The 136,417-nt window shown below is 49.3% G+C and overlaps 9 protein-coding genes, 1 long non-coding RNA gene and 1 pseudogene across 20 annotated transcripts in view; 6 read left to right on the top strand and 5 right to left on the bottom strand.

Annotated features, from left to right (window-relative positions):
- Window positions 1–1,102, top strand: part of ENO2 (enolase 2) — a 7,844-nt gene extending 6,742 nt beyond the window's left edge. Inside the window, exon 12 of the mRNA XM_082420291.1 lies at window positions 184–1,102. Within this exon, the coding sequence (XP_082276417.1) occupies window positions 184–253 (70 nt within the window). The 3' untranslated portion in view covers window positions 254–1,102. The remainder of the gene's footprint in view (window positions 1–183) is intronic.
- Window positions 1,103–1,111: 9 nt separating this feature from the next.
- LOC309640524 (uncharacterized protein) lies at window positions 1,112–5,596 on the bottom strand (the record flags this gene model as incomplete). Its single annotated transcript, XM_082419277.1, has 2 exons — window positions 1,112–1,188; window positions 4,602–5,596. 2 exons carry the CDS (start codon window positions 5,594–5,596, stop codon window positions 1,122–1,124), a joined length of 1,062 nt encoding a protein of 353 aa, XP_082275403.1. The 3' UTR covers window positions 1,112–1,121.
- ATN1 (atrophin 1) lies at window positions 5,345–16,931 on the top strand. Of its 4 annotated transcripts, none has more exons than XM_082420161.1 (10): window positions 5,345–5,493; window positions 9,685–9,871; window positions 10,146–10,334; window positions 10,429–10,542; window positions 11,229–13,204; window positions 13,357–13,579; window positions 13,967–14,663; window positions 15,550–15,693; window positions 16,022–16,202; window positions 16,372–16,931. In XM_082420161.1, exons 2-10 carry the CDS (start codon window positions 9,845–9,847, stop codon window positions 16,403–16,405), a joined length of 3,585 nt encoding a protein of 1,194 aa, XP_082276287.1. In that variant the 5' UTR covers window positions 5,345–5,493; window positions 9,685–9,844; the 3' UTR covers window positions 16,406–16,931. The 4 variants fall into 4 exon arrangements, with proteins under 4 accessions (XP_082276287.1, XP_082276286.1, XP_082276289.1 ...); XM_082420160.1 differs by having other exon boundaries at window positions 11,226–13,204; XM_082420163.1 differs by having other exon boundaries at window positions 5,346–5,493; window positions 10,146–10,283.
- A 650-nt stretch (window positions 16,932–17,581) lies between these two features.
- LOC309640922 (protein C10) lies at window positions 17,582–19,591 on the top strand. The gene is made up of 3 exons (XM_082420415.1): window positions 17,582–18,147; window positions 18,441–18,617; window positions 19,363–19,591. The coding sequence occupies exons 1-3, from the start codon at window positions 18,096–18,098 to the stop codon at window positions 19,512–19,514; spliced, it is 381 nt and encodes a 126-aa protein (XP_082276541.1). The 5' UTR covers window positions 17,582–18,095; the 3' UTR covers window positions 19,515–19,591.
- A 372-nt stretch (window positions 19,592–19,963) lies between these two features.
- PTPN6 (protein tyrosine phosphatase non-receptor type 6) lies at window positions 19,964–35,296 on the top strand. Of its 3 annotated transcripts, none has more exons than XM_082420177.1 (16): window positions 19,964–20,280; window positions 25,298–25,420; window positions 25,624–25,818; window positions 28,346–28,535; window positions 28,693–28,809; window positions 28,896–29,009; window positions 29,167–29,263; window positions 29,629–29,708; window positions 29,883–30,032; window positions 31,415–31,546; window positions 31,664–31,818; window positions 33,921–33,988; window positions 34,090–34,241; window positions 34,343–34,434; window positions 34,790–34,930; window positions 35,066–35,296. In XM_082420177.1, the coding sequence occupies exons 1-15, from the start codon at window positions 20,267–20,269 to the stop codon at window positions 34,902–34,904; spliced, it is 1,794 nt and encodes a 597-aa protein (XP_082276303.1). In that variant the 5' UTR covers window positions 19,964–20,266; the 3' UTR covers window positions 34,905–34,930; window positions 35,066–35,296. The 3 variants fall into 3 exon arrangements, with proteins under 3 accessions (XP_082276303.1, XP_082276302.1, XP_082276304.1); XM_082420176.1 differs by having other exon boundaries at window positions 19,967–20,280; window positions 35,106–35,296; XM_082420178.1 differs by lacking the exon at window positions 19,964–20,280 and adding an exon at window positions 24,351–25,219 and having other exon boundaries at window positions 35,106–35,296.
- On the bottom strand, window positions 23,888–25,636 carry LOC309640953. The gene is made up of 2 exons (XR_014252459.1): window positions 25,604–25,636; window positions 23,888–24,353 (listed from the first exon to the last, which is right to left on the bottom strand). It is a non-coding gene; the product is annotated as an uncharacterized lncRNA (long non-coding RNA).
- A 3,895-nt stretch (window positions 35,297–39,191) lies between the features above and the next one.
- Window positions 39,192–43,825, bottom strand: PHB2 (prohibitin 2). Its single transcript, XM_082420316.1, has 7 exons — window positions 43,549–43,825; window positions 43,301–43,385; window positions 42,912–42,991; window positions 41,898–42,082; window positions 41,350–41,479; window positions 40,652–41,247; window positions 39,192–40,289 (listed from the first exon to the last, which is right to left on the bottom strand). The coding sequence occupies exons 1-6, from the start codon at window positions 43,673–43,675 to the stop codon at window positions 40,961–40,963; spliced, it is 894 nt and encodes a 297-aa protein (XP_082276442.1). The 5' UTR covers window positions 43,676–43,825; the 3' UTR covers window positions 39,192–40,289; window positions 40,652–40,960.
- A 120-nt stretch (window positions 43,826–43,945) lies between these two features.
- Window positions 43,946–49,784, top strand: EMG1 (EMG1 N1-specific pseudouridine methyltransferase). Its single transcript, XM_082420397.1, has 6 exons — window positions 43,946–44,230; window positions 48,197–48,298; window positions 48,408–48,549; window positions 48,914–48,972; window positions 49,050–49,199; window positions 49,509–49,784. The coding sequence occupies exons 1-6, from the start codon at window positions 44,063–44,065 to the stop codon at window positions 49,620–49,622; spliced, it is 735 nt and encodes a 244-aa protein (XP_082276523.1). The 5' UTR covers window positions 43,946–44,062; the 3' UTR covers window positions 49,623–49,784.
- A 221-nt stretch (window positions 49,785–50,005) lies between these two features.
- LPCAT3 (lysophosphatidylcholine acyltransferase 3) lies at window positions 50,006–86,774 on the bottom strand. 2 transcript variants are annotated; one of them, XM_082420272.1, is made up of 13 exons: window positions 86,522–86,774; window positions 56,236–56,343; window positions 55,616–55,722; window positions 55,029–55,122; window positions 54,845–54,882; window positions 54,276–54,454; window positions 53,438–53,546; window positions 52,703–52,789; window positions 52,444–52,610; window positions 51,111–51,258; window positions 50,877–51,035; window positions 50,641–50,769; window positions 50,006–50,361 (listed from the first exon to the last, which is right to left on the bottom strand). In XM_082420272.1, exons 1-12 carry the CDS (start codon window positions 86,670–86,672, stop codon window positions 50,653–50,655), a joined length of 1,464 nt encoding a protein of 487 aa, XP_082276398.1. In that variant the 5' UTR covers window positions 86,673–86,774; the 3' UTR covers window positions 50,006–50,361; window positions 50,641–50,652. The 2 variants fall into 2 exon arrangements, with proteins under 2 accessions (XP_082276398.1, XP_082276397.1); XM_082420271.1 differs by having other exon boundaries at window positions 50,006–50,411; window positions 86,522–86,773.
- A 20,960-nt stretch (window positions 86,775–107,734) lies between these two features.
- On the top strand, window positions 107,735–117,458 carry C1S (complement C1s). 4 transcript variants are annotated; one of them, XM_082420197.1, is made up of 12 exons: window positions 107,735–107,960; window positions 108,903–108,981; window positions 109,218–109,425; window positions 109,624–109,801; window positions 110,664–110,789; window positions 111,914–112,113; window positions 112,306–112,459; window positions 112,965–113,080; window positions 113,488–113,566; window positions 114,104–114,232; window positions 114,791–114,865; window positions 116,231–117,458. In XM_082420197.1, exons 1-12 carry the CDS (start codon window positions 107,750–107,752, stop codon window positions 117,028–117,030), a joined length of 2,355 nt encoding a protein of 784 aa, XP_082276323.1. In that variant the 5' UTR covers window positions 107,735–107,749; the 3' UTR covers window positions 117,031–117,458. The 4 variants fall into 4 exon arrangements, with proteins under 4 accessions (XP_082276323.1, XP_082276324.1, XP_082276325.1 ...); XM_082420198.1 differs by having other exon boundaries at window positions 107,796–107,960; window positions 108,850–108,981; XM_082420199.1 differs by having other exon boundaries at window positions 107,824–107,960; window positions 108,853–108,981.
- A 1,460-nt stretch (window positions 117,459–118,918) lies between these two features.
- On the bottom strand, window positions 118,919–122,571 carry LOC309641299 (cell division cycle-associated protein 7 pseudogene; annotated as a pseudogene). Its single transcript has 2 exons — window positions 121,949–122,571; window positions 118,919–121,609 (listed from the first exon to the last, which is right to left on the bottom strand). The product of its transcript is annotated as a cell division cycle-associated protein 7 pseudogene (transcript).
- Window positions 122,572–136,417: the final 13,846 nt, after the last annotated feature.

Here is a 136,417-nt window from a genome sequence, read left to right as displayed (position 1 = left end):
TTTTGATTGATGGGTTTACAGATGGCCTGATTGACGGCCCATGGAAAGCCAGGGAATGCCCTCACTCAGGCCGGGGCCCGGGAGCAGGTGGTGCGAGGGGTTTGGAGGATGGCGGCCCCATGGGAAGGGGGGTGCGGTCCTCCTGCTTCCCTGACTGTTTCCTTTCTGACTCACCTCTCTCAGAATCGAAGAAGAGCTGGGGGACGAAGCTCGCTTCGCTGGACATAATTTCCGCAATCCCAGCGTGCTGTGATCCCTCTACCTGCCTGGAGACTTGGAACCCCTCGCCCGTCCTCCTGGAACCTCTTCTTTCCGGTCCTGCTCGAAATTTCACCCCAGACACCCCGGCTGACCTGCTGCGCTGCTCCTTGGCTGGTCCAGCCCCTGCTGTCTCCGCTCTCGCCCACTCTGGGTTCCACACTCTCCACTCCTCCTTCCTTTCTCTTCTCCCTCCTCAAAAACTGGCCATGGACTGAGGGTGTAAGGGCATCCACGGAAGACCGATCAGGGTCTGTGCTGGAGCGTCAGGGTTGGTTGTTGCGGTGTGTAGAGGGGCCATGTGTCATGTGTGCGTTGCGCTGGGTCTGTTCGTTTCCAGGTTGCATATGAGGCAGGAACTGCACAGTGCTGAGTGGAGGGGAGTGCTGGCTGCGTGCTCAGGCCTGGCCTAAGGCGCTGATATATTATTTATTCATTTATTTAATTTTCATTCATCCTATTAATGATTCACTTCCTCATAACTCCAGGGCCAGAAACTGGCCTGACTGGACGGGACCATGTGTCTGTATTTCATGTGACTGTAGATTCTGAGATGGCCTGGGGTGGGGGTCTTGCTGGAACGGGAAGGGTCACAGAAAGGGACCTTGATGAGGGTTCCTGTGTGCGTGCCAAGCCTTAACCGCAGCCTGGCTCGGTCCAGAGGTGGGACTGTGTGCCCGGGGCTCCTCCCCTGTCCCTCTCTCCCCAGCCCGTTTCCCCCTCATTCGTTCTTCCTGCAGCTGCACCTGAGCACCGTCTCACTCCCCCGTGCCGTGTTCCACAGCTGCCAGCACCTCTGTGGCGTTGAAATGAGTACCACCATTAAAGTCTGAGTCACCGTGCATTACTGTGTCTGAGGAGTCTTACTCTCGTCCACACGAGGGGAGAGAAGATGGAGCTCGTGGAAGTCGGTGAAACTGGATAGCAGAGCTGGGGAGGGCACAGAAAGAGGAAGAAACCCAACAAATAGGCCAGGAGGATGGCATTGCCTACCTCACCCTGGCCAGGTAGGGAGCACATTGCCCTGCCTTGTCAGCAGCAAGCCTGGCCCCAGGACCCAGGTGAATTAGGGGTTCTTAACCTGGGGTCCCAGAATTCCTAAAAGTATCAAAAATTGTGTGTGTATATGCATTTTTGGAGAAAGGGATCCAAAGGGTTTGCAGATTCACCAAGGGCCTTGACCAGAGAAGGGATAAAGCTGTGGGCTGGAGCAGCTCCGGTACTGGGCCTCTCCCAGACCAAGTCCTGGCTGCTTCTGGGATGGACCAGCACTGCCTGGGCAGCACCCCTTGCCAGGTGGGGACCCGGGGAGGACAGGATGGTACGAGGGAAGAATGGTACCATGGAGCGAGGGAAGAATGGTACTGGGGGTACAGAAGCCTGAGGAAACAGCCTTCCAGTAAAGTGGAGATTCAGGACCTGGGGTACTCAACGGGCCCCTCCCTGGGTCAGCCTGCGAGAAGGGTGCCAGTGTGTGGCTGGGGAGACGCACTATCACCCTTCAGCTCCAGCGGAGCCCCAGCATTGAGATGGGAACCCAGGAACAACCGCGGAGGAGGGGGGAGGAGGAGTCCCCTCCAGGGCTCGGATACCGGGGTGGAGCCGGCAGGGTCTGGGGGAAGCTGCGGCCACTAGAGGGAGTCAAGCTTCTGTAGGCTGTTGACTGCACTGGCTCCAGGGCGAGGGTGGGAGGAATTGCAAGGCTGTTCCCTCTGTGGGCCTCCCACTCTGTTTCTTCTCTGAGTTCTGGTCCTGGGCCCCCTCTGCCATCCTGCCCAGCTCCAGGACTGGAAGAGGATTCCCGTTCTGTATGGGCAGGACCCGTTTCTCTGCTTTTCTCCTCCTGTGTCGCTGACAACTCAGCCCTTTTCAGTCGAAGAGTTTCTAGCCCCGGCCTCGGTGCCTCTTCATTCCAGCGCGGGCATCTCAGCTTTCCCTTCTCTGCTGTCTCCTGGTGCCCCTTTCTGTTTCCCTTGGGGGCACACCGTACTTTTCTCTAGGGTCCATTATATCCATCTTTCTTCAGTAACTCCTGGTCGGAGCCACATTTCCTAACCTCTGCCCTTTCCTCCTTGCTAGGTCGCCTTCTCATGCCCCCCACACCCCAACCCCTCAGGTACTGGCTTGGATTGGGTTACAGCTAGCTCTGCCTGGGCCTCCCAGGCCCCTCTCTCCACTTTCCTTTTGTGCCGTTGCCTGGAGACGGGTGGGTCGTGGGGGACCGGGGCCAGAGAGGGAGCTGGGGTGAGGGATGGCGGTGGGGTGTGTGTGACGCTCCCTGAAGCTGAACTGTGAGCCCGGCCCTCAGGTAGGGGAGGAATTGGAGGGGGTAGGCCCTGGCTTCTCTTCTCACTCTCCTCATCCCATTTCTACCACTGCCTAAGTTTTTCTTTTAGGCTCAGATATGTCACCATCCTAGCCCATCCCTTAGTGGTTAAAAAAGGAGGGAGAAGAGCTCGGCCTGGAAAGGAGCTGGGAAGAGCCTGGGCCAGGGCCCAGTGGGGGACTGAACTGAACAGTGCAGACAGGGAGGAAATGCAATGGAGGGGGGACCATGGGGAGAGGAGGAGTCTTGGAACAAAGTTGGGGGGTGGGGAGAAGGAGCTGGGGTTCTCCTAGGACACAGATGAAGGGAGTGGGCAGCGGGGGGCGGGCAGGGTGGAGCTGTCTGGAAAGCCCTGAGGGATAAGGAAGGTGGGACTGGGGTAATAAAGTGAGTGCCAACCAGTTCAACAGTCTGAAGAGTGGTGATTCATTCCTAGGCCAGGGAAGCCTTCCTGCTCAGGTTCCCCGGTGCCATAGAATCCATTTAGAGCTTCTGGGTATTCCTAGAACTTGGCTGAGCCTGGCCCAGGGAAATATGAGGCAAAATCTACTAGTTGCTACAGAGCCAAGCTCCTTCCTTCTCAGAAGGCTGGTGGGATCCTACCTTCAGGGCCCACCCTCGGCCTCTAGCTGGTGGGCTCACACACACACACCACCCCCAGCCCCAGCCCCAGCCCCAATCTGGAGCGCTATTGAGGGCTCCCAATCCAGACTCCGGCTCCAGCTCTTCCTGTTTCCCAGCCTGCCTCCCTCCCATTCTCTGGCCTTCCCAATCTCAGCTGCCAAAAATCACCCAGCGTCTTGGTGTCCTTTGTCCTGAGAGATGTTGCTGCTTGGTGTGGGGCAGGGAGAGAGCCCAGGAGACTCTGGGGGGTGGGGACCGGGGGTGCTGGCCTCCTGGCTGAAGACTGGGAGTGGCTGGGGACTGTCAGAGACACAGGCTGCCTAGAGAGGGGTCTGGGGTGGAACTGTCTCCACATTAGAATGATCGCGATGGGGGAACCTGGGCACCTGGGGTTGTTTCCACGTGGAGCCTAATCCCCACCGGACCCCTTCCCTGTAGCCCAAAGTACTGTGAGTGATGACTTTGAACAGATTTGAGAAGGAAAATGGAGCTGCTACCAGCCAGAGGGCCTGAGGATGGTGTCCCACTCCCATAAATGAACGCTCATGCACCCCCATTCCTACCATTTCCTTCTACTGCTTTCCCTTCCCATCTCCCCTAGCTTGTCCTCCCTATCACTGAATTTCCCTCCTCCTCCGCATGGCCACCAAAGGCCTTGTCTATCTTACATTTCTTTCTCATCTTCATTACCACTCCCTTCCACCCGCACTCCATTCTATCTACCTTGTCTTGCCAAATGAAACCCTCCTTGTCTTGCCAAATGAAACCCTCCTTGTCTTGCCAAATGAAACCCTCCTCAGCTCTTTTGGAACCCCCCTGCCCCCCCTGGAATCCAGCCATCCCCCCGCCCCATCTTCCACCTTCCTCTCCCACCCAGAACCCAGTCCCCTAGAATCTGCATCTGGTCCCACCGTCTCCATCCTTTCTTAAGGTTCCTCTTGCTTTCCCTTCTCTCTCCACATGACATCTCTAGACTTGTCATTCCCCCAAATTCTTATATTTGCTGTTCTTTCCCCAACACCAATCACCCCCAAACTCTTCACTCTCGTCCAGAAACCCCAACCTCCTGTGTATGTCTCCATCTTTTCAATTTCTTCCCCTCCTTATGACACCAAACTTCCATCCCATTCTCTCTCACAAATGCCCTCCCAAACCTCTTCTGCTACATGTCCACCAAAGACGCTGTCACCCCAAGCTTCTTTCCCCTCCCCTTGTCACACACCTCACTGCCCCCGTGGCCCCCAAGAAGCTCAATCTCTCCAAGCTAACTCTATTACCCCATCTCTGCCACAAACCCACAGGCTCCCCCCCTCACCTCTACCGCACACCCCTTGGCCCCCAAACTTCTCCAGCCTCCCTCGTAACTGCCCATACAACCCACGGCCCCTCCTACCTAGCCCTCTCCCGCGCCAGGCCCGCGGGCTCCCCGCATTCCGCCTGAGCGAACCCCTCCCCGCGCCCAGGCCCCCTCGGCCTCGGTCTCTGCCAACTCGCACGGCGCCTCCCCCTCTCCGGATCCCCCTCCCCCTCCCTCGCCTCGCCGCTCGCTTCGCGCTCCCTCCCTAGCGGCTCCCTCCCGGCCCCTCTCTCCTCCGTTCCTCCGCGCTCCCTCCTTCTCCCTCTTCCTCCCTTCTCCCATCCCCCTCTCCCAAGCTCCCTCCCTTCGCCGTCCGCTTTCCTGTGCGAGTCGCCGGACGCGCAGCCCAGCCCGCCCGCCCGCAGCCCCGCGTCGGGCCGGGGCCTGGGGCCGGGACCCGTTTCGGGGGGACCGCCGGCCTCCGGGAGGGGCCAGGAGGGGGCGAGGGAGACGACCGCCCGGCAAGGGGCGGAGGCCGCGGGCGGAGGCCGCCTAGGGGGCCGGGGATCGCGCGAGTGCGGGCTGCGCGGGGCGGGCGCGGGCGCGGGCGGCGGGCGGCGGGCGGCGGGTCGGAGCTGAGCGGAGCGCCAGCCGGGCCGCGGGGGCGGGCGGCGGCGCGGCGGGGGCGGGCTGCGCGGCCCGGGCGTTCCGGGTGGCCTGGGGAGGCGGCGGGCCTGGGGAGGGGCCGAGCGAGAGCGGGGATCGGGATTTGCTCCGGAGGCGGGCGGGCAATCCGGGCCAGGTGGGGTAGAAGGGGGGATGGGGGCCGCCCTCCGGGGGGGTCGGGGCCGCCGCCGCCGCCGTCGCGGCGGCGACTGAAGCCGGGAAGAGGAGAGGGGGGGCGGGGGAGCGGCCGCCGCCGCCCCCCGGAGGCGCCGGAGCCCCGAATCCCGCTCGGAGCCAGCCAGCCGTCCCGAGCTACAACCAGGTAAGATCTGCCGCGGCCCGGGCCTCGGGCCCGCCCGGGTGCTGGCCCGCGGCTCCCCACCCCCACCCCTCGTAGTTCCCCCTCCCGCCGCCGCCGCCTCCATTTGTTATTTTCCCGATCCGGTCCCCCACTGCGGGCACTGCCTGGCCTGAGGCTGGGGGCTCAGGGGGTGGGGCCGGCCCCCGAGGAGGGATGGGGGCCAGGGTACCCGGAGGATCGGGAAGGTGGGGGGAGGTGGGAGGATCTCAGGAGGAGGGCTGATGGGGCAGGAGGGTAGCCAGGACCCTGGGACCCAAAGAGGAACCCCGAGGTGGAGGGTCGGCGGAGGAAAAATGGGATGCCCGTGAGGGGGCTTCGGGGCGAAGGCAAAAAGGAATGGAGAGATGGCAGCGAGGTGGGGCATGAGGACTCCAGGAAAAGCCCCAAAAGCCCAGAACCCGGGTTTCAGAGCCTGGGGTTCGGGGTGCTAGGTGTAGAAGGGAGTTGGGAAATGGGGAAGGGGTGTGGTAGGTGGGAAGAGAGGGATTGTAGCTGATGAGGGAGGAGAATGGAACCTGGGGAAACGGGGGCTTTGAGAGGGCCACCTTTGAGAAGAAGAACCCGGCGTGTTCCCGGTGGAAGTGGGAAAGTGATGCCTTTGTGACTCAATTTTCTTTCCTCTACCCCGGATCACCTCTGACCTTGTTTTTCCAATCTCAGACACAGGTACTTCTTGGCGAGGGGCACACTGGGGCCCAGTAGTGTGGGTCCTCCTGCAACTGGTGAGGAGGAAGACTGGAACCCTGAAGGGAGAGTTAGGGAGCAAGGGTTTCTGGGAGGGTGGAAACAGAGGAGAGAATTGGGCAGTCTTATAGGCACTCCAAACAAGTTGTGACCCCCATCCTCAAATCCCCAGGGCACACACTGCCCCTCTAGCTGGGGTTTCCTTAAGAGGGGGTGGATCTTCATTACTGTTTTGTGCTCAGAGATTTCCCTTTGTGCATGGACTTATTTCTACTGGGGTAGGTACTCTTAAGCTCCCTTCCCTGAGGGTGCTATAGGAGGACAGGAGTTGCTTTGGCAACTGTAGGGGGAGTTGCTGGCAGATGGACCCCTGGGATGGACTGTTGAGGGGCAGGTTCTGCCATTTTGTTGCCATGGCAATGATCCAGCGGGATGGCTAATAGTTGGGGGGTCAGAATCTTGACTGGGCCTTTGGCTATGCCCTTGGAACTCTTGGCTGGATTCTGGAGGATGTTTCTGGTGCTGCTCATGGAGAGGAGGTTCCCCAAGGGGTCCACCCCCTTCCATCCAGCTGTCTTTGGGAACAGGTAGACATATTACTTGCAGGTCATAGTTGTTTCTCTAAGACCCTCCCTTTAGGCATGGTGGGAGGATAGAAATGCTCCTGTTCCAAGTTATACCATCTTTTGGCAGTTCATTATTAGGGACTTTTTGTATAGTCTTTTTGCTTCTTTGCACAGGTATTCTTCCATTTTCTTAAACTTGAGTCTTCCTTCCCAAGTATCCCTTTTCGTCTTTCCCAGACTATCCCCACAGTGACCGCTTCCCTCAGCTAACCTTGGACCTTCTGTTTCTCTGACCTTGTAGGAATGGCTGGGCTCTCCATGCCCATCCCAGGTGAGGGTGGCCCAGGGGAGAGGGCTGTGGAACAGCCTGGTGTAGTGGAAATACTCCAGAACAGGAGCCGGGAGACCTGGGTCTAGTCCTGGCTGTACCTCTAACTAACTGTGACCTTGGGCAAGTCACTTCTCTTTCTTTGAGCCTCAGCTTCATTGTCAGATGAAGGGATTATAGATAAGATGATATCTGAGGCCCCAGTGACCACTGTAGATTCTAAGGCTTAGGCCAGTGCCTTGTTATCTGCTGGTCTGGGCTGCACTGTTATCTAGGACTGGTTTGTGAGTCTGGCAGGTCTGGAATGATGGTGGAGGCTGGGCCAAAGATCCTGGAATTCACCCTGCAAGCCCATCCTAGAAAGCCTTGTGCCTCGAGTGTATTCCTTCAGACAGCCTCCTCAGATTTCTCCCTTAATTTCTTTTCTTGTTCTTACTTAGAGACTCTTTCCCTATTTTTCATGTTTTCACCTCCGCAATCTGGCCTTTATCCTTTTGCTTTTGCAGTAAGGTGCTGAAAGGTGAATGTGCTTAGTGTTTTGCAGACACATAGTAGGTGCTTATAGATAGATCGGAGTTACAGTGACCGGCCACTAGGACAGGAAGGAGGGTATCTCAGCTTGTTGGTGCTAAAACATGCTCCAGGTTCTGGAATGTATATATAACCCAACCCTACCTCCTTCTCTCTCCTGCCACTCCTCCCCAGGGTCACCTACCCTTTTATGACTGCTTTTCTCCTTCAGAGCTGCTCATTGCTAATTTTATCAGATTTTAACTGATTAAAGACGTTGAGGTGGGGGAGGGCCACGCGAGGCTTGCTCTGTTCTTCCGGTACATCCCTGCCTTTCTCTGACCTTTTGGATCCCCTGACTCTCACCAACCATGAACAGGTTCTGTGATAGGAAGGAGAGATGAGCACACCCCCTGTAAGGGGCTGGCAAAGACACACCAGTCACAGTCATCTCTCTTGTGCTTTTGTTAGGATTGTTTTCCCCTTTTGTTATGCTGGGTTTTGTTCTTTGGCTTTTTGGGGGGGGTTGACAGTATTTGAAAACCAATTCACACAACAACTCAAAAATGTGGTAATAGTTGTAATGGAAGAGAAATGGCTGGTGTACTGGGCAGAGCATCAGCTGTAAGTTCAGAAGACAGGGGGCTCCGTCCCAGCTATTTTGGGACTCTAAGTAAGTAAATTGTTATTAAGTTTCCTGGAAAGGTTAGGCTCACCCCTCACTGCATCCCTCAGTAGGGTTCAGTGGAGGTGAGTGAGAGGTATTTACTCTGTATTCCTTGGGAAAAATATGCTACAGAATCTAGAAAGGCTATTTCCCTAGCCAGGCCTCCTAACTCACTCAGAATAGGTGGCTAAGCCTACTCCATTTCCACTGAGGCCAGCAGCACTTCATTCGAGAAGACCTACTGAAGTTAGTGGGTTTAAAGGTCAGTAGCACCCATATACACATGACATCTGTGGGGAATACAGAAAGGAAGAAAACAGTAAGAAGATATCATTTTTGTTCTTAAAAGATCTTACGGTTAGTAATATGGAGAGATGTGACACTTAGCAAGAAATACAAACAGGTGCAAATGAAAATTGCTGGCTATGTAGATAGAGATATGTAGATAGGCCGTGAGGGGGTATGAGTCCCTGTCTAAGCCAGGTGGGAAGATAGGCTTACAAATGTGTACATTTGTCTTGTTTACCCACTGATATTCACTGATTTGGTTGGTAGAGTGAGAGCCTTGACTTTTCCTCTAGCCGGAGGGAACGCAAGCACTAGAGCAGGGGTCTTATGAGAGTCTCAGAATTGAAGTTCTGCACTTTGGGGATACCTAGGTTTGGTCTTGGGCTTGGTTGGGCTGTGTGCCTTTGCATTGTAGAATGGGACATTGTTCTCCCAGCTACACTGATGTGAAAAAAGTTTCTTTTCATATCTCTGGAACTGATCTAGGCCTTCTGAGAATTCTCCCCACCAACTTCTGATGAGAGTACAGCTAAGTACTGAAGAGCGAGCATGGGCTTTGAAGTCAGGGAGATGGGGCTTGATTCTGGGGCTGTCACTGGTTCCTCACTGTGTATTTCTCACACGAAGTTGGGCAAGTCACAGTCACAATCTTTGAGCCTTGGTTTCTTCACCTATATAATGGGGATAATAAGAATACCTCCTTTTCAGGGTTGGTTGTAAATATTAAATGAAATTGTACATGTAAGGGCTTGACGTAGAGAAGGTACTCCATAAATTAGCTAATACTTCAGCTACATTTCTTTATGCTCCTTTTAAAGGCTCTGTGGAATTCGTGTGCGTGCATCTATTTCCTAGGGGTCATGAAGGGTGAAACAGTGTGATCTCCTGAACTGGGGTGCATAGGCACCTCGGCGTTTTCTGCCGTCCCACGAGATGAAAGGGAGGCTATTGCCGGCAGAGTTGCCCTCACAGGTGGCTGGGACGACCCAAGGGCACGCCAGCAGTGTCTCATGGCTCGGCTGCTTACTCAGCCCCTTGACAGGCACAGTAGTGTCCCCTTCAGACCAGTGTTCCCCAGTTTGGAGACTCTGATGGTCTTTTTCCAACAGGCTTCACTGAAAACAGACCGTGTGAGTTCCAGGTGCCTGTACTGGAAACTTGGAGATCCTGCTTCCTAGGCCACAGCTGTGGGGAACTTAGGGCGAAGCAGATAAGTTTCTGTATTCAGCTGCCCAGGCGGAGGAGAATGGGGTCTCCACAGCCTGAAGAATGAAGACACGACAGAATAAAGACTCAGTGAGTAGGAGCTAAAATGAGAAACACGAAAGATCAGGGGCAGGGAAGCTTCTGGCCTGTCCCAGGGCCCAGCCCCGCCCCTGCCACCCAGCTCCACTCTTTCCTCCCTCTCTTCCACCGCCAGGCAGCACCTCCACCCCCCAGCAGACGAGCCTGGCTTTGAACCCCATCCTTCTGGGACACCCACTGGAGGGGAAGAATAGAAATAAGGCACATGATAAAGTGAGGTGCAATGTAGAAAACGACATTATCTGCTTGCTTCCTTCTCCCTTAGATGTCAATGAGGAGTGGACGGAAGAAAGAGGCCCCTGGGCCCCGGGAAGAACTGAGATCGAGGGGCCGGGCCTCCCCTGGAGGGGTCAGCACGTCCAGCAGCGATGGCAAAGCCGAGAAGTCTAGGCAGACGGCCAAGGTATTCTGTCCCCATGTCCTGCAACAGGATGCTCAGGCACCAGGGCTGATGGTGTGTATGTGTGTTGGGGAGAACTTCCTGTCTGGCTGAGGGTACTGGTGGAGCTCGGGAGGTATAGGACAGGAATTTTCTTTCTCTCTAACAGAAGGCCCGAGTAGAGGAAGCCTCCACCCCCAAGGTCAGCAAGCAGGGCCGGAGTGAGGAGATCTCGGAGAGTGAAAGTGAGGAGACCAACGCGCCAAAAAAGACCAAAACTGAGGTGGGAGACCCTTGCAGCCATCCTGACCCATTTTCTGACCATTCTTTCACCCAAACTTCCTTTTGCTCACAGTTCTTATTTTAGTTTTGCCTGGAATATGAGAGGAAAGTCTTATCCTCGTGCTTATTAAAGTAGCCTATGTGTCAGTCAGATCTGCAGGGCTTTGGCCAGACTGTCAGATGATCAGGCAGGGCCAGAAGGGGACTGGAAGAGTGTGGGATTCTAGCCTCTCCTCTTCTAGGTGCTTTCGTGCAGGGGCTGGGGAGGAGATCCAGGCTGAGGGGTCTCAGTGGAAGGAACAAATAAATCATAAGGAGCATGCAGAAGTGGCCTTTTTAAGAACCAGTGGTTTCCGGGATGTTTAGTTAAAGGGGTAGATGAGATGAGAGGATGGCAGATGGGCTGGTGGAAGACAGGGATTTGGGTTGAGCTGTGGATTGGGAGAAGGTGCTAGAGACGGACACTTGAGGAGGGAACTCAGATGGCTGCTGGGGAGCAGCAGAGACTGCGGGGGGAGTGGGGGAATCCCCGGATGGCAGGGAGGTGGGCTCGAGCAGGAGTACTCATCGCATCGTGGTACAGTGGTGTGCTGTGAGCGGGAGGTTATTTTGTGCGAGGGAGGCCCCAAATCCAGAAGCAAGGAAGGAAAAGGAAAGGGAAAAATGGCCCTCCCTCTTCTACAGCAGGAGCTCCCTCGGCCACAGTCTCCCTCGGATCTGGATAGTTTGGACGGGCGGAGCCTCAATGATGATGGCAGCAGCGACCCTAGGGATATCGACCAGGATAACCGAAGCACGTCCCCCAGCATCTACAGCCCTGGAAGCGTGGAGAATGACTCCGACTCGTCTTCTGGCCTGTCCCAGGGCCCAGCCCGCCCCTACCATCCACCTCCACTCTTTCCTCCCTCCCCTCCCCCTCCCGATAGCACCCCCCGACAGCCAGAGCCTGGCTTTGAATCCCATCCTGCTGGGACACCCACTGGGTATCATGCTCCCATGGAGCCTCCCACATCTCGAATGTTCCAGGCTCCTCCAGGGGCCCCTCCCCCTCATCCACAGCTCTATCCTGGGGGCGCTGGTGGAGGAGTTCTGTCTGGACCCCCAGTGGGCCCCAAGGGGGGAGGGGCTGCCGCTTCAGTGGGGGCCCCTAGTGGGGGTAAGCAGCACCCCCAGCCCCCCAACCCCATTTCAATATCAGGCTCTGGGGCTGGTGGTGCTCCCCCAACAAAGCCGCCCAACACCCCAGCTGGTGGAAACCTACCGTCTGCTCCACCACCAGCCACCTTCCCCCACGTGACACCAAACCTGCCTCCCCCCCCTGCCCTGAGACCCCTTAACAATGCCTCGGCCTCTCCTCCTGGCCTGGGGGCCCAGCCGCTAGCTGGGCATCTGCCCTCTCCCCATGCCATGGGGCAGGGTATGGGTGGACTTCCTCCCGGCCCAGAGAAGGGCCCCACTCTTGCTCCCTCACCCCACCCTTTGCCCCCTCCGTCCACCTCTTCTGCTCCCGCCCCGCCGATGAGGTATCCTTACTCGTCCTCCAGCAGCAGCTCTGCAGCAGCCTCCTCTTCCAGTTCTTCGGCCTCGGCCTCGGCCTCCCAGTACCCAGCTTCCCAGGCACTGCCCAGTTATCCCCACTCCTTCCCTCCCCCCACCAGCCTCTCCGTCTCCAATCAGCCACCCAAGTATACTCAGCCTTCTCTCCCGTCCCAAGCTGTCTGGAGCCAGGGTCCCCCCCCGCCTCCTCCCTATGGCCGCCTCTTGGCCAACAGCAATGCCCACCCAGGCCCCCTCCCTCCTTCAGCTGGAGGCCAACCCACTGCCCACCCACCAGTCCCGACACATCACCACCACCACCAGCAACAGCAGCAGCAGCAGCATCATGGGGGCTCTGCGCCGCCCCCACCCGGGGCATATCCTCACCCCCTGGAGAGCGGTAGCGCCCACCACGCACACCCCTATGCCATGTCTCCCTCCCTGGGGTCTCTGAGGCCCTACCCACCAGGGCCCGCACACCTGCCTCCACCTCACAGCCAAGTGGCCTACAGCCAAGCAGGTCCCAGCGGCCCCCCAGCCTCTTCCTCTTCCAATGCCTCTTCCTCCTCTCAAGGGTCCTACCCGTGTTCACACCCCTCTCCTTCCCAGGGCCCCCAAGGGGCGCCCTACCCCTTCCCACCGGTGCCCCCGGTCACCACCTCCTCGTCTACGCTTTCCACGGTCATTGCCACAGTGGCTTCCTCGCCAGCAGGCTACAAGACAGCCTCCCCACCTGGGCCCCCACCGTATGGCAAGCGAGCCCCGTCCCCAGGGGCCTACAAGACAGCCACCCCGCCCGGATACAAGCCGGGGTCCCCGCCCTCCTTCCGAACGGGGACCCCACCGGGCTACCGAGGCGCCTCGCCGCCCGCAGGCCCAGGGACCTTCAAGCCGGGCTCGCCCACGGTGGGGCCCGGGCCGCTGCCGCCTCCGGGCCCCTCGGGCCTGTCATCCCTGCCACCACCGCCTGCGGCCCCCGCCTCAGGGCCGCCCCTGAGCGCCACGCAGATCAAACAGGAGCCGGCTGAGGAATATGAGGCCCCCGAGAGCCCGGCGCCCCCGGCCCGCAGCCCCTCGCCCCCTCCCAAGGTGGTAGACGTGCCCAGCCACGCCAGCCAGTCGGCCAGGTGAGCGGCGCGGGGGTGGGGGGGTGGCGGGCGCGGGACGGGCCTTGCGTTCGTTCGTGTGGTGCTTTTCAAAGTACTCCACACCCTGGTCTCGGCCGCTGGTGCGGGGCCGCTCGCAGGGGCTGAGCGCGCGATGCCCCCGCGCCCGGCAGGTTCAACAAACACCTGGACCGCGGCTTTAACTCGTGCGCGCGCAGCGATCTGTACTTCGTGCCGCTGGAGGGCTCCAAGCTGGCCAAGAAGCGAGCCGACCTGGTGGAGAAGGTGAGGCGCGAGGCCGAGCAGCGCGCGCGCGAAGAAAAGGAGCGCGAGCGCGAGCGGGAACGCGAGAAGGAGCGCGAGCGCGAAAAGGAGCGCGAGCTGGAACGCAGCGTGGTGAGTGCGTCACCGCGCGCTGCCTCCCGCCTCTGGCCCGCCCTCTACGCGACTCGGGGAGGCTCGAGGGGTGGGGATGGGGGTCATGCGCCACCTGTCGGAGAGGAGGAGCCACTGCAGCCCAGGAAATGGAGACCAAAGGATTCCAGCGGGAGGAATTGCATCTCTGGGCTGGAGGAAGGCAAGCTCAGGTCAGAGTACCTGCGCATCGCAGGAAGAGCCACTAACCTACATAGGAAGAGAAGGGGCAGGGAAGTCCCTGGCAGGCTGAGTTCCAATAAGTTGAAGCTTTAGGTATTCAATGCTGAGACCTGAGCAGCTGAGGACCAGGACCAGCCACCTCTTTCCAACCTGCCTTTTTGACCCCGCTTCTCCGTTATCCCACAGAAGTTGGCTCAGGAGGGCCGTGCTCCAGTGGAGTGCCCATCTCTCGGCCCAGTGCCCCATCGCCCTCCATTTGAGCCGGGCAGTGCTGTGGCTACAGTGCCCCCCTACCTGGGTCCCGACACTCCAGCCCTGCGCACCCTCAGTGAATACGCCCGGCCCCACGTCATGTCTCCTGGAAATCGCAACCATCCATTCTACGTGCCCCTGGGGGCAGTGGACCCGGGCCTCCTGGGTTACAATGTCCCGGCCCTGTACAGCAGTGACCCAGCAGCCCGGGAGAGGGAGCGGGAAGCCCGTGAACGAGACCTGCGTGACCGCCTCAAGCCTGGCTTCGAGGTGAAGCCTAGTGAGCTGGAACCCCTACACGGGGTCCCTGGGCCAGGCCTGGATCCCTTCCCCCGACACGGGGGCCTGGCTCTGCAGCCTGGCCCACCTGGCTTGCACCCTTTCCCCTTTCATCCGAGCCTGGGGCCCCTGGAGAGAGAACGTCTAGCGCTGGCAGCTGGGCCAGCCCTGCGGCCTGACATGTCCTACGCGGAGCGTCTGGCAGCTGAGAGGCAGCATGCAGAAAGGGTGGCTGCCCTGGGCAACGACCCGCTGGCCCGGCTGCAGATGCTCAACGTGACCCCCCATCACCACCAGCACTCCCACATCCACTCTCACCTGCACCTCCACCAGCAGGATGCCATCCATGCAGGTGAGACTCCTGCTTCCTTGCCCAGGCCCTTTGAGGCCACCTTGCCCCCCTGGCAAGTGATCGGGTGCTTCTGTTCCTCGGGCCAGGACTTCCCTCCCCACGTCTGGCCTGAGCCTCTCTCCTGAGATTGCTGCCCTGGTCTTTGCCTTCCCAGCCTGTCTCCTCCTGCCCCAGCCTTGCCACGGAGACCCTTCCTCACACCCCAGCCCTCTTCAGGTCTGGTGCCCACCCACGATAGAGGCCCAAGGTGGAAACCTTTGAAGGAGCACGGTCTTCCTCCCCTCACAGCCCCTGTCTCTGAGCCCTTCACGTAACTATTTTCTTCTTCCTCTGGATTCAACTCTTGTTTCTTGCCATCTTCTCCCCTCCCTGGCAGAGGTGTTTCATATTCCTCTCTGCCTCTAGATCTGTGACCTTCTGGAAAGAGCCTTGTGGCTCTGGTTGTGGGATCACAGTTGACAACGAGCTTTACTCACTGTCTTTTCACCGCATTTCTTATTGTCAGAACACTGCCCCGTCTAGCCTCACAGTCACGTTCATTGCAGGCTCCTTGTGCTTTCTCTCTTTTAAGCTCCTCCCGTCTCATTTCCTAAACTTCCTATCCTCTTCCGTCTCCTCTCAACAGTCCACTCCTCCCTCCCTATTCCTCAGGTCCCTCTGACAACTGTAATCTCCTGTCCTCTGCCATATGTACATCCCTACTGCAGTAGGGTCTTGCCCTGTCCATCTCCCAGGCCCCTAGTTCCTCCACTGTGCCTCCCTGATCCACTGGATCTCCCAGTGTGTGATCGTCTACCTCTCGTCCCAGGCATGGATGCCTTCACCCAAATGCCTGGCTTTCCCCAAACCTCCCTCTGGTGACACCTTCCTCTTCTCTACCCTCCAGCCTCTGCCTCGGTGCACCCTCTCATTGACCCCCTGGCCTCAGGGTCTCACCTTACCCGGATCCCCTACCCAGCTGGGACCCTCCCCAACCCCCTTCTTCCTCACCCTCTGCACGAGAACGAAGTTCTTCGTCACCAGCTCTTTGGTAAGGATGGAGGTCTCGGGGTTGGGGAACGTCTCATGAGGGAAGGGCAGAAAGGAGGAAGTTAGGTGGTGGGATTGGCCTGGTTGGGCTTGGGGAGAGATGAGGAGGTGCCCAGAGGAGCTGGGAATGGGAGTAGGAGGGCTGAGGCCCTGCCCAAGAGAGGCACAGGTTTTAGGGCCAGGCTAAGATGCCTGAATCCTAACCACCCCTGGCAACTTGCTGGACTGGCTGTCACCTAAGTTGATGAGTGGCAGTTCCTCTGTAGGTAAAGCGGCTGGCTACCTCAGTACGCCGTCAGTCATGTGGCCCCTGCCCTCCCTGCCCGCAGCTGCTCCTTACCGGGACCTGCCAGCCTCCCTCTCTGCCCCGATGTCAGCAGCTCACCAGCTGCAGGCCATGCACGCGCAGTCCGCTGAGCTGCAGCGCTTGGCGCTCGAGCAGCAGCAGTGGCTGCACGCCCATCACCCGCTGCACAGTGTGCCGCTCCCTGCCCAGGAGGACTACTACAGGTACCGCAGGGCGCCCTAGGCCAGCCGGAGGGCACGCAGCTCAGCCCGCCTGGGAAGGGGCGTGGCTCCCGTGGGAGGGGAACCCCTTCCCCACCATCCTCTGTGAGAGGGGCCGGGTCAGGATGGACCTCAGTCTCTCAGTCCCTGCGCTGCCCCCCTCTTCCCCCAGTCACCTGAAGAAGGAAAGCGACAAGCCGCTGTAGAACCTGCGATCGATCAAGAGAGCACCCGCGGCCCCTGCATCTGGACCCAGGAGGCCTCCCTCCCCGCCTGCCGCTCAGAGCGGAGGGGGCTGCCGCTCAGTCCCAGGGCCCGGGCCTCTGGGCAGAAGGAAGGAGGAAGGGACAGATGGAAGGCCAAGGCTCCTGTGGTGGGCGGAGGTGGGGAGGGGGCGGGGGTGAGGGCGGAAAGCGCACAGCATCTTGGACCAGGTCCCTCTCCCTTGGCCCCCGCCTTTCTCCCTCCCCCACGCCCCACCCCCGTGGCCACCGCCTCTCCCCCACCCCTTGGTGTGATTATTTCATCTGTTAGATGTGGCTGTTTTGCGTAGCATCGTGTGCCGCCCCTGCCCCTCCCCAGCTCCCGTGTGCGCGCCCCCCACTGCGATGTATGCCCCTCGCCCTTCCCCCACATTAATAATTTATATATATAAATATCTATATGACGCTCTTTAAAAAACATCCCGAACAAAACCAACCAAACAAAAACATCCTCACGACTCCCCAGGAAGATGTCTGTGGCTGTTTCTTTGTGGGCTACGGGGCGTGGGTTGGGGGCGTGGGTCTCTGCGCGGCGACGCCTCGAGAGAAAGCTGTGGGATCACCGGAGACTAGCCCGGAGGTGGGTGGGGCCCCTGGAGATGTGCAGAGGGGACCTCGAAGAGCCCGGGGTCCTGGAGCCCTGGCTCTGCCCTAACGGGGTCCGTTATGCCAGAGTCTTGGCCTTCCTCCCAAGGCCGGCAAGTCAGGATGCTGGCGGCCTGGGACAGCTCTAGGGAACTACGCAGACTTGGGAGGCGTTTCTGCCACTGGTCCCACAGCTAGGGGCCACCAGAAACCTGCATCCTTTCCGTAGGATAGTTAGAAATGGTGTTGAAGCGGAGGTGCAGGGGGCGTGGCTGCAATAAGTTAAAGCGTTCAGAACTCAGGAGTCTTAACCACCCTATAGTTGGAGGACGGAGTGGGTGACAATTTCAAACGCCCAGAAGGGAAAGGAAATTAGCTTCCCCCCACCCCGCCCCAAGGCCATTTTCGGAAAGCGCGCGAGATGCTTTAACGCCAAGCTTTCACTGCTGCGAATCCCTGTCTACGTTCTTAAAAACTAAAGGGGAGTGACTGGCTTCTTCCTCAGCCAATCGGCATCGAGTTATTTGCATAGGCCTGTACCAAACGTTCACAAACTCTAGAAAGGAATGATTTAAGAGAGTTCTTTTGAATAGTGTTTTCCCTTCTGAAAGTTGCAGTGTGCCCTGTTGCTTGTATAGCAGTAAAGAGTAGGAAATGCCAATGGGAGCTCACCCTAACCAATAGTGGAGTTGGTGGACATGCCACCTTCTCTCCAGGGTGTGTCTCGGCAGTGTTACAGCTCTTTTAGAATTTGTCTAGTAGGTTTTCTGGTTTTCACCGGAAAACCCCCCCCATACAGTTTGTTTCTAATAATAGAATAATTTTTGAGTGAGCTTTAGAATCTTTAGGTTGCAAGCTTGTTTAGTTTTCTCACTACAAACTCGATACCGGGTGTTATAAGCAAAGAAATGGAGGTTGCACCGCGAGGTTTCCGGCTTCAGCTGATGCAGTTTCCCATCTGCCCCACCCGTTGGGAGAGCCGCTCTAGGAGTCTGCTCGTTTCTCTTGGGCGTTTCCCTGGCTCCGTTGCACGTGCATCTTTTGTTCTATGGCGTCCGCCTCGGCTCAAGCTGCAGCGTTGAGTGCCGAGCAGGCCAAGGGTGAGAAACTGTCTAGTTGTCGGGTGGGCTTTCTGCTAGAAAAACATGCGGGAGGAAGATCCGGGGCGAGAAACGTGGCTGCGTTTGCTGGGAAATGCGGGTGCGCGGTACCATACTCTCACTTAAGAAGGGTCCTCGCTCTTAGAGAGAGTCGTAGCCCGAGCTATTCGGGTTACTATGGTTTCAGTCCGTTAAGTAATTTCCTGTCCTCTTCCTTGTGTTTTCGGCTGGGCCCGCCGGCCGTGCTCCGATGCCTACACGGGACTCTTTCCGGGGATGTGTCTGATGTACAGTGGTTCTGGCCGAGGTGATCCAGGCGTTCTCGGCCCCGGAGAACGCCGTGCGCATGGACGAGGCGCGGGACAACGCGTGCAACGACATGGGCAAGATGTTGCAATTCGTGCTGCCCGTTGCCACGCAGATTCAGCAGGAGGTTATCAAAGCTTATGGCTTCAGCTGCGACGGGGAAGGTGGGTCAGACGGAGGTTGAGGAGAGAGCGAGGGATCTTTTGGGGCTCTGAACCGTCGTCCCCTTTCTCGCCACATGGCGGCAGCCACACTCTACCTGTATTCGTACTCGTGAACTTGAGCCAAGCGAAGTCTGAAGTGCGTTTTCTAGTTACCATTAATTATACTGTTATCCCATTTTAAGATGAGGAAACAGACTCTAGAAATAAACCAAGTGCTGGAGGGCACAGCCGAGCTGGACCTGAAACCCGTTCTGATGGCTTGTAGTGAAGTATCGGCATGACCGCACAGTTCTGTAGCCCCCTCTAAGGTGTTTCAGCTCATCTCTGTATGAGGATTGGCGGTCAATTCCTTTGGTGAGATCAGGGTGTTCCCCAAGGGTGCTTATTGATTCAACCCAGCTGGCCCATGGCCCTCCTGTGTCCTGGTTATAGACTGGTGATCTTGTGGGTGTGCATCCTTTGGGGTCTTGTGACTAAATTGCTAAAATGGTTCACCTGATGGTGGGAAGCATGCTTCGGGATATTTTCATTCACTGCATCCCATCTAGTTGTACCCCAGTGTAGACCAGGAAGTAGTTGATCCAACCACACAGGGCAGAGGCCTGCATGTGTCTTGTTTTGCAGACAGCTACCTGGGGCCAGAGCGAGAGTAGCCAGCGACTCGGGCTCAAGCTGCCTCCTCCTGCCATCTTGGGCACATCCGTCTGCTGGGGGTGTGGATTGATGCTCCTGTTTCCCTTTGCAGGTGTCCTTAAGTTTGCCCGCTTGGTCAAGTCTTACGAGGCCCAGGATCCCGAGATTGCCAGCCTGTCGGGCAAGCTGAAGGCACTGTTCCTGCCGCCCATGACCCTGCCGCCCCACGGGCCTGCTTCGGGTGGCAGTGTGGCCGCCTCCTGAGGGTTGGCCCTCCCGTGGCACTGCTGGGGAAGGGAAGACCTTGGTGTTCCGGAGGATATAAATGTGCCTATGACTTAGCCTTGCCGTCTGTCTTTTGTGACCCTGACAACCTCTACGTCCTGGCCTGATGCGCTCTGCCTTGCAGGCTGCTCCATCTCCCGGTCCAGATCCTCCCCATGCTCCTGCTGGGCCCAACCAGCTCCAGGGCAGAGTGGGAGGAGGGGCCGGCTCCTCAACGCCCTGGGTTGGGGGGCCTGCACAGGGCAGCCCCGCCTCTGAGGAGTGGGGCTTCCTGGGCTTTTCCTGAGGCCCCTTGGCTTCTGCGTGCTGGGAGGCTCCCCCATTGGTTGGTGCGCCCTTGGCCAGGGTTACTTCCTGGTCTCTGCCCGCAGCACCCATCCTCCCTCAGTTCCGTTGGCCGGAGCGCCAGGTGGAGCTCCAGGTGGCTCCTCCCTTCCCCAGGGAAGGAGGCGGGGGAGAGGCAGGCGGCGCTGGACTCCGGCCTGGGGCTAGAGGGAGAAGCCAGCTGCTGTGGGCGGTCTGAGGCCAGCCCCTCCCCACCTGTCCCTTTTCCGGGTTTATTAAGTCCATGGGCTTGTCCCTGTGGTGTCTTGGCCTGGCGGGCAGCATCGAGAGGAAAGTGGCCGAGTTCTGAGTGTTCTTCCTCACCTTGGGCCACCGCACAGCTGCGCCACGGGCTCAGCCCCGCCCCCTGTGGCCATCTGCCTGTGACTCCCTACCCCTCTCGGGAAATGCTGTCCCATGGGTAAGTCCCCTGCTCCACTTGGGTATCACGGTCTCCTGTTCATTCGGGAGGGAGGGGCAGTGTTCCTGCTCACTCCTGACAGGTGTGTCACCACGAGTGCGACCTGCCCCTGCCCCCTGCCCTGGGTCTGCTTCCCCGAAAGATGTCAGGAACTCCAGGCTCATCCGTAGCCCTCTGCACCACCCCCCCGCCCCCCCTCTCTAGCACTTTCTCCCTGACAGATGCATATTTCTTCTCACCATTGCGTTTCTCCCTTCACCCTCTGGTCCCCTGCTTCTGCCATCTGCTTAGGATCTGTCCCCCTGGGGAGCCCATGTCGTGTGAAACATTACACATCTGAAAGGCAAATCTGAGAAGGCTCCCCTGTTCCCACTCAACTTCCCAGTATCCTTCATTCAGATTTCCTTCAGTTTCCCTTCACTCTGCATCAGTTCATTCAACAGATACCTGTTGAGCATCTATTATATGCCAGGTGCTTTTTAAGGTGCTGCCAATACTATAGCAAACAAGAGAGACACGGTCCCTGCCCTCACAGAGCTTCACTCACTCCAGTGGAAGGTGACAGACTGCCCAAGGAACCCACTAAATAGGATAATTGCAGGTTCTCAGAAGTGTTACCCAGAAAATGAAACAGCTTCACGTGCTAGTAAGTGACTGGGGTGCCAGTGGCATCACTGGCTGGAGGGGGCAGGGAAGGCTTTCCTGAGGAGGTGATACAGGAGCTGTGACCTGGAGGAAGAGGAGGAGGAGCCAGGCTCCAGTGCCCCTGGGCAGAGGGAACGGCCAGTGCAAAGGCCCTGCTGTGAGAACAAACTAAATGACAGCGCCTGCAGCAGAGTAGGCCAGTGGGGAGGGCCGGGACGGACTGGGCCTTGCTGGAGTTTGGATGCTACAGTGAGGACCTGCTTGGCGTGTTGGTGAGTTGATGGGTTGGTCACCCCCGAGTCCTGCAGGTTCTTGCTTCTCACACTGACATCTGCCCTGGGGTGTGCCCTGCCTCCCCCAGTGCACACCTTGTCTCCTTCAGCCCTGATGTCAAGGTTCTGATTGAGTTGTCTGGTCCCTGATCCCTTCCGCACTCCCACCTCGGTCGTTTTCCTACCAGGTGGTTGGCAAGGCCTCTCCTGGGACAGACTCCTTCCTTGGGTCACCAGCCTGGCCCTGTGAGACCCTCTGCCATGGGTCCCAGCCTCTGAGAGCAGCTCAGCTCAGCCACAGTGCCCTGCTCCCACCCAGCGCTGCTCCAGTGGGTCCTGTGCCTGCCCCCTGGGTGCCTTTGCAGATCCTGCCTCTGCAGGAGTGCCGGCCCCTGTGGCCTCATCATGGGCTGTGCCAGTGCCCTGCCTCCTTCTCCAGCAGTGGTTGGTGTGGTGGGAAGGGCAGTGGCCTCACGTCAGACAGCCTTGGTTTGTTGCCTTCCCCTTACTAGCTTGTGACCTTGGGCAAGTTACTTCTCTGAGGCTTAGTTTTTGTTTCTAAAATTGGGCTAATGAGACCTACTAAATAATGTTGGCATGTGGATTAATAATGTCACATAAAAGCTGTTCGTGCCAAAAACTTACTTCATATTGGTCTTTTGTATCAGTATTTGGGAAATATTGTTAAGCCCATTTATCAGGTAGGGATACTGAGGCTCAGGGAACTTCAAGAACTTTCTAGATATTATTTCACCTTCTTTGCTCTTCCAGACTGCCTGTCTTTCTGCATCCCCCTTGATCTTCATCTCTACCTTTATTTCCTTGCTTTCCAAGTGAATAATTTTCTCTTCGGAATTAATAGGCCCTTACTTTTGTAACTCTGAGCTTCCTTGAGCCTGTTTTCCTCCCTTAAAAAAAAAATTCAGAAAAATAATTCCTACATCACAGGGATGTCTGAGGCCCAAATGGGATTGTGTGTGTGTGCAAGTGCTCTGTGAACTCCAGAGCACTTATGTCAAGGGAAGGGAGGTGCTTCTTATTTATTTTCCTGCCAGAGGACAGCAGAGACAGTACATCTCATCCTGGTGTCTGTCTGTCTTCTGGCTTGACTCCCTTCAGAGAAATTCCTGCTTCTTCCATGGTCAGGAGTTTCCGGGTTCCTAGTTAGTTTCTCTCCACCAAGTGGTGTAAGCTCCAGAAGGAGAGTGGCTTGTGGCCAGGGTGCAGGGAGTGTTTAGTGCCGAGCATGGACCTGCAGCTTCGTGTGTGGTCAGGATGTGGTGTCCACATGTGGGTGTTTGCACCCAACCAGGTACGTGTGTAGATGGACATGAATGGTGAGGTGCATGTAGTGGGACTGTGTGTGCATAAGTGGATGCTTGTGTGCTTGTTTGTGTGCATGTGTGTGTATACTCATCTGTATATGACAAGCAGGGTGTGCCTGTGTAGGACCGGACCTGGGCTTGTGACCATGTATGTGCATGGGTCCGGATGAGCTTGGTTATTGGACACACACTCTGTGCGAGGCATGGTGCTAAGTTTTGACCACTTGGAGGTGAGCCAGACCGGCAGCGGACCCCCTGTGGTGGAGACGCCGATGTCCACCTCCTTACTGCCCCCTGCTGTGGGGGTGACTTCATGGTCTTTCAGGGCAGCTGTCCAAGACTGGAGGTAGTCAGTGTTAGACCATGCAATAAACAGACCAAGCAAGGCTCCCAGGGCCCCAGAAAGAGGCGGAAAAAAGAAGCCCTTTTTGGGGTGGGGGGGAAATTGATGTTCAAAAAATGATAAAGTAGCCAACATAAGAAAATAGACTTTTGTTGGGCTTGAACACTTTGTTATTTATTTTCCTTATTTTTTGAGGCACAGCATACATCATGTGCATGAATATTGAACATCACATTTATTCCATCCGTGTATACACCACCCAGATCGCGATGTAGAGCATTCCCAGCAGCCCAGAAGTGTCCCAGGAATTGCGAGCTCCCAGGCAGTTTACTTATTTTTATAAAGGTAATACATGCCCATGATATAACCTTCAAAAAGGTGGAAGGGAGAAGGAAAGGTCCCTCCCAGCCCTCTCCTCCAGCCACCTGGTCCCCCTCCCTAGGGAAGCCACCGACAGGAGTTTCTTGCGTCTGTTCCGTTGGGCTTCTTCCCTCTTGCTTTGGTTTGGGGATGTTTGTGATTGTATTTGGAATTACAGGGAGCATGACAAGCTTTTAGTGTTTAGGGCCTCTCCAGGTCAACCGGCCCTGAGAATAAGCCCTGGGCCCCCAGCCCCAGTCCCAGGAGACAGGCCTCTGGTCAGAGTCCTGAACTCCAGCGGATTCAGACCAGACCCCCTTGGCAAGAACCTACAGCTCAGGCATAGGGTGGACGCACCCATGGGGGCTGGTGGCTCCGCCCCTACCTGCTTCCCTAGGTCTGCTCCTTACATGACTGCAGGGTTGGGGCTAGATGGACGGGCCAAAGCCTGAGGACAAGAAGCAGAGAAGGTGCAAGTTGCACAGGGCATAGGGGTCATTCTGTCTATCCCTCTGCCCCAGGGCACCTCTTCAGCTGTGTGTGTCAAGGAAGGGGAGGGCATCCCTCTGTAGGCATCTTCCCGGCCTTGGCAATTACGGAGTCTCCCCCTCCCACTGTGACCCTAATAGAAGAGTCTCCCAACCTCTGTTCTTTTTTTTAGCTTTTTATTTTTATTTTATTTTTAAAAATATTTATTTATTTATTTTTTGGCTGCGTCAGGATTTAGTTGGGGCGTGCGGGCTCTTCGCTTAAGTTGCAGTGTGTGTGCGGGCTTCTCTCTAGTTGTGGCATGTGTGGCATGTGGGATCTTAGTTCCCCAACCAGGTATTGAACTGGTGTCCCCTGCATTGCAAGATGGAGTCATTTTTAAAAAAATTTATTTTAATTTCTTTTCTTTTATTTATTTGTTTTTGGCTGCATTGGGTCTTCGTTGCTGCACGCGGACTTTCTCTAGTTGCGGCGAGCGGGGGCTACTCTTTGTCGCGGTGCGCGGGCTTCTCATTGCGGTGTCTTCTCTTGTTGCAGAGCACGGGCTCTAGGCACATGGGCTCAGTAGTTGTGGCGCGTGGGCTTAGTTGCTCCGCAGCATGCGGGATCTTCCCGGACCAGGGCTCGAACCCGTGTCCCCTGCATTGGCAGGTGGATTCTTAACCACTGCGCCACCAGGGAAGTCCCAGCTCTTTATTTTTTTATTGGAGTACAGTTCCAACCTCTGTTCTTTGAAGCCCTGAGGCCTGGCATACAGTAGTTAAAATCACCGGCTTTGGAACCAGGCCGTCTGGCTTGCATCCTGGCACTGCCACTTACTGACTGTTTGACCCTGGGCGAGCTCCCTACACTCCCCGAGCCCCAGGTTCCTTGTCTGGAAAATGGGGATAACGAAGGTACCTGCTTCACGGGGCTATGGTGATGACACCTGAGATAAGGCATGTAAATATCATACAGTACAGTGCCTGGCATACGGACTCCACTAGTGACAGTTGCCACCGTCACCATTATTAGTGGCTTGGACCAGGGAAGGCTGCGTGGAAGTGGCTGGGGGAGCGGGAGTAGACGGCGCGTGGCTGGGCGGCTTCCCACGTACCGAGCATGGTCTGCGCCCGGAGTGCGCCAGGCGCACGTGTGTCCTTACTCGGGTGTCCCCCCACGTGTGGAGGGCCGCGCTCCCGAGGCCTTTGATGGCAGGCGTATGGGAAGTGGGCCCCCCCCCACCTCGCCACTGCCACCCTGCGCAGCTTCTCCCCACTCTGCTCTAAAACGAGAAGTAGAGTGAGTTCCCCCAAGGGGTCGGCCGCGCCCCTTCCTGTCCCCGCCCTGCCGGCTGCCCCAGGCCAGTGGAGTGGCAGCCCCAGAACCAGGACCGCGGTGGTGAGGTGGCCTGGGCGCTGAGAGCCTCGCGAGGCTTAGCCCCGGCGTTCTCCGCCTGCCCGGACTCAGCGGCACCACCCTGTTGCCTGCACCCCCTTCCCCCCGGGCACCCCCAGGATGGTGAGGTAAGGGCCGGGGACCCTGGGTAGGCAGGAGGTGGGGTGCCCCAGGGCCCTCTCCTCACTGCCCTCCCGGCCTCCCAGGTGGTTTCACCGAGACCTCAGTGGGCTGGATGCCGAGACCCTGCTCAAGGGCCGAGGGGTCAACGGGAGCTTCCTGGCTCGGCCCAGCCGCAAGAACCAGGGCGACTTCTCCCTCTCCGTCAGGTGGGTGGCCCGAGGCTCTAGCGGGGGCCAGGACTCGGCCTCTCACTCTGGTTGCCCAGGCCCCAGCGCGTCCCGGCCCTGTGTGTGTCCACCCCGCCCCCGTGTGCGCTCCCTGCCCAGGACCCCCGCCCATCCCCCACCCCGCCCCCCCTCCGCTCTCGCTCTCGCATCCACCGGCCTCACCGCCGCCCGGTGCCCTGCAGGGTGGGGGATCAGGTGACCCACATTCGGATCCAGAACTCGGGGGATTTCTACGACCTGTATGGAGGGGAGAAGTTCGCGACGCTGACGGAGCTGGTGGAGTTCTACACGCAGCAGCAGGGCGTCCTGCAGGACCGCGATGGCACCGTCATCCACCTCAAGTACCCGCTGAACTGCTCAGACCCCACCAGTGAGAGGTGAGGGGCTCCGCGCCCTGGCCCAGCCCACGGAGAGGTGGGCTGGCCTCCACCCCAAGTGCCCCCCCCCGCCCCCGCTCCTTCTCAGGGCTCTGTGGGCCTCTTCCCTCCATGTGATCCTGGGGCCCCTTTCCATCAACCCCTGAGGAAGAGAAGGTCACCTCGCCCTTCTCCAGGGTCCCTGTCTGCCAGCAGCCCAGGCTCTGCTAGTGCCCGAGAGGCCACTCCTCGTGGCTGTGTTTCCCAGCAGTCTGGCTCTGTTGTTAGAAAGAACTTCTTCTTACCTGGAACAGAATCTGCCCTCCTGTAACTGTTCCCTCCCCAGCAGGGGTTAATACAGGGAGAGGCTGATGTTGAGGAAGAGCATAGGGACCAGCGTTTATGAGGACACTTGGTGCCTCATCTCAGCAACCCCGTGAGGACAGGTCTGCCCCCTTGGGCTGGGTGGAGCTGGACGAGTCCCTTGACCGGAACCCAGATCATTGAAAACTGTGTGATAGGTGTGTAAGGGGCCTAGTACCTGGGCACAGGGTAATGCTCCAGGCATCTTTTTGGCTCCATCTTTTTGGCTCCAAAGATGTGGTCCCCAGAACTGGGCTGGCTACTTCCCGTGCAGTCTCCGCAGTGCACAGGTGGAGCGTGGTGGGGCCCTAACACTCAGCAGGACACGGTTAGGGTCCTGGTCCGTGAGTCCGTGGCTCATTTTATAGCTTCATCTCCGTGACAGCTCCTATGAAGGGGAAGGGCAGCTGAACAACTAACTCTGGGTTTATTTTTCACACTCCTGGGGTCAAGTCAACTTGCCCTTGTCCTGTATTTGTGTATCGATTGTTGAAATGATTCTGAACTTTGATTTTGTCCGCTTTCAGTCTCTCTGACACGCGTGCCTCCCAATGTGCATTCATATTTTTTCCAAGTCAGTGATTGAAACTTAGCCCTGGATGAGGCTGAGGTAAAGGCCCTGGGGCCCACCCCTGGAGACCTCTTTCCCGTGAACATGGAGCCACTGATCCACTTCCTGTGAAGCTACCTCTTCCAGGAGGGAAGCCACATTGATGAGCTTGCTGGTGACTGCCCTTCCTTGGTGTCTGACCCTCCTTGGTGTCTGCCCCCTCTTGCCCCTTTTCCTGCACCCCACCTGCAACATTCATGGGGATTTTCCACCCAGACTCTCTTGAGCTCTTCATGTCCTGGCTTCCTCCTCGTCTGGGCCAGGATCTGCCCTGCTGGCTGCTGCAGGAAGAGGGTGGAGCTGGAAGAGGGATGGAGCTGAGCAGACCCCCTGGGAGGGGCCTGAAGCCTGGGTTCCAACTGCGGCTGGGAGAAGTCGAGCACCGAGGGAATCAAGACCAGGGCAGCTGACCCTAAGAGGCCCTTTTGGTTACCTGTGCCAGGAGGCCTGGGCTCACCCTTGACCCCGGGAGTGTGTGGAGGAGGCTCTTTCTCCAAACCTCAGCTTGTGTTCTCGCAGCTGCCCCACCCCCTCTGCGGGAATTTGCATCTGTCCCCTCACTGGCTAGCTCTCCCCTGTGGTCAGCCTGACATTTGCATGGAAACTTCCTCATCCTGGGGCCTGGGGGAAGCGGGTTAGCCCCCTCTCCATAGCCCTGGGGACCTGGCCTATCCCCGAGTGATGGGATGGGGTGGCCCAGGGGGTCCTGGACAGGGCAGGAGACTCTGGAAGTCTCTGAGCTGCAGTCTCCTTGGGGCAGGAGTGAGATGGGGCGGGACAGACTGGCCCCCTCCCTCCTTCTCCCCATTCCTGCGGTTGGAAAATGCCCCCCCTCCCCTGGTCCCTGGGCTGAGGAAACCTCACAACCTCACTTCTCACTCTCTCCCCAGAAGGAGTTTTGTGTTTTTTCCATCACGTGGTTTCCTGTGGGGCTGGGCATTGCGGGGCTACAGTTTCCTCCTGGGAAGGGGGTGTGCTTTGGGGAAAGGTCCTAGTTCTGCTTTCTGCCCCTCTGAGCCCCTCTGAGCCCCTCTAACAGCTCCTTCAGTGACATCATCCCAGGCACCCCAGAGCCCCCAAACCACTCTTACTCAGCGGGGTTGTCTGCTTTCCCGGTCCCCCTGGGGAACTTCTCCCCATCATGCCTCCCTTGTGACTTCCGTCTCTCCCATCCCCAGCACTCTCTGTGGTTTGGCCTCTGCATTTGTTTCCCTAGCCCAGCCCTGCCTTTCATGGAGACCCTTCCTGGGTTTCTCCCCTCCAAATATTCTGGATATGGCCTGCCTGTCTGCCTTTGTCTTAAACTTTCAGAGGTGGGCCTGCTTAGAAGTCCTGAGGCTCGCCTCTTATCAGCAAGGGCCTTGGGCCAGTGTGCAATCACCCAGCCTCAGTTTCTTCATCTGCAGAATGGGTAGTATCTACCTCTCAGCATTTCTGTGATGGTGGTGGATTTGAAAGCATATAGCAGAGTGCCTGCACGTGGCAGGTGCCCGGTTTCCCTGCCCCCTCCGTGAATGTCTACCCAGCACCTGCCCCTGGCCTCGGTCTCAACTCCCTGGATGCTGTCTTCTCTAGGTGGTACCATGGCCACATGTCTGGAGGGCAGGCAGAGACACTGCTGCAGGCCAAGGGTGAGCCCTGGACTTTCCTCGTGCGTGAAAGTCTCAGCCAGCCTGGAGATTTTGTGCTGTCCGTGCTCAGCGACCAGCCCAAGGCTGGGCCGGGCTCCCCGCTCAGAGTCACCCATATCAAGGTCATGTGTGAGGTAAGGCATCTGGGTAGTGGGGCGGCATCCTGCTGGGGGTCCCATCTGTGCTCCAGCATTGCCCGTGGAGAGGGTCAGCCTGGGCTTCGGGCTGAGGCAGGGGGTCCAGGGAGGGAGACTCGGGTCCTGAGAGGTGGCCTGACTCGGCCCCCCTCAGGGTGGACGCTACACAGTGGGCGGTTCGGAGACCTTCGACAGCCTCACGGACCTGGTGGAGCATTTCAAAAGGACGGGGATTGAGGAGGCCTCGGGCGCCTTCGTCTACCTGCGGCAGGTGAGGGGTGGGCCTGGCTGCCTCCTTCCTTCCCCTGAGCTTCTGAGCTCTAGAAGCGGCTGACTTCTCGTCCTCCCTCACCCCAGCCATACTACGCCACGAGGGTGAACGCAGCTGACATTGAGAACCGGGTCTTGGAACTGAACAAGAAGCAGGAGTCGGAGGACACAGCCAAGGCTGGCTTCTGGGAGGAGTTTGAGGTGCGTGATGAGACCAGCAGGACAAAGGGCCTGGGGTCCCAGGCAGACCCCGTCCCCTCTCTCCCCACCCCTTACTCTGATCTGCCCCACGTCCTCGCCACCCGTGGACGGCCCTTCTCCAGGGCCTGGGGCTCCATTTCCCCCTCTTGCACCACAGAGTCTGCAGAAGCAGGAGGTGAAGAACTTGCACCAGCGGCTGGAAGGGCAGCGGCCAGAAAACAAGAGCAAGAACCGTTACAAGAACATCCTTCCGTGTGAGTGCCCGATCCCTGGGCAGCCTCCAGCCCTCCCCCAGCCATTCACCCAGGAAACTCCCCTTCTGCCAGCCGACCTCCCCCCAGCTCAGAGGGTCTCTTCCCCCAGCTCAAGGGGGGACCCCTCTCCACCCGCAGTAGAGCCTCCCCTCCTCCAGAAAGCCTCTGCTCCTCCCAGAGGGGCCTCCGGCACGCCACCCCCACCCCCTTCTTCCTCTGAAACCTCCAGCCCCACCCCATACAGATCCCCCATCCCTGCCTGCCCGCAGGGCTCTGAGAGCTCGTGGCTTCTGGGCAAGAAAGGCCTGGAAACTCAGCAAGGGTCTGACCCACGCCTTTCTTGCTTCCTCTCTGCCTGCTCCCAGTCGACCACAGCCGAGTGGTCCTGCAGGGACGTGACAGTAACATCCCTGGGTCCGACTACATTAACGCCAACTACGTCAAGGTGGGTGTGCCCGCCGGTCATGGGGGAGGGGGGGCTGGGCCCTGGGGACCCCCGTTCGTGGGGGGGCTGGGTCCAAATATGCACGGGTGAAGCCAGAGCTGTTGCCTTGGGTGGCTGAATGTGGCAGGGGTGCGAGGGGCTCACGGTCCTGCGTGTCTCTGCACCCGCGTCCAGAACCAGCTGCTAGGCCCCGATGAGAATGCTAAGACCTACATCGCCAGCCAGGGCTGCCTGGAGGCCACGGTCATCGACTTCTGGCAGATGGTGTGGCAGGAGAACACCCGTGTCATCGTCATGACCACCCGGGAGGTGGAGAAGGGCCGGGTAAGCCCCAGTAGTCGTCCACCACCATTAAGCCAAAGAGACTTGGGGCACCTCAGAGGGCAAGGGTCCTACCTTGTTGGGAAACTGAGGCACGAGGTCTGGGTACACGCTGACTCCCGGACCCCTGCTTGCCACCCTGGGCTCCCCTGACCACCAGACCCAGATTTCCAGTGGCCTCTTTCCTTAAAGTGTCCCTCTGTCCCGCTGTGGGCAGCAGCCCTTCCTGTCCTCTCGGCCTCGTAATACTCTCTGGAGTCAGCCCCAAACCCTCACCCCACGGGCAAGCTACCTCCCTGCCTGCAGGCCGCCCCCTTCCCACGGCACCCTCTGCAGTGGAGTGGCCGTGACCCGTGCAGAGCACACACTGCACCAGACGGCTCGCTCTGAGAACGCTGCCGTGGCCCCCAGCTGCCTTCAGAACAGTCACCCTGCCGGGCCCGGCACTCAGGCCTGGTAGCTGCCCTCCAGCCCTCGCTGCCTCTGACCGTCCAGGCTCCCTAAGGCCTCCACGCCTCTGCACGAGCTCATTTCTGCTAGGGACTGGCTTCCTGGCTCTGCGCTCTCTCTGCCTGACAGACTCCTCGCTTGGTTTTTTTAAAATTTTCTTTCTTTTTTTCTTTTTGGCTGCGTTGGTTCTTCGTTGCTGCGTGTGGGCTTTCTCTAGTTGCGGCGAGCGCGGGCTACTCTTCGTTGCAGTATGCGGGCTTCTCATTGCAGTGGCTTCTCTTTGTCACGGAGCACAGGCTCTAGGCATGCGGGCTGCAGTAGTTGTGGCATGTGGACTCAGTAGTTGTGGCTCGCGGGCTCTAGAGCGCAGGCTCAGTAGTTGTGGCACACGGGCTTAGTTGCTTCATGGCATGTGGGATCTTCCTGGACCAGGGCTCGAACCCGTGTTCCCTGCATTGGCAGGCGGATTCCTAACCACTGCACCACCAGGGAAGCCCGACTCCTCGTTTTTTGATGACCCAGCTCAAATGCTCCCTCCTCTGTGAAGCCGTCCCTGATTTCCTCTGTTCCGAGAGGGAGGATTAGTCTCTCCCTCCCCCTGGCTCCTCAGCGGCTCTGGTTCCCTGCTCACCTATCTCTCTGTGAGCTCCTGCAGGCACAGGGGCATAGGCTGCGTCTTACTTGTGTCTGTAACTCCAGCCTGGTTTGCACAGCTTCAGGTTCAGTGCATGTGCCAGCCAACGTGCACTGAATGACTTGTTAAGTGGCTGGTGAGGTCTCACCACCTGTAAGAGGCCGAGCCAGGCCCTATGTCTCTGACTCTTGGCCAGTTCATCTGTTCATCCATCAGATGCTGACGGGGCCAGCACCAGGGACTCAGGCCCTGCTTGAGGTGGGCACAGGCCTCAGTCCCCACCTTCACCCTCCCTTTTCAGAACAAATGTGTCCCATACTGGCCAGAGGTGGGCACTCAGCGCGTTTATGGACTCTACGCTGTAACCAACTGCGGGGAACACGACACAGCTGAGTACAAACTCCGCACCTTACAGGTCTCCCCGCTGGACAATGTGAGTGGCCCCCGCCCCCGCCCCATGCCCCGGGCCCTCCTCACACCTGTTCTCTTTGGTTGGGTTGAATGAGGCCATGCGTGGGAGCAGGGGCCACTGACTATGTCCTTGACCCAGGGGGACTTGGTTCGGGAGATCTGGCACTACCAGTACCTGAGCTGGCCTGACCACGGGGTCCCCAGCGAGCCTGGGGGTGTCCTCAGCTTCCTGGACCAGATCAACCAGCGGCAGGAAAGTCTGCCTCACCCAGGGCCCATCATCGTGCACTGCAGGTGAGAATAATAATAATGATGATATTAGCAATAATAATCAAAGTAGTAGCTGGCAAGTGAGCACTGCTAAGTGCCATGCGCACTTGTAAGCAATTTACATATTAACTCATTTAATGCCTCCCCTGGCCTCCACCTCTTCTGGGTTCCCTGATACTGTTTTTTGTTTTGTTTTGTTTTGGCCACGCCACGTGGCATGTGGGATCTCAATTCCCCCACCAGGGATGGAACCCGCGCCCCCTGCATTGGGAGCGAGGAGTCTTAACCTCTGGACCTCCAGGGAAGTCCCTGGGTTCCTTGATGACTCCAGACCCATGGGTGGAACTTAAGCTTGAACCAAGCCCATTGTTTGATCCTGTGCCTGGTGGGGCGGGCTTCCTCAGAGACTTCCCTGGATGTAGCATCTAGTCCAACCCTGCCACATACAGATGAGGAAGCAGGCCCAGCCTCCTGCCAGGTCACCGCTGGTCAGTGGGGGAGCCTGGAGCAGGGCTCACGGTAGACCCAGGTCCTGGTCACTCCTGTTTTCTCAGACGCGCCTACCCAGCCGGTGTTTCTGGTGTTTCTCCTTGGGGTTGGTGTAGCTCCCCATCCCTTCTCTTTTCCATCTGCAGCCCTGGGCGGTGGGCTGAGGCTTCTTCATTGCTGCAACCTACCTCTCCCTTCCCGCCAGTGCCCCCAACTCAGCCCTTGGGCTCATGCACCATTAGCTCCACTGGAGACCCTCATGTTCATGGTCAGGAGGCCCCGTTCCTGCTCAGGTGGGAAGCTGAGGGGTCAGCAAGGAGGAGCAGGTGTCCCATCAGGTCTGAGGGGCAGCGTCCCGCAGACGGGCCTACTCAGCCGGCCTGGCCTGGGGGGACGGGAGGCAGCAGGCACAGGGTCCTGGACGGACGCCGCTGCTCAAAATGCCAGCTCCTCCACTCACTGGCTGTGCGATCTTGGGCAAAGGACTTCCCTTCTCTGACCCCCGGATTCATTGTCCGTAAGATCAGGGTCTCATAGGGTTGTTGTGAGTGTGAGACCCTCTCACTGTGTCTGGAATACAGTAAATGCCCAAGAATGGAGCTGTTAATGCTTTAATAGCTCACGTCAGGCAGGGAACGGGGAAATGGGAATCTGCTCTGTCCTCTTCCCTTCCAGCTCCCTCCACGTGACCCCGGGGCCGCGAGGGCTGGGGCTTCCTCCTTCTGCCCCACCAGCAACTGCGCGTCCTGGGGCAGGGCCGGGGGGCTGAGTCTGGAGGTGCCCCCCATGTGCTGCCTCAGGGACTGTGCCTCCAGGCCGTGCCTCCCCCCCCCTTCTTGAAATCCCCATGGCCTTAATTTAGACGTTACAGGAAGGAAGTGGGTGAGGGGGTGTTATTTTTGACAATCTGGGTTTGAAATTAGACAGTGCACCTCAGGGCATTGGCCTGACTGGCCTAGCCGAGGGGGTGGGACTGGGCTCTATGTGAGGTCCTGAGGCTCCTGGGGTCTGTTTGCCCAGGGCTGGCGGCAGAGGGTGGGGAGAAGGCAGACTTCCTGCTGCGATGCTCCCCCAAGTTTCCTGAGCCCAGTGGCTCCCGAGGCCTGCTGTCTTGGACGCTGCCCTTGCCCTGCCATCAGGATCTGAAGAAAAAGGGAAATGGAGCCTTGCCGAAAGATGCTCCTGCGGCGAGGAGGGCAGCCTCGCTGGGGCCAAGGCTGTGGGAGAGGGCCGGGGAGGCCCAGAGCACCAGGGGAGCAGGCAGGATGTGGTCGGGGAACGGGGTCCCAGACCTCCTGGGGTGGGGGGCAGAGTGAGGGGTGGAAGCAGGCGGTGGAGTGTGGTGGTGGGAAGAAGGGAAGTGATGCGTGTCTGGGGAGCAGCGTCTTAGCACTTGAGAGCCAGGTTCTGCCCCCAAATCCCTTGGCTGGAGTGATGAGCACCGGTGCAGAGCTGGGCAGACTTCTACCCTGCCTACCCTCCCAGTGACCCTGCCTGGTTCCTGCATCTCACATCTCGCCGGTTCCCTAAGCCCCGCCCCTGCCGGTGCTGCGCTGACACCCCGCCCCCCCCCCACCCTGCCGCAGCTTCCCGGCTAGTGCAGGCTGGGTCTCTGATGGTGCCCCTTCTCTCCCCAGCGCCGGCATCGGCCGCACCGGCACCATCATCGTCATCGACATGCTTATGGAGAGCATCTCCACCAAGGGTGAGGGTGACCTGTGGGAGATGCGGGGGCAGGTGGGGGAGCGGCCCCCCGTGTCCACCACCTCTGCCCAGGGCCTGACGTCCAGCTGCCCTCCCTGCCAGGCCTGGACTGTGACATCGACATCCAGAAGACGATCCAGATGGTACGGGCCCAGCGCTCGGGCATGGTGCAGACGGAGGCGCAGTACAAGTTCATCTACGTGGCCATCGCCCAGTTCATCGAAACCACCAAGAAGAAGCTGGAGGTTATGCAGGTGCGGGCAGAGCATGGCCTGGTGGGGCCGAGGGAGGGGGGCAGTGGGCATTGTCCGGTGCTGCTGGGACCACCGGCCTCCCACCACACTTCTTCCCACAGTCCCAGAAGGGCCGGGAGTCGGAGTACGGGAACATTACCTACCCCCCAGCCATGAAGAATGCCCATGCCAAGGCCGCCCGCACCTCCTCCAAGTGAGTGGCCCCGCCTCCCGCCTCCCAGCATCTGCCCCTTTCTCTTCCCCAGCCCGACCCGTCCTTTCCAGGGAGGTTCGGGTTCAAGTTCAAGCTTGGTTCTTACAACCTGTGTTCACAAGTGTCTCCTGAGTGCCCTCCACGTGGGGCCTGTGCTAGGCACTGATGTGTGAGGTGGAGCCTCCGCCCCCAGAGGAGCTTCTAGTCTAGTGTAAGGACACTGTCAGGACTGGTCTCCTCGCTCTCCTGGCCTCAGTTTGCTCACCTGTGAGATGGGGTGGCCCCGAGGGGCTGCTGGTGCTGGAGACCCCTGCCCTGTCTGCTGACTGCCCGCACCTGCCTGCCCCGCCTGCAGACACAAGGAGGACGTGTATGAGAACGTGCACAGTAGAAACAAGAAAGAGGAGAAGGTGAAGAAGCAGCGGTCAGCGGACAAGGAGAAGAGCAAGGGTTCCCTGAAGAGGAAGTGAGCTGGGCCTGTCCTGCGGTGGCCACGGTACGGCCCCTCCCGGGCCTGCCCTCAGGGGCCCCCCAGGCCCCGTGCTCTCCCCGGGATGGGATGGATGGGGCGGCTGCGGCCTCACCCTGTCTTCCCAGCCCAACCAGACCTGTGTCTTGTCCCCCCCTCCAGGTCCAACCCCCTCTTACCCCTTCCTTCCCTGTCTCTGCAGCCTCAGCCCCGTCCCTGCAGAGGCCTCCAGTGGAAGACCCAGAGCCTGAACCTCGGAGCCTGGCCCCCCATTCCATTGTAATTTAAATGGCCGTGTCCCCACCTCCCTCTCCCAGCCCCTGTATATAGCCCAGCAAGGCCCCTGGCAGGGCCAGGCCTTTCTCTTGTAAATAAAGCCTCTAGGTCACTGTGTGTGTGGGTCTCTAACTCTGTGTGCCTGGGCAGGAGGGGGGCAGGGAGTGCCACATGTGGACACAGAAAGCTGGGCCTTCACAGTCTGACACACGAGTGTGAGTGTGAGCCGGGTTCCTCCGCCATCTCGTCCCTTTAAAGTGGAGGATGGTCCCGCCAGGGTGGTTGTGAAGATCACTGAGATCAGGGATGGTGACATTCGTTCCACTCTCGCCATGTGTCAGGCGCTGTTGAAAAGACTAAAAGTGGTCATTGAACCGAGGTACCTGTAACATTCCTATTTTACAGTGGGAGAAACTGAGACACAGAGAGATTAAATAACTTGCTCAAGGCCACAGGACTACTGAGCAGCGAAGCTGAGATTTTATTTTAACTCAGGCCTTCTGGCCCCAGAGCCTGCATTCCTGGAGTCGCAGCCAGGGTCACCCCGAGGGGGACACAACCACATTCTCCAGCCCGACTTCTACATCCAGGAGCTAAGAAGATCGATAACAACGGCCAGTTAACACAGGCCCAGGGCCAACCTCCCTCCCCCGGGCACCTGGTGTGCAAAGGGGCGCCACGCTCCTCCCTTTCTGGGGCTACTAAGAGCCCTTAGGCTGTTGGTCAGAGTTTCAGTTTTATTTTTGTTCGCTCTTCCTTCCCCTGGGTCCAGAGTGGACAACAGCGATGACTCCTTCTTTGCGTTAAGGCTTCATGTTGATTGATAACGCTAGTCTCCTGGGGAGTTGAGCCCGAGAGAGTCTGACTTGGGAAGGCCCGGCTTCCTGCTGCCAGGCCGGCTGAGGCTGGGTGGTCATTCACTCAGCATACACTTTGTTTATTGAGTGTCCCTGTGTCCCAGGCACTGGAGCAGTGCTGGGGCATGATGGTGAACCCGACAATTCCTGTCCTGGTGGGAAGGCAGACCCAGAAACCGTCCACAGACATAGAATAAGTACAGACAAGAATTAAGAAGGACGCCAACAAAGGTGGGGGGGCGGGTAGGGAGCGAGAGGGCAGAGCTGGGATTGGGCGGCACAGCTCAGCTCCCAGGAGCTGTCGCCCTCCAGGGGGTGCGTGGGTGGAGAATCACCTGTGGGCCTCAGGGCCCCTCTCCCAGCAACGCCCTTGCTATCCCAGCTTGAGCCACACAAAAGAAAGGCGGGTCCCATCCCCTCTCACCGCCCTCGGGCTGACTGCCCGCGGCTGGGACTTGGACTCTCCAGGGCTGTGAGGTGGGTCCAGGGGCAGCTCTGCCCGGCGGGGTGCCCGGTCCCTCTGGAGAGCAGAGCCAGGGCTGCAGGAGAGCAGCTCAGAACTTGAATCGGCCGGGTCAGTGCCGACGCTCCTGGCCAGCTTGGGACTCTTGGCAGGGGCGGGCACCCCAATACTAAGGGTGAGGACGGGGAGGCGCCCCTGGGGGACCCGCCTGCCCTCCACAGGCCGGGATGTCCAGCACAGGTGGGCACCGGGCAGGGGCACAACCCAATCCCTGCTGAGCTGAGCCCTCTCTGCCCTCAGGTTCTCTGGCAGGGGCCTGGGGGACGGGGCTAGCTGGGGGTGGGAGTGGCCGTGGGGCGAGGCCAAGGAGGAAGGCGAAGACAACCCGTCCCTCTGTCCCTCCGACAACAGGCTGCCTGGTCTGGGCCCCGGGGCAGAGGAGGCAGGTACGAGAGGAGAGACCACGGCCGAGGGTCGGGGCCTGCTGGGGTGACCAGGCCTCAGAGGAGGCGCCTGAGGCTGGCGCTGGGAGGGAAGGGGTTAAGGCAGCGGGGGGTGCAGCCTATGGCTGGAGGACACACCTGTGCGCAGGGGCGGCGGGCGGGGCCCAGGTAGGAGCTTGCGCTGCCCGGCAGGAGAGAAGGAAGGAGGAAGAGTGGAGGCCAGGGCGGCTTCTAGGCCTTGAATCTCGAGCCTCAATTCCTCCTCCTCTCCGTGGCCCTCGCTCCCTGGGTGGCAGGCGGCCTGGTGACAGGTAAAGGCCGGCGGGAGAGGGGTCCTGGGGCGGAGCGAGGGACTGCCGGGGTCGGGGGCTGCTGAGGGCGGTGAGCTGGTGCCTGGGGGGCAGGGACAGGCTGCGGGGGGCGGGGAGGGGGCTTAGGGCGGGGAAGAGATGGGCGGGGGGCTTCCGAAGCCTTGACCCGGCCTCAGTGGATCGGCAACCCGGGGTGGGCCTGGTGGCGGCTGCCGGGCTCACCCGGAAGTGTCCCCGGGGACACGGGCGGTGGGGGAGGGGAGCCAGGGCTCCGCAGCTCCACCGGGCGCCTGGGCGAGGACTGCCGGCCCGGCCGGGCGGTGGGGTGGGGGCCCCCGTCTTACCCAGCAGTGTTTGGGTGCTGGTTGAGAGTCTCTAATACTGCCGGGTAATGATGGAGGCCCCTGCCCCTGTGCCAGCGACGTCCACCGCACCAGGCCCCCAGCGCCCAGCTGGCTGCGACGCCCACTCCCGAACCTCCCCACAGCCCTGGAGGCCCCTTCTTCTTGAGCAGAGGGTGCTGAGAAAGAGGTGGCTCTCGGTTGGCTGTTGGCTGGTTGCCCACGGAAGGGACACAATAGCCCCGGCCCCTCCCCCAACCCAGTGTGATTTGTCATCTGGAGGATCCAGAACCCACAGCTTGACCCTGAGCTTGGGATTGGCTTGCAGACTTTCAATAGACCTCAGCTGGCCTGCGGCCAGGGCCCTTGGAGCGACTGGCCGTCTTCAGCCCGGACGCCTGTGGCCGGCTCTGGGTCCATCTTCCAGCACAGTGTTGGGTGGTCTAATGGTGAAGCTCCTAACACTGTCTGGTAAAGATGGCCCCCGGCCGGTGCCCTCGCCAACGACCTTCAGGGAGCCCTGAAGACCACGGAGGCCTCCAGACCAGCAACCTCTGACCTTTACCCCTGGGGATGGGGGGGGGTAAGTCACTAGGAAAGGGAAACAATGGGAGGAGACAAAATGGCTGCCTCGGAGACACAGCGGGACTTGGAAACACGCTGGTTCTCTGGGCACCTCCATCCTCTTCCTGCCTCGGGAATGCGAAGGAAATAAAACGTGGATGGGACTTGGGCGGACTCGTTCTGCTCATTCACCTCTCACCTCGGGCTTCCAGTTCCTCAGGGCTGGGGCGGCCACATCTGCTTTGTCTCCCCTTCCCTTTCATGACAGTCAACCTGCAGAGCAGGGGACAGTTAATCTACTTTCTTCAAAAACCGAAGCAGCTGAAGGTGAACCCAGGCCCTGTGCCCTCTAACCCCGCCACTAATTCCAGGATTCCCGCCTACACTTTCGCCCCGGCACGGCTGGGGTGGCACGTGGGCACAGCCAGCGGCCTCGTTTCGTGGCCGCCCAACCCTCAGCGAGGGCGGCGCCGGGCAGGGAGGAGGCGCCTGTCCTGTTGGGGGCCCAGGGCTGTGGGAGTGAAGAGCCCACCTCCAGAGGTCGAGCCCTGATTGAGAGACGGAAGTGTGGGTAGCCTGCAGCAGGCAACACGGCCCGCCAGCCGTCTGAACACGTAAACCCCCTGATGAGCACAAGTGGTGTCCCCACAGCTGCATGGAGCCCTGTTACCAAGGAAGCAGCTCCTGTTGGGGTCATCAGATTTTTGGTCTAGCTCAGCAAAGCCACAGCTGCTCCAGCCTTTAAAAAAGGAGATGTTGGTAAACAAAGGGGTGATGCGGTTTAGGAGGGTGGGGTGGGGAGTGCAGCTGGCCTCGGACTCCAGGACTCGCAGTTCCCACCCTGGGTCCTGTTCTGGATCCGGCTCTGCCGGCTTCCAGGGTGAGAGCAGCAGGCCCCGGCTCTGCCTACCTGCCCTGGCCGGTGTCCTCGCGCCCCCTGCTGGAAGAGACGAAGAAGGACCCAGGGGTGCGCGGTGTGAGCGTGCGCATGCGTGCCTCCCCAGCCCAGTTCAGACACCAGAGGCTTTGACTTAGCTTAAGTAATAAACATTTATTGAGAATCTCTGGGGTGGTGGTTGTTGCTTCTGACCACAAGGGAGGAATCAACCCTGCAGGAAATCACACACTGTCCCAACACCCCTGGCCGACACCGGGAGGAATGTCACTCCCCTGAAAATGGTCAGTCTTCATCCGAGAAGGGCTGGGAGGACAGATGCAGAGGGACCATCACAGGACAGTGGGGGCTGGGTAGGGCCCCAAGTTGGCTCCTCAAAAACCGGGGAAGAAAAAGATCCACTTCCTCCCTGGGGGTGGAGTTCTTGTTCAGCGGTTCATTTCTTACCCTTGATGAGGCTGTCACTGTGGAAGTGAGACAGACGGTGACATTATTAGGGGACGTACCTGTGAGAGGCAGAGCACCTCGGGCCACTCCCTCCTCAACTACCCTCCTCCCTGAATGTGTGGGTGGGGAGGTGAGAAAGGTGAAGTGGTGGGGAAAAGGCAGGACCCCATAGAAACAAGGATGCACCATCAACTTACCTTCCCCTGTGGACGCCAGGTCACCAGATGAACAGGGAACACAGAACGACAAGAGAAAGGTACATGTGATTTGACAGTTTCATGCCCCACTCAACTCTAAACCCTCCTTCGCTCCCAAGAGAAAAAGACAAGCATGTTGGAAGCTGGGAATCTCAGGCTCTGGAAAGAAGACTTGCTCCCTGGCCACTGCCATTTCTCACCCCTGCTTTCCTAGCATCCTTCCGTGCCCCAGAGCAGCTCCCAAGGAAGAACAGCCAATATCATCTTTTACCACTTCTCACTTAAAACTTTACAATTAAAGTGCTTTTTACATGAATAATCCCAGTGGATCGCATAAAATCAATCCCGTGAGATTCAAGTTAGGAATTGTCAACCACCCACTTTTCTAACTGGTTCAGAGACATGGTGTTTTCAAGGGTCACACGAGTAAGCTGGTAACAGGCGCCAGAGCCCAAGCGGCCAGACTCCGGCCCTTGTTCTGTGTCAACACCCCACCTGAAGGCCATGTCTCTCACCGGGTGAAACTTTCATCCTGTAGGTTCAGCACAAGGTTGTCAGCAGTGAGATAGATACGATTCTGTGATGTGGCGATCTACAGGGCAGAAAGTAAGATGACTGTTTGTACCAAGCAAAAAAGACCTTGATTCTTACCCTTGCAATTCAGTAACCACTGGTGGAACACGTGTGGGTTACGAACAGGGATGTGGCGATGTGAGAGCTACGGTTTCTGCGCTCACACAAGGATCCAGAGCAGTGAGCAACTGTGATGTGTTAGGTCCACAAGAAGCATGAACAAAAGGTCAGGGGCAGCCAGGGAACATCATTTTTGATGGGAGAAGGAGTGTCAGAGAAGCCAGTTTGAATAGAAATCCGAACAAGCAAGATCCTAATTCCCTCATTTCAATGTGTAGAAACACTTTCCCCCCCTCAAGGCGGCCTCGAGCTCACACTCACCGTCTTGGAGATGTTCTGGGCTGCCCGAATCTTGCGCAGCTTGATGTAGCCTGGGTTCTTGCCCAGAGCTTCTCCCAGGTGAGCAGGGTGGGGTTAAGGGTTCACACAAGGCCAGATCTCAGCTGGGGCCGCACCCTTATGACTCCGCTCACTCAGCCATCCTCTGGGCTGTCAGATCCAAGGTTGCGCTCAGGTGGCTCGTGCCCAGTCCTACTTTGCCCCCACCTGTAGGCCTCCCCGCAGGCAGCTGCCGGGAACAGGAGGCAGCAGCACAGATGGAGGCAAGGCCAGCAGTGCTATTGATCTGCCTTACAGTGAGGAGCCAGGCCTCAGGTGCCCCACTAAGACTTCAGATCCCACCCGGCACCCCAACCCCCAGGGGTCAAAGAGCACGGTTCGCATTCGCCTTAGTCTCATCAGCCAGCCCACAGGGCCGGATGGGAAGCAGAGTGTTCCAGGGGCTGGGCTGAGAGCTCTGCAGCAGAAGGATATCATCTTTGCGGCCTCAGCCTCACCCTCGGCCTGCACGATCTTCTGCCGCTGTTCCTGCTTCGCTTTTTCCACCAAGAACTGGGCCCGCTGGGCCTCCTGCTGGGCTGTGGTGGGAGAGAATCGGGGTCGCAGATGTAAGGTGTCAGGAACCCCATCCCTCCTCCTGCTTCCTCAGAAACCCTTGCCTGACTCCTCTTGCGACTCACCCACTTGTTTGGCTTCTACAGCAGCCGTGTATTCTCGGCTAAAGCTCAGCTCAGTGATGGCTACATCGTCCAGTATGAGGCTGAAGTCCTTGGCCCTCTCTGTCAGCTCCCGTCGGATCAACAAGGACACCTGCGGGCCGGGGGGAGGAGGGGAGGGCAGAGGGGCACTGAGGGGACTGGAGAACTGAAAGGAAGGCGTGCTGCTGTGATCATCAGAATCCTAGATCTCCGGAAAACCGCAGAAAGTGCGCTAACCCTTTCTTAGTTCCTTACTAGGCCAGCTGAGCTGGGAAGGACTTGGGTCACGCTGAGTCCTCCACGCTGTACCAACCCCACACGCACGCCTCGACCACTTTTCTCCCACGCCGCCCGACACTAACTGTTATTGAGCTCCAATCTTGGCTCTCCTTGTTTCCCATGGTGGCCATCTACACAGCTTTTTGGTGGCAACGGACCTCGGGTCACTACCCTTTCCTAACACCCAGTGCGCTGGGCCTAGGAGGGAAATGCTGACGCTATGCAGATGGTGATGGGAGCCGGAGTCAGACCTGGGCCCGCTGGGTGATGAGCTGCGAGGCGTTGAACTTGGCCACCACGCTCTTGAGCACCTCGTTGACGATGGACGGCAACACTCGCTCCTCGTAGTCCAGCCCCAGGCGCTGGTACATGCTGGGAAGCTCCAGGGCATTGGGTCTGGACAGCACCCGCAGGGAGATGTTCACCATCTGCAGGTCTAAGAGTGAGGTCAGCAGTGGCTGGGCAAGGCCACGGGGGCCTCACCTGGCTTCTTAGCAAAGCCTCCCTCCCCAAGCATTTTCTTCTCTGGCTTCTCTCTATACCCAGGGCAATGCCCTGTGGTCCGGAACTGCCCCGCGGGGAGGAGTGACTCAGCACAGACCAAATGCGTCCTTGTCCACTGTCAGGTCTTCTCTACCCACAATCCTCCTCCAGTAAAGCTGACCTTTCTTTTCGCTCCTCTACTTTAGGCTCTGTTACACTGTATCATAATCCTGAACTAGCCTGTAAGGACTTGAGAACGAAGATGGTGTTTTGTGAATCCTTGATTTCTTAGGGCCTAGGGTTTCAGGAATGTTAAGCAACCTGCCTCATTGGGTACCTGTGTGTGTGTGTGTATGTGTGTAAGGCTTGATCTGAGGAATCTCAAAGGCACAGCTTCTGTGAATAGTCTAGGAGGGAACAGGTACACCAGTGAAGAGTGCGGCCAAGTTTCCCCAGGACAGAGCGTACCAGTAGATTAATGAGTCAAAGAATTAAAAGAAAGAAAGATTTTAAAACAAGGCTTTGATCTAGGCAGTGACTAAGACAAAGGACAAACAATGCTCTCACCGAGTTTACATTGGGGAGGGAGGAACAGTTGAAAAATGTGCAAACGCACAGCGTGTCCAGAAGGTACTGCTTGAACTCCAGAAGCAGGTACCTTTATTTTAGCTTGTTTGCAGAGGTGGAAACCAAGGCCCAAGAGATCTGACACTCCCATCTTGCCTAGTCTCTGGCCAGGCTCCCTTGTTTACCGCCAGTGACGCCCCAGTGCCCAGACCTACCTTTGGAGCCTGTGGGGGAGGAAATTTTTCGGGGTCTGGCGCGAATGTCATAGATGATGGGGTACTGGAACCAGGGGATCCTGGAGGGGAGGGAACAGCGACAGGGATTAGGAGACTACAGTTTCCCTAGTTTTGTCCGGTTTTCCTTCACCACGTGTTTCGTGGCCTGCTCCTCCTCTTAATAACCACGGTCAAAAAGAAATTCTCTTCTCCCTCCGGAGAACAACAGCATGAGCTCCTGAAGATTTGGCCGGCACGCACTGTTCTGGGAGATGGGGTGGGGAGGGTAAAGAGCGGCGCGGAATCCCGCTGAAAGTCCTCCCACAGCCATAGGTGGGTCGGCGTTCAAGGGTGAAGGGTCAGGATCAGTCCGCTCTGCCAGCCATTACCTGAAGTGAAGGCCCTCGGCCAGAATGGTGTCCTGCTGCACGCCTCCGATCCGATTAAAGAAAATGGCTCTCTGCCCTCCTTCCACTGCAGGGAGAGGGGTAGGGGTCAGCCCAGGCCGGGCTCAGAGTCCGTGCCAGCCTCTGGTGGGGCGGGGTGAGGGGCTGGGTGAGCGCGGGGACCTGGCGGGGCTGGGCAGGGGTCCGGGAAGGGTCGGGCGGAGTCCGGAGGGCAGGCGGAGGTTGCTCACCGGTGAACACCGACTCGCGGACGCCGTAGGCCACGGCGCCGGCCCCCAGCAGCAGCTTCAGCGCCGTGCCCATGCCCCGGGGCCCGGAGGGCAGCCGTCCCGCTAAGTCCTTCAAGTTCTGGGCCATGTTCGGTCCTGAGGCCGGCGGCACCAGTGGTCCGAAGGGGGTGCCGGCCCGCCTCTACCGCTCTCCAGTTTACGGATCGCACCCTCCGCACGAGGGCCCGGGCCCCAGGTGCTCGCGGGAGAAAGGGCACCGGAAGTGCGCTCCCTTCTAAACTCTCCCCCCAGCGTGCGGCGGACCCGAGCTTGCGGCACAGGAAGCACGCCTCTGGAAGTTCCCTCCCCTTTCTGGAACCCTGCCCTCCCAGAGCGGCTTCGGGAGCACCTGCAGCCAGCCGTCGCCATTTCCGAGCGCCCACTTTCAAAATGGCAGACGGAAGGAAGCTTGCAATTGGGCCGAGCGCGAGGCCCGAGTTTAAGGACGTTACACAATTTCCGGTCCGGTTGCAAGATGGCAGCGCCCGGTGGTGGATTCGAACCCCGTGAGCGGCGCGCCGCGGAGCAGGAAGAGGACTGGGAGGCTGTGACGCCCAAGCGGCCCCGACTCGGGGCGGGAAGCAAGATCGGAGGCCGTAGGCTCATTGTGGTGCTGGAAGGGGCCAGTCTGGAGACAGTCAAGGTAGTTGCGGACTAGGGGGTGAAGAGCGTAGATCGATAGGATGGGACCGGGTTGGGTGAGGGTGATGGGCTCAAAGTGGATGGAGAAAGCGGAGACAGGTGAAACATGCTTTTGGAGAAAGAGTGGCCTAGTCGACTGTCTTTTCCTTTAACATGGGTCGGCAGTGCTCGTTTTCTTTGCCCTTGAATCCCATTGCAGCCGTCACATGCTTGCTTCCGATTGATTTACTAGAATTCTGTGGTAACCCTAACCCCATCCCCAACCCCAAAGTCGTCTAAGGGGAAGGGGTTTCGTCCATCGCGTCGTCCCGCTTCATCCCAAGACAAGCTTACTAGGCAGAGGGGAAAGGTAGTTACTGTAGCTCAGTCTTCCCACCCTTTTATTTGTTAAGGACTTAATGTTTTAATACGTTGAAAGGTGTCTGTCACTCTCCTTTCTATTACTGTACATTTCAAAACACTGCCTGGACCAGATTATCATTAATACTTTCACATCTTTATTTTTACTTATCATTTGGCTCTTCACCCGAACAAATCCGGCAGTTCCCTGTCTTAAAAATTTGTGCAGTGTTCTCATTCTTTCTGATATTGTTTCTCATACTGTTTAGAACTAAACTTGTTCAGTGAGTAGGGCCACAAGAAATAGCACTGGTTTAGAAGCCAGACCCGGATTTTAATCTTGCTTCTTACACTTATTTCAAGTGTGTGATTTTGAGAAAACAAGTTTGTAAAGCGGGGGTTAATACTTTGCAGGGGAACTGTAATGAAAGTGCTTTAAAAGTAGTACATTGCCATAGTAATCTGAGTGCAATTCATTTCCATCTTTTCTTCCTCAACCACTATGGCACTTTATTAAGCTTGTAGTTTAGAAAACTTTTTTTTTAATGACCATCTAATCAGGTTTCCTTTCATTTTCTTCTATAATTGATATTTCTAACCTAATTATAGGTTCATATATTCATCTCTCACTTCATTGCTGCTGTCTTCCCAGGCTATTAATTCTGAGTGTCACTTAACCACTTCATTTCTTCATATCTGTGGGGATGACAGTAGTACCTATTTTACTGGGTTGTTGGAAGGATTAAAGGAGTTAATATGTGGAAAGGGTTTAGAATAATTTCTGTCACTTGGAAATAGTTGTTATTATTATTGATTCAGGTTACTTATTAGGAAGTTGAAAAGGTTGTGGGCAAATTAAAGTTCCTAGAGCATGCTCTGGAATAAATTAGGCCAGTTGTCATTAATGGTACTCCAAGGGTGATGGACTCCATAGCTGGTTGAAATCTTCCATACTGTTAGCTTTTGCCTTCCTTGTGCTGATACCTCTTGCTTCTGCAAGCCTCACCTGGGCCTGCACTCTCCATTTATTCTTTTTCAGTTCTTAAAAATTGTTTATTTTTTATTAGAGTGTAATTGCTTTACAATGTTGTGTTAGTTTCTGCTGTACAATGAAGTGAATCAGCTATGTGTATACATATATCCCCCTCTTTAAAAAAATTAATTAATTAATTAATTTGGTTGTGCTGGGTCTTAGTTGGGGCAGGCGGGCTCCTTAGTTGCGGCTCCAGGGCTCCTTAGTTGTGGCTCAGTGGCTCCTTAGTTGTGGCATGCGAACTCTTAGTTGCGGCATGCATGTGGGATCTAGTTCCCTGACCAGGGATCGAACCTGGGCCCCCTGTGTTGGGAGCACAGGGTCTCATCCACTGCACCACCAGGGAAGTCCCTCCATTTATTCTTTGTACTCCAGCCTCACTGGCCTTCTTTAAGCTCTTTGAAAGCACTACGTTCTCTTATACCTTAAGGTCATTGCAGATAATATTGTTTAACTGCAAGCACCCTTTACTCAACTCTTTGCTTTATTAATTCTTACTTAATGTTTATTCATTTAACAATTATTGAGTCTATTAGGCTACTCATTCTTCAGTTATTAGGTTAAATGTTACTTTCCCATAGAAATGACTCCCTTCCTCGTATAAATCAGGTCCTCATGATCGTTTAGTGAACCGTTTAGTTTTCCTTCGTAATGTTTATCACAATTCGAATTAAATACTCATGTGCTTGTTTAGTTTGTCTCTTCCACTAGAAGGCTATAATGAAGACAGAGAATAAGGTTTTAAAAATTCTTGTATCTCTAGTGCCTATTACAGAATACACATGGTATTCATTCCCTGATTATTCTAGTTAGTGGTTTTCAAGCTTATTAACCACAGCCCACAATAAAAAAAATTACACGTGAGCCAGTATGCACACTCAACTATATGAAGCCGAAAGTTTCATAAGCCTTTACTTACCATGACTACATTTGAAGTACTCTGATGTTTTCTATTCTGTTCCATTAAGAGAACGAAACCCTGGTTATAACTTACTAATGGGTCAAAACTAGATTCTTCTATTCAGGAGGTTCTTTTTCTTCTATAACTAAGAGTGTCCCATGGACTTAGTTCTTGGTCCTTTGTTTTACTCTCTGTGACATTCTTGTTATTTCAGGTACTCAGTTAATTTCAAAATCTATATGCCTCTTCCCCCAAACTTTTTGGAGTCATATCTCAAGATGTTGCCGTACATACAAATGTTGTGTTGATACATAAAAACTTGGCCTTTTCAAAACCTGTGTTTGTACTTACTGGTATGTTTTTATTTTTATTTATTTATTTATTTTATTCCCCCCCCCATATTTGCTTATTTATTTATTTATTTATTTTATGGCTGTGTTGGGTCCTCGTTTCTGTGCAAGGGCTTTCTCTAGTTGCGGCAAGTGGGGGCCACTCTTCATCGCGGTGCGCAGGCCTCTCACTATCGTGGCCTCTCTTGTTGCGGAGCACAGGCTCCAGACGCGCAGGCTCAGTAATTGTGGCTCACGGGCCTAGTTGCTCCGTGGCATGTGGGATCTTCCCAGACCAGGGCTCGAACCCGTGTCCCCTACACTGGCAGGCAGATTCTCAACCACTGTGCCACCAGGGAAGCCCATGTTTTCAAACTTTTTATTGACCACCCTATAACGCTCCTCAGGGCTCTGATTTGCAATTGTTTCTTTTAGCGATTGCTCACATGCCTTAAAACTGGAACCACCCCTCTTTGTTTTACTTATGAGAATGTTCCTTGATTAAACTACCTCTTGCCTCATTAGAATTTTCACATTTCTTCCTGCTCAGATTTGCAGCTCTTTGTGCATGTTTGTTATAAGCAAACTGAGGGTAGTGACCGTGTATGTTTTGCCCAGTGTATACATAATGCTTTTGTGATAAACAAGCATTCAATCTTGCTCATTAACCTCACTTCTGCCTGGTTCCAGAATCCCTCACTGGTTTTGCCTAATACCCATAGGTTTTAAAATTAAATCCAGTTTAGGGACTTCCCTGGTGGCGCAGTGGTTGAGAATCCGCCTGCCAACGCAGGGGACACAGGTTCGAGCCCTGGTCCGGGAAGATCCCATGTGCCACGGAGCAACTAAGCCCATGTGCCATGACTACTGAGCCTGCGCTCTAGAGGCCGCGAGCCACAACTACTGAAGCCCACGCGCCTAGAGCCCGTGCTCCGCAACAAGAGAAGCCACCGCAATAAGAAGCCGGCACACCGCAATGAAGAGCAGCCCCCGCTCGCTGCAACTAGAGAAAGCCCGCGCACAGCAACGAAGACCCAGCGCAGCCAAAAATAAACAAATAAATTAAAAAAAATTCAATCCAGTTTAGATCGTGTGGAATCACAGGCTGCACTCTTCCTCCCTTTTCCCTCCAAGACCAGTTATGGGATGGGGGTTGGGGGGGGGAGGACGTGGCCACACAGTAATCCCCTGGAGGGTTTTGGGGGCCGCACACTGTGTGTCTGATTTAGTAGATCTGGAGTGGACCTGAGAATGTGACTGTGTAACAAGTTTCCAGATGTTGCTGGTTTGGGGACCGCCTTTGAGAACCGCTGTTCCAGGTAAAAGCAGCTTATGTTGCTCTTGATCTTGTTCCCTGTTCTTCAGGTGGGGAAGACGTATGAGCTGCTCAACTGTGACAAGCACAAGTCCATGTTGCTGAAGAACGGACGGGACCCTGGGGAAGTGAGACCAGACATAGCTCACCAGGTAACTCCAGGGACAGAGCTCAGGCCCCTGTGCCTCTGTACGGAAGGTAAGGCAGCTGCGTGCGACTTCTCTTCAGTCTTAACCGTGCCTTGGTCTTTGCCTCCCTCAGAGTTTACTGATGCTGATGGACAGTCCCCTGAACCGGGCTGGCTTGCTACAGGTTTATATCCACACGCAGAAGAATGTGCTGATTGAAGTGAACCCCCAGACTCGAATTCCCAGGACCTTTGACCGCTTTTGTGGCCTCATGGGTGAGAGAGAAGCCTTAGGACTTAAACTTGGCAGTAGTGATGAAGGAAGAGGCAAAGGGATAAATTAAGTGTGGAATTTTTAAGTGGGGGAGGGGCACATGTGGCTGATTGCAGAACAGGGGGTCTGCGCTTTCTTCCCACGCACAGTGGGTACAGCGTGCGTGGGTTCCTGGCTGAGGAGCAGGGAGGCGGCCTGTCACCACACAACCAGTGATGTGCTTGACAGCTGCTTGTGCATGACATTTCAGTCGTGTAGACACGCAGGGCACGTGGAGCTCAGCTCACCTAAGGTTTTCCCTGGTTAAATTACTGGGCATAAAAGGCAGGCTCTCTGGCTAGCTCTGAACTCTTTTTTCTGCCCTAGTTCAGCTTTTACACAAACTCAGCGTTCGAGCAGCTGATGGCCCCCAGAAGCTCTTGAAGGTGAGGTGTTGACAGCTACTGGTTGGAGGTAGTGCTCTGGGAATGTGTCTGGGGCTGATTTCTCTGTTTTTCTTTAGGTGATTAAGAATCCAGTGTCACGTCACTTCCCAGTTGGGTGTATGAAAATCGGCACTTCTTTTTCTGTCCCGGTCATCGGCGATGTGCGGGAGCTGGTGCCCAGCAGCGACCCTGTTGTCTTTGTGGTGGGGGCCTTCGCCCACGGCAGGGTAAGGCCTGGGCTCAGCTCTTAGATTCTTCCCGGAGCTGAAGCTCAGGACAGAATCCCAGGAGCACTTAGCATTTTGACGATCCTTGTCCTTATAAGTTGGGGACAGATGAAGCTTCCATTTCCTGCCCCCAGGGCGCATCCTTTGAGGAATGCTGGCATATGTGTCGTGGTCAAAGGCAGGGCCGTCTCCGTCCTTTGCCCACACTGGTATTAAACAGCACTGGGAAATGGTAGTTTTCCTGCCCTAGACAAGGGCTGAACGTGTGACGGAGTGACAGAGTCAGCTGACTGACTGCCCTCTCCCCAGGTGGACGTGGAGTACACGGAGAAGATGGTGTCCATCAGCAACTACCCCCTCTCTGCTGCCCTCACCTGTGCAAAGCTCACCACAGCCTTTGAAGAAGCCTGGGGGGTCATTTGACAGAAGCGCCCTGCCCTGACACAGAGACTGTGGACATTGCTTCCCCACCCCGGTGCTCAGCTGACTGCTGCAAGACCCCCTTCCTGCACCGAGACCGGGGTTTGCGCGGGTCCAGGCTATACACCTGCTATTTGTTTATCTTATAAACATTGTTCTTGCAAACCTGGTTGTCCTTTGGGGATTCCTAAGCTCAGCAGCCTCTGATGGTGTGACCTGGCGTAACCCCTCAGACCTCAGGAAGACACATGAGGTTACAGTGTTTGCAGTTTGGCCCTGGGCTTCGCAGGTGGGCTTTGTGCCCTAAAGGAGGGAGCCCTGATTATTTCAGCCATGGCAGGTGTGGAGGGCTGTGTCTGAAAGAAAGCATCCAGGAGCGCTAGCAGTGAAAAACAACACACTGAGGTGACTTTATCTGGTACAGTCCTAGGTAGAAAAGTGGAGCAGGTGGGGCCGTGCCCCTCCCCTCCCCCCATGGGGGGGGGGCGGAGGTAGCGGCACATATACAATCATAGTAAATTGGCGGAAGAAAACCACAACAGATTCCTGGCTAGAGGGGGAGAGATAAGGCAACGTGCATGGGGGAGCCCAGAGGGGAGACAATGGACCCCTCTACTCCTCCCACGAGAGTCTCCCCTTTGGCCCCAGATGGAGACGTGGCCGGCAGCAGAGGCACAGCTGGGGGAGCCCCGTCTTCCCGCACCCTGGCTTCTGGTTCTCTGTGCTCTGGGACGAAGGAGTGCTGTGGGAAGGGAGGCGAGTCGTTTCTGCACCAGTCCTGCTCTGGGCCACCTGCAAGGGGAGAAGGCTGGCAGGCAGGTCGGCCTCGCCCTCCTCGTCCCTGGTCTGCAGCCCTTCCAGCTCCCTCCGGGCGCGCCTCCGGGTAGTCAGTGCCCCATGCTGTGGTTCCTGGAAGCCAGGCCCCGTGAGGTTCCCCCCGCATCTCCAGTACTACCCCCCACCCCGGTCTGTTGCTCTCTTCTGTAACCTGGTAGTTTCAGCTCAGCTGGAGGGATCTTACCAGGGAAATAGATTATTCCATTTTCTTTAACTTCTCTTTCCTCGGCACCATTGCTTTGCGAACATAAGGCAATATGAATAGTAGACTCAAGAAGAAGACGTGGCCAAGGAAATAGACGGATTTATACACCTGTGGAGGGATACAGGCCACCGCGGTAGACAGAGGGCCTGGATTCAGCCCCACTGCCTGAGCTTTCAGTGGCTCCCTCCCCTCCTGGCAGGCAGGCCCTTGTGTACCTTCAGCCATTTGTCCCACGTGAAGAGGCAGAAGGCAGTCATCGAGTAACCCATGAAGAGCCAGTGGATGGTCTGCTGCACCAGATAGTAGAGGGGCTGCAGGACCCTGATGGAGGCCAGGCTGCTCAGGGCTGGGCTGTCTTGAATCAGGCTGGCAGCCTGTGGAGGAAGGGGAGAGGGCTCAGCGTCTTACCCCTTCTCAGGCCCCTTTCATCCACCACCCTTAAGGCTTACCTGTCTTTCCACAATAACAATAAGGAATTCCATCTGAAAGCAGATCAGGTACCCTGAGTGGAGGCCATGCCAGAGGGACAAGAATAGCAGTGAGAGGCCCTGGGATAGTTGTTTATTTCCAAGGAACTTGAGTCGTTTGAAGAAGTAACTAGAGAGAAGGGTGAGAAAGGATGAGACTCAGATCCATCCTGCCTCTGGGTTCTTGGAGTCCTGAGGGGTGCAGGGGTGGCGGCTGCTCCCACCGGGCCCCCTGGGGGAGGGGAGGCAGTGCCCTCCGATCACTTTATTTATTTATTTATGGCTGCACTGGGTCTTCGTTGCTGCACGTGGGCTTTCTCTAGTTGCGGTGAGCGGGGGCTACCCTTTGTTGCGGTGCACGGGCTCTAGGTGCGCGGGCTTCAGTAGTTGTGGCTCACAGGCTCTAGAGTGCAGGCTCAGTAGTTGTGGCGCATGGGCTTAGTTGCTCCACGGCATGTGGGATCTTCCCGGACCAGGGCTGGAACCCGTGTCCCCTGCATTGGCAGGCGGATTCTTAACCACTGCGCCACCAGGGAAGCCCCTCCGATCACTTTAGAATGAGAGGCAGTCAAGCTGACGAGTCGTGGTTTAGACAGAAAATAGACGTAAGGCTCAGCTGGGACCCCGCCTGGTACAACGGGTAATGACGGAGGGCCTGCCAGGCGCCTGGTGCTGAGGCTGCAGCGGTGAGCGGGGCCGGCCCTGCACCCACGCTGCCGACAGTCCCCCAAGTCGTGGGACTGAGGAAGTGTTTGTGAACATAAGGCCAGCAGCAGAAGTGGGGTGAAAACCCAGCACTCAAGGACATGTATGCCTTGTTTCTGTCTCTCAAAAATGACAGGGATGGGACTTCCCTGGTGGCGCAGTGGTTGAGAATCTGCCTGCCAATGCAGGGGACACGGGTTCGAGCCCTGGTCCGGGAAGATCCCACATGCCGCGGAGCAACTAAGCCCATGTGCCACAACTACTGAGCCTGCACTCTAGAGCCCGTGAGCCACAACTACTGAAGCCCGCGCACCTAGAGCCCGTGCTCCGCAACAAGAGAAGCCACTGCAATGAGAAGCCCGCACACCGCAACGAAGAGTAGCCCCCGCTCGCTGCAAGTGGAGAAAGCCTGCGCGCAGCAACGAAGACCCAACGCAGCCAAAAAAAATAAATTAAAAAAAAAAAAAAAATGACAGGGACGGTTTGGGGGGGTTGGGTTGGGGACAAAAGTGGGTGTGGCTGGGGGTGTGAGAGTGGCTGATGGGCGGGGCCCCCCGAAGTGGGGAAAGCTGGAGGAAGTGACGTGCGACCTCCCCGGCTGGGCGCTTACCGGGCCACCCAGGCGTTGGTGTTGATGTTGAAAGAGGCGATGGTGCCCGTGAAGCGGGGGTCTGTCTCAAAGAGCCACACCTTCATGTTGGCGCAGGTGTCCCACTTGGCCCTCCCGAGCTCGTCAAGGCCGTGGAAGCCCAGCCCCGTCAGGATGCACACGCCTTCCTGAGGGAGCCACGGCGTAAGCGACCCCGCCGCTCTGCGCCCTACCCAGCCTGCAGCTCGTCTCGCCGCGGCCCCGGGCCCTCTCTCCTTACCGTGACCAGCCAACAGGCGACGTATTTGTACAGCACAACCTTGCCCCAGACCAGCATGTACAGGCAGCGGAACCAGAAGCTGTGGTTCTTGACAGGAGAGAAGGCATGGGCATTAGGGACACCGCCAGGCCAGGAAGGGCCCCCCGTGCTCCCCGCCCTCACACGTGTGGCTGACTACTTCTATGTCCCCCGACGGTCTGCCTAACTGCTTTGCAACAGGCCAAGGGGGCCCAGCAGGGAGCGCCCTCGCAGAGGCCCTCAAACAGGGCTGTCCTCAACTCCTCTCCTAAAGAGCCGGGCACCTGGGACACTAGTGCTGGGGGACTTTTACATCCACGTTCGAAGTCAGCTGAAGGAGACCAACCTCCCCAGAGCTGGGACGGAGCCCGAGCCAGCACTCCCCCTCCCCGGGTCCTGAGCTCCTAGAGCCCCAGTCTGCCTGGGCCGGAGGGGGCTCGAGCCGCCTGGCTGTAAGAGGGCGAGCTCGAGCCGCTGGGGGAAGGTCAGGGGTGCTGAAGTGCACCTGGCACAGCCCTGTGCCCGCGAAGGTCGTTCAGTGCTGGCTGATGAACGGGTCCCGGCCCGGCTGGCATTGACACCAACTCTCAGATCTAGAGCAAAACCAACACGCGTTTGTAGGTGGTGTTACCCACTTCTCGGCTATCTACGGGCTCCTGGCCTGGCCACTGTCTATCTCTGGCGCAGTCGCACTGCTGCTGTTCGGGAAGCACTCACTTCGTAGTCGTCAGTGAGGAGATAGTCTTCTGTGATGTACTGGCTGAGCAGGGTGTAGCCCACTAGGTAGATAAGGCCCAGACTCAGGCGCCTGAGAGCAGGTACGGTGCTGGAAAGGAACAAGCGGGGTCACTGCGGGCGGAGGCCCCTCCCTTCGCCCTCCGACCTTCACGAGGGAGCAGCTTCCCAGAGTGAGCGCAGCCTTAGGGCTGGACATGAGGATGGAGCGTGCAGACCCTGCGAGTTCTGGGGTGGGGGTGGGGCAACGGGGGGCGGGCCGGGGAATCTGGGGTGCTTGCCCTCAGGGGTCCCGTGGACCTCGAGGACTCCCCCATGTGCTCGGGCTACATCGGGACTGAAAGCCCGATGCAGAGACGGGGAAGGACCGGTTTTGGATCTGCTCCCTCCTCTCCTGGCTGGATCGACACTCAAATGCAGGCTGGACAAGTTTTCAGCAAAGGGATTTTCCTGGTAACTTATCAATCTTCTACTGTAAGATATATTTTTATATATATAGATTTTGATATATTTAACAGTATTTTTTAAACTGGGAAAGTGAGTTTTAAAGGCAGGGACATGACTGGTTCAGGCAAAATCCTATGGCATAAAAGTGAATTTTTAATGTTTGTACTACAGGGTCGGGAGGGATGGCGGGAAGTGACCCAAGCTGAAAAGGGCCCCCTTCCTGCAGTGAGCAGGCACGGAGCGCCCATCACAGGCCGTGAGCCAGGGCCAGGCCAGAGAATGCAGCCGGCCGGCCTTCAGGAAGTCACTTGAGAAGTGGCTTTGTGTCGGGCGAGAGGCCTACGCAGACATCCTGACTGAAGGGGGCCGTTACCTGTTTGGTATCTTGCCTGGTAGGTCAGTCAGCTGTCCCTGCACCAGCTTCATGTAGTGGTTCACTGAGAACTGGGGCCCCACCAAGAAGGCCCCATAGAAGTAGGAGAAGCCAGCAACCTCCAGCAGGGAAGGGACATGGCGTATGGCGTATTTCTGTTGCTCAGAGGACAGGGATTTCTATGGCGAGAAGAGAACGAATGGTTCAGGACCCCAAGAGCCAGTCTGAGGGCTCCCCACCCTTGTCCCCACTGATCCAGGTTCTTCACATAGAGCCTCTTTGAGGGGATGACAGTACGGAGAAGAGCCGGTGCTTCAGGGGGTAATGGGCATGTGCAGGCATAGCTCAGCCTGGGCCGGCTGCCGCTGCTATCCCCAGTGCCTTGCTGGCCCTGATCTCTGGACTCTGAGGAAGACCTGGACCCGGGCAATCAGACTTGTCGGTCCTTGATCAGTGCGGCCCGAAATGGCGATCACACGGGCGGGCATGAGGGCGTGGGGATAACAACAGCCGTCCTCCTTCCCTCTGGTTAAACTCCTTCACGTCTCTGCGGAGGGAGGGGTACTTACTTGATCTTTCCCTCCGTCATAGTAGTCGATGGCGAGACCTGAGCAGAGAGAGAAGGTGTGGGTGGAGAGGAGGGAGGGGACACAGGACGTGGCCAGGAGCGCAGGGGGCAGGGCCCGGGGTAAGCTTACGGTCGGAGGAGAGGAGCCTGGGTGTCAGAGGGGAAGGCAGGGCCCCACCACTCACCGATCAGCTTCAAGGTCAGGACACAATGTGGCATCGTCCACTTGATATCGTAGTTGCCAGTGGCTGTGTAATAGTATCCGGCAAGAAGGTAGGCCTAGGAGAGGGGCAAATATTTATTCTACTGTTGCTATGATTTATTTTCTCCCTGCTCTGAAATCCAATGTATTCTTTTCACTTTTCCTTTCTCCTGGTCTAGAAACTGAACCTGTTAAGGGGAAGAGACGTGCTCAATGCTTACACTCTGTGGCTCATTCTACGTGGATTTTCTGCCTTGCCTTTAAGTGACTCCCCTCATGGACGGCTGGGCTAATCTGGTCAGACTCAAAGCACCCCAATGGCACAGTCCTACACAAAGGACCGCCGGCACCCCGTCCTGGAGGCGTGTGAAGCATCGTCACTGCAGCCTGCAGATGAAACACCTGGGGCTTCTGGAAAGTGACCCAGAGCCACACTGCCAAGTGTCGTGGGGAGAAAGGATTAGAAATCGGATCTCCCGGTCCACGGCTTCTTCTACACCGCAGTCCCCATCCTCCCCGCCCCCAACTGCTGTCAGCTGTGACCTGAGCTGCCCAGGGAAAGACGTTTACCATCTGGAAGCAAAAGGTAGTGAGGACGGCAGTGACGGTGCGGCCCATCAGCCGGAGGATGAGGAACTGAAGCACGACGCATAGCAGGGAGTGGTAGAGCTGGTTTCCTGGATGCGGAGGAGAGAGCAAATGTTTGCCTGTTTTTTTTCTGCATTCCCACCCTTCCTGAGACTTCTAAACACAAAGAGAATATATATATATAAAAAAAACTTTAGTATTAGGATTTTTCTTCTTTTTTAATAGCCTCATGTTTTGGAAGAAGGGAAGGAAATTAACTGTATAAATATAAAGGACTGCCAGGGAGTTCCTGTATTTCTGAACTTTGGGCCTAAGGGATGCTCCTGGGGGACCGCTTGGGTCTGTCAGCCAGTTCCGGCCACAACAGAGACAAACTGGTGCTTCTCTGTTGATGGCGTCTGGTAAGGGTAACCATTCTCAACATGCTTTTACCGGGGAGAGGAATGTCTGTGAAGGGAGAAGTTAAGCTGTGTCCCTGCCCATACAAACCCTCTGCTACCAGAGCATCACAACTCCCCTCTCCATCAAATTCTCTCCAGGAAATTTTGTTCAGGTCTGTTCCTTCCCGGGTTCCCCGTAATCACAGTGCTCAGTTCACTCACCAAAGTTATAATAAGCAATTGAGAGGCCTGTAAAGGTGTGGAAGAGATGGATGAGGTAGCTGTCCTTGTAGAAAAGGTAATGCCGATAAAACAAAGCCAAGGGGTAACCTGGAGGGGGAGGAAGAGCAGAAGAGGGTTACTCCTGTCTGGGGTCCTCCCAGGTTTGTTTTGGAAGTTGATCTGGCATGAAACTCAGCCCAGAGAGGAAGAAACATGCACTGTACGGATGTCTACAAAGACAGTAACAGCATCCCCAATTATCAAAAGAAGTCTCTTTGTAAATACAAATTTAAAATTGAAGATATTTCATATTGAGGCAATACAAACTGGGTCTGAAGACTAGGTTTCATTTATGGCTTATTAAATATTGCTAGGAATTTTCTCTTGCATTTTTCTGAAATGATACAAGGGATTCAGGGTGCCCGACTATGCTCAGAAACACCATTTTACACCTTTATGATCTATAATAATTTCATCACTAGCAGAGTATTTATTATCAGTCAGATTATTTTTTCTTTTCTTTTTTTTTTTGGCTGCCTGGCATGTGGGATCTTAGTTCCCTGACCAGGGATCGAACCCACGCCCCCTGCAGGGGAAGCTTGGAGTCCTAACCACTGGACCACTGGGGAAGTCCCTCAGTCAGATTGTTAAGAGGATAAATATAGGGCTTCCCTGGTGGCGCAGTGGTTGAGAATCTGCCCGCCAATGCAGGGCACACGGGTTCGAGCCCTGGTCTGGGAAGATCCTACATGCCACAGAGCAACTAGGCCTGTGAGCCACAACTACTGAGCCTGAGCGTCTGGAGCCTGTGCTCCGCAACAAGAGAGGCCGCGATAGTGAGAGGCCCGCGCACCGCGATGAAGAGTGGCCCCCGCTTGCCGCAACTAGAGAAAGCCCTCGCACAGAAACGAAGACCCAACACAGCCAAAAATAAACAAACAAATAAATAAATAAAGGAGTTCCCTTAAAAAAAGAAAAAAAAAGAGGATAAATATAAATTATTCCCGGCTACAAACTGGGGTTGCTGACGGCATATACAGTTGCACAACAGTTACAGGATACATGTAGATACTCCTTACATAATGGGCATCGACCAAGTTATAAATCCATCTAGGTATACTGGGAAAATGTCTTCTCAAGCCGTGATTTAAAGTATGGTCCCGCGGCTTGACTGAACTACAGGGGATCTCCTGATGGGCCGTGAACTGATGATGCACGGCCAAGGGTTGCTTACTGAATTAAAAGGGCCAACAACATTTGTTATTCCTAAACTAAAATTAGCATGTTCCCTGGTTTTACTACAGACCCACATTCAGCGTTCCATCAAGAAGTCTGGCTGATGTGCTTGGCAACCTTCCTACTGCAGTAGCGCATGCGCGAAGAGTTGGGATCCCTACTGTTTCTTGGAAGGACACTTTACCCAGTCTACCATTGCATAATTAGTGTTCTGAGTTGGTCATGGTTTACAGCTGCTGCAATTCTTACTTTTTTTTTCTTTTTTTGGCCACGTGGCTTGCGGGAATCTTAGTTCCCTGACCAGGGATCGAACCTGTGCCCTCAGCAGTGAAAGCCTGGAGTCCTAACCACCGGACCCCCTGGGAATTCCCCTTACTTTTCAATCATAAGTTGCAGTTAGTTTATCGCTGGCGATATAGTTGTGAGTTTGGTTAACTCTGCAAGGTGTAGATGAGTGTCATACATAAAGTGCTCAATTATTTAAGTGAATAAGTAAATGGATAATCATGTTATATATTAGCTCATGTCCTTCTAGTCTTTTTTCCCATAACTTTTTTTTTTTAACTTATGATCACAACCTGTGTACTCATGTATCCTAGTTTTTTCACACAACAGTGTATCAACCATTTATCTTCTTGGTGCCAGGATTTGCTGGTGTTCTTTTTTTAAAAAATTTATTTTATTTTTTAATTTATTTTTGGCTGTGTTGGGTCTTCATTGCTGTGCGCGGGCTTTCTCTAGTTGTGGCGAGTGGGGGCTACTCTTCGTTGCGGTGCGTGGGCTTCTCATTGTGGTGGCTTCTCTTGTTGCAGAGTACGGGCTCTAGGTGCGTGGGCTTCAGTAGTTGTGGCACGCGTGCTTCAGTAGTTGTGGCTCTCGGGCTCTAGAGCGCAGGCTCAGTAGTTGTGGTGCACCGGCATAGTTGCTCCGCAGCATGTGGGATCTTCCTGGACCAGGGCTCGAACCCATGTCCCCTGCATTGGCAGGCGGATTCTTAACCACTGCACCACTAGGGAAGCCCTGCTGGTGTTCTTTGAAAGCTGTTCTCATAATGGGCTACGCTCTTTACCAAATTTATAGCTTCATGCAAATAGTTGATTTTGTAGATATTCTGTGGATTACTGACTCATTTGCTCACTCATTCATCTGACAGATGTTTATTACGTGCCTATTATATGCCAGGTATTCTGCTTGTGCAGCACAGAATGAGGGACGAGGTGGCATGGAATGGTTTATTTTCTAGCTATCTGAGATGAAGTGATATAGGACTGCTAGCCAAAGAGAGGGAGGAGACTGTGACCCTTTCAGTCAGATGAACGAGTAAAGAAATAGGACAAGTCTCACACATACCACGTGGGCAGAAATTTGGCAGGATTAGCAGCCAGTATTGCTAAGAACCAGAGCCAGGTAATAGAAAGTATATAGAATAACACCCAAATGTCTTAACTCTTTTGCTTTTTATGTTTAATGTTTTAGGAATAGGGGTATAAAGGACCAGAAAGAACAAATAGGGTAGATCTTAATTACCTAGAGTACTCATAAATAAGTTCTGGACAGCTAAGAGTTTACCTCTTAAAGCACTTAAGGGGTTAAAAACCTTTAACCAAGTGAAATCACTAAAACCCTTTATCATTTGGGATGCTCGAAATTAAAAAACACAACACACATTACTCTGCCTCCTTAAATTGAATATAACTGGACATTTTCTTGGTAATCTGGGTCATAACTACTCTAGAGGCACGACGGCTTTATGACCTCTTGGGATGCAGAGAACCCTGACAGGGCCCACACTGTCCTGCATTCTGAGTCCTTGTCTCCATATTTCACACTTTTCTGCCCCTTTCCTTGCTATTCAGGGATCTATAGTCACTTCTTGAGCTTTCAGTGCCAAGAATAGTCCCTTTCCCTCCTTCTAATTTACTGCAGGCCTTAGAAGCCTTAACTTTGTTTTAAAGGTGTAAAACAAACAAACAAACAAACAAAGATCTAAGACAAGAGCAAGGGCCTTGGTGTCTTGCTTGCAGACTTAGTGCCAGGCCTGGTAACAGCTGTTCTGGCCACTCAAGGCCCTTTTGCTCTCTCCTGTTTTCAGGTGTATTTGGGGGGAGTGGAGGTGGGTGAGTTCCACGCAGGTGAAGTCTAATCGCGCACCAGGAAACGCACGATAAGGAGATGGAGCAACTGGCAGAAAAAGAAAAAGAATGCAGCAGGCCGGGTTACCAAGAACGTCAAGATCATGACAGAGAACAGCAGAGCCTGGAGCGAAGCTGCGAAGGGGAGGAAGGAGCTGTGCTGGGTGAGTTGCTGTGACAACCCGGAGCTGGTTTTGAGTGTGTCAGCACCGAACCCTCCTCCCGCTGCTGCTGAGCTCGGCCAGCTTTGGAGGCTGGATGCCCAGCCACCCCTTCAGGGATGTGCCGTCTGCGGGGAGGGTGTCGTCCTACGAGCCGCTTCTGAGTCTCAGCGCTTCTTTGTGGGAGCCAGTGCTTGATACAGCAGCTACAGTCACCTGAATAATCTCTAAAAAAACAACAAAAGCGGCACCTCACCCGTCCACCCACCCAGCAGAGTCTGATCCAGTAGGTCTGAGTGATTCTGAGGTGCAGCCAGGGCTAAGAAGCTCTGCCTTCCTAAACCCTTGGGCAGGGCAGCAGTATTACTGGTCCTGTAGATAAAATCCTGAGCTCCATGACTGGGGGTTGCTGTTTTTCTTTTAATGGCACCAAACAGGCCTTTGGCTTTATAAACCTGGTCTGGAGGTTTTTAAGAGCTTGTTTGGCCACCACACTGTAACTGTTTCTTCTATTTGATTGTTTGTTTAAAGGAGGGCCCTGCAGAAACTTATTAGCCGGGGAAGGATGAAGACCCAACCTGCACCCTAAGCCCAGGGATCCCTGACTAGAATGGGAACATTCCAAGAACAGAATCAAGGGCATTCACAGTGCTGTGACCCTACAGCAGATTGCTGGGATGCACTCAACTTGGTCCCTTCAGGGGTTCCGGTAGTCACAACATGGAGCCTATTTATCCAGCTGATTGCCCCAGCCTGTCTCTGGGTGTTTACTGAAGCCCAAGTGCCATCTGAGTCAGAAACTCGGATCTATCGACTGACATTGCTTGTGGAACTGCTCCTTCTCTGTACTATGATAGTTGTGAAATTACTCATTAATCCTAAAGGTTCTGAAGTTCCATTTGAAGAAACAGAAATGGGCTGTTTTCACTGAAGTCTGATGAATTTCTTTGCCTCTCATCCCGTATCGCTATTTCTGGGCTCTGTGGGAATATGATACGACCCCGATTGATCAGGCAGTAGTTCATGTGACCCTGACGAAAAGAAAACAGAGCATGTTTTGGCAGGTGTGAGGGAGAAGATGGAACTAGACAGAACTGCTATGTGTTGGCTTAGCCAGGTATTGATACTGGTTTTACCAAAAGAAGAAAACCACCTCTGACACCACGCCAAGAGCCGACAGAACACCCTTAGCATATGGTAACGGCTGTCAAACCTTTTGGTCTCAGCACCACTTTTTTCAAACCATGTTTAAAAAATTGAAATACAGTTAATTTACAATGTTTTGTTAGTTTCAGGTATACAGCAAAGTGATTCAGTTTTATGTATACACACACATATGTATATAGATTCTTTTTCGGATTCTTTTCCACTATAGGGTATTACAAGATATTAAATATAGTTCCCTGTGCTATACAGTACATCTTTGTTTATCAGCATCACTTTATATTCTTAAAAATTATTGAGGACCTCAAACAACTTTTGTTAGTGTGGATACTATCTATCAATATCTACTGTATAAGGAAATTCTTAAGTGCACCTGCCCTTTTTTGACTGGTGGTGAAGAATGCAGGGAGTGCTGGTTCAGTTTGGTGCCCTTGCCGTCATTCGTACTAAGGGAACAACAGAGCTTTACCCATCGCTGCTTTTGCACCATCAGTGCAAATGTCAACACAGTGACAAACAACATCTTAATTTTATTCTGAAAATGACTTCCAGGTTCTCAGGGACTCCTAGGAGTTCATGGACTACATACACTTTGAGAACTGCTGACACGGAATAATGTTTTGGCTTAATCTTCCTGGTTAAAATGCCCCAAATCCAACTGCCTTTTCTTCCTCCCTACTTTCCTCAACTGCTTCTTCTGTATTTTTCTTTTTTTTGAAAGCTTCTCTGGCATTGGTTTTGAGATATCAGTTTCCCTGCTTTTTTTCTTATTCTATTGAGATGTATTTCACATACCATCAAACTCATCAAACTCAAAGTGTAGAATGGGAGCTTCCCTGGTGGTGCAGTGGTTAAGAATCCGCCTGCCAATGGAGGGGACACGGGTTCGAACCCTGGTCCGGGAAGATCCCACATGCCGTGGAGCAACTAAGCCCGTGCGCCACAACTACTGAAGCCCACGCGCCCTAGAGCCCTGGTGCCGCAACTACTGAAGCCTGCTCGCTCTAGGGCCTGCGTGCCGCAACTACTAAGCCTGTATGCTGCAACTGCTGAAGCCCGCGTGCCTAGAGCCCGTGCTCCGCAACAAGAGAAGCCACCGCAGTGAGAAGCCCGCGCACCACAACAAAAAGTAGCCCCCACTCGACGCAACTAGAGAAAACCTGCGCAGCAATGAAGACCCAACACAGCCATAAATAAATAAAAAGTAAAATAAACTAAAAATTAAAAAAAAAGTGTAGAACGGAGTGGTTGTTAGTACATTCACGAGGTTGTGCAATGTCCCCACCAACTAATTCCAGCACGTTTTCACCCCCCAGAAGAAACCCCATCCCTGTTAGCAGTCACTTTCCAGGCCCTGGTGACCACCCACTTACTGTCTACAGATTTGCCTATTCTGGGTATTTCATATAAATGGAGTCATATTATATGTGGCCTTTTGTGTCTGGCTTCTTTCATTCAGCATAATGTTTTCAAGGTGCATTTATGTTGTAGCATGTATCAGTAATTCATTATTTTTTTTATATAAATTTATTTATTAAAAATTTTTTTATTGGCTGTGTTGTGTCTTCATTGCTGCGCACAGGCTTTCTCTAGTTGCGGCAAGCGGGGGCTACTCTTTGTTGCAGTGCGCGGGCTTCTCACTCAGGCGGCTTCTCTTGTTGCGGAGCACGGGCTCCAGGCATGTGGGCTTCAGTAGTTGTGGCTCTCGGGCTCTAGAGCGCAGGCCCAGTAGTTGTGGCGCACGGACTTAGTTGCTCCGCGGCATGTGGGATCTTCCCGGACCAGGGCTCGAACCCGCGTCCCCTGCATTGGTAGGCGGATTCTTAACCACTGCGCCACCGGGGAAGCCCTAGTACGTCGTTATATTTTATGGCTGAATAATATTCTTTTGTTTGGACAGACCATACTTCATTTATCCAATCATCAGCTGATGGCCATTTGGGTTGTTTCCACTTTTGGGGTATTAAGAATAAGGCTGCTATGAACATTCCTGTACAACTTTTGGCGTGGTGTATGTTTCCAGTTCTCTCGGGTATACACTCAGGAGTGGACCTCTTGGCTCTTTTACCCTCTGCCTCGCCCTTCTCGGTCAGTGGTGTCGACCAGTTTTCAGAATTTCCCATGCGTTGTGGACCAATACTTTTGTAAAATACAAAGTCATGGGCTTGGATGATGTGGCACTATGGAATGGCTACAAAAGTTCCTAAATGTTTACTTTTCACTCTTCGTGCTTGCTTTGAGCTTTGCCTTGGCCAAGGGTGGCAACGCAGTTCAAATAGATCGTGCCAACCTCTCTTTCTTTGTCTCTTTCACCCAAGGCTTTTCTCTGGCTTCTAAATACAGCTGACCTCCAGGAGTCAGCCCTGGTCCTCTGCTATTCTTGCTATACTGTCCTCTGGAAACTCCATCCAGTCTCATGTAACTTAATGTGATCTTTATGCCAAAGACAGGTCCACATCTTTAATCCTGACTTCTCAAGTTTCAGTTCCACATTTCCTACTTCCTGGCTGGGCATTTCCAGTTTGATATCACATACCATCTCAAACTCTGTGTGACTACAACATGGACTTTACCCCGGAATCGGTCTTCTCTTGGCTTCTTCTTTTGTTTGTTCATGGTGTTACCGTTGTCCAGGCCACACAACTACATTCAAAGGCTTGACGTTGTCTTTGCCTCTTCCCTCTCCTTGGTTCCCTATACCCAGCCACCAAATCCTGTTGATTCCTCCTTTCCAGTGTTTCTCACCACCGTCACATCCCCTTCCTTTCCTGTGCTACATCTGCAGTGAAGGCCCTCAAGCACTCCCCCTTCAACTCTTGCCGTGACCTCATCTCTGCCTGCAGCCGCGTCCTCCAACAGTCCTCCACCAGAGGGCTCTTCCTGTAACCCCTGCTCAGAAAACATCAACGACTCCAACAGTTCCCAAGCCGAAGATTCAAGGTCTATCTTCTAAACTACAGTTCCGGTTAAAGCCTCTATCTCCCTGCTCCAGCTGACTGATATGCTAGTTTTTGCTCAAATACATCTTGTGTCTTTCATCTCTAGACCTTCGCTTGTGCCAATGCCTTTGGGTGGGACACATTCTCCAACCACTCCTCTACCCAAGAGTCCTACCCATTCTCGGAAACCCAGTTCAAGTGTCTCCTCCTTTAAGGCTACCGCAGACCACGGTGAACTCACGGCCCTGTGCGTTATGGACTCATGCCTTAAATGCATGGCACTTAGGGCGAAGACTCTCATTTGGCAAATCATTGTATACAACAAATTGCCATTCCTTACATTCTTGTTTTATATTAAAATTATCACATGTTCACAATCTCTTTTCCTCAAGTCCTCCTATACCTTTGGATCTCCCATAGCATACTATCCTGTGTACTTCATTTTTTGATTGGTTGACCAACAGTAATTGCCACTTAATAGCCATTTGATGTTGAGCGTCAGTTTCCTCATCTGTAAAATGGGGACAGTACCTGCCTCAATGAGTTGTTGTAAGGACTAAAGGAGATAATGCATATAAAGTAGTTAGCACAGCCTAAAATATTGTAAGTGGTCACAAAAATTATACACATTCACATAAAGTTACAGGGAGTTTGTAAAGCAGGCCTTAACTGAGAAATTCTGGTGAAAGTGGGTATCAGGGCTTCTGAATCTAATCTTCATTCCATGTGACAAATGACTAAGGGATTTCCTTCCCATCTTCATTTCAAAAGAAGAGTCATAGCATATTTATTTTATAAGGATACTGATTATGGTTTGCCAAGAGCACTTTTTCTAAAATGCAACATACTATTAAATTAAGGCACCGTATGGTTAGAAGAACACGAACTCTGGAGTTGAGACAGCTCTCAGTTTGAATCCCGGTTCTTCTACTTACTAGCTGCTCCCTCAGGCTGGTTGATGAGTTAATTTTTTTTGGTCCTCAGTTTCATCAGTGAAATGAGTATCTAGGTTTGGGTTCATACAGTAAGCCTGGTACATATTAGATACTCAGTAACTGTGAGACTGCCTCAACCTCTGCTTTAACAGAGAAGTGCCCGGCGATCTCATCCAGCCACATGGCTTTAAATACCATCTGTTTGCTGATGGCTCCCAAATTTGTTCTTCACACTCGTGTACAATGTGGACTGGGTGCATGCCTAACGGATATCTCAAATTTAACAGGTGTCAGACTGAACTGCTGACACATCTCCCTCACAAAGCCCGCTCCCCACCGGCTTCCTCATTTCAGCAAACGCCACCTCACCCTTCTGCTCACGCGAGGCTGAAGCCCTGCAACCTTCTCACCCTTCCTGGACCCCACCCTCCCCCTGCAACCAGTCGGTCGGCAAACTCTGTCTGTGCTACCTTCAAAGTGAACCCAGAATTTGACCACTTCTTCCGCTGGTCCAGGTCAACGCCATCTCTGGCCTGCACCATTTAAAAAATTTTTTATAGTATTTTCTGAAAATTTTATTTATTTATTTTTGGCTGTGTTGGGTCTTCGTTGATGCACGCGGGCTTTCTCTAGTTGCAGCGAGCGGGGGGCTACTCTTCGTTGCGGTGCACGGGCTTCTCCTTGCAGTGGCTTCTCTTGTTGCGGAGCACAGGCTCTAGGCGCTCGGGCTGCAGTAGTTGTGGCTTGTGGGCTCTAGAGCTCAGGCTCAGTAGTTGTGGCCCACGGGCTTAGTTGCTTCGCAGTATGTGGGATCTTCCTGGACCAGGGTTCGAACCCGTGTCCCCTGCATTGGCAGATGGATTCTTAACCACTGCACCACCTGGGAAGTCCCTCTGGCCTGTACTATTACAGTTGCCTCCTGACTAATCTCCCCCTAGGCCTTCAGTCTCACTCAGCAAAAGCCGAATTCCAATCAGAACCTACCAGACTGATCTGTTCATCCCTCCCCCACCTTTCTCTGACTCATCTCTTACTCTCGGCTGCCCTTCCTGGAATGCCAGGCAGGTGCAACCTTAGAGCCTTCACATTAACAGGTTCCTTGCCTGGGATGCTCTTTCACAGATAAGCTCAAGTCCCTCCAGCCCTTCAGATTTTTACTAAAATGTCACCTTATCAGTGAGGCCTTCCCTGACCATGTATCTAAAATTGCACACACTCACCCCACCCTCTATGCCACCAACACACACTTCCTGTTCTTCTTTCTTACTTCATTTTTCTATTTCCCCTCAACACTTATTACTCTTTCACATACTACGTATTCTACTTATGTATCAGTCTTTGAAGGCAAGGATTTTTGTCTCTTTTTCCCCCCTGCTGTACCACAAGTGCCTTGTATAAAAAAGGTCTTTTCCTGGTACAAAAAAGGTCTCAAAAATATTTGTTGTATGGAAGAAAGAATAAAAGAATGAATGAACAAATACTGTATTCTAGGCAGTCAATAAAATATTTATAGAGCATCCATTATGTGGTCAGCAATGCATTAGGCAAAAGGAGAATATGGTAGAGTGTAAGAGATGCTTTTAGACTCTTAAGGAGCTTTTTAGAGAGAAAAGAAAATCAAGCAACGATGTTCTATAAATGCTAATTGCATGGAATAGCCAAAGTTGTAGAGGTTAGAGGAGAGGTCAATAATGAACACAGCAGTTAGGATGAAAAGAGAAGAAATAAGGAATGGGCAGGAGAATTATGTACTAAAGACACGGAGGTAGGAAACAGCATGGAACAGTCACTTCACAAGACCAGGTTGACCACGAGAAGGGACAGGAAGGTTTGGAAAACCAGGCAGAGTCTGAAATTGATACAATAGGAAAAAAAATCATGAGGAATGACTGGAATGGGGGGTATGATGGAAAGGGATAAATTAAAGGTGGCTAAGCCCCTACAATGGTCTTCAAACTTTTTTGATGGAATAGCCCCTGAAAGAATTCTGAAAAATTATAGATGCCTTCTCGCATTTGTAAGTTGCCATCTAACATTTATAAGTTTTTTTTTTTGCTTTTAATTAATTTTTATTGGAGTAGAGTTGCTTTACAATGTTGTGTTAGTTTCTACTGTACAGCAAAGTGAATCAGCTATACGTATACATATACCCCCTCTTATTTGGATTTCCTTCCCATTTAGGTCACCACAGAGCACTGAGTAGAGTTCCCTGTGCTATACAGTAGGTTCTCATTAGTTGTCTATTTTATACATGGTATCAACAGTGTATACGTGTCAATCCCAATCTCCCAATTCCTCCCACCCCCCAACCTTCCCCCTTGGTATCTGTACGTTCGTTCTCTGCATCTGTGTCTGTAAGTTTAAACAACAGCAAATGATGTGTTTTTAAAAATGTATATTGAAGATGTGCTTTAAGTACACATGGAAAATGTCTGCCGTGTAATCTAAATGGCAAACCAATCAGCTTGATCACTTTCTGTCAAAAGGGGTCTAACCTCATTTTTTAATTCAAATAAACAAGTTAATACTTCTCCCTCATGACAACCACCTTATTTCTGAATTCTACTTCTAAGATGGAACGATAAGGCAGAGGGTTGTCATGAGTTTGTCGCCTGGATAAAATAAGGGGCTGCTCCTCTTTGCTTCACTTTCGTGGCTCCTGTGAAATGTTTCCCTGGGGCACCCCTTACCCCCAGGCCTTTCTCCTTTTTTTTTTGCCACGCCGTGCGGCATGCAGAACTTCCCCGACCAGGGATCGAACCCGCATCCCCTGCAGTGGAAGCACAGAGTCTAAACCACTGGACCACTGGGGAAGTCTCCTCTCTAAAGGCTGGTGAAGAGTGACTGTAAGAGAACTTTCAGAGCAGACACAGTCTCAAGCACGTCAATTTTAGAAAAGAATACATATGGAAGCTGAAAATCTGAAAATGGATTCCCTCATCTGTGCCCACGTATCCCTGGAAAGTCTTCATGTACCCCTAGGGTACATGGACCCCAATGGGAAGACCACTGGCCTCAAGGTTCCATGTCAGAAGGTGATGCCACTGACAGAGACACACAGATCGGAGGAGACAGCTGGCTCTGCTGGCAACAACTGAAGCCAGATAAACTCTCACAGGGAGAGGCTGCAAAGGGAGGGCTGAGTCCTGGAAAATGCCTGCACTTAAGGGAGTGCAAGCAAAAGAAACGGAGATAAAACAGAGAACAAGAGGTAAATGAGGACGGTACCCATGTGAGAAAGGAAGATGACTTCTGCAGTAGGAAAGGAGTTTAAAAACATCGAATGTGCCGAAGTCTAAGGAGGGTGAGGAAGACGTTCACAATGAGGTCATTAGTCACCGTGAAACAGAGCAGCACGAGGGGCATGGGGGCCGGGACCTGGGGGCCAGCTACGAAGCGGGGTCTGGACCAAGAGGAAATGCAGGCTGGACGTGGACGCCAGGCAGCAGGCAGTAAAAGACTCTGGCCAGAGGGTGTGGCCGCTGAGTGAAGGGAAGCATTTGTAAGACAGAGAAGTTCTATCCATGTGTTTTTTTTTGTTTTTTGTTTTTGGCGGGGGAGGGATGTCTCTGGATTCTTTCTGTTTGTGTATTCTTGGGAGATGGCATGCTGTTTTTTTATTTTATTTTTTTTAAATTTATTTATTTATTTTTGACTGTGCTGGATCTTCGTTGCTGCACGGGCTTTCTCTAGTTGTGGTGAGCAGGGGCTACTCTTTGTTGCGGTGCGTGGGCTTCTCATTGCTGTGGCTTCTCTTGCTGTGGAGCACGGGCTCTAGGAACGCGGGCTTCAGTAGTTGTGGCTCGTGGGCTCTAGAGTGCAGGCTCAGTAGTTGTGGCTCATGGGCTTAGCTGCTCTGCGGCATGTGGGATCTTCCCAGACCAGGGCTTGAACCCATGTGCCCTGCATTGGCAGGCAGATTCTTATCCACTGCGCCACCAGGGAAGTCCTTATTTTTTTTAAAATAAATTTATTTATTTATTTTTGGCTGTGTTGGGTCTTTGTTGCTGCACGCTGGCTTTCTCTAGTTGCGGCGAGCAGGGGCTACTCTTCGTTGTGGTGCGCAGGCTTCTCATTGCAGTGGCTTCAGTAGTTGTGGCGCACGGGCTCAGTAGTTGTGGCTCGCGGGCTCTAGAGCGCAGGCTCAGTAGTTGTGGCGCACGGGCTTAGTTGCTCCGCAGCATGTGGGATCTTCCTGGACTAGGGCTCGAACCCGTGTCCCCTGCATTGGCAGGCGGATTCTTAACCACTGCGCCACCAGGGACGTCCCCATATGTATTTTATGGAAGAAGAAAAGCCGTACAGTGGGTGAGGACAGCATGTGTGGGAGAGCAACAAGTGTTTACCGCAGAAGGAGGGAGAAAGCCCTGGCTCTTCCCGAGACTGGAGGGCGAGGCAAGGAGACTGGCAGAGAAACCTGGGAGGCAGGTGAGCAAGCTCAGGAAAAGAACCTTCCTCTCCTCAGTGAAATGGGTGATGAGGGCTGTCTCTCGGGAAGAACGGCGGTGTAGGAGGAGCTGGGTGAGACGGGGGGCTGGAGGGACCCCAGCCCACCCCCAGGGAATCAGTCAACCCGACTGATTCTCTTTGGAAAGGTTACTGAAAACAGGAGTGGGCAATTCCTTAGCTGTGGAACACGCCTCTTTCTTCGGAAGCTGGGACTGCGTAGGAGCACGGCAGAGAGCTCCCCAGTTCTGATTCAGAACACGCCACCAATGTCCGTGTTTCATTGTCTAAACGTGAGCAACTGATAGGAGCTGGGAGACAGGTGTGGCATGCCCACTTTACTAGAAGTTCTGCAGGAAAAATTCTCAAGTAATTTAACTGGTAAACCAAATCCATTATACAAAATGGAATGCCAAGTTGTCCTGTATTTTAAAGATACAACACGAGGCTTCAATGACACTTCTGTCTTTCAACAGCTGCTTTAGGCTGAGTCCCTGAGCCCCGGAGTGGATACCTTTGTTTAGTTTTCCACCGTGGCCTTCAGGGAGCTGTCCGCGGGAAAACTGAAGAAGCTCTGCTTGAAATCCAAGCTTTTTCCTTCTCTCCAGACTCAGAGGAAGATGTCCCTCCCTTCTCTTTAAACACCCTCCCCTCCTTCCCTTTGGTTCCAATCCTCTGAATTCTATCTACCCCAACCACTCTTAGGTGGGAACTTCATCTGTGATCTCTCTTGCCAGCTTCCTCAGTCTTTTCTTCCCAATAATAACAAGTATTATCATCAATACCGGCAACTAACCTTTATCAAGCACTTACCATGTGTCATGCATTGAGTTTTACACGAAATTTAGGCACATGACCCCAGTTAGTCCTCACAGCAACTATATGAGGTAAGTAACCATTTATGGTCTGCGTTTTACGAATACAGTGACATCAAACACATCAAAGCAGTTATCTAACCTGTACTGACTGCTTGTGACTGATGAAGCTGGATCCACCCATGACTCAGTCGCTCCGCACATTCCCTCCGCCCCCTTCCAAAGGCACAGCCCCGCCCCTCTAGCCCCGCCCCGCAGCCCTGTGCTGCTCCTTCCAGCTACTGTCCTTTTGCAGTCAACCTCTGAGAGTTGTGGTCTAGCTCAGCGCCCCTGTTTCCTGTCTACCCATTTCTTCCTTGGCCTTCAGGAACGTGGTAGCATACCCCCAGCCCAGGGCAATGCCCGCACCTCCTGTGAGAAGATCTGGTTCAGAGTGTCAATGGGCTCCTTAGAGTAAAGTGACTAAAAGTCATCTCAAACTCAAAATTTATGCTTATGGTCAGAGATAAAGGGATGGGGGACAGAGGATCTCAAAAAAAGGCTCTGTCCATCCATCACTGCTCTTAGGGATTGTTTACTGACAATATTATGCTGACTCTGGCATTTCTAGTTAAAGGAGATGGTTGGAAAAACCTGTTTCAGCCTTGCATCATCTGGATGTTGAAATTTTTCTAGACTATGTAATGTTCCCATAGATAATGGGTATTTTGCTTTGGGCAACCGGAAGGCCACTTTCAGGATCAAATTTCAGTTCAGTTTTCCCAAGAATCACAGACTAGAATATAAAATAGGACTGCTTTTGAATATGGCTTATTTGTAGATTATTTTTAACAAATATTTTCACATGATAATTTTATCATTCTTATTTCTACTGTGACGACCTGCCACTCAGATTTCCTTTCTTTTCTTTCACCAAAGTGGAAATTCCTTGTGCTGAAGAACTATACAGAGAAAAGGAAGACAAGTAGAAATAGGAAGTAGAGTGAAGCCCTGCATGAAGGGTGAAGACACTGTCTCTTTTCGGTGATAGGTAACTGATTAGGCACTTAATGTTTCGAGCTTAGTTACTGATCACTCTGCCAGCTGGAAGAACACTGGGAGGTTATGGACATTGAGGTGGGGATGAAGCTCGCCTTTGGAATTTGTTCACAATGGCCCTGTTTCTGTTCTGCAGATTAAGCTTTGTTGATAGAACAGCCAAGGTGCCAACACACCTTCCCCACTCTGACAGTCTCTATGGCTCGGGCTGAATCATATGCTGAATGGTTATTCATAAGCTCCAAATTCTTCGAACCCACGAAACCTTAGGAATCACTGACTCCAAACCCTTCATTAGATAAGAAATTAAGGCCCAAAGGGGATAACTGGCATGCCTCAGGTTAACAGAGCAGAGCTCCAATTAGAACCCACATCACTTGATTTCCATGCTGAAACTTTGCCGCATGCCTTGACACCTGGCAGTGGCCTGCGAGTGCATCTCTAACAACCAGCTGTGTGCTTTTAAAGCTACAGCTGTATTATCCTCTGATTCTCTGTTCACAGACGCATACAGGCCCATGTTTACGTCTGCTTATCTTCCTATCTAAAACCATTCAAAAACTTCATTTCAGTGCTAAATTTAGGTGCTCTTCCCTACTTTCTTACTTCATCAGTTCTTGGGGACTCCCTGTCCCTACCCTCATACTGTGCAGTTCATTTCTTTTTTTTTTTCCTCCAATTTTTTTTTTGGCCATGCCACGTGGCTTGCAGAATCTTAGTTCCCCGACCAGGGATCGAACCCAGGCCCACAGTGGTGCAGGCGCCGGGTCCTAACCCCTGGACCACCAGGGAATTCCCTGTGCAGTTCATTTCTGAAAATGACCTCCAGCTGAGTATCTCAAATGTTTTGACAACTGTAGTAGAGGATTCAGGGAAACTGGGACAAATGATCAAAATGTCCTGGGAAAAAATGAAGAACAGAGGGGACATCTTAAGGGTAAACTAGTAAACGGCTGTTACTTGTGAGAAAGAAAGGAAAAGTGTTCTTATGAATATTAAGAAATATTAGTTTTTTTAGTCACTTAACCCAAATAAACAACCTAAACCTGAACTGCCCCAAAGTCCCACCAAAAGTCAGTCTTCAATTGCTCCACTCAAACCACGTACTTCTGGTAATTAACAAGCAAGGACTTCTTAAGCTTAGTGTCAATGACACACATGCCGGCGGGCTGGTGGAACCTGCTGCCAAAGCTGGAAAGTTATAATACTACAACAGACCAGCCCTGAAGCCGCCAATCCCCTCTGTGTGACCCTATGGGGAGCAGACACTCAGGCGCTCACTGGCTTCTGAGCCCAGGAAAAGTCAGCCACCCGGCAGTGGCCAGCCCTCAGGAGTATCTCAAGCCTGATCAGATGGCAAAAGGGATGCTCGGAACACCGTCTTCATCTGTGAACATCTGGATTACAGTCTTTTCTGTACTACTACAGATTGTTCAAATGGTCACGTAGTTATTTTGTTACGACAAAAACTTATAGACCGAAAGAACGTTAAGGCTGTTGACTAGCAGTTCTTCCTTTTAGTGGAACGGGGACAACAGATGTTGACCGACTTTGATGCACTTTAAGACACCGAAATGCCTTTTCTAGCAAAGATAAATGGCACTCCTGTTGCTTATATTCAGTGCATTTTATCACATTTTAATTCTTTGCAAGTTAGCAAACCACATGGTGGCAACTTCTAGCCAGATTATCTGATTCTAGCTAGAATATCCCCGGACTCAGGAATCAGAGTAATCTGGTTTAGAAATTCAGCTCTGCTGCTTGGGCGAATCACTTAGATTCTTTGCACCTTAATTTCTTCATCTCTGAAATAGGGATGTAAAGAAAAGAATGTTGCCCCCCATTCCAGTTCTACAGGGACCAAGCCATCAGGCAGTGCAGTCACCCACCGATAATGCACCCAGAGGGGAATTCAGGATGGAGAAAAACTGGAAGGATTCTGGGCTTTGGATACGGGCCCTAGATAGTTAAGATGTATATCTAAGGAATAGTTTCAATCAGCCCAGATTCTTGCATCGTCCCATACACAGAATAGCACTAAAATCATTAACTTGAGATGTCTGTTCTTTGTGATTAGCAGTCATCTTGTGATGCTCGACTACATGTTTTTTCCCAGCAAAAAAATTCCTATATATCCTGGCTCCTCCCTTGCCTCTTCGGGGCAGTTCCTCAGAGCCATCTGAGAGGCTGTCTCCCGGGCTATAGTCCTCGGTAAGGTCCCTGAATAAAACCTAACTTGCAACTTTTAAGTTGTGCGTTTTTCTTTCAGCCGACAGGGAAAATATTAGACATCTTGCAGGCTGCTGTGCAGATTAAAAGAGAAAATATCTGTAAAAGCATTATACATGTACTTCCTTGAGGCCACTTAAAAAATATTTATGTATGGACAAATATTAAAAAAATTTTTTTTTATCACAGTGTTGTTCTTTCTTTTTTTATATAAATTTATTTTATTTTATTTATTTACTTTTGGCTGTGTTTGGCTGCGCGTGGGCTTTCTCTAGTTGCGGCGAGCGGGTCTACTCTTCGTTGCAGTGGCTTCTCTTGTTGCGGAGCACGGACTCTAGGCGTGCGGGCTTCAGTAGTTGTGGCATGTGGGCTCAGTAGTTGTGGCGCACGGCCCCAGATGCTCTGCAGCGTGTGGGATCTTCCCGGACCAGGGCTCGAACCCATGTCCCCTGCATTGGCAGGCGGATTCTTAACCACTGAGCCACCAGGAAAGACCCCTGGACAAATATTTTATATAAGCATATCTATAGCTAATTTCTTAAAATTTGAGTATTCATTTAACCAGTTTTAAGATATAAAATCTCAGGCTCAAGCCTCTAACCTAGAGGTGGGAAATTCTGGCCTTTGCCCACCTCAATCTGATTTAAAGTAAGCCTATAGCAAATTTCAAATATAAAGGTCTCAGTTGCACCCAGTACTCCCAGAAGAAGCCGATTTGCCAGGAAGTTTAATCAGGCTTCAGGCTGAGGCCCTTCATCTGCACGGGCCCCTTTAAGACCGGGGGTGGGGGGTTGGGGGGTGGAGGCAGGAGCTAGCGATGTGTTCCCAAGGTCATACGTTTTTATAAAAACATGCAAGATATTTTTGTATTCTTTTTCTTAAAGAAGTTCACCAAGATTATAGAAGCTTCAGGTCCCACAAACCCTGGATTATTTATAAAAAAAAAAAAAGTCAACCACCACAACAAAACTGGGCATACACCAGAAAATTCTGCCACTCCCAAAATTCCGTGGACACAGGGCTTCATCCAAGGTCCTCCAAATAATAGGCATATTCCCCAAAGAAGTTCTGGTCGGCGTTTGAGGTGCCGGGCTGGGGGCAGGAGGGATGGCGGCAGCGGGATCCTGGCTCTCAGGAGCTGCTCAGGCCTGGGAGGGGTGAGGCTGAGAAGGCTTGGGCAGGACTGTGGCTGGTAGCAGGCAGGGTGGGCCAGCTGGGATGCAAGGGCTGGGAAGCCAATTGTGGAGAGAAGGGGCGGTAAGGCTGTGAGTCTGGACCCTGGGGTGCATCGTCGCCCCTAGCTCAGTATGTGGAGTAAGGCAGCACCACGTAGCATGGAACTCCTCTTCCGGGTTTGCTCACTTTTTAACATACAGTGGCTGAAACGGGTACCTCAAGGAGAGTAACTAACTTCCCGGACGGGAATTCGGGCAGACGGGAAGGGAAGGGAGTGGGGCCCTGGGGGTGGGAAGGGAGTAGAAAGATCCTGTGATTATCCGCTAAGGCTAAGTATTTCAGACCCAGGGCACCTATTTTAGTCCAGGAGTGGGAAGGGGTGCACAAGTCAACTAGCAGAGATGCTTCTCACCTGGGAGCACAGGTACAGGGATGGGGGGGCGGAGGGCTGGCCAGGCCTGCAGAGCCCCCAGCCTCATCTTCTCTGCTCTCTGACCTGTCTGCCCCTCCTCTCGCTTCTTATCTTGAAAAAACAATACTTTTTCTCAGCAAGTATTCCAGCAAGTGAAACAATAAACTCTTTCTGAACCAGCTAAGATTCTAAGATTCTAACAGGAGAAAAGATAACAGCATCACACCCTCTAATTGTCCTTATGAATCTGAATGATTGTAATTATTTTTTGGGTTCTCTTTCTCTACCTTTGTGATCATACATAGTCATTCTTTATTCTTCAAGTGTGCAATTCGGTGAATTTTAGTATATTCACAGTTTTGTGCAACCATCCCCACTACCTAATGCCCGAATATTTCCATTACCCTAACAAGAAACCCCACACCTTTCAGCAGTCACCCCTAATTCAACCCTCCTCTCATCCCCTGGCAACCACCAATCTATCAATACTTAACCACCGATCAATACTTTCTGTCTTTATGGATTTGCTTATTCTGGGCATCTCACATAAGTGGAATCGGACACTATGTGGCCATTTGTGTATGGCTTCTTTCACTTAGCACCATGTTTTCAAAGTTCATCTATGCTGTAGGAGGTATCAGTACTTCATTCCTTTTTATGGCTGAATATCCCATTTTACGAGTATAACATTTTGTTTATCCATTCATCAGTTGGGTCATTTCCACTTTTTGGCTATTATAATAATGCTATGAACATGTGTGTACAAGTTTTTGTGTGAACATATGCTTTTAATTCTTTTGAGTACAGAACTAGGAGTGGAACTTCTGGGTCATACTGTAACCGTTTAACTTCGAGAAACTGCCAAACTGCTTTCCACAGTGCCTGAGCTGTTTGACATTCCCACCAGCAATGCATGAGGATTCCAGTTTCTCCACATCTTTACCAACACTTGTTTATTATTATTTTTTTTGATTATAGCCATCCTGGTGGGTGTGAAGTGGTATGTCATTATGACCTTGATCTGCATTTCCCTAATGACTAATGATGTTGAGCATCTTTCCATGTGCTCATCGGCCATTTGTATGTCTTCTTTAGACAAATGTCTATTCGTATACTTTGTTCATTTTTTAATTGTGTTATTTGTCTTTTTATTATTGAGTTATAAGCATTCTTTATATATTCTGGATACTGGACCCTTATCAGATATATGACTTACAAATATTTTCTCATTCTCCTTTTTAAAAATTTTTTCTGTTTCTCATTCTTTTCACTTTCTTTATAGTATCCTTTGATGCACAAAAGTTTTGTTTGTTTGTTTGTTTTGGCCACACCACAAGGCATGTGGGATCTTAGTTCTCCAACCAGGGATCGAACCCATGCCCCTGCATTGGGAGCACAGAGTCTTAACCAGTGGACCGCCAGGGAAGTCCCAATGCACAAAATTTTTAATTTTGATGAAGTTCACTTTATCCCTGACCATCTATACTGGAAATAATCTTCTTTCTAAATCAGCACCTCAACATTACTTGAAGGTTTGGGAAGAATTTTCAAAAATATTGAAAAATTATGTATTTTAGAATGTAATAAAAACACACATACCTTAAAAATATAAAACAAGAGGTTAAGACTTGAAGAAATTTGGAGCTTCTGGTGAGATGATGACCAGGTCCCCCTAATTACTCTGTTAGGCTCAGTATAAATAATACAAATGCATGCTATATAGGAGTTCATATGTTTTGCTTTTGTTCCCTACTCTTTCAGAAGAACTAAAGAAGTATTAAAGAGTGGAATCAAATTATCCTTTAGCTAAAGAATGAGGATTTCTAGCAGCCCTTATGGGTCAATATTTTAAACCAGGGCCCTGTATGCTGTCCTCCAACTGTAATCAGTCTGTTCTACTTTTGTCTGAGTTATAAGCTATAGGAGCCTTAAAGGGCACCGTTCCAGTTGGCCTCTGCTTGCTGGCTTGCAAACAGAGGTTTTATATTTATGGACAGTAATCCAGAGTGGTGTCCATCTGAGTTTAGAATTGCTATCACAGCAGAAACTGGAAACCTCAAGAGCTATAAGCCATTTAGCACGTCTACATGGAAGCCACTTCTCATTAGAGCACATACAAATATACAGTGACCAGAACCTAGCCTCCTGGGCTCTCATATCCTCCTCAGATTTGCATACAACATATGCACACGAGTCCTCTATTTTTTGTTTATAGTGAATTCTTAATTGCCTGCAAAATTACTATCTCACCACTTATAATTTCATGTAGCAGGTATGACTATGTATACTTTTTTTTTTAAACATCTTTATTGGAGTATAATTGCTTTACAATGTTGTGTTAGTTTCTGCTGTATAACAAAGTGAATCAGCTATATGCATGTGTATGTCCCCATATACCCTCCCTATCCCACCCCTCTAGGTGGTCACAAAGAACCAAGCTGATCTCCCTGTGCTATGCAGCTGCTTCCCACTAGCTATCTATTTTATATTTGGTAGTGTATATATGTCAATGTTACTCTCTCACTTCGTCCCAGCTTACCCTTCCCCCTCCCCATGTCCTCAAGTCCATTCTCTACATCTGTGTCTTTATTTACGTCTGACTATGTATACTTTTCTTATCAAAATGCCGTAGCAGCATGAGAGCTACTTGATACTGAAAAGTATCTTTAATTGACAAAGCTTTTTATTTTTAATTTAAACTTAGCCTATGGTTAGCGTCAGGCATTTAAACCATCTACTTGACTTCATATGAATCAAGAACAAAACCTGAGTCTGATCATTTCTGGCCTGACCTTCTACCCGCTTTCTGGCCAACTGTCCCTATAATTCGAACGCAATGACATTTCCATCAGAAGCCTCTATTACTAACAATTATAGTACACATGGTTCTCAGACAGAATCCTTCATTCAGGGTGTCCAGAGTTTCACGAATCTCACTTATCTTCAAAGCCACTGCTTGAATAGGGAGGAACTTAGATTTAAAAAGCAGTCCATTTTAAACCAAAAGGAAATTCTTATCCAGAAATTACTTATCCTTATTTTTAGTGTCTTACTCGCCCCCCGCTTCCCCTTCTTGTTTTGAAAATAGAGGTAAATAAAGATGCATACAACATCTTTTGGGCTACACAAATCTTAGGCTTTAAGGTCTCTAGGAAGCTATGATTGCTTCATCAAGAGAACTCCAAGTGGGCCCTAAATCTCCTTACCCTTGACTTCAGCAACTGCTGGGAAAATGTCAACACACACCCCAAACTTAAAAACTCTCTGCTTGAGGACAGTTCACTTAGAACATCTTTCCCTGGCAGCTGCAACGAGGGCACCTAATTTTTGTTAAAGCTCCAAGTCACAACAGACGGTGTGGGTAATGATGATAGTTCTGATAATAAAGATGATAATGATATAATAATGTCATTATTATAATGACATTAATCATATGATTCAAGAATGATAATAATATTTGGAGAATAACAAGAGATGTTAGCAAACGGGGAAAACTAAGCCATAAAGAACCTGAGAGCATTTTGTTTATTCCAAAGATCACAGGATACAATGACATTTCAAAAAGTTTAAGGTACTATCAGGACATCAAGTATTACAAAACAGATACTTGAAGCCACATACTAAACCCGTGATCCTCAAACATCAGGGGAACCGGTATAACCTGGAGGGCTTGTTAAACCGCAGATCACTGGGCCCCATCCTTGGTTTCTCATTTAGTCAGTTGGGGGTGGACCTCAGAATCTGCGTGTCTAACGAGTTTCTAGGAAAGCTGATGCTGCTGGTCTCCTCGAAAAGGAAGGAGACGAAGATCTACTGAGGGAAGGGAGAGAACGGTTACTTAAAACTACCCTGGGTCAGGCTTGCTCAGGAGTTTATACAGTTCATCTCATTTAGTCCTCAGAGCTTTCCAAGGAGCAATGCTTCTCACGCTTTGCCAGAGCAGAATGAGAGTGAACGCACACATGCGAAGGATCTGCTTAGGCAGTTCTCTAGAAATAAAAAAGCTCTTTGATGACTATATTATCTTTTAAAATGCAGGTAAATTTTGTATTCTGTTTCAAAATATTGCTGCTTGTTATGAATTAAACATAACTAAAAAATTATTTATCAGATACACTGCTTAACTCTTAACCTCAATTTCTTTAGTAAAATTGGCCTTTGGGAACATGAGGAAAAGGATGGCTGAAGTTTAGTAATTGGTCGATGGTGAAAGAGCTAGTACATATTTAATCTTTTTTTTTTTTTTTTTTTGGCCGGGCCGTGCAGCATGAGGGATCCTAGTTCCCCGACCAGGGATCAAACCCGTGCCCCCTGCAGTACAGGCACGGAGTCTTAAGCACCGGACCGCCAGGGAAGTCCCAGTACATATTTAATCTTAATTAGTTTTAGAGACGTGCACCTAGGCCCGCAGGTCTCTGAAGATGATGCACATGCTGCCAGCTTACTCAGCCACCTGCACCTCCCACACACCTGAACACTCCATCAGGCTCTTCTCTGCTCCTCCTTTATGGAGCCTCTGTTGTTCTAGCCAAACTGGATTCCTTGCTGTGCCTCAGAATGTTCTCACTTTTCCTGCTCTCCACATACATGCTCGTTATTCTTTGCCACTGGAAAGCTCCCCTTTTTATTTCCACCTGACTAGAATCTTCCACACCTTTTAAGGTCCAGCTGAAATGCCATTTCCTTTTTGAAGACCAAATCCCATTTTTAAAAGGCTGCTGGACGGAACTCCTTCAGTGAGTTCCCATGGCTGCGCAGACAGATTTAATGTCAGTGGGCATGTAATTGCTTTTGTTAAATTACCCTGTGTGTCATGGGCCCTCATTTACACATGCCTCTGCAAAGAAATGGTTCTGTTTGACATTAAAGTTATACTGGCATTCAAACATGAAGTTTTGTGCAATGTAAGATATTGGAGTGTAGATAAAAAGTAGTTGGAAAGAGAAAAGAGATATGAGGACATATGTATATGTATAACTGGTTCACTTTGTTATAAAGCAGAAACTAACACACCATTGTAAAGCGCTTATACTCCAATAAAGATGTTAAAAAAAAAAAAAGAGAATGAGTAAAATTCTAATTAATTGCTTGAAAGTCATGAATGTGTCAAACTGGTTTGTTGGAGCATTTATTTTCAAAAAAAAAAAAAAAAGTAATTGAAAAATATATTTAAAAGAAATCCCCAACAGGAAGCTTTAGGTTATGATGAAGTTTGTAGCTATGAATTAGAATAAAGTCTAAAATGTAGAATGTACCTAGCCTTTTAGGATCAGAAGAGGCTTTGAAAGTCATTTAGGACGACTCCCTTATTTCACAATCATAGAATTTTTGGAACCTGCTTTGTATTATGGTCCGAAGTCCCATTTGTTTAGTTAATGCAGTTCAATTTCCATCTTGCTTAGCTTTGGTTTTCTTCATATTGCTACCCGAAGAAAGCTTTTTGCCCTGAATGATGATTTAGTTCTGAAGGGCCAGACCTGACTTTGGTCCAAAGGGAGCTTAACTGCAGGACCTCCTTTGATTTTAAAGGTTGCTAACCGTAGTGGTGCTAAGTCGGAACCTCCGAGGAATGAGTCCTTACCCCCAAGTGCCATTTTTGATGAGTCTACCAGCCAAGCCACAGCTGTGGCCAAGCTTGGGGAGGAAGCTCACGCTGGGCGGGGTGGCCATCTGCTTCATTTGGCCGGTGCCAGCTTTGGCCTCAGAGAGGTATCTCACATGCTGATTATACCTTGGTTCAATCACGTAGAATGAGAAGAGTGAAGGATACCGAGGGTCTTTGTCTTTCCCACCCCTGCATGCTCCTCCCAATCCCAAGGTGGTGAAGAGCAGGGATTTTAGAGGTGGGTAGAAACAGGTGTGACCTTAGGAAAGTTATTCAACCTTTGGAGGTCCCAGTTCCCTATCTACACAAAGGAGATGGTAAGAGTACTGTAAATATCTTAGGGGTAATTGGCAAGCTTAGGTGGGGTATTGTTGAGCACATATTATCATCTTTATAAATGTCAGCCACCGTCATTATCAGCAAAGGGCAGCAACGTCAACACACCCTAGATTCTCTTCTGTGTAAGCTTCAGTCGCTCCCTGACTCAATTATGATATCACTGTTGACTCCTAAAACTATATCTTTTTAAAATTAATTAATTAATTAATTAATTAATTATGGCTGCATTGGGTCTTCGTTGCTGCGCAGGCTTTCTCTAGTTGTGGTGAGCGGGGGCTACTCTTCATTGCGGTGCGTGGGCTTCTCATTGGGGTGGCTTCTCTTGTTGCGGAGCACGGGCTCTAGGCGTGTGGGCTGCAGCAGTTGTGGCTCGCAGGCTCAGTAGTTGTGGCTCGAGGGCTCTAGAGCGCAGGCTCAGTAGTTGTGGCACACGGGCTTAGCTGCTCCACGGCATGTGGGATCTTCCCAGACCAGGGCTCGAACCCGTGTCCCCTTCATTGGTAGGCGATTCTTAACCACTACGCCACAGGGAAGTCCCTAAAACTATATCTTTAGTCCAACTTTTTTCCTGAACTGAAGACTAGGCTTCACAAGACAACCTGGAGGTGCCCTTGGAACCTAAAGCAAGTCCAAAACTAGATCATTCCCTGGCACTGAGCACCATCTCCTCTTGACCTCTCATTTGTGAAAGACACTGTCACTTTTCCAGCTACGCTGGCAGAAGGACTGAGTTTGTTTTTTTTTTCCAACTACTTCTTTATCCTCCATGTAATCAGTTGCCAAGTCATTCATTCACACATTCGCTTATTCAACAAGTATTTATTGGGCCTTTTCCATAAGCTAGGTACTGTATTAAACTCTGGGTACACAGTGACGAACAAAACTTACATGATATCTGCCCTCATCTGCAAATATATAATTACATATTGGCATATATACTTAGAAAGAAATTTCAGTCAGTAGGAGAAAGTACAGCAGGGGACTTAATTTAAAATGAGAGGCAGGAAAGAACTCTTGGAGGAAGTGAAAATTTGAACTGAGGCCTGAAAGACGAAAAGGCTCTGTCAGGTGGGTAATGAGTGCAGCGCGTTGCCGGCAGTGGGGTCAGCAAGTACAAAGGCTCAAGGTTGGAAAGGACCTGATGCGTTTTCTGAGGAACTGGGGGAAGGCCACGTGGCTACAAGGCTGTGAACTTGCTTGAGTCAAGGCTGGAGCAGGAGATTCCCAGGGCTGTACGGGAGCCCCTGCAGGGGTCTGAGTAGGAGAGGCGCAGGGTCGGACCACCCTGGCTGCTCTCAGAGAAGGGATTGGGTGGGCAGGAAGAAATCAGAGACCCATCGGGGGCCGCTCAGGCGGTTCCGGTGGCAGACAGTCAGTGGCTGTGGTGATGGAGGAAAGTGGTGTATCTGACGCACAATTTGGAGGTGGTGTTGATAGGACTTGGTGATGGGGGTGAGGGGAGAGAGAGAGAAAGGGAGGCGGCAAGGCCAGTTCTTAGGCTTCTGGCTCGAGCAGCTGTGTAGATGAAAGTGGCCACGGGATCTACCTTCCAAAAGAGCCTCTACTGCTGTATCAGCTCCCAGTACAGTGCCAGCCACATCGCTCCCCTTTCAAGTATCTGGCGTGGCTCCCTATCACCTGCTTAAGTGCACACTCCTTGCCTTGGCTTTCAAGGCTCCACGACCCACGTTTCCAGTCTTATTTCCCACCACTTCTCTACTTAGGTTCTGCTTCGGTCCAACTGGACCAATTCCTGTTCCTTGAATGTGTAACCACACGTCCCTGCCTCGGTGCCCCTGGCTCATCCTATTCCTCCGTCTCACCATCTCCGTCTGCTGAAACCTTATTCAACGACTTTCAAAGTTCATTAAAGGTCCAGTGTTTAAATCTCACAAAGCTCTGTAACTCTGTGATGGCACTTAGACTTCCGCCTGTTATTGTGGTACTTATGACAGTACTTATCTTGTGCCCATTCCCTGCCCCCAACCGACAGAATGTCATACCTTCGGGTGCCCGGCCCTATTACTCATTCTGCACCACCGCCCTTGCCCTCACAAAAGGGTCCAGTACAGGGCTTCACCCACAGTAGGTACATTTTACTGAATTTGTTTGGGACAATTCACGTTATTAATTATGCTAAGGAACGAGGAGACCCAAGTTTTTGAGGCCGAGATGTTTTCCAGTAGCACCTGCCAGCACCAGAGCTCACAGAGTTTATCTTCCACCAAAACTCCTGGCAAGTCATATGCAACACAGACATGCCTCCCACAACAGTCCTCTGCCTGTTCAAAATACTCCAGTGCAGCAGTGCTCGTAAGCTTACCCTTTCCTCGAAGTACGGAATATTAAAAATTACAGCCTCTACCTCAGGAGTTTTCAAACTGCTTGTTGTAACCCATTAATGGGTCATGAAATCAATTTAGCAGGTCATCAACAATACTAAAAAATAAAACAGAAAATAGCCAAACACACTGCCTATACTCAGGATGGGTAATGTTTCCTGAAACTTTTGCTTCCAATGCAAGTAGTCACCTATGTGTAAAATGGGTCATGATGTAAAATGTATTTCTTATCATGGGTCTCAGTTAAAAAGGTTTAAAGGCTAATGCTGGGTGGCCCACCTCAAGATCAGCACACAGAACTCAAGTAGGGAGAGTAAGATGTTAAGGAAAAAGTAATGAGACTATCTAATTAAAATAGTAATGAGGGGGTAATCATATGATTCAGTAATGATAATAATATTTGGAGAATAACAAGAGATGTAAGCAAACGGGGAAAACTAAGCCATAAAGAATCTGAGAGCATTTTGTTTATTCCAAAGATCACAGGATACAATGATGTTTCAAAAAGTTTAGGTATTGGGACTTCCCTGGTGGCACAGTGGTTAAGAATCCGCCTGCCAATGCAAGGGACATGGGTTCGAGCCCTGGTCTGGGAAGATCCCGCATGCTGCGGAGCAACTAAGCCCGTGCACCACAACTACTCAGCCTGCGCTCCAGAGCCCGCGAGCCACAACAACTGAAACCGTGTGCTGCAACTACTGAAGCCTGAGCGCCTAGAGCCCGTGCTCCGCAGCAAGAGAAGCCACCGCAAGAAGCCCGCGCACCGCAACAAAGAGTAGCCCCCGCTCGCCGCAACTAGAGAAAGCCCGCGCACAGCAACGAAGACCCAACGCAGCCAAAAATAAATAAATAAATAAAAATTAAAAAAATAAAGTTCCCTTAAAAAAAGAAGAGTCGAGTACAATTAAAAAAAACAAGTAATGAGACTATCCCTTTAAAATGTGAATGTCTGATATCAATATATAATACCTAACTCTTCCCTCACAGTACCTGCATTTAGGTGCTTTTAACCCAAATTAATCTCGTTAGTAGAAAGTGAAGAAAGTGAGTCAGAAATCATTTCGGACTACAGGCCTTCTTGGTACCTCAAGCAAGGATTTCCTCCAGTATTCCAGCTCCCTAAGAGAGCTGGTTCAGGAACTCCATTGCTGAAAGGCTACTGGTTTCTAGGTTACAATACACAGAAGTGGTAACACCTTTGTAAGAGAAACTTATTTACAACCAGAATGCACCCTTTCTTCCACACACTTGTCAACAAGCTTATCAATTATGTTTCTATGTATGTATTTAACATAAACCTAGAAAATACAGTCCTATACATCCACGTGCAAGACCTATGCCTGATCTGAGGTAACGTGAACCCCAAGTTGATCTAAACGTGAGATATACTGTGAGGTACTGAAGGCAATAGGGCATGTGGGATAGGAAGGGGGGATGTGGGAAATGGTACAATGGACAAGGGGGCTCAGGAGTGTGGTAGATGTATTATGCCAAGTGTTTATTACTTCGATGCTTGGTGGGAATGAGAGGATGAGGTTAGAGGGGTGGGATACGGAGAAAACAATTTTCTAGACAGCTGTATGCACCATGATAGTATATAGTAGTCCATCAGGAGTGCACAGGCTGTATTTGATTATGTCAGCACTAAAAGGACAGATTCCAAGTCCTAATTCCAGCCCCAGCTCCATTTAACAGGTTGCCCCTTATAATTTGTTGCTTCTTGTGTTACATTCTCAATTTATAGTTGAGACATCAACAGTGAGCTTCCTAAGGAATGAAATGTAAACACTCTTAATTGCCAATTAGAATCCCAACAAATAACTGGGCCAGAGACAAGGATGAAGAAGTAGGAAGTTCAAAGTTGGTGTGGTGCACAGAACCTTAGATTGAGGTACTGATAAATTTGGGTTAGATCTGGGTGACGTGACATGAAGCAAGTCACACAACCAAACGTTCCTTCCGCCTATAAAATTTTACAGTTCTACAAGGGAGGGAAAAGGTGACCTTCATCTGGAAGAAAGGAAGATTATCTTGGTTTGGTGTGTAATAGGCAAGTGACAATGACATTACCCAAGGTTGTTTAAATATGAATTAATGCCTCTCCCATTATCTAGATCGGGTTAGGTGATATATGTCAGTGTCTCTACTGACTACTGGATAACTTCCAAATTTCTTTCCCGGCATTTAAGGCTTTCCACATCTGCCCAACTTATCTCAAATTTCTTGTGGTTCAGACCCGCTCTTGCCCCCCAGTCTTGTGTGCTTAGTTCTTCCCCACCCCTACTCTCCTAGCTAATGTCCCATAACCTTCCTAAAACCTTCCAGCTACTCAAATATTTATGTATCAGCTCTTCACCTTTGAATTCCTACAAGACTTTACAGCAGTCCTATCAGATAGGCATTATCGTCCTCATTTCATAAATAAGAAAATTGAGGCTCAGAGAGGTTAAGTGGTTTGCCCAGGGTCCCACAGTTTGTAAGCAGCAGCAGGGCTGGGTCTGACTTGTTTGCCTTCCAAGTCCACACACTTTTTTTTTTCTCTCATTGTGCCATGCTGCTTCCGTGTATTAAAAAACCACGGAGGAAGGATGCAGTAAAAAAGCCTATAAACCAGTTATAATACAGTTTGTTGTGACATAAATGCAGATACAAAACATCCTTTGAACCACGTGTGCAATAAACGCTTGGGGTAGCATGGGTAGTTTTTAAGAGGTTGCCACTCTTGTTTCCCAAGCCCAGTATTAAAACGATATTCCAGGGTAAATGACAGGTGTATGGCTAAGGAAAAGAAAAAGCAATATGGTATAAGAAGAAAACATTAGAAGCGGGACAAAAAGATGAAGGTGTAATACAAGCTGGGAATGCACAAGAGACACTCAGAATATGCAAGCATGGAGTATGGGGCTGAGGGGGCCCATAGGACTAAAATATCTAAGTTAGGGGGCCTATACCTGCCAATAAGAAGCGCACGCGTGTGACGGTTGATATTAATAACAGCAGTACACATGGAAAGAGAGTAGAACTCCAGAGAGACACAAATAAGGACGGGTCGCCGGGACACAGGGTAGAGCATGGCAGGATGAGAGGGTGGCGGCGCCTAATGAGGGGCCAGAAGGGTACAGCAGGGGCCGAACGGAAAGGTGAAGAGGTTCAGAGGGCACAGCGCCCACGACTCGGGACTAGACTCGTCTTCCTCTCCACAGCTGGTTGGTGTGTTGTAGGATTCACATCTGCACCCCACAAAGCCCTCCCGGCGGCTCCGGGAAGAGGGGGCGGTCACTTCCCCGTTCCTTGGGGACTCCGCGAGGGGTCCTTACCTAGGAAGATGGAGATGATGAGCCGCAGCGCCTGTTCTGACGCGCCCAGGGACGTCGCCAACTTGTTAAGGCTCAGGTTCTGGAAACCCCACCGCAGCACCGTCGCCAGCTCCGCCACCGCTCCCACGTCCCCCTCGGCTGCGGACGCCATCTTAGCTCCGGGCGCCCCCCGGGGACCCCTCAGCTCCGCGCACCCTGAATGTGGGCACAACGCTGGAGCTTCACCCCCAATTCCGGCCCGGAGCCCGCCCACGGCGTGCGCATTGGCTGCAGGACCGCCCAGCGGCTCCGGGATCAGCCGGTCATTGGTCGGCCCGGGCAGGGGGCGGGGCCTCACGCCGCAAGGTAGGCAGGGGGCGGGGCCGAACGTTTGTAAGGCAAAGGTGACTCGGGCCTAGAATGAACGCGGGGCAGGCCGGGGGCGGGGCTTGGAATCGGGAACTAGACCCGTGATTGGAAAAGTCAGAAGCCGGCGGCGCGGCGAAGGTACAACTCAGTTCTAACAGCTCGGGGGAGGAGTCGGGGCGGGCGAGAGTCCGGCCGGCTCGAGCGCTGCCTCCCCATTGGCTGAGACGGAGCAGGCGAGAGTCAGGGCGGGGGGGGCCGTCACCCGACCGCGAGGTTACTCTCGGTCGCCGGCGCGCCGGGGTTACTGGGGCATGTAACGGGAGGGCGGGAATTCCTGCCGCGGCCTCGCGAGCGCCCCCTAACGCCGCCTCGGCCGTTTTTGAACCGTTAGACATGCCGCCTTCCCTCCCCGAGGGTGGGGAGAGCCCGGCGCCCGGCGCCCCCAGCGCTCTTTGCCTGCTCCTTTGATTTCATGTAACTTCCTGTATTAAAACTTTACCTTCCCCCAAGAGACGATGAAGTTAAGATATGCTGATTTAATCCTTATGATTTTCATTAAAAATCAAACTAGTTTGTCACTATTCAGGTAATACAGGTTCAAGATCAAAGTGCAAAGAGGATAGAGACTGAAGACAAAATAAAGTCCTTTCTTCCTACCTTGCTTCCCATTCTTACTTCCACTGTTCAGATTAGACTAACGAAAATGTGCCAGGGCCTGTGCTGGGCTCTGAGCCCAAAGCTGTGGAGTGGGGATGGCGCACGGTCATATAAAGAGTGTAACTGCAAGAGAAAGGAACAAGGTTCCGTGACAATACTTAACAAAGGAACACTAAGAGTTTCCAGGAACCACTGGAATTCGTGGAGCATTCTTGTACAATTACAGCTAATACTTCTATAGCACTTCGCGCTTTATGCAGCTCTGATATCCATATTATTTCACTTAATTGATTATGAAACAGGATATTTATTATTACGATGTCCTCTTACAGACACAGAGGCTTGGAGAAATTAAGGAACTCGCTAAGTTCCTTCCCTGGTAAGTGGCAGAGACAGAATTGAAACCTTAAATTTCACCTCCCTCCTCTTTTTGGGGGGACAAAATTTAAAAAAAAAATCAGAGAAGTCAAGAATAATATAACATCCCCCAGATTAAGAAACAAACAGCAGGGCTTCCCTGGTGGCTCAGTGGTTGGGAGTCTGCCTGGCAATGCGGGGGGACACGGGTTCGAGCCCTGGTCTGGGAGGATCCCACATGCCACGGAGCAACTTAGGCCCGTGAGCCACAATTACTGAGCCTGCGCGTCTGGAGCCTGTGCTCCGCAGCAGGAGAGGCCGTGAGGGTGAGAGGCCCGTGCACCGCAATGAAGAGTGGCCCCCGCTTGCTGCAACTAGAGAAAGCCCTCGCACGGAAACGAAGACCCAACACAGCCAAAAATAAATAAAAAAAAAAGAAAAGAAAAGAAACAAACATCACATGTACAGCTGAAGAGCCTGGTGTATCCCTTCCACAGGGCATTTCCTTCATTCCCTTCTCAGAGGTCACCTCCTTTCTGACTTTGGTACTTATCAACCCCATGCCTATTTTTATACTTTACACTCTGTATATATATCCAGAAACAATTATAAAATAGTTTTGCATGCTTTTAAACTTTATATTTATGGTTACAGTGAATGTATCATTTTGCAACTTGTTTTTATGCTTAACATCTTTATTGAGACATTCATGTTTCTACATGTAGCTGTAATATAGTCGTTTTAACTGTGAAGTAACATTGCACTGTATGATTATACCACAATTATTTTTCATGATTATGTTGAGGAATACTTGGATCACTTCCTATTCATGTATTTCTTCTATTACAAACATGGCTGCTGTGGACATTCTCCTTTAAGCAACAGTGAAAATTTCTCTAGGGCTGTAACTCCAAACGGTTTTTTTTTTTTTTTTTAATTAACTGGGGTCTATTGTAGGAAACACATTGCTATCCAGTATACACACATGCTCATACACTATGCAACTAATATGTACACGCATGCGTGCAGCGTGTGTATGTGATGTGTTCTCTTATATTTTCTATTCTATTTTAATTCATTAAAAAAATTGCTCATCAGGATCCACTAACTTGATATCACTACTTGCTCAGTGTAGAAAACAGCCCCCTAGGGTTTATAACCAGGAGGGGAATCATGAGTTGTAAGGTTTGCACACCTTCAATTTTACTAGATTTTGCCTAATTGAAGTGTTTGGCTAAATGTTATTTAAGACTCTTAAAATCTTTGATTTGCTGAATAAGTAAATATATTTATTAAAGCATCTAGTTAGTTGGACCCTATTTAAAAATAGAGGAAGTCGGTTTCTTTTCGTTTTATGCAATTAGGTAATATGTCTGCCCCTTCTTACACCTCTGGTTTTCCAGGACAAGAGTCTGTGTGGCAAGAGGCTGTGTCTCCGTTGACACAACAGGTTCCTGTTTGCCTTTCCCCTCAGGTGTTTGATCAGCTACATTCCCTTCATTCTTCCTACTGTTCCAACACAGCACCTGTTTCTCCAGTTACACTAGTTGCTGAGCTGGTGAATGGGAGAAGATTAAGATTATATGGCCTCTTACTTTATAATGAAGCACATTCATGGAGGGCTTAGTAAGTCAGGTTCTGTGCTGGTCCCTCGATGCAAAGATCGATAAGAGACAGTCCCTGCCCACAGGAAGCTCTGTGTATGGGGGAAGAGACACATGAAAAGATAATTATAAACCAAAGTGGATGTGTCTGTATAGAAATAAGCATAAGGTGTTAGTGAAATCCCTCCTCTCTCATTACTGCTTTTCCCTGCCCTGCCCTTCCTTCTTTAGCAAGTTCAGTATTTCCTTCTACTCCCTTTCCTCTGGCTCATTGACCTCTACTATCTATTACTATCTGCAGGGCTTCCCACCTTAAAACGTCTTCCCTTTCTCTGAGGTTACTGCCCTCTTTTCCCTCCCTACCGTACTTGTGGAGAAACAGTCTGGTCGGAGTTCACTCAATATCCAGGTATCGGTTTACAACTTCTCAACCCCCTTGCAGTAAGCTTGAGACCACGTGACTAGTTATGGCCAATGGAATATAAGCAGAAATGAAGTGTCATTTCCTGGCCCAGGAGGTGCACAGCCAGTGTGACTCCCAAATTTCTCTCTTCCCTAGATAGTAACACATACAGAGGCCATGCGTCCTGTCTGGTATAGTATGAGATGGAGGAAGCCGCCCAACTGGCATCTTGCTCAACACTTAGCTTAAGCAAAAAATAAACATTTGTGGTATTAAACCCCAAGATTTAAGGTTACTGCTTTAACTTACCCTTACTATTACACTTACCCACCAGTCTTTATGCCTATTAGAACTTGGTACTCATTTTCACTACTTACGAAACTATTCACACAAAGGCCACCAACTATTCCTTAATAGTTACATGTACTCTCCCTTCTCCATCTCATTTTTAATAACCTTTTTTTTTTTTTTTTTTTTTTAACCTGCGCTGCCCAGCTTGCAGAATCTTAGTTCCCCCACTAGGGATCGAATCCGCACCCCCTGCAGTGGAAGTGCAGAGTCCTAACCACGGACCTCCAGGGAATTAATTCCCTCCATCTCATATTCTTAATTTTCAAGAACTCTTTATGCTGAGATAGTGTCTTTTTTTTCCCACAGCGTTCCTGTTTTATGGATGAACTTTGCTATACTAGCCTTCTGAGAAGATTAATTAGGGATTCTGGGGATTTTTTACTTGTTTATTTATATTTCTTCTTCTTTCATTCCCTGCATTTTTCCTTTTCCCTCAGGATTTCTGCTTTCCTTTTGTTTCTTTTATCTCTTTTAAGATGCCCACTGTCCTTTCAAATACAAACAAGGCATTACAAAGTTGATTGGATACATGGGCCCTGAGTAGGGCTTGTTGACTGGTGAATTTCCCTGAAGGGGATTGGGCTGGGAGCTCCTCTTTTGACCTAGAAACTTCCAAATGTCTGTATGTGGAGGGTTTATTTATTTTTTATTTATTAAAATTTTTTAAAATTCTATTTTAGGGCTGCGTTGGGCTTCATTGCTGCACTCTTCGTTGCAGTGGGCGGGCTCAGTAGTTGCGGCACCCAGGCCCTGGAGTGTGCGGGCTTCAGCAGTTGTGGCTTGCGGGCTCTAGGGTGCAGGCTCAGTAGTTGTGGCACATGGGCTTAGTTGCTCCGAGGCATGTGGGACCTTCCTGGACCAGGGATCGAATCCGTGTCCCCTGCATTGGCAGGCAGATTCTTAACCGCTGCACCACCAGTGAAGTCCCTGGAGGCTTTATTCTTTAGGATTATTCAGTCTCTTCAGAGAGGAGTCTGCCAGTCTCCTGCCTGGAAGATGTACGTCTGTTTCATGGGTGTACATCTCTCTCTTGTTCCATGCAATGCTTGATGTCTTTGGGTCCAGAGGCTTTCCTATCCATTTTCACAGAGAATATAGCATCAATTCTCTGCCTGGTGGTGGTGGGGTTGGGTAATTCCCTGGCTGTGCTAGGTAGGGAGGGGGCTTGAGGGTCCACCATTTTGGAGTCTAGGCTTTCAGGCCATTCCTCCTGATTTGACTCCTCGTCAGCTACTTCCCCTGGGCTGTATCTTCACTACACCCCACCTTCTTTCCATTTTTCAAAACTGTGTTTAAATGTTTCATCTGCTCTTCTTGCATTCACTTTGTTCCTATAGATTTATACCTTCTCCGTCCCACCCTTTACTATATTTTAGTGGGATTTTAGGCACAAGAGGCAAGTTAACTTGCCATCTTTATGAGAAGTTTTCCTCTTTGTTTTAAAGTATTTTTCTTTTCTTTTTTAAATTATTTATTTGTTTATGTATTTATTTTGGCCACATCATGTGGCATGTGGGATCTTTTTTTTTTTTTTAATTTTATTTATTTATTTTTGGCTGTGTTGGGTCTTTGTTGCTACCGGACTTTCTCTAGTTGTGGCCAGCGGGGGCTACTCTTCGTTGCAGTGCGCGGGCTTCTCATTGCGGTGGCTTCTCTTGTTGGGAGCACGGGCTCTAGGCGCGCAGGCTTCAGTAGTTGTGGCTCGTGGGCTCTAGAGCGCAGGCTCAGTAGTTGTGGTGCACGGGATTAGTTGCTCCGCGGCATGTGGGATCTTCCCAGACCAGGGCTCGAACCCGTGTCCCCTGCATTGGCAGGCGGATTCTCAACCATTGTGCCACCAGGGAAGTCCGGCATGTGGGATCTTAGTTCCCCGACCCTGTGCCCTGTGCAGTGGAAGCACAGAGTCTTAACCACTGGCCCGCCAGGGAAGTCCTTAAAAGTATTTTTCTAATGGTCTGCTTAAAAAAGTACTTTTAGGGAATACCCAGGCGGTCCAGTGGTTAGGACTCTGTGCTCTCACTGCTGAGGGCCTGGATTCAATCCCTGGTTGGGGAACTAAGATCCCACATCTCACAAGCCACGTGACATGGCCAAGAAAAAAAAAAACTCTTAGATAATCTATATTTTGAATAGTTTCATGTCTTTAAAGAACATGCTTAAGCTTCTGTATTAGTCTGGGTTCTGCAGAGAAACAGAGCCAGTAGGATAAATGTATATAGTTGACCCTTGAACAACAGAGGCTTGAACTGTGTGGGTCCGCTTATACGCAGATTTTGTTTTACTATATGCATACTGTAGTGCCACCCGATCCACAGTTGGTTGAATCAGCAGATGCAGAATCACTGATACGGAGGGTCGACTGTATAGTTATATGCAGATTTTCAACTGTGTAAGGGGTTGGCATCCCTAACCCCCATGTTGTTCAAGGGTCAAGTACATATATATAGGTATATATATATAAAATAAGGAATTGGCCCATGCGAATATGGAGGCTGAGAAGTCCCAAGATTCACAGTCAGCAAATTGGAGATACAGGAGAGACAATGGTCCAGTTCCAGTACAATTCTGAAAGCCTGACAACCAGGAGAGCTGAAGGTGTTATTTTCAGGCCGAGTCTGAGTCTGAAGGCAGGAGGAGACCAATATTCTAGCTCAAAGGCAGGCAGAGAGAGCAAATTCTCCTTCACTCAGGCTTTTATTCTATCAGGCCTTCAAAGGACTGGATTAGGCCCACTCACGTTGGGGAGGATGATCTGCTTTACTCAGTCTGCCTATTCAAATGTTTATCTCATCCAGGAACACTCTTACAGACACACCCAGAATAATGTTTAACCAAATATCTGGGCACCTCATGGCCCAGTCAATTGACACATAAAATTAATCATCACGAGTCTACCCCCTGTCAATATGGCACTCATATGTGTGTCCTTAAGCCATACTTATTCTCCAAATAAAGACAACAAGGTCATCATTCCACCTAACATGATACAACCATCCTGTGTGCAACTGAAAATGCACCAACCCCTTCCCCAGAAGATGAGATAAAGTCCTTGAGTGATGTTTACTCTTCTCCTTGATCTCTCATAACTTCAATACTATGATGTAAAATTAAAAACACTTAAATTCGGGACTTCCCTGGTGGTCCAATGGTTAAGAATCCGCCTTCCAATGCAGAGGATGTGGGTTCGATCCCTGGTCGGGGAACTAAGATCCCACATGCTGCAGTGCAACTAAGCCCGCACTCTCTAGAGCCCGTGTGCCACAACTACTGAGCCCGCGTGCAGCCACAACTACTGAGCTTGCACGCAGCAACAAAAATTCCCGCATGCTGCAACTAAGACCCAACGCAGCCAAAGAAAGAAAGAAAGAAAGAAAGAATGCAAGGGGAGGTATAAATAACATGATGTATGGATGTCATGAGGCTAGTGAGGAGCAGGGGATTCATTCTAATGAGGGGAAATCACTGAGCCTAAGTTAAAAAACCCCACAATTCTATGAAAGAAAGTCAATATATATTATGGTACATGATAAGGGAATAGGAGGGAAAAAAACATATTATGTATACATGTAAATTCATAACAAAGTAAGGAGGAATACTTTTTTTTTTTTGACAGGCAAGAGTAGATTTATTAATATAGGATGCTTGTAAGTGATGCAAGCGGGCAGGCGAGGGAGCTCTGCCCTGTGGATTAAGTGGGGTACAATTTTGCTTTTTTTTTAATATTTCTTTTATTAATTAATTAATGAATTAATTAATTTTTGTCTGTGTTGGGTCCTCGTTTCTGTGCGAGTTGTGGCAAGCGGGGGCCACTCTTCATCGCGGTGCGCAGGCCTCTCACTATCGCGGCCTCTCTTGTTGCGGAGCACAGGTTCCAGACGTGCAGGCTCAGTAATTGTGGCTCACGGGACTAGTTGCTCCGCGGCATGTGGGATCTTCCCAGACCAGGGCACGAACCCGTGTCCCCTGCATTGGCAGGCAGATTCTCAACCACTGCGCCACCAGGGAAGCCCCTACAGTTTTATAGTCAAAGGAGAGGGGGAGGGGAAAAGACCGCCGTCTTCGAGTAGACATGAGGCTTACATCACTAGTTCCAAGGAGGAATACTTTTGATAATTACAGTCTTTATGTAACTGGTCACATGGCCATAGCTGGTATTTATAACTACCTTCTTTTACTACCCATTCTATATTTCCTTTGCCTTCAGCAAGCACCTCAGTTGGTTGTGGTTCTTTACTTGGTGGAGTGACTCGCACCTTCATTCCCGAGAGGTCTGGGTCATTAATAGTCCTGCCTGGATTGGATTGTCAGTTTTCCATTGACCTTCATCACAGGGCATGGTAATGGGAAGAGAAGCCCTAAGGGATCTCTTGTATGGCAGACTTACTCTCCCTTATACCCATTGTGGAGAATCAGTCCAGTTTCCCCTTGGAAGTCAGGGTCAGTCAGCCCAGCCAGCATGATAACTCCCTTCTTTGAGTTCCTCATGCCTCTAAATCAACAGGCAAAGTGGCCGGGCAGCAGTCTTAACTTCCAGTTCAATGGAATCATTGTTGTGTCTCCTAGTGGAAGCATTCCTTCCTCTGAACCAAGACCTCCAGGCCAGCAGAGCATAAGGACACAGGGACAGGAAGGAAAAATATTGCTAGTGGGTTCCTAGGATTAGTAGCGATCACTGCCACTCCCATTTCCACCCCTTGATTCCTGGACCCATGAATCTTGGCTGTGGGCGAAATATTTTAGATGCTGATTCAGAGCATATCCAGCTTTCTGGAGGAACTTGCCCCAGCCTTGCCAGCTATGACCACTGTAGGGGAGCAAAATTTGTCATCTCCAAATGTCTCTTTGGCATGTGGATTATTTTGAGCTGAAAATAATCAAGGCCTAAAAGACTCAGGAAGAACATTTGACCTTCTCCCTAACTGCCTAAAACAATTCAGATAGAGGGTTTGTTCCTAGAATAGACCTATCAGCAGAGATATTTGCAAAGAATATGGGCTGAGTGTGATGGGGGAAACTCTCTGCAGGGCCTGAGATCAGAGTCGACTCTGTGTCCAGTAACTGCACAGCCCAGAAAACATTTGTTTACCAAACATTTGCTTTTTCACCTCCATATGAATTTCTTTCCTCCCCTTTGAAGTCCCATCCATTGTCCCCACCATTTTCTTTTGTCTTTAGCTGAAGATGCTATTTAAGGTGAGGGTTTTGGCCATTTTGTTGCTCAGTTTTCCTGGGTCTCTCCCATGTAAACATGCTATTAAACTTTTGTTTGATTTTCTCCTGTAACTCTGTCTCACATCAATTTGATTCTTAGACCAGCCAGAAGAACCTAGAAGGATAGAGGACAATTTCTTCTTCCCCAAAACCACTGTGGGGGAGGGGAATTTCTTCCTCTTTCCCCTCTTAGTTCTTTTTGGCTGTCAATTAAAATGACATAAGGCAGATTAACAGGAGAAAATCAAATTTATTACATGCGCATGGGGAATCCACATAAGCATGAAGAATTCCGAAGACAGCAAGGCAAGATGAAGAATATGTATTATTCTAGACTAAGGACAAGGAGTCTGACCCTTCAAAGGGAAGTAAGGTAATTCACAGGACGATAAAAAGAGTTAATATTTGGCAAACAGATCCAAAGACAATGGCACACAGAGAGGACTTTGATCAAATGGGCCTTGCTAGGTTTCTCCCTGTCTACCACACCTAATTTATACTTTACTATAGTTATCTATAACTCCTTCCTGGGACAGCCCTCCTATTTTAAATTCTTTTGGGCAATAACAGTGGGGAGTTGTTCAAAGGTTCTTCCTGAGTCTTTTAGGTCTTGCTGTTTTCAGCTCAAAATAATCTGCATGTCAGCCTGACACATCTTGGGGTGACCTGTCCTGAGCCCCATCACCACCTACCTGGCACTGTAACTAAGTCTTCAAAAGTCTACAAAAGCTATCAAGCCAGCTTCTTCAGGATGGTGAGGAACATGATAAAACCAGTGAATTCCATGAACATGGACCTGTTGCTGCCCTTCTTTTGCTGTGAAGTGAGTTCTTTGATAAGAAGCAATGTTATCCACCCATGATGGTGGATAAGGCTTTCTGTAAGTCCACAGATTATAGGTTTGGCAGAAGCATTGCAAGTTGGAAGGCGAATCCATATCCGAAGTGTCTAATTGCAGTAAGAACAAAATGCTGGCCTTCCATGATGGAAGTGAAACGGGAAGGAAGGGGGCAGAGCATAACCGTTAAAAGAATGACATAGCCATTGAGGACAGGACAAAAACTGGTTAGAACCAACTAGGTCTAAGATGGCAGAAGATTCGACTTCCAGTAGACCTTGAGCCTCATTATACGCTCATTGTAATGCATTAGCATATGCTAAATGACACACCCACCAGCACCATGACTGTTCTGAGGCTAACGATAAAAGGCCGGAAAAGTGGGCAGTGGCCCAATTCCTGGAAATCTCCACCCCTTCTCCAAAATAGTTGGAATAATCCTCCCACTCATTAGCCTTTGAAATTACCTAACCCATAAATACAAAATACCCCATATTTTAGGGCCTCTCACCTTCTGAGATAGCCTACACTCTGTCTATGGAATATGTATCTCTTTAAATAAATCCACTTCTTACCTATCACTTTGTTTCTCACTGAATTCTTTCTCTGATGAGACATAAAGAATATGAGTTTCATCAAGTCCTGAGACGACATGTGTGGTGTGATCTCAATTAAAAGACAGTGGGTTCACGTCCCACTTTGGGTTTTGGCTGGGTTCGAGTCCTGGCCTGTGGGTTCAAGTCCCAATCTGAGTTGTGTGGTTTCAGAAGTAATTCAGTGTAATCAACTTGCCACCATGTTGATCACCCCTGGGGAATGTTGCCATATTGGAGACTTAGTGTTTGTTTCCACTGTTGGCAGATTGGGCATTGAGCAGTGACCATAGCCAAGTTGGCCTTGGTGAATGGAAGTTCATGTTGCTGAGGCCATGCATAATCTCCATCCCAGCCACCATGACCACTTTGTTCAAAGCTCATTAAGCAGTGATAGGTGGCTGGGAAGAGGCTGACTGGTATCCACAGAATGGGTCATCTTTTCCATGTGATTCTTAAAATCCTCCTCTGCTGGGGTCACCCTTTGGTGAACATTCACATGGGACAAAAATATATTCATGCTTTTTGCCCATTCAGAGAGGCCTACTATATACCTTTTCCCCAAATTTCCTTGTCATCTATTTTCCAATTGTGTTCCTCCCAAGTGTTTGACTATCCAACTAAACCACTGGCTACAGCCCATGAATTGATATGTAATTGCACATCTGACCATTTCTCCTCCAAGCAAAATAAACAGCCAGTTGCACTAATCTATGTTTTGCCCACTGGGGTTTCCCTTCACCGCTCTTATTCAGAGATGTCCCAGAAAGGGACATCTGTCCACATTCAAATGCTACCTGTGTATCCTGCGACACCATCTGTAAAGGAGTCCTTCGCTTTCTCTTCCTCTGTCAACTGATTGTAGGGACTCACCATGAGGCCATAGGTACAGGCTTGGAGAGAGGAGGCAGTGTAGCAGGAGTGTGGACCATGGACATTTGAGCCACTTCTTCATGTAACTTTTTTTGTGCATTCAGAGCCTGCTTGGATCACTTCTATTTGGTGATGGAATGCTGCTGTGCACACCCAGCTTTATGGGTGGGTCATGTGACATCTAGTTCATGATGGGCAGCTCAGGTTGCATGGTAATTGGGTGGCCCACGGTTAAGCGTTCAGTCTCTACTAAGGCCCAGTAGCAGGCCAAGAGCTGTTTCTCAAAAGCAGAGTAGTTATCTGCAGAGGATGGCAGGGCTTTGCTTCAAAATCCTAAGAGCCTGCCCTGCGATTCACCTATAGGGGCCTGCTGAAGGCTCCAAATGAAACCGAACAAAGGGCTCATGTGCCCACAGCACAAAAAGCCAAACTCTGAGAGTGGGTATTTTTAAAATGGAATTGAATTGAATTGAATTTTTTTGGCTGTGCCATGTGGCATGCGGGATCTTAGTTCCCAGATCAGGGAACTCGGCGTGAGACCTCTGAGTCCTAACCACTGGACCGCCAGGGAATTCCCAACAGTGGGTGTCTGCAGCAGAGTAAGGATTTTATTGCAGGGCGCCAAGCAAGTCTCGGATCCACTCCAACTTGGTCTCTAAATTAGGGGTTTTTAAAGGGGAAGAACAGAGGAGCTGGGGTTAATCATCTTAGTCATCTGCAGTCCACGCTCTTTGGTCTGTTGACCTGGGTGGGGAGAGGACCCTGGAAAAGGCCATCTTGCCCTGGAAGATAACTTAAACAGCACATAAACAGTGATGCTTATCGGAAAGTGTAGCTCAAGTCACCTGATCTTCATTCTCCTTATTGATTAGCAAACATGTGGTCAAATAGGTATGGGCTAAGACAGAAGGGAACAAAAGAGGAATGAGAAAGACAAGAAGAGAAACCCAGGCATTAGTTTTAATTATAAATGAATCATAGGACTCGGTTTCACAAACAGCATCCCTATCGGCCGCTGCCACTTCCAACATCATTGGATCTGCTGGACCACAGGCACCCAGTAGCTGAGCGGCTTGCCTAGCAGTCTGGACCTGTTATAGGGTATCCCCATGTTTAATCTCCACTCAAAACTAGTGGATTTTGGTTACTTGTAACAAACCCAAATGAGGATTATGTTGCCTCCCAAATCCAAAGAGGCTCAATAGGCATTGTGCCTCTTTTTTGATTGTAGGAGGAGCCAGATGCAACAACTTATCCTTTACCTTAGAATGGATATCTCAAGAGGCCCCACATCATTGGACTCCTAGAATTTCACTGAAGTAAAGTCTCCTGAATTCTGTTGGATTTTTTCCCCACCCTCTGCATGCAAATGTTTTATCAGTAAGTCTAGAGTATTTGTTAATTTTTGCTCACTAGGTCAATCAGAATAATGACATCAATGTAATGGATGAGTGTGGTATCTTGTGGAAGGGAATCAAGATCAATCAATCAAGGCAATCCAGATCCAGAACTAAATTATGACATAGGCTGGAGAGTTGATATGCCTCTGAGGTAGGCAGTGAAGGTGTATTGCTGGCCTTGCCAGCTGCAAGCAAACTGCTTCTGTTTTGTATTGATAAAAAAGCATGTGCCAGATCAATAGCCCCATGGCAGGTACCAGGGGATGTTCATTTGCTCAAGCTATGAGAGCACATCTGGTACAGCAGCTTCAGCTGGGGTCACTCACCTGGTTATACTTAGGATAATCCATCTGTCTTCTGCACAGGTCAAATAAGTGAGTTGAATGGGGACGTGGTGGAAATCATCACCCCTTTCAGGGCCTTGATGACAATGCTAATTTCTGCAGTCTTTGCAGGAATGTGGTATTGCTTTTGGTGTACCATTTTCCTAGGTAGAGGCCATTCTGGTGACTCCCACTTGGCCTTTCCCACCATAATAGCCCTCACTCCACAGGTGAGCCAGTGTGGATATTCTGCCAGCTGCTTAGTATATTTATATTTATTTATTTATTATTATTATTTTGCCACGCTGCACAGCTTGCAGGATCTCAGTACCCTGACCAGGGATTGAACCTGGACCCTCGGCAGTGAGAGCATGGAGTCCTAACCACTGGACTGCCAGGGAATTCCCTTAATATATTTAATCCAAGTATGCTTTTGGAACTGGGGAAATAACCAGAATGGATTTGGGGACACACAGAGCCCACAGTGAGAAAGATCTGTGCTAAAACTCCATTGGTTACCTGACCTTCATAAGTCTACTCTGCCTGGTGGACCACAGGGATGTTTTAGGTCTCCTGGAATTACTGTCAGTTCAGAGCCAGTGTCCAGTATCACCCGAAGTCTGATGATTTCCTTTTCCCCTAGACACAGTTACCCTGGTAAAAGGCTGTAGGTCCCTTTGGGGAGGGCTGGGAGAAAGATTAACAGTACAAATCTCCGACAGTGTACCAGGATGCTTCCTCAAGGGCACCCAGCCTCTCCTTCATTCAAAGGTCTATAAACTGGCTCAAGTGTGGGATGACTAAGGGCCCAAGACTCTGTTTTTAAGATTCGGATTAGACTTTTGTTCACTTGACCTAAAACATTTCTGCTTATCCAGATCAAGTAAGAATTTAGTAGGCTTCCTATCGATTTCACTTCTGGAACACTCTGATCAACTAGTCAATGCCATAGGTCTATGCAAGTCAGACCATTCTGATCTCTGCTTTGACTTTCTGTCCATTATGGTAACCCCACCCACCTTGTCTTTGGGGGGTTACCATAATGGACAGAACTGTCATGGAGCCTGTGGGTGTGTCACTTAGCTTTCTGATGTGTTACAACGAGCGGATACTGAGGCTCAAGGTCTAGTGGAAGTCAACTCGTCAGCCATCTTTTTTTTTTTTTAATAATGGCTTGTCTCCTTCATGGACACAATGTTTTTTTTTTTTTTTAAATTATTTATTTATTTATTTATTCATTTATGGCTGTGTTGTGGGATCCTCCCAGACCAGGGCTCGAACCCGTGTCCCCCGTATTGGCAGGCAGACTCTCAACCACTGCGCCACCAGGGAAGCCCTAGAAGGTGATCTTTAAGTATTCTAACTCAGACTTCGAATTTCAAAAAAGACCTAAGCTCTTCCTAGAGAAAGAATTGCAGAGTGCGTGAGATGGGTTGAAGTGTGTGTTTGAGATCAGGACCAGAGTCCCACTCCTGAGTGTTTCACTGGAGAGACAGGCTGCATCCTGGGTTGGTTAGTGGGAAAGGATGCTCAGCTTCCTGTGGAAAGCATGAAAGTGGCCGTTCTCTGAGGATGGGTGGGCCTGACTCAGAGAGGATGAAAGAACTCAGGAGTTATTTTCTCCAGGAAATATTCCTGAATTCTTCCCCAACCAAATCTGGGGTAGGAATAATTTTTATGTACTCCTGTAACATCCCATTTCTACTGCTGTTCCAGTTACCTATTGTTGAATAATGAAATCATCCCAAAACTTAATACTTTATTATTATTATTATTATTATTTTCTGGCTGTGCTGCACGACATGTGGGATCTTAGTTCCCTGACCAGGGATCCAACCCATGCCCCCTGCAGTGGAAGCACAGAGTCCTAACCACTGGACCGCCAGGGAATTCCCTTATTAATATTTCTTTATTATCTCTCATGGTTCTGGGCATTCACTGGGCTCAGCTAGGCAGTTCTCGCTTAAGGGTTTCCTGTGGTTCCAGTCAGATGGGGTTGGAGTCGTTGAGATTGATGCTGATTGACAGCTGTAAACTCAGTGGGCTCAGCCAGAGCACATCCAAGTGGCTTGGGCTTCCCCACAGCATGGCATCTGGGAGTGAGCATTCCATGAGCACAAAGACTGGGTAGGTGCAAGATGGCCTTTTCTAACCTAGCTTTGAAAGTCATGCAGTCACTTCCACTGTACTTTCTACTGTAGGAGCAGTCACAAGCTCATAGCCCCATTCAAGAGGGAGGGGACATAGGAATGTCAAAGAATTTTGGAGCATGTTTAAAAACCACTACAAGCCAAAACAGTCTTGAGAAAGAAAAACAGAGTGGGAAGAATCAGGTTTCCTGACTTCAGACTATACTACAAAGCTACAGTCATGAAAACAGTATGGTACTGGCACAAAAACAGAAATATAGATCAGTGGAACTGGATAGAAAGCCCAGAAATAAACACACACACCTATGATCAGTTAATATACAAGAAAGGAGGCAAGACTATACAATGAAAGAAAGACGGTCTCTTCAATAAAGGGTGCTGGGAAAGCTGGACAGCAACATGGAAAAAAATGAATTTAGAACATTCTTTAACACCATACACAAAAATAAACTTAAAATGGATTAAAGACCTAAATGTTAGACTGGATACTATAAAACTCTTAGAGGAAAACATAGGCAGAACACTCTTTGACATAAATCTCAGCAATATCTTTTTCGATCCGTCTCCTAGAGCAATGGAAATAAAAACAAAAATAAACAAATGGGACCTAATTAAACTCAAAAACTTTTGCAGAGCAAAGGAAACCATAGACAAAATGAAAAGACAGCACACAAAATGGGAGAAAATATTTGCAAATGTTGCCACTGACAAGGGATTAGTCTCCAAAATTTACAAACAGCTCATGCGGCTCAGTATAAAAAAAAACACAAACGACCCAATAAAAAAATTGGCAGAAGACCTCAGCAGACATTTCTCCAAAGAAGACATACAGATGGCCAAGAGGCGCATGAAAAGATGCTCAACATCACTATTAGAGAAATGCAAATCAAAACTACAATGAGATATCACCTCACACCAGTCAAAATGGCCATCATCAAAAAATCTACAAACAGGGAATTCCCTGGCAGTCCAGTGGTTAAGACTTGGCGTTTCCACTGAAGGGGGCACCGGTTCGATCACTGGTCAGGGAACTAAGATCCCACATGCCACGTGGTGTGGCAAAAAAAAAAAAAAAAAAATCTGCAAACAATAAATGCTGGAGAGGATGTAGAGAAAAGGGAACCCTCCTACGCTATTGGTGGGAATGTAAATTGGTACAGCCACTATGGAGAACAGTATAGAGGTTCCCTAAAAAACTAAAAGTAGAGCTACCATATGATCCAGGAATCCCACTCCTGGGCATATATCTGGAGAAAAACATGGTTTGAAAAGATACATGCACCCCAATGTTCATTGCAGCACTGTTTACAATAGCCAAGACATGGAAGCAACCTAAATGTCCCTCAACAGATGAATGGATAAAGATGTGGTACATATATACAATGGAATATTACTCAGCCATTAAAACGAATGAAATAATGCCATTTGCAGCAACATGGATGGATCTGGAGATTATCATACTAAGTGAAGTAAGTCAGACAGAGAAAGACAAATATCATATGATATCACTTATATGTGGAACCTAAAAAAAAACTGTTACAAATAAACTTACCTACAAAACAGAAACAGACTAGTAGACTTAGAGAACAATTTATGGTGTCCAGGGGGGGAAGGGTGGGGAGGAGGAATAGATTGGGAGTTTGGGATTGACATGTACACACTGCTATATTTAAAATAGATAACCCGCAAGGACCTACTGTATAGCACAGGGAACTTTGCTCAATATTCTGTAACAACCTAAATGGGAAAAGAATTTGGATACATGTATATATATAACTGAATCACTTTGCTGTACACCTGAAACTAACACAACATTGTTAATCAATTATACTCCAATATAAAATAAAAATTAAAAAAAATAAAAACCACTACAACTATTACCATAGGAATTTCACACAATTTTCTTGTCTTCCTATTACTAGAAAATTCCTTGAGGGCACTGGGGCTTCTTATTTGTGTTTGGATATAGCTACATTTTTTTTTTTAATGATTTTTCTACATCAAAGAAGTACATCAATGAACTATCACTTTTTAGTTTTACTGAGCAATACATGAATTGGTATTTTGGCAAGTGTGGCTTCTATTTAGAATCTTTGACAACAGGGTGGGATTCTCCTCCTTAATCCTGATATTTCCTTCTAGAAACACCTCTGGCAGGGAAGCTGAGTTTTGCAAGTGCTGCAGGGCACTACGGAGATTCCAGCTTTAAGTTGTGAGTGCCTGGTTAAGGTAGGGAGTGCTAAACTGGCAAATTCCATTCTTCATTCAGGGCCAGGGAGGAAATTGGAAAGTCTGACCTTGAATTCGAGTGGCTTGTTCAAAGTTCTGAGAGTGGAAAATTCTCAAAAAGTTACTAGGTTGGTTTCAAGGTGATATACTTATTGTAGGTAAGCTTGCTGGCATTGCCTGTGCCCCGAAGTCACCCTAATTTGTTATTGAAATTAAATTTATTTATTCTAGTTATTTATTTTTGGCTGCGTTGGGTCTTAATTGCTGCAGGTGGGCTTAGTTTCTCCGTGGCATGTGGGATCTTAGTTCCGCGACCAGGGGTCGAACCCGTGTTCCCTGCATTGCAAGCCAGATTCTTAACCACTGGACCACCAGGGAAGTCCCCTTTATTGGTCTTAAAGAGAGAATTTTGACCTCCATTTGCTGCTTTTGTTTTATTTCTCAGTTTCTCTAGAACTTGGAATGGGAAGAGGGATGCTATATTATCCAGCCCCTTCAGAGACCCTAATGCTGTGAATAGAATAGTTATGACTTTCAGTTACACTAGGGATTATTTTCTAAAATGTCCTATTCATATTTATGTACATATGTGTTAATTATATTTAATAGTAACATGTACAGGTCTAATTTCTGGTTTGTGTATCAGCATTATCACACAGGCTGGGGTGCAGACAACCCTGAGGGTGACAATAAGCACCAGCGTTTTTATGAATCCTCATGGTACCGGGAAGATTATGTCACGTGGCCCCTGTTCTTCCAAGGCTGTCACTGTAAGCGGTCTTGGCTTGAGTCCTTGTTGAACTGGGGAAGGGGGCGGGGCCCAGAGTTGACACCACATGTGTGATTTGTTGTCTCCTTGAGAGTTAGAGAGAGAAAAAAAATGTTTCAGTTGCATGGCAAAATTGAAAAAGAGAAGACTAAACACATGTGTGGGTAGGAGAGAGTCATCAACTTTTCTGGCAAGTGTTGAGTTCAGAAGGAAAGGGAAAAGGAAAAGGGACCCTGGACAATTTGGTAAGATGCTTGTTTCCTTCTCCCTGTGTACTGAAGCATGTTCTGAAGCTTTTGTGGAAGACGATGCTGGTACTCTGCTGTTGGTGTTTGGAGATGAAGTTATTGTTGCTTATTTAAGGGCTTGCTGAGTGCTGGATATATGCTGAATGCCTAGCATACATGATCTCATTTAATCATGGTTACAACAGGCCCTGACAATGATAGCTTTGTCTGAGGTAGGTGATACTGTTCCCATTTTACACATGATGAAGCTCAGAGAGGTTAAATAACTTTTCAAAAGTCACACAGTTACAAGCAGCTAGTAAATGGTCTGAACTCCTTGGTACACTCACGTAGTCATTCATTTCTCAGGTACTCACTGAGCATCGTTCATTTTTAAAAATTTATTTTATTGAAGTATAGTTGATTTACAATGTTGTATTAATTTTTAAAAATAAATTAATTTATCTTATTTATTTTTATTTTTGGCTGCGTTGGGTCTTCGTTGCTGTGCATGGGCTTTCTCTGGTTGCGGCAAGTGGGGGCTGCTCTTCGTTGCGGTGCGCAGGCTTCTCATTGCAGTGGCTTCTCTTGTTGCAGAGCACGGGCTCTAGGCTCGTGGGTCTCAGTAGTTGTGGCACGCGGGCTCAGTAGTTGTGGCACGTGGTCTCCAGAGCGCAGGCTCAGTAGCTGTGGCGCACGGGCTTCGTTGCTCCGTGGCATGTGGGATCTTCCTGGACCAGGGCTCGAACCAGTGTCCCCTGCATTGGCAGGTGGATTCTTAACCACTGTGCCATCAGGGAAGTCCCCACATTTTTATTTTTATGTTAAAAAAACAAGCCTTCTTTATTTATTTTTAACTTTTCATCCCAGAAAATTTCAAATGTACACTAAAGAAAATAATATAATAAACTCCCATTACCCAACACTTCAATAATTACAAATTATGGCCAGTTTTGTTTCATCTGTAATCCCCCCTCACTCCCACCTCTGCCCCCGGTATTTTAGAGCAAATAGGCTTCCTTAAAAAATAGGACTTTTAAACTTAGTGATTACACACGTCACATGTCTATTTCTCTTTTATCACCTCATCAAGACACTAGATAGAGTATGGCACCGCTTTATGCAAATTTGAAGTAGTACAACAAAAGTATCAACAAAGTCTCATTTTATTTATTTATTTATTTATTTGCATGTTTACTTTTTAAAAAAAATTTTTGGTTGCGTTGGATCTTCGTTGTGCACAGCCTTTCTCTAGTTGCGGTGAGCGGGGGCTACTCTTTTTTGCGGTGTGTGGGCTTCTCATTGCGCTGCCTTCTCTTGTTGCGGAGCACGGGCTCTAGGCACGCGGGTTTCAGTAGTTTTGGCACGCGGGCTCAGTAGTTGTGGCGCACGGGCTTAGTTGCTCCACGGCATGTGGGATCTTCCCGAACCAGGGCTCGAACCCTTTTTCCCCTGCATTGGCAGGTAGATTCTTAACCACTGCACCACCAGGGAAGTCCCTGTGCAATTGTTGTTAATAGCCCAAACAGTGCCATCAAGTGCTGATATTTGTGCTTAAAAACTTGCTCTCATGTCAATAACTTTGGAATAGAAGTTAAATGTGATAAATTGTTCTGAAGAAGGCCAGGCTCCACACAGCCAGTATTGTTTGTTTAGAATAGTTGCCCACATTTCAACACTTCTGAAATCGGATGCATCTTATAATCATCATATATCATAGTTTAATTGGCAGCTTTAAAAATGTCTAGTGGTATGTAAAATAAGGGAGCATCTTCACTTGATGAAGCTGTAGATTTGTTGGAATACAGTCACTAAGACAGGGGTAGAAAGTGACAAGGGACAGAAGGAGAGCTGGGAGGTCAGGGCAGTCTCTGTGGAGAAGTTGTACACGCCCACCACCCCTTGGTCCCTTACCTGAAACTCTAAATTCCAAAAGGCTCTGGAAACAAAGTGGTTTTTTTTTGGTACCAAAACTCATTTGGCAGAAAAACCTAATTTAAACTAATGTGAAGTAATTTATAAATATAATATATAATGATAACTAAATAACTTTAGTTATTCTACTCACTGTGAAGATCAACCTGTTTAGCTGCAGAAATATTAATGTTTGATGATGGAGTGTTATCTCAGCCCCTTGCGGGGGGAGGGACAGGAGGAGATGTTACCTAATATTGGGATATTGGGTCTGTATACCGCATTGGCACTGTCTAATTTTTTTTTTTATTTTTAGTTTTTGGCCGTGTTGCGCGGCTTGTAGGATCTTAGTTCCCCAACCAGGGATCCATCGAACCTGGGCCCCGGGCAGTGAAAGTGCAGAGTCCTAACCACTGGACCGCCAGGGAATTCCCTGCACTGTCTTTTAAAAGACCATAAAATTCTGAATTTTGAAGCATATCTCAACCCAAGGCTTATGGATAAAGGACTCTGGAATGTATCTGAACTGCAGGTTTATGGGTAGATATCATTTAGATGTGTGAAGATGTGGAGGGGATTTTAGGAAGAGGAAAAAGCATCTTCCCCCAGCATCTGGGATCTAGGTATAAGTCATTATCCAACCATTACGTTTGCTTTAAAGGCAGAGATGACCTGCATTTCTGATAACTCCTCTCCCTTAATTCATGATTCATACGCAGTTGGAGGGCTGGACTTTCTGGGTTTGGCTTTTCCCTGCAGTATTAATGCCCTCCTTTTCCCACAAATCACCTGACTTCCCCGAAAACTCTGTAACACACCCTTTGGCTAAAAAAGAGCGTTAGGCAATTGGTGAAATTCCCCAGTCCCTCCTTTCTCCCCCTGTGGCCTGGGATAGAGGAATCTCAGGCCTCAGTATGCAGTTCTTGTTTCAAAAGCAGAGGGAGCTCCAAGATCAAGGCTGAGTTCCCCTTTCCCTAAGTCATGGTCTCCCAGCCCGCCTCTTTGTTTGGATCAGGGAATTTCAGACATGCACACTGGGGCAGAGAATCACAGGAACGGAACCAGGACAGGGAGGTGGAGGTTCCTGCACCCAGGCCCTGTGCTGCTCTTCCTGGGAGCCGGCAGGGTTGCCCGGCACGCCCACTGGCAAGAGAGACGGGACTGACCCACTTGTTCCCATCAGCTTCTGAAGGTAAAAACCTTAAAATCAAAGAGCAGAGCTTTGATGGAGGAAAAAGGAAGGCAGAAAACTTTACATAGGAAGGTTTTGGGCAAAGATGGAGGGCTGGAAAGAGCAGAACTCAGAGGGAGAATATAGACCACTTATTTCTCTTAGGTTGACGCCATCCACCCCCATGTCACCCCACCACCTACCACTGTTTTCAGGGTTAGAAGCTTATTTGGCAAGACTTTTCTAAGAACTATGGGGAGATGGCTTGTCTTTTTAGTAAAGGTTAAAAAAAAAAACAAAACTGGAAAATTAAGGTAGGAAATTGAGGGAATACCTTTCCTTTCTTTTCATGTTTCTTGTCATTCAGCTGTCCCTTTTCTCCTTCCACATCCAACCCTGTCTCAGACCACTTCTCCCAAGGTCACTGCCTTCCCCTAGGAAAAGAAGCTTATTCCTCCATCAGTGGTCACTGGGAGAAATACATGCAATAATACACAGTCAGAAGAGCTGGTTCGAGGTGATAAGGGGGATCCTTGTCAAAGGAAGAAGGAGACGTATCGTAGGTGGATGGTCATGATGGGGAAAGACTCCTGAAATCCTGAGCGGAAAAGGGAATATTTATTGTTCTGTTAGGGCAGGAGGAAGACTGACCGAGTCGGGGCTGGGGTGGGTGTTGAGTGTGAGGGAGGAGAACAGAGGAAGCAGAAAACTGGGAGAAATTACTCATTATTTTGGAGAAAAACTGGGAGAAGGTCCTGAGAAGCCAGAGGAGAAGGATAAGATGTAGTTTCAGTCTAGAACCAGGGCGAGTGTGAGAGGATGGGTGTCTTCCAGTGATGATTAATGATACGACTCTGTTGAACCTCTGTGTTATTCTTACCAAGGTGACATTGACCCCTTACCACCCAAGCAGGTGCCTGTGTGCTTGTTAGACAAATACAACCAGGTTTGCCACCGCTTTAGGTCCAAAGTCTAGAGGTGCAGAGAGCCAGGACCAAGAGACGAGCTGCTCACCAGGGATGGACAAATTGCCAGAGATGTGGTGAGTGATCACGGGTCTATGGAGATGTATATGGACCCCATTCCCTTCATCTTCTCAAGAAAATGGCTCAGATCTGAAGCCTGGGTTTTGCTTTGACCTAGGCCTGTTTGCTTCATTCCAACCGAAGTTTCTCCTCCATGTGCTGGTGCCGTTCGTCTTTCCCATCCCTTCTCCCTGCACTTGTCCGCTGGCACCTGGGTCACCCACCTCTCCATATGCCTTTTTTATTTTTTCAGGTGCATTGTCCTGTTTTCCCTTTTGGCATGGGTTTATGCTGAGCCTACTATGTACGGGGAGATCCTGTCCCCCAACTATCCTCAGGCATACCCCAATGAGGTAGAGAAGTCTTGGGATATAGAAGTTCCTGAAGGGTACGGGATCCACCTTTACTTTACCCACCTGGACATAGAGCTGTCCGAGAACTGCGCATATGACTCAGTGCAGGTATATTGTAATAAGCACGTAAAAGATGGGGCTGGGGTGGTGGACTGAGAGGAGGCAGGAGGGGGTGCCACCGGCATACAGTGAGCTGGGCTCACATAGTCCTAAGATGGGAAATGGTCCAGTCTCTCTGTCCCTTTTTCTCTGACCTCCATACCAAAATATTACCCTTTCCTAGCTTCTTTTGACTCTTCTCTTAAGATAATGTCAGGAGGCCTTGAAGAAGGGAAACTCTGTGGACAGAGGACCAGCACGAATCCCAACTCCCCAGTGGTGGAAGAGTTCCAACTCCCATACAATAAACTCCAGGTGATCTTCAAGTCAGACTTCTCCAACGAAGAGCGTTTCACTGGGTTTGCTGCGTACTATGTTGCTGTAGGTAAGGCTCACCCCTCTGTGTGCCTCATTGATCCAACCACATGATTAGAAGCCGGACAAACATTGAGCAATGCAGGGAGTGAGGGTTCTGTTTATAACTCTTATGAAGTGTTGACTTGGCTTGGATCCCTCCATGAATTGCTTTTGTGAAATTCAAATGCATAATCGTATCCTGGTGATGATGATGGTAATGATAAAAAAGAGATAATAAGCAGTAATTTATTGAGAACCACCATGAACTGGGCACTGTGTTAAGAACTTTACCTATATTAATTTAATCTTCACCTCAATTCTTAAACTAGATGTTATTATCTCTACTTAAAGATAGGGAAAGTAAGGACTAAGGAAGTTAAATAACTTGCCAAGACTCACACAAGGAATGCATGGTATTCAAACCCATTTAACATATGGCAAACAAACTTTCAAATTCTGTGTGCGTCTCCAGCTATCTCCAGGGTAAAATGAAGTCAGGACATCTCATAAAGCCAAAGTATTGTTTAGATTTGACAGAAGTGCCAACATCATATAAAGTAATACATGTACTAATTGTTCCTCCCTGCAGAAGACATTATCAAGTTAAACTTGCAGAGTGTTGTCTCTGGAGCTGAAATGCTGTGTTTGTGAGAAAGGTCAAGAGTCTCTGGCATTGAGAGCTCCACTATAGCTGTGCAATGGTAGAGCGCAACTCTGGAATCATAGTTCACAAGAGTCATATAGAATAATACCATCCTGAAATGTGATTCATTGAATGTCTTTAAGCAACAGACCCTTCCTACTTTTCTTACCCTTGCAGTGTGGGGCTTAACCTTATTCTTCCTTCTAGCTCTCTATCCTTGACCTCAATCTTTCTCTACTCTTTGTAGATGTAAATGAGTGCACAGACTTTGCAGATGCCCCTTGCAGCCACTTCTGCAACAACTTCATTGGTGGTTACTTCTGCTCCTGCCCCCCAGAATACTTCCTCCATGATGATATGAAGAATTGCGGAGGTGAGCTTGGCATCAAGAAGGGTGTGTGCTCCCTGGAATTTGGAATGGCTTGAGGCTTCAGTAGGGGGCTTGTCTACCCTTTGATTTTTTTTTTTAAATTTTTTTTTTAATTTTTGGCTGTGTTGTGTCTTCGTTTCTGTGCGAGGGCTTTCTCCAGTTGCGGCAAGCGGGGGCCACTCTTCATCGCGGTGCGTGGGCCTCTCACTGTCGTGCCCTCTCTTGTTGCGGAGCACAGGCTCCAGACGCGCAGGCTCAGTAGTTGTGGCTCACGGGCCTAGTTGCTCCGCGGCATGTGGGATCTTCCCAGACCAGTGCTCAAACCCGTGTCCCCTGCATTGGCAGGCAGATTCTCAACCACTGCGCCACCAGGGAAGCCCCCTACCCTTTGATTTTGATTAGCCTCAGCCTTGTCTTGGCATCTATTTTTATTTTTTAATAGTTTACAAGCTGATTTCTTTCTTTCTTTCCTTTTTAAAATAAATTTATTTACTTATTTATTTTTAGCTGCATTGGGTCTTTGCTGCTCCACGCAGGCTTTCTCTAGTTGTGGTGAGCGAGGGCTACTCTTCTTCGTTGCACTGCGCAGGCTTCTCATTGCGGTGGCTTCTCCTGTTGCGGAGCACGGGCTCTAGGCACACAGGCTCAGTAGTTGTAGCACACAGGCTTAGTTGCTCTGTGGCATGTGGGATCTTCCTGGACCACGGCCCGAACCCGTGTCCCCTGCATTGGCAGGTGGATTCTTAACCACTGCGCCACCAGGGAAGTCTGATATCTAGTTTTAGTTACCCATAAACTGAAGGGGAGCTACAAGAGTGGAGGAAGACAAACCTACAGGGTCAAGTTAATTAATTGGAGAAGAGAGATAGGTGCCTGTGAAGAGTCAACCTGGGGCTCTCCATAACCATGAAAGGCTCTCTCATCAGCAATGTGATAGAAACCCAATAGGTATTGGGTATCTCTGCTGATATGTATTGGGTATGAAATTGTGGCATGTGGGCTTCAATCAGTCAATGTGACAGTCAATCAATGTGAACTGTCAGTTCATGAGAAGTATCATAGAAAAAGGCAGGGACTCCTTTGCTTGACCCTATATTTGATTCTCCTTTTCTCTTTTTCTCCCTTAGTCAACTGCAGTGGGAATGTATTCACCACACTGATTGGGGAGCTCACAAGTCCCAATTATCCCAGTTTATACCCAGAGAACTCAAGGTGTGACTATCAGATCCTGTTGGAGGAGGGGTTCCAAGTGGTGGTGACTATGCAGAGAGAAGATTTTGATGTGGAACCAGCTGATTCTGCGGGCCACTGCGCTGACAGTTTACTTGTGCGTGATGGATGATGAATTTTTCTCCCAACTCACACAGAGAGATTTCTCCTTGAAGACAAGTTATATAGCTTTCTGCCCCTTCTTTTCTTTTTTTCCCCTCCTTATTTTATTTTACTTTTATCCCTTCCATTTTACCTTTTTCTTTCAGTTCTTTCTCTCTTCTGATTTCATCATTTTGTTTCTCTTCAGTTTGTTGCAGGAAACCAGCAATTTGGTCCTTACTGTGGTAATGGATTCCCTGGGCCACGAACTATTGAAACCAAGAGTAATGCTCTCAATATCATCTTCCAAACTGATGAAACAGAGCAAAAAAAGGGATGGAAATTTCGTTACCATGGAGATCGTGAGTAACTTAGAAGTTGCTCTTTGGTTGGTGGTACCAAAGTCCTTGCACAATGTAAAATCAAAACAGGTAGATTGTTGTATGGATAGGTATCCTGAGAATACTCCACTTCCTCAGCAGGATCTAAACCTGTCAGTAGTTGCCAGAAATGCCTCAACTTCTAGGAATCTTTCAACTGGACTTGTGAATGCAGACAGCTTAGGGGTGGTTCATTTGTAATGCCATATTAATTAATTAATAATTTTTTTCGCCACACCATGTGGCTTGCGGGATCTTAGTTCCCCAACCAGGGATAGAACAGGTGCCCTCGGCAGTGAAAGTGCCAAGTCTTAACCACTGGACCGCCAGGGCATTCCCTGTCATATTATTTTAGACACCTCCGTATTGGGATGCTGGGCGTCAGGATTGAGGATGACTGAACAACTGTAGAAAGTGTGAGAATGATGTAAATATCATAGAGATTCTCCAACTCTTTGGTAAAAAGTTTTTTCCTATCCTTTCCAAGCAATCCCTTGTCCTAAAGAAGTCACTGCCAATTCTTTTTGGGAGCCTGATAGAGCAAAATATGTGTTCAAAGATGTGGTGAAGATAACCTGTGTGGATGGGTTTGAAGTTGTACAGGTAAAACACTGTTAGAGTCTTCTCTTTAGTCCCTAGGTCAGGATGAGTGTACTGGAATTGTCTAATCGTTTACCGAGCGTTCTTGTTCCAACAAGGTCTAACACCTTCTCCATAAAGAGAACCGCTCAGGATCTTTAGTCTTTCCTTGTCAATCATGAAGATCCTTGGGCAGCTTGACATTCCCTTTTTGGCTTTGGTCTTCCTGGGGCAGGGGGACTGATAGGCTGGGACAAAGTTGTCTTTTAGCCCCAACTCCTGGGTACTTTGGGTCATTCTGCTACGATGTCCCCAAGCTTCTTGTGGTGAGGACTCCTCATTGATCCAGGGCCAGAGATCGATTCCATTTCTGGATTTTGATTCCCTAAATCTCTCCTTATAAATTAATGGAGATGTTTATTATTGTCCAGGGAAGTGTTGGCTCGACATCTTTCTATTCTACTTGCCAAAGCAATGGAAAGTGGAGTAATTCCAAACTGCGGTGTCAACGTATGTACCTCTTTAAAATGGGACTCTTTTTTTTTTTTTTTTTTTTCCTCCCAAAGGGAATGGAAAGATTAGTGCATTAAGATACAAATGCATGGTTTCCTCTTAGGCTTGTGAGAGAGTAGATTGGGTTTTTGAAGGGAAGTCAGTCATGGAGTCCCAGCCCTGATCTGATCCCAGGCCAGCCAGACTAGCAGGTTTCTTCCAAAGAAAGAGGCTATGAGATTGGTAGAGTTAATAGCATTATATGGGCCCATTCCTTCAGAGGCCTCACCAACCACTGAGAATCAGGTTCATCCTTGTAGCTTTCAAGGGGCTATCAGACCTGGCAGGACTCAGTGGGCTAGGGTGTTGAGGGATGCCAGTTGGAGACCATGGCCACAGAGAGGCTGACATGGGGGGATTCATCCCAGGTGTGCGTATGGATGTGGGGAGTGGGGAAGGAGTGAGGAACACGGCTGGGAGGATGGACTGGCCCAGTGACTCCTCCTGGGAGGAAGTGGCCATCCTGACCATCTCTCTCCTGCCTTCCTCTTGTAGCCGTGGACTGTGGCGCTCCTGAACCCATTCAGCATGGTAGAGTCGAAGATCCGGAAAATACTCTATTTGGTTCTGTCACTCGCTACACTTGTGAGAAGCCATATTACTACATGGAAAATGAAAGAAGCGGTAGGTTTCTTTGACTAAAGAAAAGAGAAGGAAAGAATGAGAGTGTTGGAGGGTGAATGACACAGTCTTCCAGGGTTGGGTCCTCCCTGCGGTGGAAGCACGAAGTCCTAACCACTGAGCCACCAGGGAAGTCCCCTGACCAACTATTTCATGTAGAATAGGAGTAATGATTCCAGCTTCAAGTCACTATTCTATGACGCCTGACTTTCTCGATGGAGGGGCCTTGGTGGCGCTGGATGAAGGTCTGGATGGCTCACAATACGTCCCACTTCATTGCTTTTAATTTAATTTATTTTCCCACTTGACACACTTCCCCAGCCTCTACCATAACCCTCTTCCTTCTGCTTTGGAGACTGTTCCTTCCCCTCCCTTGGCAGGATAGGGGCCAGAGGGATTGTTTGGAGGATGTTCTCAAGATTCTTTTCTAGTTGGTTTGATCTGATCGCCTCCTCAAATCCCAGAGGTGCTAAGGCTCTGAACGAAAAGGCGGGGGGGTGGGGGGACGGACTCCAGAAGATGTGATGGTGAGTGTGTCCCCTGTCCCTTGTGCTGTTCCAGAGGAGTATCGCTGCGTTGGCAACGGGAGCTGGGTGAATGAGCTGCTGGGCGCAGAGCTGCCAAAATGTGTTCCAGGTAATCAGGGCCCAGGTTTGGGTAGAGAGCACGGCCACAGGTGCGGTTGCATGGGTCTCACCTTCTAAAAGTAGCTGTAATCTTCTTGGGAAGGGACTTGACAGTCTGGGCTGCCAGAGTCTAGCTCAGTCAGGTGGAGACAAAGCTGGGCCGTGGACCTGCCAGGGCCTTGGGGAATTCATCAACCACACTGTCAGGCCGATGGACGGGAAAGAGAAAAGTCAGCCTGTGACAATTGGTGTCAGAGTCTGGGCCAGTTAGGTTTGGTAATGTAGATGTAGTAAGGGCGTCTAGGATTGCTAAAAACAGGGCCTGAAATAAGAGAGTGAGGAATCAACACTCAGAAACAAGACTACTCGAAGAGCCTAGTTATTATATTAAAAGTCTATCTGGTAACAAGATATAGAGGAATAAAAGAAATAAGGGGTTGCCTAGAGATCAGAGTTGAGTAGAAGAAGGCTCCCAGGCAAAGCCAGAATAATAATAATCATCCTCTTAGTAACAACAGTGTGATTGAGAGCTAGGTACCGAGCTAGCTCTCAATCAAATAATCAAATGCAATCAAACAATTGCATTTATTATCTCATTCAGTTAAGTCTTTGCAACAACGCTCTGGGGTAGGTGTTATCGGTCCCGTTTTACAGTTGAGGGAATTCAGTGCAAGTTCACAGAGTTAGGAAGGGGCATGGGTAGGCTTTGAACCCAGGTCTGTCTGTTATGCTCAACTCAGAGTGCATTCAGGCTGACTAGTGAGGGATTTAGGAAAGCCCACTTTATCTGAAATAAAATTCCGTTTTAGTTATATTCGGCAATGGCAAAGCAATCAAACCTGGATCCAGTCAAGGGGGGATGAGATGAAAGATGGAAAAGGAGAACCCTCCACGGGTTACTAGGAGGGACTCAGCTGCAATTAGGACTTGAGAAAAGAAGGTGATAAGTGTTTGATCTGGGCATCAGAGGAAGGTAGAATGCTCGCCTCCCCTACCACTTATATGAGGACAGGGTTGCCCAGCTCTAGCTCCCAGCTGGGACCCCGGCCCCATGTGCCGAGCCTGGGGTGAAGTGTCCTCCCCACACTCTGAGTTAAGCCGTCCATAGTGTGAGGCTCGTTTGGGTTCAGTAATTGGCACACGGCCTCCGTTTAAACCAGTCTTTCCCACAAGCCTGCTTTTGGCACTGGCAAAGTGGGATGTTTGGTCCTTAGGTAAGTTCAGGATGAGTCAGGCACTGAGATGGTTGACCAAATATTTGGCTATGTTGTGCTGAGAACGCTGAGGTCCAGCAGGTGTTTGAGTGGTTGTAGAATTTGCAGGGGGCCAGCAATCTACCCTGCTCCCTTCCCACCTTGTTCTTGTTCCTCCCTAGTCTGTGGCGTCCCTGGTGAGCCCTTTACAGAAAAACAGAGGATATTTGGAGGCTCCTTTGCAAAGATTGAAAGTTTCCCCTGGCAAGTCTTCTTCTCGAACCCCCGGGCCGGCGGGGCTCTCATTGACGAGCACTGGGTGCTGACAGCTGCCCACACCGTGGAGGGAAACCGTGACCCAGTGATGTACGTTGGATCCACCTCAGTGGTCACCTCGCAACTGGCAAATGCCCAGATGCTCACTGCTGAGAAAGTGTTTATTCATCCCGGTTGGAAGGTCCTGGATGCCTCGGAAATACGGAAGAATTTTGACAATGACATTGCGCTGGTGCGGCTGCAAGACCCAGTGAAAATGGGACCCACTGTCTCCCCTATCTGCCTGCCAGGCACCTCCTCAGAATACAACCCCTCAGTGGGAGATCTGGGGCTGATCTCAGGCTGGGGCCGAACAAATACCAAAGATCATGTTATTAAGCTCAGAGGGGCAAAGTTACCCGTTGCTCCCTTAGCAAAGTGCCGGGAGGTGAAGGGGCTAAATCCCGGAATAGATATAAATTCCTTTGTTTTCACTAAGAACATGATCTGTGCTGGAGGTGAGAAGGGTGTTGATAGCTGCGAAGGGGACAGCGGTGGGGCCTTTGCTCTACAGGTCCCTAATGAAGAGAACCCCAAATTCTATGTCGCTGGCTTGGTGTCCTGGGGCCCCCAGTGTGGTACCTATGGGATCTACACTCGCGTCAAGAACTACATTGACTGGATCATGAAGACGATGCAGGAAAATAGTGCCCCCAGTGTAGGCTAACCATACAGGTCCCACCAGCCTCTCTAAGGGCTGTGACCCATCTGTTGCTTTCTGTTCCTCACAATAATCCCATTATTTCACCATGACTGAGAGAAGACATGGGAGTATGATTTAACTAGAACTTGATTGTTGGGATACCTGGTTGGAGGTGGGGTTTGATCATGTCGTTGTGTTGGTCATTCAGTGTAGTTGGAATTCCTGGGGTCCTCTGCCCTGAATCTGTCCTGTGGACAACAATGTGGGAAGGGACGCTTACCTTGTGCTCTTCCACCGGGAGCCCTCTTTCCTGATGATTGCCTCCTGTTCCAGTTCTGACTCTGAAATTCATTGTGGGGCACACCCTTGATTTTTGTTTCCCCTTTACCTGTTTGCAGTTTATCATTATCAGTGTCTACTATCTACTGGTAATAAAGCATGTTTATAACCCAGTTCTGGCTGACTTGTCTTATTCCACATCAAGACTTCAGCACCATAGAAAGGGAGTGGGATGGGCTGCTGTGTCCTGGAAATTCGGGCCCCTAGCAGCTAATATTTAATTGTCATGAAAACAGGGAATTCAGTTTCTGTCCTCTCTTCCAATGGACATTTACTGAGTATTGTGGATTAGCATAACGTCAACACAAGGTACCGTGTTCTGTTTTTGAAATTCATCAAATGTACTTGAACCTCACTCAGACAGCCACAGAATTGTCTGTTTAAGATCTTTAAGTCTAAAATTTTGTGGTATGAATTGTTTCAATATGTCTCCTGAAAATGAATTTTCTTTTAGTGTGCATTTGTATAATACAATATTATGACTCAATGAAAAAGAAAAACAAAAGAAATTCAGCATGTGCTCATCTGCTTTCCTGGTGGTTTTGGTTAATTTGTCAGTCAGGCAACAACGTCTTCCCTGGATCGAACTCTGCACCGAGATGTTATAGCTCATCTTGGTGAGGAGGGACCCAAAGACTCTCTTCTACTTTTTTCCAAGGGAACAGAAAAACAAACAAGTGAACAAACAAACCACTCCTCATCCCCACAAAATGATTAGTGGTGAAACAGGACCAGACAATAGAGACTAGTATTTTTTTTCATTGAAGTATAGTTGATTTACAATCTTGTGAATATATATATATATATTCTTTTTCATATTCTTTTCCATTAGGGTTTATTACAGGATATTGAATATAATTCCCTGTGCTATATAGTGGCACCTTGTTTTTCATCTATGTTATATATAGTAGTTTGGAATCTGCTAATCCCAAACTCATAATTTATCCCTCCCCCCGCTTTCCCCTTTGGTAACCATAAGTTTGTTTTCTATGCAGAGATTAGTATTTTTTAAACTGAGCACAGGAGAGCTATCTTAGGGTGGCCATTGCACTAACAAGGTGTCTTACGAAAGCCATGGCCTGAGATTAAGAGTTCAGGGACACTCTGGTCTGTTTGACGTGACACGTGGCTTTCAGGAGAACAGTTTTTATCAGAAGCCAAAAGGGGTATATTTGTGGCCCATCAAGAAAGGACTTTGATCTTCCATGGACCAAAAGAGCAAAATTCAACAGCTGACCTTAGGCTGGTGGTTAACACATGATGAAGTAACCAGAACTCTAATCGAAAGGTCTGAAGAACCAAATGGGACTTCCCTGGTGGCCCACTGGTTAAGAATCTGCCTGCCAAGGCAGCGGACACAGGTTCGAGCCCTGATCCAGGAAGATCCCACATGCCGCGGAGCAACTAAACCCGTGCGCCACAACTACTAAGCACGCATGCCTAGAGCCCGTGCTCTGCAACAAGAGGAGCCACCGCAATGAGAAGCCCGTGCACTGCAGCGAAGAGTAGCCCCTGCTCGCCACAACTAGAGAAAGCCCGTGCGAAGCGATGAAGACCCAACACAGCCAAAAAAAAAAAAAAAAAACCAACAATAGGAAGCTACTGGAAGTATCGTGTCAAATCAACCAAGCAGCATAAAGCCATTTACTTTATTCCTTAACTCTACACCTGCCAACTACCTTCCCCTACCTGCCTGTCGTTACATGTGCCATAGAGTTGACAGTGTACCCTGGACTACAGAGTTTTGGGCAGAAGAAGGGGGATTCCTCTAGAGAAAAAAAGAATTGGAAAAATATTAAGAAACATGCTTGTGATGTAGAAATTTTCCTTCTTTTTAATAATTGGAGGAGTAGAAAAAAAATCAACCTGGAATCTGACAAATAACAGAAAAAGGAAGTCCATCCCTGCCAGAGAGAATCTTTAGTCTACCTGGGTTCTGCCCTCGCGGATGGGCCGAGGTATTGGTGAAAGGATTCGCTTGTGGCTGCTGCCTTGGACAGTAGGATGGGTCTTTTTTTTTGCTTCGTTAACTGTACTACCAGCTCATTTCCCTGGGTGAGGGGCAGGGAGGGGTTTTAAGTGAATCATCATCAGAGACTTTGGAGCTGGTAAAGGCTCATCACCAAGGCCTAGAAGGGCTAGAAAATCATTCATTGTGGCTTAAAAGACATCAATCGTACGGCCTTGCAAGTCGCTTGGGAATAATGTGTGTGCTTCACCTGAAACTCAGGAAAAGACTTAACTTTTAAAAAAGCAGGTGAATTGTCACATTTCTTTGGTCAGAAGAAAATGGACTGGTGGATAAACTCCTCACGCTGGGGGGAAAAAAATGGAGCCAAGAGGACTTTACGGGAAGGACCCTAGTTGAAACAGGATTAGCCCAGAAGGGGCTTGAGGGATTTTGGGATTCTCAAAAGTTGCTTTTACCATGATTTCTAGAATCAGAAAAATATTCTATGAAAATGTGACTTTTTACTTTCTGCATAGCTGTTCTTTTTTTTTTTTTTTCCAATTTTCCATGCAACATAATCAAGAATTTATTTGAAACACCTTGTGATATGAACTGAAATAAACTTGGCAAACTACAATTATCCTGAAGTTTTATTCCATGAATTCAAATCGACCTACTCCTGAAACCTCCCTGTCCCAATTCCCCAGGATGGCTTTTCTACAATGATTTCAAGTGTAGCACTGCCCGAGAACCTTCGGGGCGTGACCGTGTGGGCCCGATGCACTTGGTGGAAGAAATCAGCAGCAACTAAGCTTCAACTGTGACAACTTGAATAATTAGCACATACACGGAATATTCTCCTGAAAGGCCTCCAAAGTCATATACTCCACTTGTCATCAATCACCTAATTTTTCCACATGATTTTTAAGACTTTTGTGCCTTGATTCTGTTAAAAATGTCAACAAACACTAAATCAGACCCAGTGTTTTCATGTAAGCAAGTTAGAGGACTAGTCTCTGGAATTTGATAGATGTAGCTAGTTAACACTACTACTGAATTTCTAAGTGCTTGGTTTTATGGGTGGATTCCAGGGCTATTTCAACACCAATTAAATCAAACACACTTTCATAAAATTGTCATTTAAAGAGGATTCTGAAACTAAATGATGGAAAAGAACCACTGGAAATAAGAGGGGGGATGGCATGGGGTGAGGGGTCGGGGGGAAAGCAAAGGAGAAACTGTAGGCGGGCAGAGTACAGCTGGCACTATATCTCTGTGATGCTCAGACACACTTGCGTGTCTAATGATATTAACTTGATTTGCCTATAAGACAGACTGATCATCAGAATTCTTAACTTGGCTTTCAATCACGTGACAAAATCGAAAAGTTTAACAAGGAAGGTTTGTGAAGTGGAAGGCAGGTAGTGGATTTTCCAATTATTATGCTTGCATTTCAAACTCCTGTTTTAGACTTTTCAAGTAAGCATGCACGTTCCCGAAGCCGTGGTACTTGGCTAAGTACACGAGTACCCCTGTCGCACACCGCCCCTCTCCCTGCTGACAGAAGCTGCAGTTGCAGATCCCGTGACGCGGCGGGCAGTGCCCGTTTGGGTCTAGCAGAGCATCCCTGACTTCTTCACCATAAACAGTTTCGAGGGCAGGGACCGCAGAACTGGCCTCGAACGCCCCAGCACTCTGGGTTTCTGCAGTTTGTCTTGGTATCGATAGTTTTCTGGCAGCACTGATGACAAGTCGATCCCAATGAGCGGTTATAGATCTTCTCTCCAGAGTTGTTGCAGATGTTGTCCAATTCTTCCCATGCGATTTCGTCCATCGAGCGAATATATAGGGAAGGGTCATGGAGCCGGGGCGATGACTTCGGGGCATGTCATCTTCGTTCATGTAGCCGGCCAGGGGCTTCCTATTTCTCACCAACATGTCCTCCTCCTCCTTCTCCCCCTCCCCCTCCCCCTCCTCCTCCTCTGTGGGCAGGGCGCTGAGCCACCCAAGGACCTGGGACCTTGACCTGGTGAAAGGACAAGCTCTCTGCTCAGGGTTTCTCCTGCAGGCTACACCTGGGAATGTGCGCCTTCGGGGTGTCTTTGGACGTGAACTGGGGTCTGGCAGGGAACGCCTTCCAGGGAAGGAGCCAGGGAAGCTTTCTAATTCTGACATTAGTTTTGCAAGCATTGCTTTGTTTTGCTTTATATTTAAAGCCCTTTTCTCCCAAAAATTCATGCCACTTTCGTCTTCTGAAACAGAATTGGAATCGGTCACGGAATTCTCTGAGGGCTCGGGGTGGGGATGGGGCCGCTGCGCTTTTGCTGGCTGCTCCCCCGGTGTTTCTTTTCTTTTTCTTTTTTTAAATTTATTTATTTTATTTATTTAGTTTTGGCTGTGTTGGGTCTTCGCTGCTGCGCACGGGCTTTCTCTAGTTGCAGCGAGCGGGGGCTACTCTTCGTTGCGGTACGAGGGCTTCTCATTGAGGAGCACGCTCGGGCTGTAGGCGCGCGGGCTTCAGTAGTTGTGGCACGCGGGCTCAGTAGTTGTGGCTCACGGGCTTAGTTGCTCCGCGGCATGTGGGATCTTCCCGGACAAGGGCTTGAACCGGTGTCCCCACACTGTCAGGTGGATTCTCAACCACTGCGCCACCAGGGAAGCCCCTCCCCCGGTGTTTCGAGTTGGGAACTTCATGGCCACCCGGAGAGGTCCGGAACGTCTTCACTGACTTCGGTCCGACAGCCCGCACGGTCTGCCCGCAGCCTCATTCCAGCTCTGAGAAACCGCAAAACGATTCATCCTCAGAGTCGGTATGAAAAACACTGGCCATTTCGTTAGTGACATCTGGCCTTGGTTTGTGTAAAAATCCACTGTGGCCTAACACATCTTGCACCTCACTTTCTGAGAAGCTGCAGGAAGACGCATCAGCAGACTCCTCATAAGTGCCGGGTCTTCACTGATAGCTGACCCGAATTTAGGTTTTGTGTTCGCAAAATTATCAGAAGCAAGCTGGCACAAGTGTCATCAGAGGATGACAAGGTTTCCATGGAAATCAGCTTCACATATCTGAATATCTTGAAGTTCTTCTTTGCTCTGCCATCCTTTTGCAGCATGCGGCGAGCGTCGATGCTGGGGCCGGCTCTGGGAGCAGGGAGAGCCCAGCAGCCTCGCCCATCGCTGTCCCACCTCTCAGGGGCCGGAGTCCCAGCCGCGTGGGCCGGGGGGCGAGGTGCGCAGGGCCCGGGTGGAGGGCAGCTGTTTGTTTGTTTGGTTTTTAAAAATTAATTAATTAATTAATTAATCTTTGGCTGCCTTGGGTGTTCGTTGGGTAGCACGGGCTTCGCATTGTGGTGGCTTCTCTCCTTGCAAAGCTCCGGCCTCTAGGCGCGCAGGCTTCAGTAGTTGTGGCTCGTGGGCTCTAGAGCACAGGCTCAGTAGTTGTGGCGCACGGGCTTAGTTGCTCCGCGGCATGTGGGATCTTCCTGGACCAGGGCTCGAACCCGCGTCCCCTGCATTGGCAGGCTGGTTCTTAACCACTGCATTACCAGGGAAGTCCCCAGCTGTTCTTTTTTAAAATTAAAAATATGAGAAAACTACTTCTCAGCTTTATTGAGGTATAATTGACAAATAAAATTGTAAGTTAATTAGTGTAGAATGTGATGATTTGATATACATATATATTATGAAAAGATTTCATCTCTCAAGTTAATTCACATATCTCTCACCTCACATATTTATCCTTAAAAAATTTTTTTTTTGGTGCAAACATTGAAGTCCTACTCTCTTAGCAAATTTCAATAATACAATATAGTGTTATCAATTATAGTCACCATGTTATACATTAGATCCTCAGATCTTATTTACCTTATAACTGAAAGTCTGTACCTTTTTACCCATCGCTCCCTATTTCCCCCATGCCTCACCCCAGGACAACCTCTTTTCTACTTTCTGTTTCTATGAGTTTACCTTTTAAAAAAAAAAAAAAAATTAATTAATTAATTAGGCTGCATGGGGTCTTAGTTGCGGCATGTGGGATCTAGTTCCCTGACCAGAGATCGAACCTGGGTCCCCTGTACTGTGAGTGCAGAGTCTTTTTTTTTTTTTTTTTTTAATTTATTTATTTATATTTATTTTTGGCTGTGTTGGGTCTTCGTTTACTGTGCGAGGGCCTTCTCCAGTTGCGGCGAGCGGGGGCCACTCTTCATCGCGGTGCGCGGGCCTCTCACTTTCGCGGCCTCTCTTGTTGCGGAGCACAGGCCCCAGATGCGCAGGCTCAGTAGTTGTGGCACACGGGCCTAGTTGCTCCGCGGCATGTGGGATCCTCCCAGACCAGGGCTCGAACCCGTGTCCCCTGCATTGGCAGGCAGATTCTTAACCACTGCGCCACCAGGGAAGCCCAAGTGCAGAGTCTTAACCACTGGACCACCAGGGAAGTCTCACTTTTTTTTTTTTTTTAATACTTCATATATACGTGATATCATGCAGTATTGCCTTTCCCTGGCTTATTTCACTTAAAATAACATCCTCCAGATTCACCCATGTTGTTGCAAATGACAGGATTTCCTTCCTTTTTAAGGCTGAATAATATAATATATATTGTGTGTATACACACACACACTATATTTTCTTGATCTATTCATCTGTTGAGAGACACTTAGGTCGTTTCCATACCTTGGCTATTGTGAATAATGCTGCAATGAATACAGGAATACAGATATCTCTTTGAGATAATGGTTCATTTATTTTGGATATACACCCAGAAGTGGGATTGCTGGATCATATGGTAGTTGTATTTTTAATTTCTTGAGAAGCCTCCATACTGTTTTAATAGTGGTTGTATCAATTTACATACTCAGAGACAATGTACAAGGGCTCCTTTTTCTCTACATCCTTGCCAGCATTGATATTTCTTGTCTTTTTGATAGTCATCCTAACAGATGTGATAATAGATAATAGCCATCCTAACAGATGTGAGGTGATATTTCAATTTTTTTTTTTTTTAGGCCATGGCAGGATCTTAGTTCTTTGACCAGGGAGCAAACCTGCACCCTCAGCAATGAGAGCGTGGAATCCTAACCACTGGGCTGCCAGGGAATTCCCTCATTGTGGTTTTGATTTCTATCTCCCTGATTATTAGTGATGCTGAGCACTTTTTCATGTACCTGTTGGCCATTGTATGTCTTCTTTGGAAAATGTCTATTCAGGTTCTTTGCCCATTTTTAAAAATTGGGTTATTTCCCTTTTTGCTATGGAGTCATATGAGTTCCTCGTTTGTTTTGGATAGTAACCCCTTGTCAGATAGGTGTTTTGCAAATATTTTCTCCCATTATGTAGGTTGCCTTTTCATTTTGTTTATGATTTCCTTTGCTGAGCAGAAGCTTTTTCATTTGATGTAGTCCCAATTGTTTATTTTTGCTTTTGTTGCCTTTGCTTTTGCTGTTTAATAAAAAAAAAAAAAAAATCATTGCCAAGACCAATGTCAAGGAGTTTACCCCTATGTTTTCTTCTGGAGTTTTATATTTTTAGGTCTTATATTCAAGTCTTTAGGATTAAAGACTTAAAATAAAGTTGATTTTTGTGTATGGTGTAAGATAGGGGTGCAGTTTCATTCTTTTACATGTGCAAATCCAGTTTTCTCAACACCATCTATTGAAAAGACTATCCTTTCCCCATAGTATATCTTTGGCTCTTTGTCAAAAATTAACTGACCATATATGCATAGGTTTACTTCTGGGTTCTCTATTCTGTCCCATTGATCTACGTGTCTGTTCTTATGCCAATTCCATACTGTTTTGATTAATATACGTTTGTAATATAGTTTGAAATCAGGAAATGTGATGCCTCCAGTTTTGTTCTTTTCTCTCAGGATTGCTATGGCTATTCAGGGTCTTTGTGATTTCATACAAATTTTAGGATTTTTTTTCTATTTCTGTGAAAAATGGCATTGGAATTTTGATAGAAATAGTACTGAATCTATAGATGTCTTTGGGTAATATGGACATTTTAACAATATTAATTCTTTCAATCCACAAGCGTGGAATAGCTTTCTATTTATTTGTGTCTTCATTTTCTTTCATCAATGTTTTATAGTTTTCAACACATAGATTTTTCACCTTCTTGGTTAAAATTATTCCTAAGTATTTTATTCTTTCTGATGCTATTGTAAATGGAATTATTTCCCTAATTTCTCTTTCTGATAGTTCATTGTTAGTGTATAAAACACAATTGATTTTTGTATATTGATTTTGTATCCTGCAACTTCACTGAATTCATTTATTAGTTCTAATAGTTTTTGTTTTTTTTGTTTTTTGGTGGAACTTTTCGGATTTTCTATATATAATATTATGTCATCTGGGACTTCCCTGGTTGTCTAGTGGTTAAGACTCTGCTCTCCCAATGCAGGGGGACTGGGTTCTATCTCTGGTCAGGGAACTAGATCCCGCATGCATGCCGCAACTAAGTGCATGCCACAACTAAGACCCGGCATAGCCAAATAAATAAATAAATAAATATTTTTAAAAAATCTACAAACAGCACATTAAAAAAATAACATTATGTCATCTGCAAATAGAGACAACTTTACTTCTTCTTTTCTGATATAGATGCCATTGATTGATTGTTTGATTGATTGATTTCCCAATTGCTCTGGCTAGGACTTCTAGTACTATGTTGAACAAAAGTGGTAAGAGTGGGCAGCCTTGTCATTTTACTGATCTTAGAGGACAAGCCTTCCGTTTTTCACCATTTAGTATGATGTTAGCTATGGTCTTGTCATGTATGGCCTTTATTATACTGAGATACATTCCCTTTATATCCAGTTTGTTGAGAGTTTTTATCATGAAAGGATGTTGAATTTTGTCAAATGCTTTTTTTTTTTGCATATGTTAGGATGATCATATGATTTTTATCTTTCACTTTGTTAATGTGGTATATCACATGGATTGATTTGTAGATGTTGAACCACCCTTGAATCCCTGGAATAAATCCCACTTGATCATGGCGGGATTCTTTGATTCTTTAAGGTACTGTTGAATTTGGTTTGCTGCTATTTTGTTGAGGATATTTGCATGTATGTTCATCGGGGATATCAGCCTATAATTCTCTGTTCTTGTTGTGTTCTTTCTGGCTTTGTTATCAGGATAATGCTTGCCTTGTAAAATGAGTTTGGAAGTGTTCCCTCTTCTTTTATTTTTGGAAGAGTTTGAGAAGGATTGGCATAACTCTTTAAATGTTTGGTAGAATTCACCAGTGAAGCCATCATGTCCTGGACTTTTGTTTGTTGAGAGATTTTTGATTACTGATTTGATCTCTTTACTAGTAATTGGTCTGTTCAGATTTTCTATTTTTTCATGATTTAGTTTTAGTTGGCTGTATGTTTGTAGGAATTTATCCATTTCTTCTTAGGTTGTCCAATTTGTTGGCATATATTGTTCATAGTAGTTTCTTATGAACCTTTATGTGGTAATGTCTCCTCTTTAATTTAAAATTTTATTTATTTGAGTCCTCTCTTTTTTTTCTTTTTCTTGGAAAGTTTAGCTATTGGTTTATTTATTTTATCTTTTCAAAAAAAAAAAAAAAAACCACAGCTTTTAGTTTCATTGATCTTTTCTATTGATGCAGAGCTGTTTCATCACCACAAAGATCTCCCTCATGCTACCCCTTTATGGTCACATTCTTTACTTTTTAATTTTCTTTTACAAGTTTAAAAAGACACTTTTGAAAGAACCAGCCTTTTCTCAGTTGTGCTAAGAGGTCAAGGGAATTGATTTTGAGTGTACCCACCTTTCAGCCAGAGAAAGGGGGAGACTAGATAAATGATGGGGGATAGTGAAGTTGTGGTCACAGGAGCCACAGTGGAGGAACCCCAAAGGGGAGAACATAAACTTAAAGAGAGAGTGCCCTATTTTCTTCTTTCCTGGGGGTTCAGGTCCTGTTTGAAAAACCTCTTGTACTACAAGGGAATACAAATGACATAGAATACCAACAACTGTCAGTAAGGTGCTAGTTCTAATTTTAACCACTGTATTCTGTCTGACCTCCAAATAGGCTGTTTGCGGTCTCTGTCTTCCTTTATGTTTAGTGCGAAAGCAAATTATTTCTTTGGTCTTCACTGCTTGGGACTGAATTTGAAATATTTTTGGCACAATGCTCAGGTTTGTCTGGGCACTCTCTATTCATGGGTAAAATGAAAATGTTTCTTGATCTCTCTGGGACAGGAAGCAAGAAGAACCTAAGGTTTCCAACAGGAAAAAAAAAAAAAGAGGATGGTTAGAATAAAAATTCACAGAAGACAGGGACAAAAGCAAAGAAGTGCCTAAGTAGACAGTGGAGAGAAAACTCAGGATAAAAGAAAAACAATCCTGGGATCACTGGAGACCAGGGTCCCAAAGAAGTCCTAAAAGAGAGAATCTGGTCTTTTCATGGAACCAAGCAGAGGTAGTGAGAGTGGGGAAGGGCTGAACCCAAGAAGCTGGACAGAGATACACTTATTGAGATTTTGGAAAAAATTAACTCGGTTGGGCCTAGCTGAACTCTACATCTGCTTGAGCGTGTGTGTATGTGTCTACTTGTGACACAATTTAATGTAGAGTTTTTCCCCCAGCAATTTAAGAAGTTGTCTCAGTGTGTCTTAGGTGGCCCTGAGCCTTTTCCAGCCTCCTTTCCTGGTCCTTGGCTGCTTGTTTTGGCCTACTATGCTGTCCTCACTATCATCTTTTATCCTTCAGTGTGAATAGATAGGTCAACTCACCAGGCTGACCGACGTCTAAAGCTTTGAAGGACTTTTGCTCCTTCTTCGTGACGTTTCAATGATCAGCCAGAAATGGGAGGAACTACTTGAGAGTGGGGTTTAAAATTGTCTTGGGACCCTGGAAATGCCTTTAATGATAGTAGCAATTTTTATTGCATTCCACCAGACTGACTAAAATGTGTGTCGGGACAGGAAAGGGGTAAAAATTGTGATTCTAAAATCATAGTCACAAAGAAGGATCCTCCCCTCTGATTGTGGATGTCAAGGCAGTAAGACACCAGAGTATCGCTCCCCAGTACAGCTCACGATGTGCCTGACACTGAGTTAAGCCTGTTACATGTATTACCTCATTTACCTCTTTAATATTTATTTTTAAAAATTTTATTGAAGTATAGTTGATTTACAGTGTGTTAATTTCTGCTGTACAGCAAAGTGATTCAGTTATACATATATATATATTCATTTTTTTTCATATTCTTCCCATTATGGTTTATCACAGGATATCGAATATAGTTCCCTGTGCTCTACAGTAGGACCTTGTAGTTTATCCATTCTATACATAACAGTTTGCATCTGCTAGCCCCAAGCTCCCAATCTTTCCCTCCCCCACCCCACTGCTTGGCAATCACAAGTCTTTTCTCTATGTCTGTGAGTCTGTTTCTGTTTCATAGATGTGTTCATTTGTGCCATATTTTAGATTCCACATATAAGTGATATCATATGGTATTTATCTTTCTCTTTCTGACTTACTTCACTTAGTATGATGATCTCTAGTTACATCCATGTTGCTGCAAATGGCAGTCTTTCATTCTTTTTTATGGCTGTAACTCTTTAATATTTATATGAGATTGCATGAGATACTATTGTATAAGATTTGTATGCGATACTATTATTACTCCCATTTTATAGACAAAGAAACCGAGGCTCGGAGAGGTTAAGTAACTTGCTAAGCTACCATGGATAGAAAGTGGCCAGGTAATTTGGCCCCAGAGCCAATTCCCTGAACTCTGGTGCCCTCCTGCTGCTCTCTCAATTGGTGACGGTATTTCCCCCCTGACAGCCTCCCTTTCACTGGGCCTTCCGTGATCCTCACTGCCACGTACAGCCCATCCTCCCCCTCTTTTCTCAGCCTCTCAGCTTTGAAGCTCATGTCATCAGACTATCTTATGCACATCTACTCATTGTTACAGTCACCTCCTGGGACCCATGTCATTCCCCTCATTTCTCAATGATCTTAGTTCCTGATTCACTGTCATTCTAACACTATTCCTGTCTTAATTTTTGGCAGTTTCAACATACAGATAGGTGATCCTTCTAAAACTGTGGCCCTATGGTTCCATGAATCTTCTCCAACAATCTTATCTTCCACTCTACCTCAGTCACACACTCCCATGTTCATGCCTAGATAGACCCTATTACCAATACCTGAAACCTCTCCAGTAATCTCAACTTCACACACCCTATTCTTTTGCCATCACCTCCTATTCTTCCAGGTCTGTTCCTATAGGACCACACTTTCTATGTACCATGACATCAGGAACCCTAATACATCAAATCTCCTGCATATTTACTGCCCATCACCCACTTCGTGCTTGATCCCCTCTTTGCCCGGCTTAAATTCCATATAATAACTCTCTTGCATACATTTTGGACTCCCTTGCCCTTCTATGGTTTCAATATATTCACTTGGCAAAATCGAATCTGTTTCCTCTATGCCTGTATCAGTGCAGCTGATATTGGCTGGGGGAAAACACATGACTGAGCTCATACAACTGTCTCACAGAAGTGAGAACAACTGTCTCACTTTTAAGTCATGATCTTGAATCTCAAGTGGGCCCTTATGCTCCCAGGTGATCAAAATTCCCTAACCTGTTCTGTCTTCCACTCTCCTGGATGACTATTTCATTCCTTCTTCTCTCTCCTCAAATCCCCAAATCCTTCTCTATCCACACTTTCAGCTGATGACCTTATTTTCTACTTGACCAAGACAAATGAAGAATTAAAAGAGAACGTCGACACATTCCTACCACCACACCTACTGAAATGGAAGCATCTTAAACTCTGCTTGCCTGTTACCCTAGATAACGTATCCATGCTTCCACCTGGATTCCATCTCATCCCTCCTCCACACATCATCATCATTTTCCTTCTCTATTATGAAATTCCCATCAGCATATAGACATGTTGCTATTTCCCTAATCTTTAAAAACAATCTCCTCTTGACTCCAGTTTCTCTGAAAGCTTGCCCTGTTTCTTTGTTCCCTTTTGCAGGAAATTCCTTGAAATCATTGATTATTACCCTCTGTCTCCACTTCTTCTTCCGCTCTCTCTCCAACTCCAGTCTGCCTTTTGTCCCCATTGTTCCACCAAACTGTGCTTTTCTGGATCACCTCTGACTTTGACATTTGACATTGCTTTATCCCAGGATCAATCCTCTGTCTTCATCTCGACCTATAAGTGACATTTGCCCAGTTGATCAAGTGATCACTCCTTGGCCTTGATGCACTTTCTTTCTTTGGCTTCTGAAATTTTGGACTCTCTGGGTTTTCCTCCTACCTCAGTGGTCACTGTCTTAGTCAGCTCAGGTTTCCATAACAAAATACCATAGACTGGGTGGCGTAAACAATAGACATAAGACCAAGGTCAAGGTGCTGGCAGATTCAGTTCCTGGTGAAGTCCCGCTTCCTGGCTTGCAGACAGAGCCTCACTGGGTGCTCACATGGCCTTTCCTTGGTGCTTGTGTGGGGAGAGAACTCTTCCTCTTCTTGTAAGTGCACTAATCACATCATGAGGGGCTTACCCGGATGACCTAATCTGAACCCAGTTACTTCCCAAAGACCCCATCCCCAAACACCATCATGTTGGAAGTTAAGGCTCCAACATATGAATTTTGTGGGGGGGAGCAGGGGTGGACACAGACATTCATTCCATAGCAGTCACTATTTCTGGGCCTCCTCTGCTGATTTTTGCTGTTCTCCCAGACTTTTGATTCTGGTGGGTCTCAGGGCATAGTCATTGGTCTTTTTCTCTTCTCTATCCAACTTCACTCCCTTGGCGGCCTCATTCAAGCGGTGGCTTTAAACACCCATCTCTATACCTACCAATGACTCTGAAATTTACATTTTTAGCTCAGACCTCTTCCATCAACTCCAAATTTATACATCAAACAGCCTATTCAGCACCTCTCCTTGGGTGTCTAATAGACATGTTTGTAACTTTTTGAACACACAGGATACAGTTATTACAATTGTTTTACTGTCCCAGTCTGCTAATTCTTACATCTGTATCAGTTTTGGTTGGTTTTGGTGGATTTTTCTCCTCATCATGGATCATATTTTCCTGCTTCTTTGTACGTCTCATATTCTCTGATTGGGTGCCAGACTGTGAATTTTATCATGTTGGGTGCTGGATATTTTTGTAATTCTGTAAATATTTTTGAGCTTTGTTCTGGGACTCAGTTAAGTTACTTGGAAACAGTTTGATCCTTTTGGTCTCGCTTTTAACATTTGTTAGCTGGGACCAGAGCAGCATTTAACCTAGGGCCCATTGTTCCCTGCTACTGAGGCAAGACCTTTCTGCATACCCTATCCAATGCCCCATAAATTCTAAGGTTTTCCAGTCTGGCTGGTGGGATCAGGCTCTGTTCCCAGCCCTGGTGATTGCTGGGTACTATTACTTTTTTTTTTTAATTTTTATTGGAGTATAGTTGATTTACAATGTTGTGTTAGTTTCAGGTATACAGCAAAGTGAATCAGTTTTACATATGCATATACATATGTCCACTCTTTTTTTTTTTTTTTTTTAGATTCTTTTCACATATAGGCCATTGCAGAGTATTGAGCAGAGTTCCTTGTGCTATACAGCAGGTTCTTACTAGTTATCTATTTTATATATAGCAGTGTGTATATGTCAATCCCAATCTTCCAATTTATCCCTCCTCCCTTATCTCCTGGTAACCATAAGTTTGCTTTCTACATTTATGACTCTGCTTCTGTTTTGTAAATAAGTTCATTTGTACCCTTTTTTTTAGATTCCACATATAAGCGATATCATGTGATACTTGTCTTTCTGTGTCTGACTTACTTCACTCAGTATGACAATCTCTAGCTCTATCCATGTTGCTGCAGATGGCATTATTTTGTTCTTTTTAATGGCTGAGTAATATTCCATTGTGTATATGTACCACATCTTCCTTTTATTTTTTTAACATCTTTATTGGAGTATAATTGCTTTACAATGTTGTGTTAGTTTCTGCTGTATAACAAGGTGAATCAGCTATACATATACATATATCCCCATATCCCCTCCCTCTTGCGTCTCCCTCCCACCCTCCTTATTCCACCCCTCTAGGTGGTCACAGAGCACCGAACTGATCTCCCTGTGCTATGCAGCTGCTTCCCACTAGCTATCTATTTTACATTTGGTAGTGTATATATGTAAATGCTACTCTCTCACTTCGTCCCAGCTTCCCCTTTCCCCTCCCCTTGTCCTCAAGTCCATTCTCTACAGCTGCATCTTTATTCCTGTCCTGCCCCTAGGTTCATCAGAACCATTATTTATTTATTTATTTTTAGATTCCATATTTATGTGTTCGCATACGGTATTTGTTTTTCTCTTTCTGACTTACTTCACTCTGTATGACAGACTCTAGGTCCATCCACCTCACTACAAATAACTCAATTTCGTTTCTTTTTATGGCTGAGTAATATTCCATTGTATATATGTGCCACATCTTCTTTATCCACTCCTCTGTTGATGGGCATTTAGGTTGCTTCCATATACTGGCTATTGTAAATAGTGCTGCAATGAACATTGGGGTGCATGTATCTTTTCGAATTATGGCTTTCTCCAGGTATATACCAGGCATGGGGTTGCTGGGTCATATGGTAGTTCTATTTTTAGTTTTTTAGGGAACTTCCACACTGTTCTCCATAGTGGTTGTACCAATTTACATTCCCACCAACAGTGTAGGAGAGTTCCCTTTTCTCCACATCCTCTCCAGCATTTATTGTTTGTAGATTTTTTTGATGATGGCCGTTCTGACCGGCGTGAGTTGATACCTCATTGTAGTTTTTTGATACCTCATTTTCATTTCTCTAATAATTAGTGATGTTGAGCATCTTTTCATGTGCTTTTTGGCCATCTGTAGGGTACTATTACCTTTCATCATCTCATAAGGCTTTCTTCTCCATCCTTCAGTAATTTCCTTGCCTGTGGGTGAATACTTGTAGGGATCTTCTGGTGTTTTCTCTGTGTGGCTCTCTCCTCTCTGATACTCAGCTCTGTGCACTTTGGCTCTGTCTCCTCAACTCAGGGAGTCAGCTGAGCCCTGCTTGGGTTTCTCCTTCTAGCACCTCAGTTTGGAACCTCTCTCAAGGCAGTAAGCTGGGGCAATCACAGGGCTCGGTCTCCCAGGAATCATTGTCTTTGGTACCTGAAGTCCATGTCTTGAAAACTGTTGTTTCATATATTTGATGTTTTTGTTGTTGTTGCTGTTGTTTGTTTGTTTCAGGAGGGAGGGTCAATCTGATCCCTGTTATTCCATTTTGGCCCTAATCAGATAGGCATTTATTAAAAACTCAACATGTTCAAAACAGGACTCATGTTTTTCATCAAACCTCCTCCCCTGGTAATCTTCTGCGTCTAATTGACTTCTCTCTTTTTCTCATTCTTCTCTCTCCAGTATTTACTCCATCACGAAATCTTTTGGCTCTCTGCAAATTTTATCCATAATATGACTACTTTGCATCACCTCCACTGCTGCCACTGGGTCTGAGCTACCATCACTTCTTGTTGGATTACCAAAATTGCCTCCTAACTGGTCCCTTTTATGTTTTTTTCCACATAGAGTCTGACCTCAATTCAGCAGCCAGAGTGAGCCTTTCAAAATGTAAGTTTGTATTACTCTGCTTTGGCTGCCTTTGTAATTCCCTAGTGGATCTAGCATGTTCTTGCCTCAGGGCCTTTGCACTGGTTGTTCTCTCTTCCTGGAATGCTTTCCACCTAGATCTCTGAATATCTAACTTCTTTCAATCTTTGCTAAATGTCAACTTTCTCAATGAGGCTATTTCCTTAAAATTTTTTTTAATTAAAAATATTTTAATACAGCTCTGTACCTGTTTTTTGGAATAGATAAAACATCTACATGGCTCAAAATTTTGAAAGATAGGAAGAGAATACAGTGATAACTTTTCTTCTCCCCCAGAGACCACCACCATTTCTTATATAACCTTCCAGCAATATTTTATACATATAAAGCAATATAAAACCACTCTTCTTTTTTATACAAATGGTAGTATTTTATATACACTGTTCTGCTTTTCATTTATCTTAGAGATTGAATGGCTACATTGTATTCTATTATTTGGATATTCCATAATTTACTTGAAACTTTGGGTACCAGACCTTTCAGAATTCAGGATTCTAATACATTGCTATTATGAACAATGCTGGGTTGTCTAACCTTGTACATAGGTCATTTAACTCATATGTGAGAATATCTGTGGGAAAAATTCATGGTAGTGGAATTGCGGGGTCAAAGGCATGTGGATTGGTAATTTTGATTACATGTTGCCAAATTGCTGTTTATAGAGTTTGTACCAATTTACATTAAAAAAGAATTCATGAGTGTCTGTTTTCTCTATGTCTTCACCAATATAATATATTATCTTTGCCAATCTTACTGGTAAAAAGATAGTGTTTTAATTTAAATATTTTCCTTATTATGAGTTAGGTTAAGCCCCAAAGTCCAAAAGCAATTTGTATTTTTTTTTCTGTTAGTTTTCTATTCACAGAGTATTGGTTTTGTCCTTATTTTTCTACTCCAGTGCACTTGAAGAATAAGATGCACATGACTTTGTGGGAAGAGAGTGGGAACCAGAAAGGTCAGAGCAGTCACTGGATTCTCCTGAGATCACATTTGATGATTACAATAAGGACCAGGGACTCAGAATCTTAAATTTGCCAGGAACCTTAGAAATAACATAGAATTGAATTTTTAAATTTTAACCATTTCCATCTCCTCCACCCACTGAACTCCTGCCTCCATTAGAGTCCTGAAGGTGTTTCATTTCTGAAAACATTTCTAACCATTAAAAGAACTGCAGGACTTCCCTGGTGGCACAGTGGTTAAGCATCCGCCTGCTAATGCAGGGGACATGGGTTCGAGCCCTGGTCCGGGAAGATCCCACATACTGTGGAGCAACTAAACCCGTGCGCCACAACTACTGAGCCTGCGCTCTAGAGCCCGCGAGCCACAACTACTGAGCTCACATGCCGCAACTACTGGAGCCCGCGCGCCTAGAGCCCCAGCTCTGAAACAAGAGAAGTCACCGCAATGAGAAGCCCGTGCACCACAACGAAGAGAAGCCCCCGCTCACTACAACTAGAGAAAGCCTGCCCGCAGCAACGAAGACCCAACAATGAAAACCCAACGCAGCCAAAAATAAATAAATATATTTAAAAAAAACCAAACTGCAATCAATGTATGCTCCTTAAATGTAACCCACACCACTTGTGTATGCTTTTGTGTAGACTATATGAGAAAACGTTTTCATTTCCACCTATACAAGTCCACAATCCTAACATCTAAAATGCTCTTAAAAACAGAAAGTGTTTTAATAAGTTTGGCACCAAAACTTATTTAGTGGCAAAACCTGACAGTAACTGGTGGGTAGTTGTCTAGAGCCCTTATCTATCTCACTTACTGTGAATGTTCAAATGTTTTTCATAATTATTCATCTGTGTTCTTACAGGGTGTTGCTGGGGCCATTACATTACATTACATAGATGGTATATTGCATTTCTGAAATCTGTAAAATCTTGAACATTGAAAGGCATTTGGCCTTGAGGGTGTCAGATAAGGGATTGTGGACCCGCATTTGGACTTAAAAACTCGTCATTACTTGGGAATGTTTTAACTCTGCCTTGGTCTTCTTGAGTTCAGGCCTGTGTGAGTCAGCTCGTGTAAAGTTGTTCAGACGAGTCCAGAAGAGTCAGTTGTGCAATAATATCATGATAATATTCTACCATAAATACTTAAAATGCTTATCCCAAGTTCTGGGTACTTCTCTGGTCTTTAAATATATCTTAAAGAATACAAATTATTTTAAAATATTGTTAGTGACTCAACTTGGGAACCAAAATTTCATATCACTCCTCTCTTAAGGAATATTTAGAGACTGGAAAGTGAGCTGTTAAAAAAGCTCTTATACCTGCAACTATGCATGTGGGAAAATAAGGATTTTCTTCATATTGTACAAGCAAAACAAAATACAGAAATAAACTGTTATCTACGACTCTAATTGTAAATGTGGGCATAAACTTAATTATTCTCATTGCCTTCCTAAGGAAAATATTTTAAATATGATCTC

The sequence above is a fragment of the Balaenoptera physalus genome, assembly GCF_965194825.1.
Source record: "Balaenoptera physalus genome assembly, chromosome: 13".
Lineage (NCBI taxonomy): Eukaryota > Metazoa > Chordata > Mammalia > Artiodactyla > Balaenopteridae > Balaenoptera > Balaenoptera physalus.
This window is presented reverse-complemented; position numbering and strand designations above follow the sequence as displayed.

Coding starts and splice junctions, on each gene's coding strand:
- ATN1 (XM_082420160.1), top strand. CDS start 9,845: ATGAAGACACGACAGAATAAAGACTCA. Junction 13,580..13,966: donor GCGAGCTGGAACGCAGCGTG/GTGAGTGCGTCA, acceptor GTTATCCCACAG/AAGTTGGCTCAGGAGGGCCG. Junction 14,664..15,549: donor GCAGGATGCCATCCATGCAG/GTGAGACTCCTG, acceptor TCTACCCTCCAG/CCTCTGCCTCGGTGCACCCT.
- LOC309640922 (XM_082420415.1), top strand. CDS start 18,096: ATGGCGTCCGCCTCGGCTCAAGCTGCAGCGTTGAGTGCCGAGCAGGCC. Junction 18,148..18,440: donor GAGTGCCGAGCAGGCCAAGG/GTGAGAAACTGT, acceptor TCTGATGTACAG/TGGTTCTGGCCGAGGTGATC. Junction 18,618..19,362: donor CTTCAGCTGCGACGGGGAAG/GTGGGTCAGACG, acceptor TTCCCTTTGCAG/GTGTCCTTAAGTTTGCCCGC.
- PTPN6 (XM_082420177.1), top strand. Junction 30,033..31,414: donor GGGAGGTGGAGAAGGGCCGG/GTAAGCCCCAGT, acceptor CTCCCTTTTCAG/AACAAATGTGTCCCATACTG. Junction 31,819..33,920: donor CCCATCATCGTGCACTGCAG/GTGAGAATAATA, acceptor TTCTCTCCCCAG/CGCCGGCATCGGCCGCACCG.
- PHB2 (XM_082420316.1), bottom strand. CDS start 43,675: ATGGCCCAGAACTTGAAGGACTTAGCGGGACGGCTGCCCTCCGGGCCC. Junction 42,083..42,911: donor CTCCCCCACAGGCTCCAAAG/GTAGGTCTGGGC, acceptor CCTCACTCTTAG/ACCTGCAGATGGTGAACATC. Junction 41,248..41,349: donor TGTAGAAGCCAAACAAGTGG/GTGAGTCGCAAG, acceptor CTCCCACCACAG/CCCAGCAGGAGGCCCAGCGG.
- EMG1 (XM_082420397.1), top strand. CDS start 44,063: ATGGCAGCGCCCGGTGGTGGATTCGAACCCCGTGAGCGGCGCGCCGCG. Junction 48,299..48,407: donor GACCAGACATAGCTCACCAG/GTAACTCCAGGG, acceptor TGCCTCCCTCAG/AGTTTACTGATGCTGATGGA. Junction 48,973..49,049: donor GCCCCCAGAAGCTCTTGAAG/GTGAGGTGTTGA, acceptor GTTTTTCTTTAG/GTGATTAAGAATCCAGTGTC.
- LPCAT3 (XM_082420272.1), bottom strand. CDS start 86,672: ATGGCGTCCGCAGCCGAGGGGGACGTGGGAGCGGTGGCGGAGCTGGCG. Junction 53,547..54,275: donor CCAGGCAAGATACCAAACAG/GTAACGGCCCCC, acceptor GTTCCTTTCCAG/CACCGTACCTGCTCTCAGGC. Junction 51,036..51,110: donor TTGTTATTGTGGAAAGACAG/GTAAGCCTTAAG, acceptor CTTCCTCCACAG/GCTGCCAGCCTGATTCAAGA.
- C1S (XM_082420197.1), top strand. CDS start 107,750: ATGGTCTCCCAGCCCGCCTCTTTGTTTGGATCAGGGAATTTCAGACAT. Junction 109,426..109,623: donor GCGCATATGACTCAGTGCAG/GTATATTGTAAT, acceptor TCTTCTCTTAAG/ATAATGTCAGGAGGCCTTGA. Junction 114,233..114,790: donor CATGGAAAATGAAAGAAGCG/GTAGGTTTCTTT, acceptor GTGCTGTTCCAG/AGGAGTATCGCTGCGTTGGC.